Raw genomic sequence first — 112,534 nt, 5'->3', positions numbered from 1 at the left:
TTCAAAATTTAATCACAGATTGTTTGGATATTTTTCAACCTAATTTGCAATCTCAAACAATTTAGGGATTGATTCGATTGAACTATCTTTAATGCATTTGACTGAGCTTTCACAACATCATTCGTAGTAATTGTGATAATTCATTTTGCATTGATTTGGTGAATTGAATTGATGCTATTAAACTTGATTCGTATTTTGTTGTGTTTTGTTGTGTTTTGTTGTGTTTTTTCATCTTTATTTTTATGTTTTCGCATTCCTTTACATTCACCTACAAATTACTCGTTGAAATTTCTCTTGTTGTTTATAAGTGAATTGATGTAGGAACCAAAATGAATTGTATGTCTAAGTCTACCTAGGTTAATCCTATACTTCAAAATTTTCTAGTTTTATTTGTTTTGGAGCGATTCGACAGTTGTTTTCAATATGTCATAAGGAACCTGAAAAAGTATTACATATACATAATGTCATCCATTAAATTGTCATCGTTTTCCTTCTCACGTAAATGCTTTCTTTCAATTTTTGAATTTACCAGATATTGACCCCTTATCATGCTATTAACAGTATCTGCTTGTTACTTCTTACACAAGTTGGTGCAATTGATATTTAACTATCAAGCTAGATCTTACCCTCCAACATAACATTTCTTAAGATTAAAAAAGTAATTGAAATTCAAGGACCAGAATATAAGTTGGACAGTGCATCACCCTTTCTAATTTGTTTTTTGGTACTTTATGTTAGTTTTGATTTTGAAATCAAATTAAAGTGGTTCTAATTTTTCTAACCTACTTTTTATGTTTTTTCAACCACTTGACTTAGTCAAATTTAATAATAATATTTCAGTTTTAACTATAAAGTTGTTGAGAGTATATTTGCATTATGATATTATATTATGAAATCAATTTTTATGATGAATAGAATCTGATCTATATAAATAGGCATAGAGTTCCTAATCTAAACACATTAGACAACAATATCTATTTAAGTAATTGTGTTGAAGGCCAGAAGTATTTTTTGTAATTGAAATTAAGAGTGTTGTCAAATTCATTTACTAAATTATGGAAAGAGCTATGGCGGGAGGTTAGTAACCTAATTAAATTATGGAAGAGATGGTGCCTCAGTTCAAGTTCAACGCAAGGAAAGTTTTCGGACTAAAAAAACGCTTCTATAACCCAGGTACCAAAGGCATTATGCATTTCCGACCCTGCCTGTATTCCCCTTCTAGTCCATAAATTTGCAAGACCCGATTGAAGATAAAAAGAATAGGACATTAACCTAAATGAAAGTGCAGAATTTCCAAATAGAAAAAGAATCTAGAATCGCTATGATCATAAAAGCTTAATTCCAAAATTCAATTTTCAGCACAATTTCCACACATCATGTTAGTGAGAGATACTTGATACTACCAAGCCAAGACCACTTTTATCCATTAACAACAACTAACATCAGCGAACAATATAAGATTTTGGAATTTTTTGTCTAACCTAGAAGTTGACATCCCAGCCCCCAGGCAAACCATATGCCTCTAGAATTCTGTGAAAGATATCAGCAGCTACAATGTAGTCACTTTCTTAAGCTACAAGTCCCCCCTTTCAAACTTAAGGTCAAAGTATAGAGGTTGATAAGAAAAGTTCAATCTTCCATTTGCTTGATTCAATTAACTTATCTCTTAACACAACCAAAAGGGTCTGATAGAATTCTTTGTATTGCACCTTTGGAAAATGTTAGGTGTGATCCCCTTGGACCAGTTTTTGATGAGCAGTTTTGCTGGTTTTGGTTAGCCAAACATTTTTGGCAATGTGCAACAGTATATGCTTATGCTATGCATTGGAACATTTAAGTTGGAGTGTAATTCCCATATCTTTAATATTTTTATATATCTTTTTGTTTGCATTTTCATTCTTTAGGAGGATCTCTTATTCTCAAATTCAAATCTCACTGTAATCTTCTCCATTTATCTAGATGAATTTATTTATTGATTTTTATCAAAATAATTAAAAAATGTCATCAATCATGTAAACACCAAAACCATAGAATGAATGTAGTAGGGTAAGGTGTCAACGTTCACATGAACAAAAACGATTTATTTTAACATTGTTTGATTTCTACTGTTTGTAAAACTCTCCTAGGACAACGACAATCACATACTACAAGCAGGATTAGTCTCGGACTAGTGAGCCAGAGTATACACGTTATCTTTGACCTAAGATTAAAAAAATCACATAAACACCATACTTTAAATAGCTATCTGTCAGAAAATTGGAAAAAAGTGAAGTTGTAAAAGTAAATAAACACAACCACATAAACACACATTCACAAATACAAACGCAAACCTGTTGTTGCTTCACAAATGAGTGAACTCTTGAACATAGCAGTTAAACATTCTCCTCATTAGTCCCAAGTTATTTGGAAATTAACTAAAGGCATGTTCACAGCACCCGTTAGCCAAATCCACTAAGTACCCTCAAAGATACACACACATAACCTTGGTTTTAAAACAGGGGTCCTTAGTTTCAATTGCGGCTGTAATGTCAAGATATTTTGACTCTGTCCAATCGTACCTCGATCACAATTATAATCGCATCAGTTGTATTTTTCCGCAATTGTCCACAATAAAAAGGTTTTTTGGTTCACGGTAACACGACCACGACTTCAATTTAAAACCATGCACATTACCAATGTATCAAGAGACAGAAAAACAGTCATGTTTATATGTTATTTAGTTGAACCAGCCAATAGGTATTGACATTTTTTTTAATTGACAAATATTAATTTGTTTATTTTTTTGTTAATAATCTAGAACCTATTCTCCTTTCACCACTAAGAGATCTTTAGAATTGACAGATTTGAGTCTTATATTTTCATGATGGTAGACAACATAAAAATTCCAATATTCCACTATAAATCTTTGCTAATGTTAGTGGTCTCCATCGGCCTTGCAAGAAGGTGTGCCTTCTCCGGATCTAAACTTCAATTTATACAAAAATTGAAGAATTAGTTAGTTGAACCAATAAAACCATTACATACAATGATAACTCAGTTTGGATTTAAAACATTACCCACAACAATATCACACATAGCAGCAATAAGCAAAATACATTAATAAATAAATAAGAAGCGAAATATATTCATAAATAAATAAAAGGTGAATTCGAAAGAAATAATCATTAAACGAATCAATAATCATTCAATGCAATAGAAAAGCAACAAAATTGAGATAAGGCAAAACAACAAGTAAAATGCAAAGGTGAAAACGAAGGCAAACGAACGACACTCTCAGTTGCTGCTACCCCCATTGACGTTTTCACCCTCAACTCCTTCTTCTCTCTGTTTTACTTCCTTTTTGCAGTTTGCTGTGTCGCAAAACTGAACCAGACATCATCGTCCTCTCTCACACACACAATACATGGGTTAGTTTTTTTCTTTTTTGTTCTTTCATCCTGCGCAATGGTAGTGTTAAAAATTGAAACTTTATGTTTCAATTTACTTTCCCATCTTTTTTCTCACTTACCCATTTATGTTTTTGGGTCAAATTTTGGGGCAGAGGAGAAAGTAGAGGGGAAGGTGGAAGAGATGATGATGATGATGGAAGGAGTAGCATCAATAGCATTGTTGCCATGTGGCTCTATCTCAGGACACTTCATTCAACTTCCACATTATATTTGCTATGGCCTTTGTGGCACTGGTATATGTGCATGTTTTCTTTTTTTATCAGTCGGCACAAATGGTAGCGATTTGTTCCTCTTAATCAAGTAGTTCATGGTTCAGAATTCGAATCCTAGTTAGTCATTAGGTATGAAATAATAAATAATTCGTGTTGGGAGAGAATACTCACCTTGTGTGCGCTTATGGTTTCCGACAAAAATTTGTCACTGCTTTTGGCGGGATAATTTCCTGCCAGTACCAATACCATGGTCAACAAAATTAATAATCTGTTTTTGAAAAGAAAAAAAAAAAACCTTTTCCTTTCTCCCCAATGATTATGTTCAAATAATCATTTACATGTCCCTACATGTGGCATTCATTTAGGATCAGTATAAGTTTTTATTAGTGCACATTGGTCCATGTTGTCAAGGTTGGCCCAAAGGTAAAGCAACTAAAACCTATGCTTTAGGCTTACCAAAAAAGAAATATTTGCTATTGATTTTTACAAAGTAAAAAATGCCACATTTGTTGATAAAAATGTCAGTTGGCAAAAAGGTCCAACATATAATTCTTTCTTTTAATGTAAAAATATTTCTCTTTAAATTTGCTTTAGGTTCCTCTCACCGTTCGGCTGGCCCTGCCTGTTATTACTATGTTGCTGAAGTTTTAATTCCTTAGAAACTTAAGTTTTAGTCCTATAAGCTCTTTGGGGGACTAACATTTTTTTCTCATTCAGGGATTGATTTCTAAAAGAGTGTCACTTATAAGGACCAAATGATTATTTTAACCAGAGGTTGTTTTTAGCTCAATTTTTCGATGTTATGTTTGAGATTGTTTAAGTGAATAATTCTGATGCATGCTCTGTAGCTTTTGAGTGAAGACAGAAAATGAGTTCTTCCCTTTTACCATCTTACTTGAAAGGTTTGGAGAGTAGTGAACAATGTAAGAAATTGATGCTAATTAGTGAGTTATTATTGTCTCTGTAATCAAGCTAAGTTTGAACGCCCCCCCCTCTTTAATTTTAACTATTGACAGTGTCAGAAAAATAGGTTTAGGTATAGCTTTCTTGTCAATTGCACTCTTTCATAGGGCCCTATTAGGTTTCATTCTCATATTGAATGGACGATTATCATATGAGAATTATCCCTTTAGAATGGACTTAAGGCATTAGGGGGTAGCTGGTTTGTGCACTGGCATTTTCCCTTTTCTGATTTTTGGCTTCATGACCCATCTAACCAAACTTGATCTTATATTTTTTTTTATTTAAATTGTAGCTCTCTTTTATGATCCTGCTTTGCATAAGGAATAGAAGTAAATGGCCCTTAGGTTCCCATATTATTTGGCTTATAATTAAATTCATAAAACAATTTAACTTGTGGGGGCAGTCAATGTCCTTTAGTGCATCAGTGCTTAGCCTGTTGATTTTTTATTTTTTTTTGTGAAAAGTCTGTTGATTTATCTGTATGTCGGTTATGTGCTCATGGTCCTATGTTAGGCAATGCTTTTTTATACAACTTTTTTTATACTCTATTATATCCAATTAGTAATTACTTATATATGTTTCTCTTTTCCATATTTTTTCATGATGAAAGAATTGGCATGTGAAAGGGAATGCAGTAGGGGTGAGGATTATCGCCTCATCAAACTCACAATAACAGATTTCAATGTACTAATTTTTGCTTTTGTGTTGCTTATCTTTTCTTGTCGCATGTACACTTTATTCACAACTACTTTTGATTAAATAGGCAAAGAAAGAACAAGCCACTGTTGTGGAGTGCAAAGGCCATGATGCTGCTTGGTTCCACAGCATTGATCATGCTCATGGGTAAAACATAGTGGTTTCCTGTATAATTTCTTTTTGAGCACTCACCTGGGTTTTATGATTTTGTTTTATAATTTTAATTGATTATTAGTCTGTATAATTTTCATGCTAAACAGTGAGAATAATGTTATTAAGATAAAACTACATTTATATAAGTTATAACTATTGAACTATGGTCCAGTCAATAATGCATATAAACAAATAGAGATTGATGCTGTCAATCATGCCAATGGAACATACCAGCTAGAGATGCACAATTAGATAATCCACAAGTCATCATCTGGTTTTCATATTGTCCTTGTACCCATTATATTTTTTTTGGACAAGACACTTAATTGGTTTACTTTGGTATATATTGTTTTAGATTGAACAATTGCTCACTATAGCTTCACACATTGGATTTTAGTCACTAGATTTCCCACTTATTTGAGTTTTTTAAGCCCCTATTTTCTGTGAAGGACTTTTCCTTATAGTTTGCAATTATTAAGGTATTGACCCCCAAACCAAAGTCCAAATAAATGAAACTATAGGGACTAATATCCAATGAAAGCTGTATGAGTCAAATTTTATATTTGGCAAAACTGTAGAGATACTAATTCTTTATTTTCGACCTGTATTTAACATAATTAATCTTCAGTAATTGTCTGTGAGATTAAATGTTCTCTATTTATCTCTGATTCTTGGTCTCCAGTTGGCTGGTTTGTACAAATTAGTTTCTCTTTCGAGACATGATTTCTCCTCTCAAATGAAAGTTCTCATTCATTTTCATTTTTCTTCTTTTTTGAGTTTTTGATAACCGCCTCAAGTGGATGGCTTGCATATTCAATTTATTGTTTGCAATCACCTTTGAATAGTTGGGACAAGGATATCACCGGTATGATTGAACCAAAGGATGGGAAGAAAAGAATCTCAGTTTCATTTGAGTGTGAGACACTTAAAGCTGAGAAAGCAGCTGAAGACCATATCAGGAAGTTCATGCCAAAATTAGCCGGACTGGATGCTGTTGGTAAGTGAATGTCATGCAATTTACTTCCCACTTTCTACCTCCATGGGTAACTCCGCTTTGCTTTCATTTTGATGGAAAAGTTTCGTTAGTGCTATGCTGGACTTCCATTATATCTGCATTTTTCAATCATATATCTGAAGAATTCCTTTTGATTTAATCTTACAATTGTTCTAAACTGTTCCCAATCTTGGATGACAGTGTTACTATCATTACACCATTGGCATTGTGAGATCTTTTAACATTTATGGTGCTTTTCTTTGCTATTTCCCTTTTATGGCCTGTTACCCTTTTCACGCATTTTAAATGAAAGAAGTGGAGGTGTATCAAGGGACCGTGATTTGATCATGCTATACAATCTGCACCTAACTCTAAGACATTTTTCTTGGAATTACTCTTGCTAAAAGAAACCAGCATCACAGTACTTACACTTTTGACTATGATTTGATTAAACCTGAACATGTGAGGTCTGAGGTGGCAGGTTCCAGATGCAGCTACTTTGATTATTATATTTTGATTGCCACGTTATGGCATGTACTCACATCAAAACACTTATTTTCTCTTTCACAAAGAACCTTGCATTCTTTTGGACCATTAAATTTCCATTTTGATATTGAGAAGTGCTTTTGTGAAACTTTCAATACCATTTCACTCTTAAAGCATATATTGGAAACCTTTTGTCTGAATTCATCAACAGCAACATGATGATGTTAAGCTTTAGAAGATATAGGGAAGTAGCAATTTCCTTTCCCAGTTTTTATTTGGATGAAGTTTCACAAAGATTACAAACAGTTTAAAATGTTTAATACATTATATTATATATCTGGACCAATTTATCATCCCTTGCATTCTCTGTGTTTAATTTGATGGTTTGAATAATTGCAGTTAACATAGGAAAGATGACAATTTCTGGGTTGGATTTCGGAGAAGAGGACTGAGTAGAAATTTTAATATTTTGTAAGTAATTAATGTCCATTAAGCTACTGAAAGTGAAAGGAAGAGTGAAATGCATGTTTTTAGCAAATCCTGCAGAAAATTGTGGAAAGCCTTTCAACAAAATTTCATCCTTAATAGAGACCACATTTGTTCTATTCCCAGGCTGTATATGTCTTTTCCTTTGAATTGAATGGTTCACTTGAATAGATAAAAGATATAAACAGAAAATTTTGGATGAAATATCCTGTTCTTAATCGATACAATCAGTTTTTTAACATTTTACCCTACACATACATATAAGATGATCATTTTGTAATTTTTATTATTATTATTATTAAAAATGTTTTTTTTATTAATGCTGAGAATTGAGATATCCATAATTGGTTAAAATTTGAGGCTCGTAATTGGGAAAATTTTAAAAATTAAAATAGAAGTCCAGTTATAATGAGGTCGAGATGCTTTTCTACCTTTTACGACACTAGGCTTAGATTGGTAAGGAATTTACTTTCAAAGAGCAAATTTTATTTACTTACATCGTTAAATAATGTTTTGCAAATTAGAAAATTCACTATAAACTTTAAAGATGTAATGTTATTATCATAATCATTTATATATGATCTGACAATAGTAGAAGTATATAAAAAAAAGACTTTGGGAGATGTTAGGTGCACCTAGCATTATTGTTGGTGCACCTAGCACTTGAGTGGAAAAGATTTTTATATCCTGTTAAATTTATTTAAAAACTCTACACCTAGCACCCAACTATTTCTTCTTCTGAGTCGTTTCTTCTTCCTTCTGTCGTGACCAGACTTCTTTTGTGCCATTCCACGGCCTCGAGTGGACTGTTGTTGTCGGCGGCGTGGGTTGCTTCTTCACCATTGTTGGTGGCGTGGTGGTGGTGTTGTTGTGATGCTTTGCTATGCTTCTTCCTCGCGCGTTCTCCTCGACTGGCATTTGGCGCGTGGTGGTGGTGCTTTACGAATCAACTTGATCAGCAGAAGAATTACGGATCAAGTTGATCCACAATAGGCTTACGGATCAACTTGATCCGCAAAAGATTTACGGATTAAGTTGATCCGTAAGCCTATTGTGGATCAACTTGATCCGTAATTCTTCTGCGGATCAAGTTGATCCGTAACAATCAACTTGATCTACAACTTTAAAATCTACATGCGGATCAAGTTGATCCGTAAAACTTTTACAGATCAAGTTGATTCACACGATCAACCGTACACCTGAATGCACAAGCAACAAAAATGCATATCTCGTATGCTGCCGATGACCACCACAATACTGAACACCACTACCTTCACCTTCATCGAACCTAACCTTTGCCAAGGAACCGAAGAAAATACGGCACCTAAGAGAAAAAAGCGAGAAGAGTGCACAACAATGGTTGTTTTGATTTTTTAAAAAAATACAGTTTTTAAAAGGAAAAAAAAGACAGGGGCAATTTTACCATTTTCAAAGAATGCTAGGTGCACCAACAAAAACACAGGGTGCACCTAACAACTCCCAAAGACTTTTACTGCTTACATTTTAAAGCTGAAATTGTTGCAACGCAAGAGTAACAAGTGTTTTTTATGATAGTTTCTAAAATTGATTTTAAAGTGATATAATTTATGTTTGGATGTTGCTATTATAAAATTAAGTTAAAAGTAAAATTCAGGATAAAATTTTAAATCTAACACAAAAGTTACTTAAAATTATTTCAATTCAAAATTAATTTTAATTTTTTTAACGTGAAATTAAACATGTAAAAATATATCAAAAATCAATTTTTAACTTATCAATTCCCCGTGAAACCAAACATGCACTCAAATTATCAGATCGACAATGATGGGAAAAACATTAGCTTTAACATGATGAATTCTTGAAAAAGAGATACTAAATATACATTTTTTATAAGTTTGAAGTTAACTATGCGTTTGGATACGTGCCAACTAGCCACATCTGTTGTAAAATTCACGTCAATTTGACAAAACTAACACGGAAGCTAGTACTTGCTGCTTTTGTATTGACGTGAATTTATTGGTGGCTAATAGGCTGCCAAACAAACACTAAATTCATCAACATAAAAGTATAAAAACCTTGCCCATGTTTGGCCAAAAATATAGGAACTACAAGCACATTTTTACCTTTTTTTTTTTTTAGTACCTACTTACTCAGTGGTGGATTTAAGAGGGTGGAACACATACATAGTGTGAATCATAGCACAAAATGAATTTGAATTGGAAAATGCTACTAAATCAAAATAATTCTTAACAAGTATGAATCATTGCACAACCAAATCTGTCACCCAGGTCAAATATCCACACATCAATATACACGGGTATACCACATAGTTATCAGTAACTACCTTCTAGTTGATTCATTAAAAACAAATTGTTGCCAATATTTATAATAATCAGTGAAAAATGCCGGCTTGGGTTGAGACAGCAACATGAAGAAGCATAATGGAATATAGAGGTTTTGAATCATAATGGAACATTTCAGCAGTTGCTGAGCAGAATTTTACCCTTCTTGAGTAGACCATCAGTGTGTTCAACCAAATCTCATTGGAGAATTCAATGCCAACCTGTCCAAGGAAATGTCACAATTTCATAATAAAAGTAGGTAATGCATATGTCTGCTGCATTGTTACACACTTACACTTTACAATACTCAAGAGAATACTATTCAAAAGTCTCCATTCTCTCCTTTTTTTTTCTCCCTCCTAAACCCTATAATTCAATTATATTTTCTCACTAGCACACAGAAGGAAAGGAGTTTGGCAGCCACTCCACTTGAATTAACAAAAGGTTTTATGTCATCAGTACTGTTTATTGTTGCTCACATGTGGCTAAAATACTATGCATAGTTGACATTAAAGGGTAAACCCAAAAAAAAAAAAACAAATCCACATTGTTACCTCTTTTCACCCATCCTTCACATACACCAGAATAACACCATCTACATTCATTTATTTCACTCTCTTCATATACTCAAATAAAAATGTCATAATTTTGTGTTAATCAGCACTAGAATTTACGGTTTAAGAGCATTGTTTCATAATAGCAAGACAAAACCTGATAAAATCAGTCAGATCAAGTGTTGCAGATACAAGTTAAAAAACAGGTGCTTAAAATTGAAGATCTTGTGTCCTAATTCTTTATCATATTTAAAACATTTTAATTTTCTGCAAGCATAGTTGGTAGGTTCTAATCAACTAAAACACCTGTTAAAAAGGATAAGTTATTGGCCATTAACATTACTAAATTTCATAAAATTGTGCCTAGCTCTCAATAATGAAAACCAGTTCATAATTACCAGAAAACATATTTCCAGCCTTAATCGTTACTTCATATAGAACTAGTTTTTTATTTGAAGAAAAGGAAAATTAAACAGGACTTTACGACAGATACAAGAAAATACCTGAGTCATTAATATCTTACTCCTCAGACACATCTTCTGAATCAGACAATGGTAACAATGTGCAGACCCCAAGCAAGTGACCATTAAGGCACACGTAATACTCAATATAATCTTCATAGGAACCCAACCTGCAACTAGCAGTTTGTGGAATCATATTAGCCTGCAGCATGCTCCACAGCTTTGCCTTACAATACGGGCAAATCTCGGTTTGATGGAGCTGTGCACCTCTGTTAATAAGCATCCTCTTGACATTTGACGATGCAAACGACTTGAAAATTCCTCTGAAGAATCCTAAATCACCCTCTTCACTTTGTCCAATATGTTCACAAGGATCAGACACATACAAAACATCATTTATGCATTGTGGCATGAGAAAGCTCTTTCCTGATGTTCTAGAAAATCGAGTCTTATTAACAAAATGACCAGGAACCTGAACGTTATTGAACAAACCACCCTGCCTGCAACCTGAACAGAATATAAGAAGCTTCCCTAGAGCCCTCCAGTTCCCATCAACACTGTGGCTTCCACTAGATTGCAGATCAAGCATCATCTTTGGAGCTCTCGTTTTGCAAAACTCTTTCCATAGAACTTGCTTCGAAAGATCATCAAACCATTTGCACACACATGACAGAGCAGCAATTAGCTTGGGGTTCCAATTCAAATGCTGAAACACCAAGAATATCACATCTTCACTTACATGCCCCTTAGTGCATTGACAACTAGCTGAATGTACACATCGGTATTGCTTTGTGAGAATCATTCTATTTACCTGGCGTTTACACAGGGCACTTATCAGTTTATTACAATTTTGATGGCATACTTCAGGACATTAGCACATGTGACAAATCCTAATAACCAAATTTCTTAATTAAGTAATTCATAGTAATCAAGAAACATCCGGACAACTAATGAAACCAATGTAAGCAAATCATAACATCCAAAGAGCATAGCACATAACTAGAATTCACCTAATCAGGCTGCTTTCTAAAATACTCAAAAGTTCAAGAAAAGAAATGTTTTCTTCTCCTTCGAATGCACAAATACAATAGGTGTATCAGATACAATATATGAAGCAAATTAAAGTATCGGTGCTTCATAGTTCATAATCCATAAAATTCCATCTATATCTTCAAACCAAAAATGAAGGAGTCAAATTTCTATACTTCTACAGTTCCTAACTGGAAGGAGAAACGAAAAACTGATGGAACAAGAACAATAATACAAACAGAATGAGAATGAAATACAACCAATGGTTCTTACAAGGAGACTCAAATGCAGCAGACAAATCCCATAGAGAGAGGGATGTTCAATTCAAGTAAAAGCACTTCAGCAAAGCCCAGCTTTGAAATTTCTTCGAAATTCAATCATCTATAAGTTCATACAAACTCATTAGCATACACAAGGAAGATACCTACAAGTAAATCACATTTTTCAATCACAACAATAACAACATAATCTAAAGGAGCCTCATCACAGAACAAAGTTAGAAAGCATGACACATGGCACGGTAAGTTAACATAAATTCCTTAATACATAGACAAATCCAAAATGACCCACTACTAGATTTCACACAATCCCTACTCAAAATTGGAAATTTAAGTAAACCCTTTCACTCAAATGGAAAAACAACCCAACACAAAAAAGAGAAGAATGGATCACAGTAACTTAAAATTAGATCAAAAACAAGAAAAACCAAAGCAAAGCAAAACAAACCAAAACCCAGATTGTATCTTAGCTTATGGAACCAGCTTTGTCCATAAACCAAAATGGTTTTCTTTTGAGAAATTAAAGGGAAAAAAGGGTATCTGAGAAACAGTACAATCAAAAACAGACAAGGAGAAAGCAAGCAACTTGCTAGCAAAAGTTGCAATAAAAATTGTATGCAATATTCACCTCTGAGTAGGGGCAATTCGGTCCACAAAAAGCACAGCACAACAATACACACTCAAAGCAACAAAAATGCAGAGAGACAAGGTTGGAGAAAGAAGACCAAAGAACAATGGAAGAAACAGAAACTAGGCTTGTAAGAGAAAAAAAATGTTATATATTTCAAGACATGCATTGAGTAACATACTTGGTGAGTAATGACTCTGTCAAGGACAAATAATAGTGTGACACGTGTTACCGAGGTCATCTTGGTCCAGCTGGCACTGTAGAATTCTAAAATGGCACTTGAAACTTGAAAGTGATTGTGTAGGGATATTCAAAATTCAACCAAGTTGTCTTAAAAAAATGTTAATTGAAAATAGATTAAATTGATAAATGAAACAAATTAAAAATTATATATTTTTATTATGTTTAATTTTGATGTGCTATCAATATATAAAAAAAAAACTTTATATGATCAGCCAATTAGAATATGTGATTTCCTATTATGGAATAAATATAGTTATAAAGAGAATTCATTAAAACTAATTAATGATTTTTTGATAAAAATTAATAATTAATAAAAATTATCATAATAACTTAAAAAATAATTAAAAATAACTCTTAGTATAATTTTTAAATAAATTTTCTATGATGTCATCATTTTCCTATTAATTTTCCATGTTTCTGCCACCTCTAAGTAATCTCTTCATCTTTTGTAGGAATATAATGAATACTAACTGCATCTAGTCCATTGGTAATATTTTTAAGAACACAGATCATATCTATGTCTAATTCTCAAGTTCCATTATTTTTCATTCTAGTTAAGTCGAAAAATATTGTCTTGAAAAACATTAAAACATAATACTCAAACATACTTCAGAATACGATTCACTTTAAAAGAGGATAAACTTTTCATACAAGCATGATTCAATGATCCAATGGAGGTAATCATGGGATAAGGGTGAATATTTACTTGTTAAGGATTAAATAATTATAATGAACATGGCAGTAATTTACAAGAAAGAAAAATTGCAATTATATAAGTTGAATATCATTGTTAAAAGGATTAGTGAATACTACAAGTTGTTAAAAAAAACATGAGATTTATGCTAATAATGAAGGCCAAGAATTCAAATGAAATATGCATGTTAATTGTTAAAAGATGAACTAAAATATTGGATGAGAGAATGATAGCAAGAAGGGGGTGAATGCAGTAAACAGGCCCAAAAGGAACATCTCAACACCAGTATACCTGAAGGATTTCGTGTGATGCACTGAGCTGGTCATTTCTCTAGTTTGTCTGTCATTAGTGTCTTAGATTCCTTTCCGTTAGGATTATGCTAACAGAAGATGACAAATTCTGTTATTTTTCATATCACTATATATATATATATATATATATATATATATATATATATATATATATATATATATATATATATATATATATGATGAATGTAATAAGACATGACATGAATGAAAATTACCTCAATTTCTCTTCACTCTGCTTCTTCTTCTTCTTTTCTAATTCCTGGAGGTTCTGGCTCTCAAAGCCAGAGGTTCTATCAATTCTGGTGCTTTCATTGAGTTGCCATGGCAGATTCTACCAGATCGAAGGTCGCTTCCGACCAACTGGAGGATGCCATTGCCAAGCTCACCTCCCATCAGTTTTCCCTGAGCGAGACTCTACACACCATGACCCTTAAGATTGACAAACTGATTCACAAAATGACCCCCTCTGAGCTTCCTCTGCCTTCACCCACTTCGTCCACAACAACCCAATCTCCTGCTACTTCCATCCCCCATCGAATGAAACTGGACGTGCCCCATTTTGATGGCACAGACCCTCTTAGTTGGATCTTTAAGATTAACCAGTTTTTCGAGTATCACGCGACCCCGGAGCACGAACGTCTTACCATAGCATCATTTTACATGGAGGGCTGCACCTTGGCTTGGTTCCAGTGGATGACCGATAACAGTCAATTCACCTCCTAGCCAAACTTTCTTCAGGCTCTTTAGACACGCTTCGTACTGTCCCGATACGACGATCCCACCGACGCCCTTTTCAAACTCACTCAACGCACAACAATAAATAATTACCTCTTTGAGTTGGAGGACTTGGCGAATCGTATCATCGGATTGCCGCCAACCTTCCTCTTGAGTTGTTTCATCTCCGGTCTGACACCGAAGATCCATCGTCAAGTACAGGCTCACCAACAGCTCACTCTGACCCAAGCAGCAGGGTTGGCCTGGCTTCAGGAGGAGAAGCTCCTTAACAGCCGTGCCCAGGCTCGGAGTCGTCCACCCTTCTCACCGCCACGACCGTCAGCCCAACCCCTTCCTTCCATGCAACCTCCATTATTAGTTGCTCCTTCGAAGCCTTCCTCGACCTTTCCCCTTAAACGCCTATCGCCTGAAGAGCTTGCCTCCCGCCGGGAATGCGGCTTGTGCTTCAACTGTGATGAGAAGTTTCATCGCGGGCATAAGTGCGCCTCATGGGTTTTTCTCGTCATCGCAGATGATGAAGATGAGGCAACCCTAGACGCGAGTGTGCCTTTGGACCCCCCACCCGACCCACCTGATATTAATAGCCCAACTTCAGACCAGATAAGCCTTCACTCCTTCTCGGGTCATGTAGCACCTGAAACACTACGATTATTGGGCCACATTGCTAATCACCAGGTGATGATCTTAGTGGACGGGGGTAGCACCCACAATTTCATCTAGGAACCACTGGTGCAGCAATTGGGCCTCTCTCCTCAAGCCACAGCTCCACTATAAGTCATGGTTAATGTCCAACACCTTCAGTGCCATCTTCTTTGTGAAGTTGTTCCAGTTACGATCCAGACAGTTACTTTTCTTATTGACCTGCTCCGGTGCTGGCCTTATCGGACTTCACAATTCCATTCACGATCGAGACGGATGCATTTGGCATTGGCATGGGAGCCATGCTTTCGTAGAACGGTCACCCCATCGCTTTCTTTAGCAAGCCTTTCACTTCTAACCTTTTGCGGGCCTCCACTTATGTTCGAGAATTATTTGCCATCTCGACCGCCGTAGAAAATGGCGCTAATACTTTTGGGTCATCGCTCCACCATATTAACATATCATCGTAGCCTTAAAAGAGCTCATCACGCAGGTAGTGCAAACGCCGGAACAACAGATGTATCTAGCACGTTTAATGGGCTATGATTACTCTATTAAGTACTATTCTGATAACACCAATTTGGTCGTGGATGCACTTTCGAGAAGGCCAAAGCCAACAGAGTCTACTCTAATGGTTCTCTCGGTACCATGCGTTGATGTTCTTGGACGAGCTCAAGAAGCATCTTTTGCAAAACCCTCTTTTCCTGCAACTCCGCCGCGAGATTAACGACAATCCTACTGCTTTTTCCGAATATTTAGTGTATGGGGACTTGATCTTGAAAGAAGGACGCATTTGGTTATCTCAAGGATTTTCATTCATCCCTACTTTATTGACGGAGTATCATTCAAATCCAACTGGGGACCACATGGGTATCGCCAAAACCATGGCAAGGGTAATGGAGAATTTCGATTGGCCAGGTCTTAGGAAGGATGTACAACAATTTGTCACCACCTGCATCGATTGATGTGACACCCTCTACCCCTCACATATATACTAAAATTTAAATCAATTATTGTATAGTAAGGATCATTTGATAATGAAAAACGAGTGAATAGGCATTTTGGTCCCTGTCTTTGTAGTCATTTTGCATATTAGTCCCTATCCTATTGAAATGTAAAAAATAGTCCATATCTTTGTATAAATGTTGCAAAATAGTCACTGTCGTTAAATTCGAAAGTAACGCCGTTAGTGAGGTGCATTGTTGGTAATTATAGTGCCACATAGACTATTCAATGTGGCACTGATGTGACACCCTCTACCTCTCACATATATACTAACAAAGGAATAAAAATTCAAATATTAATTAAAAGTATTTTTTTATACATTTTTAAATACAAGCATTGCAAAGGGATAAAAGGCTCACATTCACTTTCTTCTACATCATATTTAAACTTGTCCAAATAAATAATAAAGTCATCTCGACTCAAACAAGGTCGTCTAAGACTTCATACAATTAATATAAAACCCTATACCCCAATGCCACATCCTATCAGAGCGTTGTGTCTCGACGTCCTTCAGCATAAGGTTCTTTAAAGTAATTTACCTAGTCATCTGCTTCCCCGAACACAAAGTTCAAGATCATCACAGGATTCAAACACAAACAACACACGGGGAGTGAGTTATCACATTCCTAACTAATAAGAAGCAAGACAACTAGATATACATATCATATAAACTAAATAAAACTTACTTACACGTAACTCACGTAATTCCGCCACTTTGTCATTCAAAGTTCACTTTTCATCCATCAATCACACTTTTCAATCATCAATCACATTACACAAGAATCACACGCTCTGATCAAGACATAATAACACATCAATTTCATAATAAACAATTAACAAGCGCATGAGACAGTTATGTTAAAACTCAAGCCTATGCAATGTGGTACCATGTCAGTGAAAAACCACCCTGGGGCGCTTAGGAGTACATAACAAGACACACCACACAATAGGTTTGTCAGGTCACTCTCACTAAGTAAGATCATAAGGAGACCAGTCAGGGTCACGATGTTTTGCGAGAATACTCCAACCATATGGGATCAGCATAGGCTTAAAGGAGCACTCAAACCCAGTGACCCCCAAGGCCTACACTCCGAAGAGTCCGTCAGGGTCTCTCCCTCCTGATTCAGGTCCAACCCCTAAAATAATTTTGCATCCAAACACTGCTCATGAATTATACAATACCCACGACCTCACACTCGTGTTTTAAACATGTTCAACACAATTACGCTACGATTTAACACTGGTTCCTAAATAGGAAACCTATACTTTTTCTTTAACACTGGTTCCTAATTAGGAACCTACACTTTCTCTTTAACAATGCGCATCAACGCTTTTCTCAAGATAACACTGGTCGGGTTATTGTACAATTCATAGCTTACAACATAAGTAATGTCACATCAAGTGTTAACTACACACTTATCCACAACCAAAACTCATTCACAATTTTACATCTCATAGTGTCACAATCCACCATCACATGTTTACACGTATCTTACAAATTAACACATGTTCAACTTTACACTTATACTCAATCTCAATAACAATATTATAATCTCAAAGCAACATGTTATTTCACAATTCATCACATATTCCATTTATAAACACTGCTCATGAATTACACAATACCACGACCTCACACTCATGTTTCAAACACGTTTAACACATTGCGCTACAATTTAACACTGGTTCCTAACTAGGAACCTACACTTTCTCTTTAACACTGCGCATAAATACTGGTCGGGTTATTGTATAATTCACAGCTCACAATACCATTATTGTAACATCAAGTGTTAAACACATCCACTTGTTCACAACCAAATATCACACCCACAATTTAACATCTCATAACATTCTTAATGATAGTCATAAGGTACAACATACACATGTTCATCAAATCTAACCATAATATTCTCAAACTCCAACACTTAATAACTTTTAGAATCACATTATAACAACTCTACAATATTATTTACATAAAATATTAATATAAATAAATATATAACTAATTCTATATATATAAACTAGCATACATCATATTGGATCACAAATTTCAAAGTAAGCTTTCAATGCACAAATTCTAAATAATTATATGAACACTTTGGTTAATTTCAATTATGATATTAATTTTAAACTATATAAAAAAACCTAAAAAACATGAAAAAAAGAAAAAATACAAAATTAATATCTCACTCTAAATTTCTCCTTACTTTATTTCATCAATTCATACTAATTAAAAAAATGTTTGATTTATTGGGTTCACACTCAACACAATAGCATATCAATTTCACAACAATTGGTTTGTCAAACATATATAATTCACAATTATAATTATAAGGATATAATAAAAATGACGGAAACACTCCAAAACTCATTCTAATTAATATTCTAAGGATCCCTACACATGTTCTCACTAATTCCCAATTGTGAATAACTCATCCTTTACCTCTAAGCAGGCTCACGTGTCTTCAGACAGCGATAACAGCATCTCTAGCGGTTCCTTGAGATCCCTCCAGTTTTTTTCTCTGACTGTTCCAATAGAGTTCCCAAATGTCAGAGAGACAGAGAAGGGATTGAAGCCTCCACTTGTACTATCTTCGTGTGATTCCTTTTTCTCTCTCCGTGAATATTATCTCACAAATCCCAACGGTTAACGAAATCGGGATCATAGTTTTACTGAGACCGTTTTGGATTTCTGCGGGAAAGGAAAAGGATACGATGCAAAAGGTATTTCTCTCAGATCGAACATGATATCGAAATTCCCAACAGTGATAATTCTCGAAATTGGGTTGCAAACCTGGTGCTTAAATTTCAAGACGATCCAACGGTGAATGAGTCCGAGATCGTCGTTTTTCTGAGACAGGTTTGGTGGTCTACGGGAAAAAGAGAGAATTTTGAAAGGAGAAAAGAGAAAAACGAAAATGAGTCCAAGAGGAGACACCTAACTTAACATAGCTATTTATACCTAGGGTACTCAGCCTATTATTTGCTTTATATTTATTTTTATTTATTTTTACTAAAAAAACTTTTTAAATTTATTTACGAAAAATGGGATGTTACAATTGCCAACATGCTAAATATGAGACCAAAAAGGTTACGGGCTTGCTCTGCCCTTTACCAGTACCCTATCGATCATAGGAGGACCTTTTGCTTGATTTCATCTCTGGCCTACTAGCTTTTTGTGGCAACACTGTAATCCTGGTGGTTCTGGATCGCTTCTCCAAAGGTATTCACTTAGGGATGTTACCCTTTACCCACATAGCTCATTCAATCGCACTGCTATTTCTGGATATTGTTGGCAAATTGCATGGCGTGCCAAGGAGTCTGGTGTTCGACAGAGACCCTGTTTTTTTAAGCCATTTCTGGCAAGAGCTGTTTTGCCTCAGTGGAACACACTTGAGGATGAGCTATGCCTATCATCCTCAGAGAGATGGACAAACGGAGGTTTTGAACCGCGTCATTGAGTAGTGTCTTCACGCGTTCATTCACAACAAACCAGCAACATGGGGCAGGCTTCTATCCTGCGTGGAGTGGTCTCACAATACATCCTGGAATGTGAAATCCGACACAACCCCATACGAGATCACTTACGGCCGGAAACCATTTAATATTCCAGAATACCTTACTGACACCTCCAACATTGATGCCATTGATGAATTGCTGACTAATCGTGAAGCCACCTTTGCAGAATATAGGAAGAAACTACTCAAAGCTCAGGAGAGGATGAAGCAGGTCGTTGATACCAAACGGCGGGACGTGACGTTCAACACAGGGGACTGGGTCATGGTCAAACTCCGACCTTACCGACAGACCACCGTCACAGGGATACATGGTGGCTATTTGAAACTAACCAAGAGGTTTTATGGGCCCTTTTAGATTTTGGAGCGACTCGGGTCAGTGGCTTACCGCCTTAAACTACCCGAAGGAACATATATACACCATGTTTTTCACTGCTTGTTACTCAAGCCCTTCCATGGAAAACCCAGTGATGACCCTTAGCTTCCATTACCCTCCAATTCAGTTAATACTCATCCCATCATCAAACCTTCGGTCATTTTGAATACTCGCCAATCTCCAAACGTGTCAAACTCTAACTACGAGGTTTTGGTTCAATGGGAAGGATTGTACCCTGAAGATACATCATGGGAAGACTGGGAAAAGCTCCGTTCCAGTTATCACCTTGAGGACAAGGTGATTTTGTAAGAGGACGGGGATGATAGCAAGAAAGGGGTGTATGCTCTAAGCAGGCCCAAAAGGAACATCTCAACACCAGCATGCCTGAAGAATTTTGTGTGATGCACTGAGCTAGCCATTTCTTTAGTTTGTCTACCATTAGTGCCTTAGATTCCTTTGCATTAGGATCATGCTAGCAGAAGATGACCAATTATGTTATTTTTCATATCACTATATATATGATGAATGTAATAAGGCATGACATGAATGAAAATTACCTCAGTTTCTCTTCACTTTGTTTCTTCTTGTTTTCTAATTCTTGGAGGTTCTGTTCTGGCCCTCAAAGCCAGAGGTTCTATTAAAGAATCATTTGAAAATTCTTCAAAAAGATCAAAGATTTTTACAACGTATATGTCATCCTTCAACCCAAACACACAACCAAGTGATAATACAATTCATTGCCAATTACTTTAGGCTCACCCAACTAGTAAAAAATGACCAAAAAAAAAAACAAAAGCAAAAATAAATACAATTTTAGCCAATATAGATTTTAAATAAATATCATGATAGAATTCTCATGTCTCAAGGACCAATAAATAAGTTAAAGTTCAATCAAATGCAATTCCCCTTTAAATGTATTCCTCAATGATAGAGAAACAATTATGAAGAAATGAAATAAAATGTAATATAATTCAGAATAAAATGTGAAATCAATTAAGTTATATTGCAACTTGATGTTATGAAAAATTATATATTGTGATGTATTTAATTAATAAAAAAATTATTATTGTTATATTTTTACATTTTAATTTTCATAAATTAATTTTTTCGTGAAAAAGTAATAGGACTAAATTTATTACACTTGTAATATATTATATATTTTATATTTTTTTATTATTTAAAATAAAAATAGAAATAAATTAATATTTTAAGTTAAAATTTAAAAAATGGCTTAATAATTTTTTAGAATGACAACACTGAACTGACAAATTGTTTTTAAGGTATACATAGAGAGAGTCTACGAGGAGCAAGGAACTTCCAAATTACACATGTATAAGTTTCATCATTATTATATTATTTTTATAACTTGATATATTATATAATTTTTATTAATTCAACCGTTAAATTATATTTACGTATTATTAAGATCTTTTATGTCAAAATTGAATAATATCAAAAAAATAATCAAATAATTCATATTTTAATATATTTTTAAATGTTTATATTGTATTGATTTTAATTTATATAAATAAGATAACAAATAATTTTAAATTAATATGAAATTTTGTATATGTGATATATGTGAAAAGAACTTCAATCCAACCGTGAGTTTTAAAAAATATTATTTAATTAAAAATGATATAATAATTATTAAAGTTATATTGATATAATTTAATTTTTTTCTCTTATATATATATATATATATATATATATATATATATATAAAGATTTTTTCTAAGAGGACCCGGAGGTTTTTCCTCTTCCTTAAAATTATCAAAAACATTTTTTTTTCTTTGTTTAAGGTTTTCTTTTCTTTTCCTTACCTAAAAGGTGATTATTGCAGCTACAGTCCAGATCTGCCTCTCATTTTCGTTACTTTTATTTTATTGGAAATACTCAAATTGGTTTCAGAAAATGTGGAGATCTTGATAAATTAGTCTTAAAAAGAAAAAATAAATAAATTAATCATATAAATAATTTAATAATAAATTAATTCAAAAATTTTGTAATTTAATATCATATTGATTCTTAAAAAATATAATATATTGTCAAATTTATCTTTAAATATTATAATTTAATGATAAACTTATCTCATAAGTTTAATAACAGAACTAATTTATTATACTTTGTGTACATTCAAATATTAAATTCGTATTTTTTATGTTTTAGAAATTAATTTATCTTATCATCTTATCACACTTTGAGGGACTTGTTTATTTACCCTTTATTTTATTATTTTCAAATATTATATAGTTATTTACTTATTTTCGGAACTGGTTTGGGTATCCTTGTGTCCAAGACAGACTCTAGTTGCAACTTGCTGCTTTATCTTTTTTTCTTTTTCGTTTTTTAGTTAAATCAAATCAAGTTGCTGCTTTTTTATTGTTGTTTCTTTCTGACTTACACAACTCAACCTTCTTTTTTTCTTTTTATTGCATTCAATTAAAAGCATAATTTTGCGTTTATAAGGAAAAAAAAAAGTATTCATTTCATTTTTTTCGTCTAAATGTGTAACTTTTTTTCATCATAGGTAATTTCACTTTTATAGTTAGTAATTTTGCTAGTTGCACAGCTAGGCGTAAGTAACCAAATTAGTGGGGAAATATTAACGTAAGAAAGGGTCCCGACCCAATCCGTAATATTTTTTAAAAAGTATATATTTTTAATTAGGTCTACTTATAAAGCGTATTTAATAATTTATTAGTTTTACATATGTCATACGAAATTATAAGATTGAATTTATATTTAAAGAAAGAAGGAAAGAGTTATAAAATTGATTTAATAGTTGAAAAAAATGATAGATTTAAATCCCTCAAACTAATCAAAACTAACAAATTATGGTTTAAAATTAGATAAATTAACTGAAACAATGTGTGTGAGATACACTTGTAATCTTAAATTTGATCTGGTTTCGAGAAAAAATCATATCTTTAAACTGATTTTGTTACGAAAGATTCTATAAAAAGAAAACAAATATATATATATATATATATGACATGTACATAAATTTGTCTCCAACCTCATTAAATATACTGTGGGGGAAATGCAATTCCAATACACCTAATAATTTCTCATTGTGGAAGGGACCATACCAATAACTTTGACGTTGGTTTTTGGGGCTTGTAAATGATCTCATGGTTTATTGGAACTTAAGTTTACTTAGAGTTACGATTTCATTCTTATTTGTAGAATTTGAATAATTCATGGGCAGCTAATACAAAAGATAATATGTGAGAAGAGAAAAGAAGAAAAATAGATAAGAAATAGGATAGAACTGATTTGGTTGAAGAGAAATGTATGAAAATAGAATGAAAAATTTTGAATTAAATTTAGTTGGTAGGTAATAAAATAACGAAAAATATATATATTCATTGAGTAAATAGAGGTCAGGATAGTAAAAGTCATTGCACTGGAAATTTCTTCTCTAAACTATTCATGTGAGTGAGGGGGAAAATGTGTGGATTCCATAGATTTCTTTTCTGAAAATTTTTGTACACCTCATTGCATCGTTCCTTCCTCTTCTCACTTATTTATGTGCAATCAAACAAGTGCTATGTTTCTGGACTAGAAGAAGGGCTTCCTCACCATCACTTATTTTTTTTTTAGATGCTTTGTTTTGAACTCAGCATAGAATTCAAAAATGTTTTTATCTAAGTGTTGAGATGTAATTAAAAGGTTGATATTTCTTTATAAATTATATAAATACATGAATCTGGGGATCAAACTCTTAATCATATATTTAAAGTAATCATGTCACATTATATTCAAAATTTCTTAGATGAATATAATTCTAAGTCATTAATAATTTCTTTCTATTAACCCTTTTACTTCATTTTGTATAACAAGTATTGAATACAGTTTATATTTTTAAAATGTTAAATACATTTATAATTTAATTAATACCTTTTTAGTTAAGTAATAGGAAAAAAATAGTAAAAAATGTGATATGTAATGCGATAATAAATAGCATGCAAATGAGTTGTAAGAAAATAAAGTGTTTGTTTATAATTTACCTAAAATTGGTTTCAGATACCAACTTAGTATAAGGTTTAAACAAATCCCAGAACTGAGATGGATTTGTATTGCAATTTGCAAAATAGATAAAACTGTTTAAACTTCCTTTATTAATTTAAACAAATTAAATTTAAATTTTAGACTATTTCTTAAAAAAATACAAAACTCTAGGCTCACTTGTCTAACTTTATTTTTAACTTGAATTTTCATTTTCTGTTATCGAAACTCTTGTTAAAGTATTTTAAATTCTTAAATTTATTATTTATTAAATATTTTCTTATTAAAAATGAAAGAAAAAAGAGAATAATAAGAATTAATCTTACAATATGGAAGTTAGGTAATTACAATTCACTGAATAAAATTATAATTTATTAAATACTAAAAATATATAAATTATTATCCGTATCATATTTTTTTTATTTAAAATTAGTTTTCTTTTTGTCACACATGCATAAACACATAAGGCATGTACTTAAATTTATCCGCACAACTATATACAAATGTTCATACTTATGATTATTTGATCCTATAAAGAAAATCTAATATTTGATCATGCATACTGTGTGATTTAAATTAATTCCTCACATTCTCACTTAATATAATCCCTACACACACTCAACCAAATTATTAATGATTTTAATTATAAATATCAAACGTAAGCTTATTTACTTAAAAAAATTATATAGGAACAGACAGCAGACTAAAATTCTAATATCTATTAAGAGTGATATCTGACAGTATTTCTATTATTATTATTATTTGTTTTTTGGTGAATTGTCCCTCAACCAAAAGTCAATCAACATATGCATGAGATAGAGGTTGATCTCTGACCAAATGAGAGAAAATTATCTATTAATTATATCACATTATGTTGTTCAATATTTTAAATATATTTATCTTTAAAAAGAAAAATATTTATAAAAATTAAATAAAACAAACAAATAAATATTTACAAGACTAGTTACATCCTAACTTGAGACTAGATATATACCTAATTAAGTAATGAATAAGTGAAACATCTCCAAAAAAATCAAAAGGCTTAATATATGCATTGGTGAAGTCAGTACAAAACAACCAACCAACTTGCAAGAAAATATTCAGAAGCTGCCAAGAGAGCTGGGGGGCTGGAAGCAATTGACAACCTCTCTTTCATGCTCAAGTGGTCAAATGCATTGGTGAAGTCAGTAGAAATGATTAACAGTTTTCCAATCAGAGAGGATAAGAGGGAATCAGAAAATATATAAGCAAATGAATTGGATTTGGAGTAGTGGCAGGTAAAAATCTATAATAAGATAGCAGAGGGATGGTGACTATAACAAACCTCTCTTTCATGCTCAAGTGGTCAAATGCAAAGCAAGAAATTTAAGCCTAGAAAATAGTAAGAGTTTAATTTATATGCACAGTTAATATGTACAGAATTTACACCGTCAATTACTCAAAAATTATAATATGTATAACTTTGAAAGTAGTTATATTAAGTGAACAAATTAATCATGTATGACTATCTATTATTAGATAACTCAACTGTATAAAATTCTTTTATATTGAGAATATTAAAACTATTTTCTGAAATACCAATCAATGGTAATCGACAAAAAAAAAAGGTATGCATAAAGGAAGAGGCTAAATGGACTTTTTTTTGCTTAAGTTTACATAGAGTTGCACATCATTCAGGGTCCTCACACTTTAAAAGTGTTTTTTCTCTTTATGGAAACTTTCCTTAACTTAAAACTGGGGTTGATTGATCATTCTGAATCATTTTTATAAATAAAGCACCAATGTGAATATGTTTTAAAATAATTTATCAACATGAATCTGTTTAATCATTGATCATCAAAATTATTATTTTAACTAATAAATTTAAGGAAAACATGACACATGTTATGTTCTTTGGCACTTGGCATTTTCTCCTTGGTCAAATAGATAATTTTGATCAATCAATGGTGAAAACATATCCATGCCTATTAATTATTTTAAAATCAACTCATTAATATTTTATTTATAAAATTGATCCGAAATAATCGATTAGCCTTAAAAGTGATAATTATTTCATTCCTTGAAGAGGGTCCCTCAGTCTTAATTAACTCTCACTTATGCCTTTTTTTTAAACTCTTTAGTCACTATTGAAGTTAAGTGTTGAGATCCATCGACCCTTTTTTTTACTCGCGTGACTTCGAAGCACCTTTCAATCTAATAGTAGTATATTTCAATTTTCCAAATCCGTTGCCTTGAAAAAAAAATGCATTCAATTTTGGCAATACTTTATAGCCAATCGTCCATAATTTAAGTAAACCTTTTCTGATCTCCTTCACATTATTGTAGTTGCAGCCCATTCCTGCACCAAAAGCTCTTCCTTTTTGTTTGAAAAATCTCGCAGCCAAGATAAATAATTTGAAGGAACGATAATTGACAGAAAAGGAGATCATTGAAAAACATTACAAGTTTTAACAGTTTCAGTGAAAAAAGAAGAGAACAATGGATGGATAAATGTAAAGATGGGAGAAAAGGGTCGATAAATCCCAAGTCAACTTTACTCTATTCAGCAAGTAAATATAGTACTGCAAATTGATAAGTACAGAAGTGTTAGCAACAATACACACTATTAATTAAAATTATAATATTAGGAAAGAATGCATTAATAGAGTGAAACCGATAAAAAAAATTGTGATTTTTAATGAATTTTAGTCAATAATAAAAAAAAAATTTAAAAGTGTGTCAAAAATTGTTATGTGGTAGTTTAGATTTTAATCACAAATTGTGCATTTTATATCTTATTAAACGAACCTCTTAAATTAGAAAGATTATCATTATAGTTTGTTAAAAAATGTGTTAGAAAATACTCAACTACTTGTCAACACTTCTCTACAATAGTCAGTTAAAAAAAACACTTCTCCACAATAGAATCAAATTCATTAGTTTTCCTCTATCTAAAACTTGAAACTTTTCCCCAAAGCCATCAAATCATTTAAATCCTCCATTTCACTTAAAACTCATAAATCAAAAAATATTTTGTATGTTCTCTTCAAAAACCGCAACTTCACATTTGTAAAGTCATACTTTCAATTAATTGTTTCAGTTTTCAATCCGCCGCAAAGAATTTGTGAAAAGGGGGGAAAAAGAAAAGGAAAGAATCCCTACTACGAACAAAAAGTAAAAAGAGGACGGCATCATTGCAGTAAACCGGCTTCCTTGAGAGCGGCTTTATATTCTTCAACACTTTGAGCTCGCACCTGCATATCAACAAAAATAATGTTATGTAAGATGAATATCTTCACAACTCTTTCCACACAATAACAAGGCAAAATCAAAATTTGTAGAATCAAATGTTATGCATCATGATCCATCCAATATCCATCAAGTAGCATACCTCAGTTACACAAGTGCCAAAATGGTTTTCAATCTTCGACATGAGCCTTTCATCATTTTCATCACATATCAGGTTAAATACAGCCCCTGTAGGATCAAATGAAACAAATGGAAAAGAATAACTTCACTATTTTTTATCATTGCTGAAAATATCATTCAAAATTTAATGAAAAATGAATTATGAATTTCTTTCTTTAGAATAAAAGGATAAAGCAAAAAATTTACCCTTGCGCCCAAAACGCCCAGCTCTGCCAACCCTGTGCAGATACACTTCATAATCTGGTTCATCCCGTAAACTGTGTTTATTTGGAAGATTATAATTGATGACCAAATTAACCTGAATAAATATGCATTCTTAGGATGTCATCACATTGAAAAGCAAATGAGGAAATACACAGAAAGAGAAGAGTTGAAGAGAGATGAGAACCAATTCAGTACCTGTTGCTGATCAAAGCCACGAGCAAGAATATCTGTTGATATAAGAACTTGAGTCAAACCATCTTTGAACTCCTTGACAACTTTGTCTCTCTCTTCATTACTAAGAGAACCTTGTATAGATGTAACCTCATAGCCCAAATTAACAAGTGCTTGGTGCAATAATCTTGCACTATCTCTTGTGGCCATAAATATAATAGTTTGCCCCACATTCTCTCCTATTTCAAATATGTAATCTTTTATCACATCAATCTTAGCAAGTTCATCGGGACAATACACTTTATACTGCTTCACTGCATCTAAAGATAGTTCTTCTTTCTTTACAAAGAGTTTATTATGATCCATCTTGACTGTCCTTGAAATGAAATTCTTGACGGTGTCATTAAATGTAGCAGAAAACAGAAGAACCTGGAGACATACAGGCCAATCAATTTTCTTAGATAAAAAAAGAAAGTTGAAAATTAACTTCACAGCATAAAAGCCACAGAAACATTTGAATCACATATATAGCAAGCAATCTAGGTAAAAAGCTGCTGATAAAAAAAAAATCTAGGTAAGAAGCTAAAAGGTTTATTCAAATGCAGATGTGGTTCTGTAGCACCAATAAGTGTAACTAGGAACAGGTATATCTACCCTCCATGCAAATTCAAATTTACTTGTAGCAATCCAATAATAACAACCAAAAGAAGATTTATATCTATGCAATATTGTTTGAGTGAACAAGATATATTTCCTTAGACGGTTTTCTCTATGAATGGATGGTTTTACTTTGTATCTTTCACGAGTTAAGAAGGACTACAATTTTGCATGAAAATAATGAAAGAACAGGTTGAAGCATGGGTGACTATAAATTACACATCATGTCTCTACATGTATGTTAGCATGAACATGCTGTCACAGTCACTATGGATGCAGAAATTTACTTCACACACCCCAGCACACATTAATTTGGGCACACATCTGGATCATGTTCAAGTTGAACAAACCAAAACCAATTCTACCAAAATCGAAAACAAACAGACACTTAACAAAACGTAATGTCATGTCACCAAATCTATATAATTTCTTGGGCAGATGGAGACAGCATGATGCATGAAAGCACCATGTGATAGTCAACAAACCTGACACTTTTTATTGTCTTTTTCTATATCTTTCATTATCTTCAAAGAATCATCTCTAAATCCTTCCTGCAACAGCACAATTCATAACAATCAAGACAGCATATTTACCAGTCAAACCCTATTTATTTAAAAAAACAAGACAAATAGACATGACCTTGCCAGCATTCCCTGAACTAAAACTATGTCATGCTTGTAAATTCCATTGTGAAACATTAACGGTGTCACTGACTGATTCTCCAATAAAATGCAATAATAACTAATAAGTCTAGGTAGAATGATAAAGCTATGGCCGCCGTGGCAGATTTTTGCCAACCGCCATAGGCAATTTGTGAAGGGACGCCTGTTATGGCTGCGCCATAGGCTGCAATGATGTGTTTATGTGGCGGAATTTTGGCCTTCCACCATCCTCCAATTTTCACATTGATAGAATTATTATCAAATATCAATAGCAGATCACGGAAAATGGCAGGAAGCTAAAACTTCACCATATCCTCATAATAGCGGATAGGGCAACACAGGCAAATAGCAGTAGTCACATAGCAGTTGACATAAATCAATTATATATACATAAAAATTTAAGTTATATCCAAATAAAAATAAGTGCAAAAACATTGGTGTAATAATATAATATTAAATCAATTTCCAATTATTACGCTACCACTCCTAGCATAGTCACAATTTCCAGTTGATCAAAATATTTTGTCTTTCCAGTTTACTAATTACTACCACTACTAACATAGTCACAATTTCCAATTCAATTCAACTGTAACCTATTCCAGTCCACTCTAAACTAACCTATCCTCCAATAAATCACACTAAAAGTTCAACCAGTATACTACCAATAGAATTACCTGCGCAAGCATTTGATCAGCCTCGTCGAAAACAAGAATCTTCAACCTCGAGGTCCCAAGTTTCTTGAAGCTAATGAACTTCTTGATTGTCCCTGGGGTCCCAATCACCACCTGCGCCATAATAGGTGCCCTTTTCGATACATGAACGGCATCCCGGTCCAACCGCACAAGGCACTCAGATGCAATCCCGGTGTACTTCCCCATCCTGCGGAGCACCTCCACGTTCTGAATGGCCAGCTCCCGGGTGGGGCAGACACAGAGCGCCTGCGGCGCCTGCACCTTTGGGTCGACGCGGCTGAGCATCCCAAGCACGAAACATGTAGTCTTGCCGGAGCCATTGTGCGCCTGCGCGATCAGGTCCCGGTGGGGCGGGCTCAGGATCATCGGCAAGCTTATCGCCTGGATCTTGCTCGGCTTCTCAAACTTCATCTCCACATAGAGCCCCTTCAAAAGCTCCGGCGAGAGGCTCAGGTCCTCGAACCTCGCCGCCGAGGTGTACGGCGTGTCGCCAGAAGTAACCTGAACACAATTCAAAACCCTAACCGATCAAACATGATATTGCTAACCTGGACACAATTCAAAACCCTAATAATATTCAATTCAAAACCCTACCAACATTCAATTCAAAACCCTAGCTTTCAATTAAAAACCCTAAACAATAATAATAAAGAAAAGAGAGAGTGCGAGAGAAGTGTGATATCTGAGAGTGAAACGCACCGCTTGGATATTGGAATCATCGGGATCATCCAAGAATTTGGAAGAGTTCTTTTCTTTATCGTCGATGGTTAACGCTTCCAGGTTAATGGAGGAGCTTTCTGACTCGGCGGTGGAGGTGTTGTTGGTTTCTTCGTCTGCTTCGTCGGCCCAGCTTTTAGTCACTGGCGCCGGAGGATCAGCGGTGGAAGCGGTGGCGGCGGTGGCAGCGGTGGCAGCGGTGGCAGCGGTGGCGGCGGTGGCGGCGGTGGACGACGGTTCCGCCATTTATTGGATCGGAGGAAGAAGTGTGAATAATGAAATGTGTTGTAACTTGTAAGTGCGCGTATTACTCTTAAATAATGTTATGGTTGCGTTTGAATCACGGTGACCCAGAAATACAAATGTTTGTGATAGAAACAATTTTTTTTTCTTTCGAAAAATTAGATAATATATTTTTGAAATATTTTTCTTGATATTTTTATTTAAAAAATTTGTACAAATATATAGATAACTGGTAGTATTTTATCTTGTGCATTGCAGTGAATAAATGCTTATCTTGTCCAACTAAAATTTATCATTTATAATAAATAATAAATACTTCTAAATATATAGTATTATAATTATAACTATAATTTATAATAAATAAGTATTTTAAACATATCATCAATTATAGAGAAATGACACATACATCTTTTTTTGTTCGAAAAATTTAGATGATATACTTATTTTGAAATTTTTTTATGAATATATATTTTTTAACAAAATATGTACAAATATAAAGATAATTAGTATTTTATATTGTGCATGACAAAGAATAATGTTTATCTTATACAACTAAAATTTTTAATTTATAATAAATAAATACTTCCAAATATATAAATTATATTATAATTCAAATTTATAATAAGTATTTTAAACATATAAATTATAGAAAAATGTTATTTGTATAATAATTTATAAAAACAATTATTACAATAATATCTTTTTGTGCTCTTCTCTCATACATATCATTTATTACATGTTATAGAGATAATTTAGAAATGTGATAACATATAACATTTCCAAATAATGATTATATGCGGGTGTAAAATAAAATTAGTAAAGTAGTTAAAAATATAAAATAATAAAAATAAATATATTTATGTTCTATTATTTTTATGTTACATTTTTTTATTTTAAATATTTTATTATTAATCTTATACTATTTCTTAAAATATGTTCAATCAAGTTTGAAAATTTGTAAAAAGTTACTTAAGTATTATTAAAAAAACGTTAGAAGTTACGGAAAATGTTTGTTTAGTGAATAGTTAAATGAGTTTTTCAAGTTAGTAAAAAAATTTAAAACTAATTGAAATGTTTTGAACATAGTCTATATTTTAGATTTATGATAAATAAATTTCATTATATATTTTAATTTTTAATATTTTAAAAAAAATGATAAATTGAAAGAAAATTTTAGGCTAAAAAATTGAAATTTGACAAACAACTTATACTTTTTTTATAAGCTCTAATTTTTAACTTCAATTTAAAAGCAATTTTTAAGCCAAAAATAAGGTGGGTCAAACACACCCTTAAGCTATTTGTCTTATCATTACTTATTTGTTTTTTTATTCATTCTATATGAGTCAAATCCAATCATTTTGTTCATTAAATTATTAAGAAATTTCTTATTTTTTAGAACTAAATACAAAAGTTATTGGATGACTATAAATAAGTTTAGTAAAAATATATAAAACACATAAATTTAAAATTATATTATGATCAATAAAATAATAATTAGTTATTATATATTATTATCAAGATAAAAAAAATAATATTATAAGAGCATATTATATATTATTCAATAATTAGTTATTAACAATTTAACATGTTATATGAACGATAAAAAAACATTTTTTCTTTTTTAAAAAGAATCTCAATCGAGTCAAATTGGACAAATCCTAGTTCGAGTTATTGAGTTTAATCCAATCCCATTGAATCAAATAAGATCACGGGAGTTACTTGGTGCACCCAGCATTTTTGCTGGGGCATCCATCACGTAAGGTAAAATGCTAAAAATACCCTTCACCCCTAATAATATAAATAAAGCTAAGTGTTGTGTTTTGTCCATACGACCTTCTTCTTTCTCATATTCCTGTTTCGGCCAGCCACCGCACGCGCATCCTTCTTCTTCCTGTTCCTACGGTCGGCCACTGCACGCATCCTTCTTCTTTCTATTCCTACGACCTTCTTCTTCTTGTTCGTGTTCCTACGGCCACTGCTGACCCATTCATCTTCTTCTTCCTCTTCATACGACCTTCTTCTTCTTCGTCTTTCTCTTCCTACGATGCTTCTTCTTTCTGTCATTGTTCGTGTTCATGGTTGTTCCTTGCAGTTCTTCTTCTTCCTCCACTTTTCGCACCGCTGTGATTCTTTTTCTTTGTCTCCAACAAAAAAAATGATATTTTTCTAAAAAAAACCCCATACGGATCATTAATCCGTATGGTTCATACGGATTGTTGATCCATATGACTTTTTTTTGTTTTTTTTTGTCGAATAATTTTTTTTTATTTTTCTTCTTCCAAATTTATTTTTTTGGAAATTTTTTATTTGTCAATTATTATTTAAATTGTTTCGTAGTGTAATGTTGTTTTGTAATGTTAGTGAAATTTTATAATTTTTTCTGATTTGTATGTTAAGTATTGATTTTATTTACAAAAAATATATTAGTTATTACTAAGATTAGATTAGATTGATAAAATTAAAATTAGATTGGTGAAACAATTAATTTTCAATATTCTTATATTATATTTGTCTAACTTTAAAATAATTAAAATAAATATTTAAAAGATATTAAATTTGTTACTTATGAAAATATTGAAATCATAATTAAAAATAATTTAAATTTTTTAGTTACAATAAATATTTAAATGAAAATTTTTAATAATCAAAATTTGTTATAAAAATATTGAAACATAATTTTTAATTGCATAATAAATCTGATAGTTATAAAAATTATGAAACCAAAAATTTAAAATTTAAAATATGATAAAATTTGTAGTTTAAGATAATGATTGAAATAAAATTTAAAAATATATTAAATTTGTTAGTTATAAAAAAAATGGAAACCAAAATTTAAAATATGATAAGTTTGTTAGTTTAAGATAATGATTGAAATCAAATTTAAAAATATATCTGATTTAGTAATTATAAAAAATATTGAAACTAAAATTTAAAATTTAAGATATGATAAGATTGTTAATTTAATATAATGATTGAAATCAAATTTAAAAATATATGAAAATTTTCAGTTATAAGAAATATGGAAACCAAAATTTAAGATATAATATTGTTAGTTTAAGGTAATGATTGAAATTAAATTTTAAAAACTATTTGATTTTGTAGTTATAAAAAATATTGAAATAACAATTTAAAATTTAAGATATGATAAGATTGTTAGTTTAAGATAATGATTGAAATCAAATTTAAATATATTAAATTTGGTAGTTATAAAAAATTTAAATATATTTAAACCAAAATTTAAAATTTAAAATTTATTTATTAATCCATATGTTTTAATTTTTTAAAAAATATTTTTTTAGAAATTTTTTATTCATTTATTTTATTTACAAAATTTGATAATTAAACAAAATTTGATATTTAATTGAATGATGTATTTAGATTTTTATTATAATGATTAAAATTAAATAAATATGATATTTAATTGAATTATGTATTTAGATGTTTTTTATAGCAATTGATAATTAAATAAATTTGATATTTTTTTATGTTTGTAAGAGATGCAACACTCTCATTATGTCCTGGATCCTCAACTCTATTTCTCCTTCCATTGCTCAAAGTGTGATATTTCTTGAGTGTGCCGTCGACATTTGGGACGACCTTCGTGAACGTTTTTCACAAAGTGATCTTCTTCGTATTGCAGAGCTCCAGGATGAAATTTACGGCATGTCTCAAAACAATCGCATCGTCTCTGAGTTTTATACTACGCTGAAAACCATGTGGGAGGAGCTTGACAACTATCGTCCCTTTCCAGTCTGTACCTGGGACGCTAAGAAATACCATCAGCAGGACTTCATCATTCACTTCTTGAAAGGGCTTGATGATCGTTTTTCCGTTGTCCGCTCGCAAATTCTTCTCATGGATCCGTTTCCGGCCATCAACCGTGTCTTCTCGATGGTGGTTCAGCAAGAACGACAACTTCACGTTCCTTCCTCTGCTTCATCAGAGCCTAACTCCTTCGTGAATGCTACTGCCAATTCATTCCAAGGCAAGGGTCGTGGCGGTTATGGCTCTACCTCAACCGTTAAAGGCGCTGTCTTCTCCAAGAAGTGTGCGTACTGTCATCGCGCCGGACATACCGCCGATGTTTGCTGGGGAAAGCACGGTTATCCACTGGGACATCCACGCTACCCCGGACACCCTCGTTTCAACAACCATAACTCCTCTTCTTCTGCAAACAGCGTTGTCGTCGATGAAGTGGTGGAAGGCAGTTGCTCTCACTCTGGCACCTCCTCTTCCAACCCTATCAATTTAACCCAGGCCCAATATCAATCTCTCATGGCACTCATCCAACCTATGCAGCTGAAATCAACTTCTGATAGCATTGGGCCCCATTCTCCACACCAGGCCAACCTTCTCCATGCCATCCCAAATGGCCCAAAACGTGTCTCTAAGTCTAATGGTGGTAGTCATTTTGTTTTTTGCACCACCCACTACACAAATTTTTTTTCCACCACACACAAACACTCAATCCCCTAGATCATAGATTTAGGGGCCACTGATCATATAACTTCATCTTTAGACTATTTCACATCTTATTCTAAAATAAAGCCTATTAAAATCAATCTTCCCAATGGAGACTCTGTCACAGCTTACTTTTCTTGAACTGTTAAATTTTCACAAAATTTTATTATACATGATGTCCTAATTGTGCCTGAATTCAAATTTAATTTGTTGTCCATTTCGAAATTGATTTTTTCTCTAAAATACATTCTCATCTTCTATGATTTCTTTTGCACCATACAGGAAAGGAGTACGTTGCAGATGATTGGTTTGGCTAGATTAAAGCAAGGTCTCTACCAATTAGATGTCAATCAAGAAGCCAAGGCTATCCTACCTACCACTTCCTTCACCAACAAAAATGTTGTCTGCACCATCTCATCTTCTAATCTTTGGCACTATAGGCTAGGTCATCTTTCTGGAAATCGCTTGAATATATTACATGAACAATTTCCATTCATTCCAAATTATTTTGATGAAAATTTGTGACATTTGTCATTTTGCAAAACAAAGAAAGTTACCTTACTGTCCCAGTAGCAATAGAGCTTCTAAAGTGTTTGACTTGGTTCATATGGATATTTGGGGCCCTTTTTCCAAAGTCTCTATTCATGGTGAAAAATATTTTCTTACCATTGTGGATGATTATAGTAGATACACTTGGGTTGTCTTGTTGAAATCTAAATCTGAGGTTAAAACCCATGTCCAAAACTTCATTGCTCTAATAGAAAATCAATTTGATTCCAAAATAAAATGCATATGTTCAGACAATGGCCCAGAATTTTTTCTCAAAGATTTATTCTCTTCAAAAGGAATTATACATCACACTAGTTGCGTGTATACTCCTCAACAAAATGGACATGTTGAACGTAAGCATCAACATATTTTAAATGTTGCCCGGGCTTTAATGTTTCAATCTCAATTACCAAAACAATATTGGTCTTATGCCATTAAACACTCTGTTTATCTTATTAATCGTGTCCCTTCTCCGGTCATTAAAAAACAAACACCATACGAGCTTTTACACAAAAATAAACTAGATTTTTCAATGCTCAAGGTTTTTGGGTCCCTCTATTTTGCCTCCACGGATGGGCCATGCCAAAAATTTGACCCAAGGTCCAAACAAGGAGTTTTTCTTGGTTTTCAAACTGGAACAAAAGGTTATATCATCTTAGATTTTTACACAAGAGAAATTTTTGTCTCTAGAAAGGTTTTATTTTATGAGTCCATATTTCCTTTTATTAAAAATGGCTTGGTCCAAACAGATTTCTAGAAAGATGCTTTGCCCATCATACCAACCCCAACACACTTGAGTAATGATAACCCATCCTTATCTCAGCCCAATTCGGATTACCCACCTTTTCACACCACCCCAACACCTCACAATACAGCTTATCCACATCTTCCAGCAGCCTCATCTTCCTCTCCTTCTCGACAAACCTTCTTTTCACCATCACCCATTCCAGAATTCACAAACCCCATTTCTCCACCTCTTTGCACCTCACACCCTTCTCCAATTCACTCTCCAACACCTCAATCTTCACCTAACAATCGAATTCCTTTCGTTCCTAGATGCTCATCCCGTCCTCACCAACCTCTTGTTCGTCTTGTCGATTACATATGCGGTAGCGTACAAAATCAACCAAGCCAATCATCGTCAACGTGCCTCTATCCGATCCAGTCTGCCTTGTCTTATTCCCATGTCTCAGAGTCTGATCGCCATTATCTCATGAACCTCTCCTCTGAGATCGAGCCTCGTAACTATCAGGAGGCGATTTCTCAACAGTGTTGGCATGATGCTATGCGTGATGAAATTGCAGCTTTGAAACTCAATAATACATGGGAAATAGTTGATACTCTTGCTAATGTCAAACCCATTGGATGCAAATGGGTTTACAAAATTAAAAGGAACTCTGATGGCAGCGTTGAGCGTTACAAAGCACGATTAGTCGCCAAAGGATTTTCTCAAGTAGAGGGTATTGATTTCTTCGAGACTTTTTCACCCATTGTGAAGATGACCACCGTTCATGTTATCTTGGCCCTTGCTTCCATTTACCGTTGGGATCTTCAACAACTGGATGTCAGTAACGCTTTTCTTCATGGGGACCTTTCAGAAGAAGTGTATATGAGTATTCCACCGGGATTACAAGGTCATGGATCTCCTCGGTGTTGTAAATCGAAGAAGTCCTTGTACGGCCTCAAACAAGCTAGCCGCAAATGGTACGAAAAACTCTCTACTCTGCTTGTGTCCTCTGGTTATCAACAAGTTCACTCTGATCATAGTTTGTAAAGCATTATAATGGTACAATTACAGCTTTATTGATATATGTGGATGACATTGTCTTGACTGGTAATTCACCTATTGAAATGGCCCAAATTAAGAGTATTCTTCGCTCTAATTTTCGAATTAAGGACTTAGGACCATTAAAGTATTTTCTGAGCTTGGAGGTGAATCAATATGATGAGGGTATTTGCGTTTCTCAAAGAAAGTATTGTCTTGAATTGCTTACTGATTCTGGAATGCTGGGCTGTAAACCAAGTTCAACACCCATGGACAGTTCTATGAGGCTTCGTCAAAATGACTCCAGTTATTTTCTTGATGATCCTTTGTCTTATAGAAGTCTTGTTGGAAGATTAATATATCTTACAACAACTTGCCTTGATATTGTTTATGCAACCCAGCAGCTAAGCCAGTTCATGGCTCATCCTACTAAGTCTCATCTTGGTGCAACAAGGAGAGTCCTTCGATATCTCAAAAGCTGTCCAAGCAAAGGTCTATTCTTCAAACGAGATTCTCATACACATCTCATTGGTTTTAGCGATGCCGATTGGGCAACATGTGTTGACACTAGAAGATCCATAACAGGTTATTGCTTCTTCCTTGGCAACTCCTTGATTTCTTGGAAAACAAAGAAACAAAACACAGTGTCTCGTTCTTCTTCAGAAGTCGAATACAGGGCTCTTGCAACCAGCACTTGTGAGTTACAATGGCTGTCCTATCTCCTTGATGACCTCAAGATTACTTGTACCAAATCTGCAGTTCTATACTGCGACAATCAAAGTGCTCTTTATATAGCTGCTAATCCTGTGTTCCTTGAGCGCACAAAACACCTAGAAATTGATTGTCACCTCGTCCGTGAAAAGTCTCAAGCAGGCCTGATGCGTTTGCTCCCTATTCCTTCTTGTCATCAACTCGCAGACATGTTTACCAAAGCCTTGCCACCTCGCTCATTCACCTCCAATGTATCCAAGCTGGAGTTGGTAGACCTCTACACACCACCAACTTGTGGGGGGCTAACAGAAAATGGCCCAAAACCATTAGAGGAGACCCATGATAATTTGGCCCGTATAAATCCTGTAGATACCTCAAATTGTAAATAGCATCTGCTAGGATCATTCTAGAATAGTATGAGCTGTAAATATAGGTAGAGCAAGGACAATTTATTTTTTTGATCTTATCTCTTGAGAATCATTTTGTATATATATTCTTGTATTCTTTCATTAATTGATATAGTGAATCATTCTCAATTATTGTCGTATCTGTTATACCTTTGTCACCAATTCTTTTGGAAATCATGATAATAAAAAATTAATCACACTCTAAATACTAGAGAAAAGGCTCTTCATGTGGTGAAATAAACAACCTTTCAATAGAGATTGGAATACATAGAGAGATGAGGAATCAATTTTCACTACTATAAATTATAATAATTATTATGCCATTCAAAAAAATTTACTAGATGATTTTATTTCAAAGTGTGTGTGAATATAGAAACCGTGTATTTAAGATAATTTATTTTAGGATTAACCAAGCTAAAGGTTTTCAATAAATATATTATACAAAAAAGAAAGCCCTGTCTAGGATTCAATAGACAACTAATTTTGAAATGAACATGTTTAGCTAAATCTTATGTATTGAAAAGGTTTTGTATTTTATTCTCTGTTACTGCATTATTATTATTATTTTTCTATAAACTAATTTTGAAAAGCATCGATTCATGTTTATCATTCGTGAGTGAATGCTTTTGTATTTTATTCTCTGTAGCTGCATTACTATTATTCTTTATTTTTTCATTAAGTTAAATGAAAAGGTTTTAACAGAATAGAATGAATTTCTAATTTTTTTAAATTGAGCAAAATATAAGGTTACGTCCTTATGCAATTTCATAAACTACAAGTACTAGTTAAGTAGATAGATGGGGAGATAGATGTTTTTTTTTTTGCTACAAATTTACATATATCCTAAATAATTTTGTTTGACACATAATCGAACACATGTAAACTTTTACTAGCAAATTCGAAAGTTGGTTTATTTTAAAGATACTAGCTGTATCGTAAGTCAGAATTATAGCTGATATAATTCATTCCAGTTTTGAGGGTGAATCACTTTCTCTTGCGGGAAACAAAATTATCAAAGCGATGAGAGAAAGATGACAATGTGCACAAAAGACAATAATATTAGTAACTCCAACACTTCATTATCTAATGCATGTCATCAATCACCATGTTCCAATTGTCTAACCATAACCAGATTTTCTCTAAATAGAATTTAGATAGCAAAAGGAAGCTTAGAAACAATGCCAAAGTTTCTCCAAATTATTATCTGATTTTGAATATGGAATTCTCTCAGAAACTGTTTTGAGGATTGGAAAAAAGGGAGGGGGTGATGGATGACTTCTTGCACCATAACTTATGCTACTTTAAATGTTGCCAAATATCCACTAAGATTGGTTGCCAAGCATCTCAGGAAAATGTTTGAAACTCCCAAAGAATATATACACCATAATTTAGTTTCCCTGAGCATCATCCCTCAAACTAATTAGTTAACCAAATGAAAACAACATTCATTTAAGATATAATTATTTTACTAAAAACATATGCTCAATACTGACAACTCTTACTTTCATATGAAAATCAAAAGTAACACAGAATTTCATAAGTTCAAAGCACTTTTTTTCCTTTCTAGGCTAAAAGTACAAAGTCACTGGCATCACTGTTTGATATTTTATTCAAAATCAGAAGACACAAATCATTCACAATAGGTATGGATTTCCAAAGCAAAATGAAACAAAAAGTATATGGTGCAAGTTAAGGTAAGTTCTCAACACAAAATCCCCCTTTCAACTGCTACATGCATGCATGATGCAGCAGAACTTTTAAAGACAAACTCAAGGCAAATCTACCTCTACTTTCTTCAGTACCTTCAGCTTGTTGGCTTCACAACTACTACCAAAGCTCAGGATTATTTTCCTACCATTTCTTTACAAAACAAATGAAAAAAGCCAGAAAAATGTCTATCCAGATTCCATCAACTGACTGTGTTTGCAGAAGGTTTTTTCTCATGCAGAGAGATCACGGTTTCAAAGGCACCAACCAATGCTTTAACCTTGCTCTTGCGAGCTTCGACCAGTTTACTTGCTGTTTCTTCAATTACATTATTTAATAATCCCTGTGCATCTTTTTTGTCCTGCATGTCTTGATGCCTCAAAACAACCTTCTCAGGACCAGTTGTGGCACCATTGCTGTCATCACAGGCTTCATTTCCTTCAAAGCTTTTCCGGACATTGACCTTACCATTGGCTTTCTCCCCCAGCACTCTTGCTCTCCGAAATTTAAGCCTTCGTGGACTACTTATCTCAGTTTGATTTTCAACCACTTTTCCCCTCCTGAACTTTAATTTTATCATTTGGTTGCCCTTGCCTCTGGAATATACAACCCCATCCTTTTTGGGCTTGCCTTTCTTCTCAACTCCCAAAGTCTCCTCATTTTCCATGCATTCAATTTCATGGTTTCCTGAAAAAGAATCCTGCTCAAATTCACTAGTTGTATATTCAGATTCCTCTTGGTCTTCTTGGGATAAGGATTTAGAAATTGAGGATACTGAAGACTTTGGTGATGACAACTGAGGGAGGTATGATTCATCATCATAGCTTGCATTTTGATCAGATTGCAAAGTTTTGTTTTCACTTTCCATCTTGATGACGTGCAAAGTCTTTTCCTCTAACACGTTGTTATTGTGTTCCTCATTTTCATCCTTTCGGGCAGTACACTGATTCTTAAGATGAGAAGCAATTTTCAGACTCTTATGCTTTCTTGAATTTATACTTGCAACTCTAATAAGGGAAGGTCTGGGGGACAATAAAGCCTTTGAAGGTGACATCAATTTTTTTGAAGCTGCTTTGGAATTGGAGGAGGTTGCCTCCTTTCCTGTCTTGATCTTACTATATCTTTGGCCACCAACGCCTTCTGAGGAATTCATAGAAGATATTTGCTTCCTTCTGACACTGCTTGAATTTAAATAAGTCACTTGTTTTTCAGACAACTTCGTTTCTTTACCTTTGAGAGAAGATAATTGTGATGACATTTTCACCATATTGGAAGTTGGTTTAGATGAAGTTTTGACCTTGGATGTAGATTTTAATGGATTTCCCACCTTATTGAAAGTTGGTTTTGAAGGAGTTTCCGTCTTATTGGCGGTTGATTTTGATGGAGTTTCCACCTTTTTGGAAGTTGAATTTGACAGGGATCGGACCTCCTTAATTGATGAAATTTCTTGCCTCACTGATGGAGATGTTTGCAAATTCGGAAGGATCGATAGCTTGACCTTGGCCAATGATGATTTGTTCCTGTTCACCAGAACTTCATTCCGTGTTACTTTTTGGCCGTCAAATGATTTTGTTGGCCGTTCCTGCTTATAAGTGTCAGAGATATCAGAAATCCATGTCTTGGAATCAACTGATAGTTTGAGTTTGACCGTTGAAATCTTTGTGGACTTGGTAGAATCCACAGATGCACTGAGCCTAGCAACTGGCATCATTGTCCCACCAACACTACCTTCTGAACTGTGGTGAAGCAGTTTTCTTGTAGCTCTATTAGGTATAGAACGTCTTTCCTTCGAATCAAATGCATGTTTCTTCCCGTATTTACAAAAATCATGACATGAACCAGTGGAAGCTCTGAGATAATTGGGAACAAATTTTTCAACACTAGTTCCAGAACTAGCTTTGCCATCTGAATGCCTTCTTATTTCAACCCCAGGTGACTCAGTAACTTCTGGGGTCACTGGTAATTCACCACTTTCATTGGCCATCATATGGGAGATGAGATATGCAGATGAGCAGAATAAGATTCAGGGCAACAATCCTGAAACTTCAAAAGAAAGCTAATTTTAGATACAGCACATTAAAAAGGACATAAAGTTAAGTAATAGCTGATTCAAATTGTAAAATGAAATACAAAAGCACATTCAATTTTCAGTAGAACTACAGAAATTAGAATAAACCAAACTTCACCTCCTATTCATCTACCCTTAGAATCATAATCTTTGAAAGACTCACAAAGATAGAAACATTTTTAAGACTTGTCTAAAAAATTCTTAGGAACATAAATCATTTTCTGATCTAATCTGACTTGAAACTCAAAATCCATGAGTCTCTAAGTGGGAATTTAAAAATAAAATAAAAAAATTATTTTACAAAATGCCTATCTTGTTTTACCATCTGATTTTTCTCCATTAATCCAAAACAATACACTCTTTTCTGTCCTTGTAAAATAAAATATATGAAAAAAAGAAGACACGCATTAACTAACCCTGTATAAAAAGAAGACACGCATTAACTAACCCTGTATAAAAAGAAGACACGCATCTAAGGAAATCAATGAGGAATAAGAAATGCAACAAATTCTAGCTGGGAGCTGAGAATCATAGGAGTAATCAAAATCAAGTGCCGCAGAATATTCATCCAAAAAAAAGAAGCTTCAACTGATATTGAATTTTTCAGCAAAAAGTCACAACCCAACATCACAAAAGTCATTGAAAAACTTAATGGCCAAGAAAACTATTTTATTGCACTACCATCATAGATAAAACATTTTGGAAGGATATTCCAATCCAGGAAACACAAAAGGCATCAGAGAAAAAAAAATCAAGTTTCTTTATTTTTTTTTTAAAAAAGACACCCCAAAAGAAAACCAATCCAATAAAACAGAAAAATGAATCAGGGGAGGTTCTGAAAACCCATCTCAATCAACCAACACTCAAATTTTTCAACAAACCCATTTGCATTTAGAGAGAAAAAAACAGGACCCAGATGACCATTTTTTTTAGAAACGAGAAGAAGAAGCATACCTTGTTGTTTTTAGAGAAACAAAGGGTAGTTCTTAACCCAAAAAAATGGGAATAATAAGAAAGTGAAGGGTGCAGGGTTGAGTAGAAGAAGAAGAAGAAGAAGAAGAAGAATGAAAAAGAGAAGGGACCAGTGGGAAGAGAACGTGCAAGCAAGTGTTTTTATTTCTCTCGTGTTGTTTCTGGTTCGGTGTTGCGTGTCTCTTCACTGCGTTGGTTTGTTACAGAATCCAATGAGAGAGAGAGAGAGAGAGAGAGAAGCGTTCAATTTTTTGCATTGTTTTTTGGGTCTTAGCTAAAATAAAACAAGAATGGGGATTAGGAAAGTGTAATCAGAAGTTTAATAATGCACGCAAATCAGAAGGCTTTATTAAGGAACCTGAGAATGGTTGGTTGGTTTGGTTGGTGAAAACGTTAAAATGGTTTCTTGAGATTTGGTCTGTAAAATGTAAACAGGAGACAAAACACTACTAATCAAACAGGTTTAGTTTGAATCCTTCATTTTAATTTTTAGTTATAAAAGTATTACCCTATTTAATTTTGTTTATTGTTTTTAATCATCTATATAAGAAACTGTGAAATATTAAAAAAATTACTATTTTCTATAAAAAAAAATTGTTTATATTACACCTCAAGTCAAAGAAAAAATCCGTTTAACTCATCATCATGTATAGACCTTTAGCATTAGATTAATTTGTGCTTACATGACACCTTAAGTTAAAGAAAATATCAATTTAACTCATCATTATTAACTTTTTATATTAGACTAATCACGTTATATAAGACCTCAAGTCAATTAAAGAGTTAGTCTAACTCATTGTATGTATTGACCGAAGTTAATGACACCACCCAAGGGCATGAGGTAAAAATCTTATTTTTATTTTATTCCTCAATAATTTATGCAATAAATGGTAAAATAATAATAATAAACTATTTTTATTATTTTTTATATAAATCTCAAAAACAAAATATGTTTCATACTAGATGATTAACTTGACACCTCAAGTCAAAGGAAGAATTAGTCCAACTCTTTACTAAGTTAATGTCATAACCTAAGTAGATTAATGGTATTCTTTTTAAGAATAGGTTAATATTAATGGTATTCTTAGTTCGAGGGAGTAAAAGAGTCAACCCAAGTAAATTAATGATATTCTTTTTAAGAATATGCTAATATTATCAATAGAGTTGATTCAAAGTCAACTTTTTTTATCAGTGGCCAGAGTAAATTTTATTCCTTCGAACTAAGAAAAATGTTGCTTTTCTAATTTTTTTAAAAAACTTTCCAATTTGGTGATGCGAAAATCGTTTCCTGAAAATAAATGATACGTGTGATTTACAACCTGTTGAAAATTGTAGAATGAACAGTTTTGGACATTAACTACACCACCCATAATGGAATTTTCCTTTCAATTTAAAAATCGGTTTCTTAGTACGTTTCACATTTTTATGAAAAAGAAAAAAAAATAAATGTTTTTCATTTCCCAATCGGTGCATTATTAAAGATTAAGGTTCATCTCCCATCCGTTTCAGAAACAGTATGCTCATCACGTTTCACAAAATTAAAAAGTGAGTGGATAGTTATTTGACTTATTTCAATTCAGGGTTGAAGAATGGTACTTACTTACTTTAGATCCAATATGAGTATTAAAAATGGTCAGACAAATAACTTCTTCAATGACAATTTATACGTTGAACAAAAAATAATTCATGTGATATAGTTACATTTTTTTAATAGTGTTTGAAACCAGACCTAATCTAAGTTCAGTTTGACTTTACAATTTAGTATATGTTTAAATTATAGTTTACAGATGTATTACTATAATTTTTGTTTTTCTCTCAAACTGAATTTTTAGGTTAAATTTTAACTTCAATTATACTTTTATAAAGAAACTAAATATAATGTCAAACTCATTTTTCTCTCCAAACTAAGTCTGAAGCTTTCCCACGAGCAGACAAAATATAGTCTTAATAACAAGAAATGGTTACAACAGTTACTTATTGACTTTAATTCCTAATGGTTGAGCCTCATAATCCTTATAAAAGATAACACCTTTAACATCTAATAGGGGCCTCCATAGATCGATTTGATTCAGATTTAAGTAAAATAAAATTCGAATAATTTGATTTTAATTGGTTTGGTTTGATTGATATTTTAGAATTTTTTTTTTCCCTAACCTAAATCAAAATTGATCATAATGTTGTCATGAAAGAATATTTGAGTGTATTTGACTTACACAAACTATAATAGCATAAATTTTAAATAATAACATTCAATTGAATTATTAAATCATAAAAAGGTTGAAAGTTGGTTATGTGAAATACTGTGAAGGCAAAATAAAATGCAATGAAAATTTTATATTAATAATATATGAAAATTAAACTTATTTTTATTTTCTATTTGGGGCAGTTTACTTGCCGTCCTTATTTCTTAGTTTAGTTCATGTGTTAATGAACTAATTAATTTCGTAACAAAAGATGAAAAAGGAAAAAACCAATGGGTGGGTAGATGCATTTTTTTTTGCCCTTATAGACCTTATTTCACACTAATGTCATTTTTAGAATTTGTAATGTGAGAAGTGAGAAACAAAAATTTAGGAGACGTTTGTTTTACGAAATCTTATAGAATTTTTAGAAATGTGGAGATGAGTATCTTTTATTCCCAGCAAAGTGAGATGCTTAGGTTTATGTTAATTTTGTATTTATTTGATTAATGCCATCCCTAGAATTTGTAAATTGAGAAGTGAGAACAACAAAAATTTAAGAGGCGTTTATTTTACGAAATCTTGTAGGATTTCTAGGAATGTGGAGATGAATATCTTTTATTTCTAAGAAAGTGAGATATCCAAGAGAGTGAGAATATATATTCCTATGAGAAGAGAATCAAATTAATTAAGTAGAAATGCTATTACACCCTCAATTTTAATACTTACTATCTCATTATTCAACGATTTTTTATGAGAATCTCTAAAAGGTGAAAACAAAGGATGGGTATGTTGCAAATGTTTTTAAATTTTAATTATTGATATGAAAGGTAGTTTATTGATTTTGTTTTTTGTTTAATTGGGGTATGGTTAAAATCTTGTTGTAAATATTTCTTTTCTGTTGCTTGTTCTTTAAAAGGGGTTGAACGAGATATTTTGATGTTGTGTTTCTTTAATAGTAAAATATGATAGAGGAATACTTAATAAGTTATTTAATATAAAAAAGAATATTTCAATAATATAACTAATATTCCTAAAAAAATAACATGAACCAAACATATTTTTCTAATATTTTTAGGAATAATATTCCCCTGAACCTACAAAATTTAGTGAAACAACTGCCCCTATATTAGAATTTTAATCGATTTTGTCTTGGGGCTAGTTGAGGACTGTTTCAAAGTCATGAAGTAAAGATATTTTATTAAATAGTTATTATAGTCTAAGAACTACTCACCATCTTAGACCAATGAAATTTCTTACCTCTTGTGTGACTTCTAGAAGTCATAACTTATAACAAACTCAAATCAAATATGAACCCTCCTTCATTTAAACCCATTGTTTCAATGGTGGGGCTCAGAAACTTGCACCTGCTTTTTGGGTTGGTCCAATTCTATTGAACATAAATATATGAAGGTCTTTTGCAATGAAACATTAACCCTATTTTAATAAAATATTTTTACACTATCATCTGATCTAATTATAAATTATATAAGATAAATTTATTATAATCATTTTAAAAATTATTATTAATTAAGACATTATAGAATTATTTTACACTTTCACTAATACATTCATTAGACTAATCATTATCATTAAGCAATATTCAGAAACTTTCAGTGTACCCGCATAATTAATTAAATAGTTCAAACCTATGTTATTTCCATAATTCCTTTTGATGGACTCTGGGACTTGCGGGGTACAGTGTGGTTGCATGGTCCCATGACAAACAAATTACTTTAAAGTATTCATAATTTATATAATATTCACTGTTCACTTAAACTGAGGTTTTGTCGGTTATACTTTCTCTGTTCTTTATTAATTATTATAAATAATTTTTAACTGATTTGCACAGATTAAAAAATAATTGAAATTTTAATAGTCTTGAATTTATGAGAAAATCTCTTAACACACTTTTCAAAGTTGCTCTTAATTAGTTTTTTTACAAGTCTATGATTTATATAAAAAAAATATTGTTTGGAATATATAATAAATTATTTATTCAAGATTTAAACTTAAATTCGAGTAAAACTTCAACAATCTTATGCCAACTAATTCATACGCTTAATGATAAATATTGCTCTTATTTAAAACTCTTCTAATATTATTAATTTTTTCCTACCTTAACTATTTTCAATAATTTATTAATTTTATGCGGTCCACTAATATTAGAAAAGTAGAAAAAAAAACATATAAAACTGTAAATAAATTAAGCATAGTGAAATTAAAAATAATCTTAGAAAAAACTTTTAATTTATGAATTATAAAAACAAACTTCGGGGTACTCTGTACTTTCAATGAATACTGGTGTCGTAGCCGAAGGATCAGTTATGCATATTCATAATAATTATATTTATAGCATCTCATAAATTGGTCAAGTACCATGCTTCTATTACCGACGATATTATGTACATTTCAATATATACTATAAATACTATAACAAGTTTATTTTAAAAAATAATAATCTATGACAAGTTTTTTTTCTTTTTACAAAGATTAAAATATGATCAATGTTGTATATGACGGAAAATTTAGCACACAAAACAGACGAACTATTAAATGGATGGCAGTCATTTTTTTAAGTAATTAAGTTAAAAAATCTATAAAATGATTTCTAGAATAAAATAAACGTTCGTGCTAGCTGCACAAAAACAGTTTTCGTGCAAATTAGCATTTCCGTTAAAATATACTTCTTTTAGTTTAGATCTATTCCTTAATATTGAACTCAACAAAAAATGTATTCATATTTTGTTTATATTAAAAAAAATCCCTTATTCTTATTTGTGCTTTATAAATCATTTTTAATTTTTCTTAGTGTTAAGATTATATTATGGTTAGTTAATAATTACTAATTTTGTCATTATTACTCATTATAAGATTAATTTTATGTAATTAATATTGATTTTATTTACTAATTATAAGTAAAAACTGTATGGTCATACACAACACACAACATTACAAAGTAAGACATTGTCATATGGTATTAGAGCACGTATTATTCTAAACAGACGAATAATGAAATTGTGCTCCATAAAGGACTTATTGTCCCTAATGGACCTTTCCATTTGTTGTCCTTTTTCCAGTGATTTGTTTTTGTAATTTTTTTTTATACTTTTTTGGTGACTCTTGTAACGACCTGCCTTGTCGCTATGATATCACAACTCTAAAATGCGAGAATTTCAATACATAAATAAAAATTCTGATAATTTGCTTATGAAAAATGAAAGTAATTTTTTTCTCGATATACATTCACCAAACAACGCATCATTACTTAAGTGACTATATATATATATATATATAGGTATAGTAACTCAGTACATATCATTCACATAATGGAAAGTAAATTTGTTCATACATATAATTAAATTTGTGATTTACATCTTTAAGTCAATAAAAAGAATCATGGAACCAACTATAGAGGAGTTGATTAACAAAACACAACTCTCTTCCAAAATAATCCAACGTCATCACGTCGGCTCGGTGGTTTCACAAAAGAATCTCACTTCTTGTACTCTACTATTGTCATTCTGCTCCCACGAACAAAGGTTCGCAATCATCACAGGTACTAACCACACGATACAAAATTGTGAGGAGTGAGTTTATTATAAAAGAAATTAATACCAAAATCAAATAACCACAATTAGTAAGAAAACATTAACAAATATCACAAGCTTACACAAACATTCACCAATCCAACACACACTCAACAAATAGTCATCATCAGTCCATAGTTCCAATCAATCATGCTCAGTATGATGTATGCACCTGACCTCAACTCTCAAATGCAATGTGGTACCATCCCTAAGGAAATAGCTTAAGCGTGTCTACATGACACTCTCACTTAGGAAAACTAGACGGTAAGTGTCGAGGTCACCCTGTTGTGCACAGGCAACTCCCTCCTCCCCCCCTCACACGGTGATCAGCCTGAGTCTCAAGGGAGTTCCAAACTGAGTGACATGCCCCCTAGTACAAGTATTTTTCCTCATGAAAAACTACAAGTACTTACTGACAAAGTTTGTACTATTTTCATGCAATATGAAGTATGAAACATGAGCACTATCAATGCACTGACCGTGGATAATTAAAGATTCTAAGTCATCCCCCTCTAGAGATACTTAAAACTCTTTAACCACTATATTTCCCCCACTAGGGATATCCAATAAGGTCACTGCACCCCCCATGTACATACACAACATACAACGTATGAAACATAGGCACCATCAATGCATTGACCGTGGATAATTAAAGATTATAAGTCATCCCCCTCCGGAGATGCTTAAAACTCTTTAGCCACTTTATTTCCCCCACCAAGGATATCCAACAAGGTCACTACACCCCCCATGTACATACACAACATAACATCATCACAGTGCATTTTCAACATCATCAACATTTCATCTCAATATCATTCTCAACATCATCTCATCTCAATGACATTATCAACAACAACAACATCATCTTATATTAACATATTCATCAATAACAACATCAACTCATATTGATACAATCATCAATAACAACATCATCTCATATCAATATAATCATAAACATCAATATCACCTCATATCAATTAATGTCATCAATAGAAATATCATTAGTAAGTCACACTCTACATATACATATACAGTTCATGCCTGAGATTCACACTCCCCAGGTCTTTAGACAACATAAGTCTAACAACAACAATGATGGTATTCATCAATAATAGACATATCGCATCCCATTAGTCAAAAACATTGTTTTCTTGAAAACCCGCATGCAACAGGGACTGACATACATCCCCATAGTTAGGTTTCCTGACCCCCAACTATGGTATTAAAAACTGTAAATGATAATAAATTCCCCTCATCTATCGTGAGCTCTACATCAGTTTCCCTTTGCGTCGCTCAGAGACCTCTCTCATTCACGTTCATCAGTCCAAAAACAAGGTTATATATACTAAATTGAAGGAAATTTAGTATAGATTTTAGAAGCAAGGTTAATGACAACATTCAGAGTCAAATACCCCTATCAAAACATAACTGGCTAAGGGGTGTTTCGGATTCTACTAAAAGGAGACATCATTTTAAAATTCCAATCACGCCAATGTGACTGAGGTTTAGTGAAGGTCACGAAAATAACATCAATGTTATAAAAAGATAACTTGTACAACATCTCATTTTCAAGATTTTTTCAAATGAAGTGTAAAAACATCCAATAATGGTTGCCAAGTCAGAAGAGATGCAAAGATAGGCTCAAACTAACAAGGAGAAGGCTTAGAATCACGGTTACCTCAAAGAAATCGCAAAGGAAGGATTGAAGGCTTCGTTCTTTACCGAATCCTCGAGTTAAGTTTTAAAGATTTCGCACCAATTAAACTGTTCTTCTCTGTGCGGTGATCCGACGGCAAGCAAAGGTGGCTCGTGGCGGTCACCGATGGTCAGTGGTGGTGGAGGAGGAGCTTGGGGTGTTGGGGGAGGGTTTAAGGGAAGAGAAGGAGGAAGAAGATGATTGTTTTATGCTGCTGGATATATTTGTAGCCTGCAACACTCGCCCAGGCGAGCTGATCCAACTCCAATTTTTCTGCTTCGGTAAAAAAATATATCTCACACACAAGATGTTATATTGCAAATCACAATGGTCAGAATGTGGGTAATTATCTTAGGAACCCCCAGAAAAAAGTTGAAGGCGATCCAACGATTAACGAATCTGGAATGACGATTTTACTGAAATAGGTTTAGGTAAAATCTGAAATCTCATAATTTCAACTTAGCTCAACAAAACTCCACATAACTCAACATCCACATCAAGAAATTCACACATGACTAATTCAAGTCATACCTCAAATCATTCAAGTCAACCATATAGTCAAATAACACAATAAATACAATTAAACATTGATTTATAATTAGTAATATTTTAGGGTGTTACAACTCTTTGACTATCACTTAACTCGTTTGGTGCGTTGTCTTTCGATCTACACAAACCTTGTCGGCACGTCACCATTGGAGTTGAAAATCATTCCCTAGCGCCTCTTTTCCAAAAAGCTCTAAACAGAATAACACGTGGTGGTGCGTGCATCCAACGTTCATTCAGGTCGCGTTTTGTACATAGTGATCGTTCCTTTTATGTGACCATAACCTTGAAGTTTGGGCTTGACCTGCGCTGTTTTGGGGAGTATTTCTTTGTAACCATGTTTTCCTATTGCTTTCTCTTTTTCGCACAGCCCCCTTTCAGGATGAACAATACCACATGGGTGCCTTTGTTTGGCAAACTGTCTTATGCCTTATTGTCGGAGCATATCTTTGGCCATTGTCGCCCATCATCGATGACCATCACATCATCCACATGTGCAACCAACTAAAAACACTACCACACGTGACGCCATGCAGGGCCCTGACCGTGAAGTTCATGCACACGATGCGTGATCCATCTCCAGCAAGCATCACACTGATCTTCTCTCCCTTTGCCTCAAGGCATTCCTAGTGGATCTTTTTGTTTTTTTCGTGGGTGAACAATACTTGTCACTGTCGTCAAAGATCGTCACTTTGTTCACATGTGCCTCCAACTCAAAACACTGTCACACGCAACCCTAGCATATGAAGTTCACACACATGACATGTGACACATCTTCGACGAGTGTCACACTACTCTCCATTGTCACCGCGGACCTTCGTTGGCTGCCGCTATGCCATGTTTATTCGGTGCAACCATACAACTCAACCTACCTATAGTTTCTATCAGGTTGACCACATTTGTAATAAGTTTGATTCATATATACTCAAGCTTGAGGGGGAGTGTTAAGATTACATAATTATGATTAGATAATTATCAATGATTTAATCATTATTGCTCATTATTATAAAGGTTGTATGGTCATACACAACACACAACATTACATAGAAAAATATTGTTATAGTATAATTGAAAAATAATAATTCATATTATCTTAAAATTTTAAAATGACTAACAAATAATCAATGTGAATACAAAAATATATAGCATTTTGTTACAACTAGTAAATAATATGAATTCAAAATAAATGACATGATAAAGTTGTTTAGATATTCTGAATTCAAATGTAGTGACAATATGAGTGTCTCTTGAATATTTCTTTGTACTTAAAGATAAATATAAATTGTCTTATGATTGTTTGAATAACAATTTTTTTTTTGTCATATCCTTATCTGTTTAATTTAATTCGTATATATTATTGAAAAAAATAATGCCTAAAATAATTATTTATTACTTGTATGAAACATAAGAATAATACATTCTCAAGTTCATGTTTTCGGAAATAAATTTGTATGATATGAAACAAACACATCATGTTGTCCAAACAAGAAAAAAGAAACACCTCACCCTGGTCTTTTATTCAGACAAAAGAATTTGTATGCATTTGGGGAGAGAGAACTTTGACAATTAACTTGTAAAGTTATTTAAAGTTTTTTTTTTCTATAGAATTTAATTTAAATATAGCCATAACAATAATTAAACAAGAAAATTGTTTTCTCAGCCAATACGTTTCGTGAATACAAGATACACATTAATTTTGTTTTTTCTTAGAGTTGGTGCATCGAGAGCATCCATCGTGCATCCATGATAGAATTTCTTTTTATAATTGATATATAAAATCGAACTAAATTATCTGCTCTTCCTTTTGATCTGCAATTGGTGTTTCGTAATGCTCTAAGCAGCAAAAAAAATATGGTTTTATTTGGTTGAATTGTCAATCAACTAAAATTATTTTCCTGATAAACCAACAAATTTAATCCGTCAAAAAACTAATTCCACGTTCATTTTTTAAGGAATTTTACACTCATTTTGTTATATATAAATTAAAGAAAGTCTTAAGTAGCATTTGAATAAACAACTTAATTCTCATTTTAATAAAAAAAATTACAGATAAATTATCCATGAGTTTGACATTGAGATAAGTTGAAAAGAACAACCCGACTTAATCATTAATTAGAAATTAAAAGTTACTTTTATAAATGCAAATAAATTTCGTAAATGTTTTTTCAAACCCCGGATCAACCTTAACAAAAATAAATAAAGTATAATTGAACAAAGGCACATATCAAATATGGAGTCGGACTAATTTAATTAGTGATGTCACTTCGAAAATTAGTGATCACTTTGAGTTTTACATATGCGATTGTACTAAATTATTATAATTTTTTTATAATAATTTTCTGACTCAATCAAAATTATTTGTCAATATAAACAAACATGATGATTAAAAAAAAATTAACTAAAAAAATACTGCCACAATTCGTACTAATATATATAAAGTTAAAATATATTTTTTATCCTTATGAATGTGAAAATATTTAAAATTTATTATTGTAAAATTTTTAATATATATATATATATTTTTTTATAAAATTAAAATACATTATTTTTATTTTGCTTGAAGCAAGGTTTAAACATTTGAACTTACATGCATGATTTTTTTTTCATAGTCATGTTTACAATCAATCACATTTTAAATCAATGATATGAATAACTAATGTAAGTCATCATCATATATTCTAATTTATCTAAACCTATTTCCAAAAAAAATGATACTTTTAAATTGTAAAGTTAAAAAACATACTAAAAATTTTAAATAAATAAATTTTGAAAATTTCTTAAGGAAAAAATCATATTTTATAGTCTATACAAAATTTCATACGTGGGATCAATTTCGATTTCCAAAAGCTTATAAACAAAAGGTCATTGGCAAACTAGGGTAATGGTCTTCATGGCAATCATTAGGATGATGCATAATAGTAAAGTGACCCTTTATCCTGGGGTAAAGTTTTGGTGTCTGCTCCACTTCCATGATAGCATGCAGCCAATGTGGAAATGACTCAAAGGTTCCATGAAACCATTTTTTGTGGCAAACTTTTCCCTGCATTTTGCACCAACCAAGGGGTCCCAATAAAGGCCTCATGTGAAGCATATATATATATATATATATATATATATATTTTATCATAAGCTTGGGCTACCATGTGGGGTTCCCAAAGATCTTGAGTGGTTTAAGGGAGAAGAAAACTAAATAAAAATATGAAAAAAAAGCTGTGTCCTTTAAATTATTTTCTGGGAAGGAGGTAGGGAAAGAATTCGTATTGCATCAATGTAGGGAAGCATGCATGCCTTTAAGCATTAACAAAGTTGTGGTTGCAGAGAGGCACGGAAAAGATAAATAAGAAAAAAAAAAAGAGGCAAAAAACTAAAATCTCATAGGATTCCTCTCAAAATCCGCGTGCCTATATATAAAATGAAAGTGATCAGAATGTAAGTTGGTGGCAAAGCTTAGTCAAGGTGACCCTCCAACTAGGAAAATTAAGTTTGTCATAACAAGAAATGTATATCTTCTAGTTTCTTTTTCTGTATTAATTGCAAAATTAAAGTTAGGTTGAATGTGAAAAATGTGTTGAATTTGTTAGCAAAATCACAAATTCACAAACTCGATTGGTCATGAATGTAAATAGCATGAGACCGTGCGATTTCACATTATTACATAAAATCTCTAAAAAAAAGTTAAAAATAATTTCTCAAAACTATTCCTATATGTAACTAATAATATGTTTAAAACACGGTGAATCACGTTGAAAAATTGTGATAGTCTCAAAGCTACTCTTTGACATGGTGAAAAAATTAAATCGTGATGAGATATCATGATTTTAAGATTGTTTCAAACATATATTAATAGTGTGTTTGATTTAGTATTATATCGTGTTGAACATTCAAGATGATCTTAAAGTTACTATATATACAACGGATAAGACGTGTTTTGATGAAAGTGTTATTACACATATCATATATGCATGTTAAAAATCATGTTAAAAGATAAATTGAGACCAAATTCATTAAAAAAAAAAAACACCTATATTTTAGATGTTTACTAATTAATTTTAAAATTGATTTTCTAAATTAATTGACGTGAGACTTTAACTTTTTGACAAATAATACAACAGGATCAATGTATGTTTGGTTTTAAGACTTAGGCAACGAGACCTACATCAACAAAGAAACTACTATTTTGTAACTTCTGCATTATTTCTCTTATTTTGACGTGATTTAAGCAATGGGACGTGTATTATAAGATGTGCAACCAAACACATGCCTATTTTATTGTTAGAGAGGAATGTAGAATCATTCATTTTTTTTCCTGTAAGCAGAAAGCAGAACAAAGAAATAAGAGCAATAATATATATCTTCTGCTCCCACTATTTTATTTCTCTTAAATTTCTTACTTAGATTCTATGACAACAAGATTTGGGCCATAGCCATCTAACTAAATCTCATCTAATGTTATCTATAGTTGGGGCATGCTACTTAAAAGTTAAGTCACGCCAAAAGGCATTGCATTTTCTGAATAAAGTCTTATTTGCCATTTTTATATTTCTATATATTATTGAGACATAGCCATTGGAAAATCTTTTGCAAAATAATCCAATATCTTGAGTTGCCTATTTTTTCACCAATCCGGAACTGAAAGGATCCTCCCATTACCAATTTATCATCAACATTTTGAGCATCCTGATAAATAGCCACTATATATGTGGCCAACAACATTACCCTAATTCCGCCACATTTATGTTTGATGTTCCCTTTTCAACATTTATATATTCAACATCCTAATAAAAGCATATCCAGGAATAGAAATCTGAAACAAACTTTCCACCAAACCATTATAGCAAAGTAGCAAAGAGGAGAGGTTGAAGAAGTGAAGTGACTGGTTAAAAAAAAAAGGTTGAAGAAGTGAAAAAATACAAACTTCTACCATCAATTTGACATGGCTATAGGGATTGTCATAATGTTATCATGCATATGGCTGATTTAATAACAAGGATTGAACCCATTTTTGCTAATAATCTTCCACTTGAATTTTACGTTTCTTTTTACTTGAGCTAAGCATATATAAATGCGCCCGGTACCTTATTAAACACCATATACCTAAATTGGATGTCTCTTGTTGGAAGAAGATTATAAAAATAACATAGTGTTAGAACAAATGAGGTAGTATTCAAATACTAATATTATGCATTGTACTGGTAGGATAGTGAAAAGAAGGAGGGGAAATAGTTGAGAATTAATTAATAATAGTTTGAAAATAGGTAAATGTAGCTTAAAGAATTATTAAGCTTTTGATTAGTAAAGTAAAGGAATATCACACATTTTTGCATATTTAAAATGAAAAGTGAGATTAATATTTGAGAATTAATGGATGGGAATATGAGAAATGAGAGAAACTAAAAGTTAATAGTTACTTAAGTTAAATAGCTATTTAGTTATCTTCATTTTTATATTTTTAATATTTATAATATAACAAATTATATCAATATGACATTATGTCAAGGGGTCTAACTCCGTTAAATAAGATAAATTATTGAAAACCTTCTTATACTGCCTTTAATTTTTACTGATAAAGAAATAAAAATCAATATGACATTTTGAGCCTTCAAAATTTAAGGATCCCAGCCCATTGTAGCAGCAAAAACATCATGTGTTGTAAAAAGCAAAGGAAGAAGAAACTATATAGTGCTTCCAGATCCTGCTAGATTGGACATCATGCCAATCATTTTTTTTTTCATTATACAATTATATACATCAGTGTTATTAATATAAGCCAAATAATTAACTTTAGTTTATAAATGATATGGTATTTCATAGTATAAACAATGGTATTTAAATAAAATATTTTTAATTCATCTCATGAATCATTGTAAAGTTTGACCATGCGAATAGTCTTGTTTTTTCTGATACTAATACGATATCAAGTGATTCGCAATTTCCTGCCGTAATCACACAATTTAAAACTATGACTGACTGAGTTCACATCTTCTTAGTACTTATTTGCTATCACAGCTACTAATCAATTGTTTATTACAGTAGCTTAGTGCTGTATATAAATAAGAATAAGAATTTAATTAGAATAAACTAATGGTGTTAGGATGGAGTCCTGGCCCAAAAGAAATAATATCAAGTGACTTAAAAATTTATAATATGAACTTAAAAATTAAGATGTCATTTATCTTTTAATGTTATTTTATATTAATTACTTAACCTAAGATGATGCCACGTGAATGATTGTTATTCCTTAAGCTAAGATGATGACATCGATAAAAAATGAATCATCTCAATAGCATTTTTATCCTTTAGCATCTTCTCTATTCTTAGTCTAAATTTACAATAGTTGTAGCTTTAGCTTTATATCAAATGGTGTCAAGGTATTTTACATTATTATCCAAACATCCATTATCATTTATTTACACTATAAAATGCACCAAACTTGTATTCATGTATACCCCCTCACTTATGCCTCAAAGATCTTTCCATGTAAAACATTTCCTTGTTTCCTCAACATGTATATGTAGTCCAATGTCAAACAACATTTACATTTTCCTTAAGAATCGAGCTCCTAATGTAACAAAATTATACTTATTTTACATTTGAAAAGTTAACAAGTATTGGCAAGGCCAAGTTGTGATGCACCTCTCATCTCACCTTTTCCTGCCTGAAACAGTTTTTTTCACAGCACCAACAGACACCAAAAACTGGTCAAGGGATGATAGGGTCCTCATGTCATCCGGAGGAAAATAGCTGGCTGCCTTTCCCATGATTGATGAGAAGAGAAGGGAAAGTGAAGGCCATGCAGCATTACTTTCCCCCAAAAACTCATCCAAAAATGCAAATGCAGCCCTGAAATCAGACCTACTTGCACTTATTGGAGCAGCAAAGTGAGCAGGGATTATTCTCTTGAACCTCCAATCTCGCGAAATGCTATCAACCCACTCTCTAACCTGAATCATAATAATGCAATTTTCATCTATCTTTATCCCCTTAATCATCTTATATATGACTTTTAAAGTAATTATTACAAAAATTAACAAACTTATCACACATAACAATTTGTGATATCATGACATGCTACAAAGCACAGACTCTGGATACAATGAAGAAATGGACACTCCAACACGACTGATATCTAAAATATAAGTATCATAATAAAAGATCTAAATTGATGGTATATTCACCGACCGTCGAAAGTGTTTTCTAAGACTACAAGCTTCACTAAAATGGTGAGGAATTATTTTAATATTTTATATTATATTTTAAGCAAAGTTTTTTAAAAGCTAAAAATGAATATTTTTTTAATAATATTAGTGTGTCCATCCATATAGAAGTGTTGACTCAAGTGTGTGAACTGTGTAGAGGTGTCAACTTAAGTGTCCAAGGCAACTAATAAATTGTTTTAATTTGACTCTTAACAAGAAGAAGTGTATGACAGGTGTCCGAAACATGTCGGACATTGTGACACTTAAAACAAGAGAGGAATTTGTTCTTCATAGATTACGTGTTTTCATTAATAATTACAAAAGTATCATCTTGTTTTCACATGTTTTACATTTTCAAAATTTTGCAATTTGAACATTTTAAATTGAAGGATATATCATACTTTGGAACATCCAGGTGCATTACATTGAAGGGCATGTGTCTTGCATAAATTTAACCTCATCCAGGTCAGAATAAAGTAAAAGAAACTATTATAAGGTTGAACAGTTAGTTGTTAATTAATAGCTCTTAGTGTCTCAAAAAGAGAGAGTATTACCTTCTCAGGAACTTTACTGAAGACCAGAGTCTTCACAATAGGTGAAACAATCAACTTTTGTGACATCTGTTCAAAGCTTGCATTAGGTTCTAAAAGGTTCGATGGACCAAGAAACAAGATCTGTAGAACCATTCTTTCCCATCCTGTGGAATACTATCATCAGGTTCAATTTGACATTGATGTCAAAAAGAAGTAATGTGATTTGTGCAAGTCGAAATAAATAAAAATAAAAGAGTCAACCTTTTTGTCGGTTCCTTTTGTCGTCAACTACTGGCTCGTCAGGTACCTCCTTTCCTTTACTAAGAAGTTTAACAGCCAAGCCATTTTTTGCTGATGCTAATAAGGATTCTTTGCTTATACACTCAGGTGGCTGTCTTGGGACAAAAATAACAGCATCTGTCACCAATAGTGTTTTTGAAGGTTTGTGGTAGAAAGCTACCTCCACATAAGGTCCAATTCCTGAAACAACCCACAAGCAAATGCGATTTTTCATCATGGATTTACAAAGATTGAAAGACATTTAGGGCCTATTTGGGTAAGCTTCTTTAGAAACACTTCTAAGAGAAGAAAATAAGAAGAAATAAGTGAGATGAGCTTCTCCATAAGCTAGAATGAGCTTTCCATTTGCTAACCATTAGCTATTTTGTAGAAACTCTCTCATATAAGATGAGAGGTCATCTACAAATTAGCTAATGGAAAGCTCATTTTAACTTATGAACAAGTTCATTTCATTTTTTTCTTATTCTCTTCTCTTAGAAGTGCTTCTAGAGAAGCTTACGCAAACAGGCCCAAGAGCTTCTACAAAGCTTAATAGTACTTATTATACAAGTACTTGAGCAAATATTTGGTTTAGCTTATGAAAATGACTCATGTTATAACCTTCTCCCATCTTACATTCAGTTAAGGTGGTTTGGACGCATAAAAAAATTCATTCGAAGCACCAATAAGAAGGATAAATCACTACATTATTAGTCTTGTTAAAAAAGGGCAGAAGGAGACCAAGAATAACATTGGGGAAAATTGTTAAGAGGGATCTCATGGTAAATAATATCTCTGAAAATTTGGTTTTTTGAATGAGTCAAATTCCATCGTGTGGTCCATGTAGGCAATCTCACCTAGTGAGATAAGGCTTTTTGTTGGTGTTGCTATAGCTTGTTTTGATAGACTTCATGGTAAAGTTTATTGAAGTAAGCTTATGCAATAAGCTCTTATCAGATAAGTGTGTAATTAAGTTCTTTACCCAAACACACCCCAAGTTTGGAATTATTTAACAAGAAGTGAAAATTACCAACTTCTGGTGAGCTTAGAATCTTTTGCTCTATTTCACCAGCCCAAGGAGCAGATAAATCTTCATCTTCCAAGGTTTTAGCACGAAAAATGCCGAAGAATTCTAATGGTAAGTTCAATGGCCAACTCCATTGCCTTGGTGCCACCCATACCTGAGCACGGGGAAATTTTCTAGAAAATGGACCAACAAATACTTTGTGCTCATAAGCAAAAGTAGGGAGAACAATATATTCAACTGGAGCCCCCAATTCTTTAATAAGCTGCACGAAACAAAAAAAAAGGGAAAAAAAGGAAAAAAGAGAGAGATGTTAATTAAGAAAGCATAATGAAAGTATCTTTCTTGATCAATAGAAAGTGCCTAGCAGCACTACGAAAGAATCAAAGTTTGCAAAGTGTGGCCACCCCTTGAACCAAATCAATTCAATTATAAGTCAAATAAACAATAATCCAAATTCCAAAAGGATGTGGAATTTATATACACAATTTCTATTCATTACCAGAACTGATCAAACAAAAAAATGAGGCTTAGTACAAGTTTGCTCATTTCAAAACATTTGCATTGTTATACTTCCATTAAGGTTCATTACAAGTTTGCATGCTCAAAGTGAGAGAATAGGCTGTCAAAATGGAACCTGAATACACTCATCAGTTGGAGCAATGGGTGCATGGATCCATAAGCCCCCAGATTTGAGTTTGATAACTGTCATTCTAATGTTTGTGGAAACACTGCTGAAGCCTAATGCCTGCTCTTGTTCGAATAGCCATATACAATCCTTCACAGCCTACAGCATGACCAAGAGAATATGAGCTCTTAGGGTCTCCAAAACAGAATTTCCAGAGAAAAATTATAGAAAAATGTTCCCAAGAAATAACAGACAGGATTTCTATGTACTAGGAAATACCTACATGCCATTAACCATTACATGCAAAGCCAAAACAAAACTTATTTCACCAAGTGGCTAAAAGCATTTGACTTGAATCCAATAAAAGTAGAGGTTAGCACATCAAGTAACAGGAATTTCTTCATTGCTCATTCAATCAAAATTCTAAAAACATAATCCATCTTATACAGCATGGTATTATGTTCCTAGAGAATTTAGAAGAAAAAAAAAGAATAAATACATGTAGACATTGTAAAGGTTTTTAACACTGTCATCCAATACCAAACCAACAGGAGACGTGGGACTTCCTAACCGTTTAAAGTGTAAAAACTTTTACGTGCATGCGCCGATTAAACTCAAAAAGAAAAAGTTGGAGCAAATAAAAAAACAAGTCATAGATAGGTAACTCAATGAACAGAAAACCTCAACCAAATCAATTCAGTGATCATAATAGTAATCCAAACCAAACATAAGACAAAGCAAGATGGCATTACCTCAGTCCTAATAGTGCGCCTATTGAGAAAAGGACCAAGTGGGAAAGGAAAACCAGTGATGTTGAAGTAAAACCTGCCACTAGCATTGCTATTTGTAACACTTGAGGTGGATGAAGCAACAACCAAATTGGTCAATTCTCTTCTTTGTTGCCTTCGTTTCAGATTGAAGCAAAGACCCTTCAAAGACCCCCCAACAAAACTTGAACTTGAGTCACCAAAACAGATGGGGTTCTGCAAAAGTGTGGACTTTGGAGAAGAAACAGCAATGGGTGCCACCATCTTTTTGATGAAACAAACCTTACTTTGTCACCACCATAAAGCAATGGTTTTCTTTTTTTCTTTTTGTTGTTCTTTCATAAAGCAATGGTTTTGTAAGTGTAACAAGTGCAGCCGGTGCGGGTTCCAAACGAGAAGCATTCTTGGATATGCTTTGGACACGTGGACTTTTGTTGGTGGATTGTGCTTCATAGATGTTTATGAGCCTCAGATTATTAATTGTGGATGCGGTGAAGTAATAGTATAATGTTTGAAGTGTACAAGAAGAAATAACTAAGTTAGGATTATGACAAAATTTAGTGACAGTTTTGTTTTTGGTGCTATGCTTTTTTCTCTAATTAAAATTAGAGTTTGAGCTTAATAATTCATTTGCATGATAGGTTAATGTATGTTATCCAAAACAATCTCCAATTTTGATTAAAAATTATGAGTTTTATTTCCCTGTGATTATTATTAATCAATTAAAATTATAATAAGTATAGTAATTTATATATGAATTAATAGAATTATAATGTAACTTTTTTATTAACAATCAATTAAAAATCATAATATAATTAAAGAATAGTGTAAAAACAACTAATAACTTATATCTAATTTTTGTCCAATAAGATTAAGATTATATGCCATTATGCCGTGAAGAAGAGAACTTTCTTGTCCTTGTTCTAGAACGATGAAGACACCTTTCAAATTTAGCGCAGAATTTCTATTCCATATTCTCCCGTGGTTGATAATAAAGTGGAAAATTCTAAAGTATTCCTCTTGGAAGTTTTAAGACAATTTTGTATAATTAAAAATAAAAATAAAATGCATTTTTCTCAAAGAGATTGCCTTAAAATCTGTTTTTACTAATGGATGGGACAATTTTCTGTTTACAGGGATAGCTTTAATATTATTGCCTCTAAAATATACCCAAAGAACCAACTTCATAAAATATAGATAAAAGCATTTGTTCGACATGACTGTTGTAAATATTTTTAGGTTTACATATGTTTAAGTTCGTTGACAAATGATGAAATTTTTAATAATTTTTTTATTTTAAGTTCTTAATATATTAAAAATTTTATTTAATCTTTGATGTTTGTTAAATAATAATTTGATACCATTATAATTGTTAATAATGTTAAAAAAAATCAATTTATAAGATGACACATCGTCATTTAAATATGAGAGAGACTAAAAAAAGTTTTAATATATATTGGAGAGTCTAAAAAATAAAACAAAAATATTTAGGAATCCACAACAAAATTTGATCATTTATCATAAATATTAAACATATTTAAGTTTTATTTTTTATTTATTTATTGGTGAGCTATAAAACTAAAGAACTGCTATAATTGATATTTTAAATAATACTCAATCTAATATTCAAATAATATAAATAAATTTCATTAAAAATGTACTATCAAATTAATTTATATTAATTTTTTTCTTGTTTCAACCTTTTGGTTCATTAGAGAAAAAAGGTTCTATCTAATTTAGAGGTCGATCGAAAGATAAATAAAATCTGATTAAAGACTATTTTTCCACCAAGGGTCAAATTAGTACCTTAACGGTCCAATCTTTGCTTCCACTTGTGCCAAATAACTTGATTTAGGCTATATTAGTTTGAAAAACAAGTTTTGTGAAAGAATATATTTTGCAGGCAGCTTCTACTATACAATTTGGCAACCTCTCTTTGCTTAAGCAAGTGTAATTAAACTCGATTCAGTTGGACCAATTCAACCCATTGAATCGAGAACTAGACCCTTTGAGTGTTAGATCATTTCTGTTTTTAAGTCGTTCACCAAACCGAGAGTCGAACCGGAATAAATAGATATTGTTGGGTCAGATCGACCACACCTCACACGCTGAAGACCTCTTTCCACAATGTTTTTCTCTCTCTGTTTGTGCATGATTACTTTCACGCTTCCTAAAATCTTTTAACTATTGTTGTAAGCCTACATCTCTTTCATTTCTCTCTGCTGGTCAATTCACATTTTAGTTCCAATTTTGTTACACAACTTATTTAAAAAGCAAACTTTTTTTTGTAAATTTTAAAAGGCAGACAATTAATAATGACATAAAATGATCCAAAATTAACACAAGTTACTTTCTAACAGGCATCCTCCAATCCTCCAATATGTTAAGTAATTAATTACCACTAAGTTAACTTTTACATTTGTTATGAATAATACAAAATAAATATATTTATATAAATATAAATATTTAAATAGATTATGAATTATTTAATTATTTTAATATAGACTAAATCATGCGAATTAATTAATGACTCATAAGGTCGACCCTTGACTCAATATCCTGATTGAGTTGATGACCGATCACAAGTGACTTCAATAAGAGTAATAAGAGTCTATTGTATCTCACAACCACCCGTGTTCTTTTCGATCTTGGCTATGTAGAGTCTTTTCATTAGTAGTGAACCCTAATAATAATGTTATAATATAAAGTAGACATTCATTCCATCATGTTGTCACTTCAGTTTTCGGGTGTGCATTAAACCATTCTAATTTCTAAGCTAAAGAAATGTGACATTTAACATATCTGACTCACAATGATGCAGAAATGATCATTTACACGGATTAAGGACCACAAATAAAATCCTTGTGACACCATGAGTTCCGCAGATCAAGGAAAATATCAGAGGAGTGCTCATGTTCCGGTTAAGTTATTGTCATTCATACAAGTGCCACTATACCTACAACTAGATGTTGCATGAGCAGTTCATTTCAGACGCAAACAACAAACAAAAATGGAATAAACTGAGTTTCATGTATTAAAAAACCTTTGCCAAACACAAAGGTTTGATGCACAGATGTAAGATTTCGTTGCATTCATATGACTAAAAACGATCTATTTAGCAAGATAACTCATGTTCAATTGCCACTTTTGCAAAATTCTCTTGTGTTAGCGACAACTGCGCACCACAAGCAGAATTAGTCTATAACCGAGTAGGTTAGGAGACACCCATAGTCTTTAACTGAGGACAAAAAAAACCATTGCCAAACCCATTTTTGTTTGCACAATGTGAGACATGCATTTCTTAAACAGGGTGCCAGACCTTCTATACAGCCAACCATGCCATCATACATTTCTTTAAGAGAGGCCGGAAAATCACTAATTTCAACGTTAAGTAGATAGTATTTCCACACATAGCCAAACAAACAACTCAAATATTATATACAATTTACAAACATAACAGTATAATCTGTATTGAAAGTAAAACTTGGCATTAACCAAACAAATTCTTGCCACCGGGAAATGGCACAAGCATTTATCATTACCCTATCCCACCGCCCTGGTTGACATCAACCCTAATGCCAAAAACTGACATTACATCCACCAACTAGCCAAGTTCGACCTGAGCTACAATCAAGACTCAAGTATACAGAGATTGAGAGCGACCCTATATGGGAAGATAAATAACAGCTTGTAAAGAAGTTGGCTAATTACAAAGTAGAAGATATAAGCTGTTGTCTTAATGTTTGCAAAGTTGGAGCCTGTACTAGTTCACAATCTTAAGTGATAATTTCCCTGACAAGCCAATCCAAACTAGGATATGAGAAGTACAAAATGAGAAATGACGGGAGGGCAAACAGAATTGTAACAAGTACATACAGAGCCAAAATGGCTGCACTTGCTGGTATTGCATATAAGACAATTAACAAGAATATAATGACCAATGGGAACTTAGCTGTCAACTGTACAAAGAAGATCAGTGATTTCCAAAGATAAACATGAAATCTTTCCGTATTGAGGTGATTACCAGTATTACCATGATATAGGTTGGAACTCAATGTCTCTGGGTGGCAAACTTGACCCCTCCGAAGGTTTCCATGGCTTACTTGGCTTCCCGTGGTTAAATTGTCTTTAATTGAGTGTTGTTGATTATCGCTACAGAAAGGTGAATGTGATTTCCCTCTATCACCATTCATGCTCTCAACCATCCAAAGAAGAAAGTAGTTTTTGCGAGGGAATTTAAGATTTCCCCGGTAAACTAAACGGAAAGACATAAGGTTGCACCATGGGCAGGAGATAAAAAGGGGAAGTTGAACAGGCAGTGTTGGAAATTTCACAACAGCCCACTGCAGTCCGAGGATACAATTTTTACAAAGGGTGTGGCCACACCATAAAACATAGGGCACATTTTCAACAATATTGAAAGATTCCCAGCATATTGGGCATTCCAGCCCTTCCTCTCTGCCTATAACAGAAGTCTCATCATCAGAACATTCTGAAGCAGAGTGAGTAGGCTTCGAATCATTTTTTAGTCCCACAGTTCCAGCAATGCAATTCGATGCAAAGTTCCACATTCTGAATTACAATATGTAACCAATCAGAACGCATCATTCAGACGTCAAGTTATCATTAAAGACCGACCCAAAGAATAAAATCTGAAACATGCCAGTAGGACAGAGTCACAGATGAGTAAAAGGAATAAAATAAACCAAAAAATATTAAAAAAACAAGTTGCCATAGTAACATCTTCACTCAAAAATATAAATGTTGTATTAACAGAATTTAAATTCATTCAAAGTAAAGCAATAGCCATGATCACATATACCCATCATGGAAGGTCTTGATCATATGCAATCAAGTTAATCTACTGTATGCATTTGACACACTTTCTATAACCATAATGTACCAGGAAATAAGATGAACCTCAATAATATATATATATATATACACACACACACACACATATTGATACCAAATAAGTTTTTCTTTTCTTTTCTATTCTAATTCTCTTGAGAGCAAGCAGTCAAGTTCAGTCATAATGATACAACCTCATACTACATGCATTTGGTATACTTTCTAAAGCAAATCAATCACAATATAAACTAATAAGTATATTTCACATTACTCTCTGTCAGCTGTGGAAATGCAACTTTTTCCTCTTTTTCCTTTGGAAATAAAGTGAAGGACCAGCCAACCAGCAAGCATGTTACAGTGCCACACACTCACAGATAGAGAGGTGCTTTCTTTAATCATGCTCATGAAAGAAATAATAAATATTATAATCCATGCGTGCTATTCCCTAAATATGAAGCTTAGATTGTTTGCAATTATTTGTATGTTGGATGGGGGGTGAATGGGCAACAACAACCTATGTATTTGAAACTAACAGCAATGTGCCTAAAAATTCCACCAGGAACAAAATCAAGCTTCTCAGTATTTAATCAAAAGCTGCCTATAAACCACTCCCCCAACCCTACACAAATAACAAACAAGGAACCAGAGGAACTTACATCCAAGTCAGAATGCCTTTTATGCATGCTTTATTCTGTTTTTATTGTTTATATATGACTCTCTTTCTGAGGTCTGTAGAAGAGAAGACATTAACAAAAAAAATCTCATAGAAAGTGTATCATTTAATAAGTTTTGTTTTGAAGAAGTTACCTCCAGTCATAAGAAGAATTTTCCAAACATTGTTTCGTAAAGAATGCTAGACGTCAAGAATACTAATGCAAGCACATGTGGATGTACACCATTCCAATCTAGAGGTATGATCATGAAGCATGCATGAAACAGTACTATACTTAACAGTATATAACTAAAGATAGCTCAATTCAGTTAACAATCAGTAATCAAATACGAACAGCATGTTTAATTAGCTGTCCACTTTTATATGCACTGACTCAACTGCAAAGCATAACCCAACTAGAGAGCTATACCAACATTTAGCATCAAAAGTCACCAAACTTTCCGCAATGGCTAGCTCAGGAAACAAGCGGCATGTAGAAACCAATCAAATCAAACTACCAAAGCACCCCACACTACATAAATGCACACGAGCCAAAAAGTTAAGTCCAAGTTTCCAACCCAATTAAGTTACCCAATGACTTTGCCGAGTTAAAAAGAAAAATTACCAATAACTTGATAGCAGATATGAAACTTACTAGGGCAAACTCCTGTGTTTCAATATTATGAAGTTCAGATAAAGAAACACACATTTCTTTCATAATACAAAAAGTGAATCTAATAACCAATAATTTTGATTCTTTTATGCTAAAAATTATGTCTTTCTTTCTTCATATGACCATATCACCTTAATCAAGATCAGGAGACGATTCACACGGCAGAATTTTGAGGAACAAAAAAATCACAGATGCGATATTTTTTTCTTTTGCATAGTTCATATCAAGGTTCACCTCATTTCATAGCATCCAAAATGAAAAAATTGCTTCTTAAAACAAACCAAAACACGCACCAAAGACAACATCAAATCCAAATAGTAACTAAAAACGAGTGAATTTCTAATCAGTCAATTAACCGAAAAGCAATAGCAAATTGTAATCCAAAATTATTTGTAAAGAAAAACCTAATCCAAACTAAGCATTTGATTAACGCGGGAAAATAAGAATAAGCAGAAATCAAATTGGATTAGGAAAAGAAGATGATACCGATTACGCGCAAAAATAGAGAGTAGGGGAAGCAGAAAGGAGAGAAGAGTGACAGTGGCAGCACCGTGAGAGAGAGAGAGAGAGAGAGAGAGAGAAACGGTGGTTCCGTTCAATTTGACTGAAACCAACTCACAAGGAAAACGACGTCGTGTTTATTCACCTGGCCCACCCCATGCCAAGGCCATGATGATAAAAATATTTGGTTAAATTATTAGATGGATGCTACACTTTTATTAAATTTTTAATTGAGTTTTTTAAGTTTAAAAATTCTAAGAAAATAGTGTATAATTTATTTATTTTAAATTAGATTACCATCATTTAAGCTTTGTTAAATCATGTTATTAAGATATTTGTAAGTTAGCATTAGCAATCAAGTGATCATTGTAATCTTCTTTTTCACAATAATATAGTACATGTTCTCATATTTGTACTTTAAAAAATCTATCATACCTGAATTCTTATATGTGTTGGTGATAACTTTAATATATGTGTATTTTTATGTTGGGTACTTAAATGTTTATACTCGAATTTGTTACTACACTTTAATTAATTATAAAAAATGATAAATAAAAACAATAGTAATTAAATTAAAATCTAATTTGAAATATTTTATAAAATATCAGAAAAAATTAAAATCTTATTCAATGATTTTTTTTAAAAAACATAACAATGAAAAATATCCCATAAGAATTTTTTTTAATAAACAAATGTGATCTATCTCTAAGCAAATAAAGATCATGTATATCTTTATAAGCAATGTAATATTTCTTAACTAAAGAACATGATCTATCTCTTAGCAAATAACGAGCATCTTCTTACCTAAAGGATTAGTACAATGATGTAAGGTCTCATGCATTCACACGTGGGAAACAATCTATTTAGCAGAAAAGTCATGCTCGATAATCAATTTCTTTTGTGTGCAAAATTCCCTTGGTCAACGATAGTCATGCATCGCAAGTGAAATTAATTTATGGCCGAGTGGATTAGGGAATACTCGTGGTTTGACTCAAGACAAAACAAAATGGACATCTTTATTTATGTTTGGTGGATTAACTAGCATGATCTATCCCTTATTATTATTATTGTTAATTGTTATGGATATGTATACTTTGGGATTAAATTATATAAGAATTGTTAATTTTTCTCTCATATTTATTCCTTTTTATGTGAATAATTGGAATTTTAACACCATTTAAGAATTTTTGTACAGAAAGTATTCAAGTTTATGAATTTACAAGTGTTTGGTGAATAATTGTCGCAGAAAAACAAAGTAAAGCCCGAGAAAGCAAATTGAAGATTTGAAGCTACTCGCTCAGCGCGTCTCAGGCTCTTAGTGCGATGTAGTCACTTAGCGAGCAGAACACGCTTAGCGCTAGGAAGTATGGAGAAGTTTGATACGTGAAGGCACACTTAGCCCAAGTCACGCGTTGAGCACAAGGTTACCGCCATACTCGCTAAGCATAGCAATCGCGCTTAGCATAGAGGTTGCGTGAAATCCAAGTTGGACTGCACCTATAAAAAGAGGAAAATGAAGAGGAGAAGGAGAAAAAACATACAACCACACAAAATATTAAGAGAATACAATTCCTTACAGAAGACAAAGGCGAGAAGCAGAAGAAACAATCATTAGGAGTCATTCCTTTCCTCTATTCCCTCACTTATCTACCCCTTCACTGCTCCTTACCCTCTTGCAATTGTAAAGCCTCTCATGACAATGAGAGACTAAAATCCCTTTTGTTTAGAGCTTAGCAGTCAATTGTTCTTAATGTAATTATTCTTCCTATCTATTTAATATTATTCCTTTTTCATTATCCTTTTTTGTTCTTCATTTCATTGTTTATGGTCTGATCACTCATATGCATGATAAGTTTTAGGAGTAGCATTGAGAAGTGTTATTCTCTAACAGAACTAGAAAAGTGTATCTAAACAATTCATCTCTAGGGATAGAATGATCTTATTTAGCCTACTATATATCTCCATTCTTAATGTAATTTAACTGTTTTACCTCTTAAAAAGATTTGGGATAATTGGAATCATGGTTAAGTGTTATTCATCTCTAGGGATAGAATGATCTTATTTAGCCTACTATATATCTCCATTCTTAATGTAATTTAACTGTTTTACCTCTTAACTATTTTACCTCTTAAAATGATCTTATTTAGCCTACTATATAGCATTGAGAAGTGTTTTAACTCTTTTACTTAAGGGATCATGGTTAGAGTATATGAGTAAATGCAGGTGATAATTGGAATAATCTTAAATAGAAAAAAATTATTAACATTACATTAAGAGTAGCTCTGGTAGGTGTTCGCTGAAAACTTGTTCCACTGGTCAGCGATGCTAATCGGCAAGTGCACCGAGTCGCACAAATAATATAAAACGGTAAGAATCGAGTATCGAATCACAGGGAACTTGTTTCATTAAGAAAATATGTGTTCAATGAGCAAGCATTTGTGTGAAGCAAGTAAATGATAAAAGGGGTTTTGTCTATAGTTCTAATTAACTACCAATTTAAAATGTCTAAAAGTGAGAGGTAAAAACAGTCAAGTAAAAACATTGGGTCATTCTACTGAACCTACTTTGATGTTACTAAATATTTTTCTCTATTTAATGTTGTTTTAGTGTTCTTATGCCGAAAATAACTACCTAAACCAAGATCCCTCGAGTGAATGGGCCTAACTCTATTTAAACTTTGTCCTTAATTCCTCAACAAACTTAGTCTAAACGAGTTGCATTAAGATTACAACATAATATAAACTAAAGCACTGCACTCCGTCCCCAGACATACAGTTCTCTAGCCTGCTCTATCAAGTTCTAAGGATTTAAAACATTTTCCAATGCTAAAAATCCTAACTTTACATACAAATGAGTGATCAAGCCACAAGCATACAAGAAATAAGCACATATAGAAGCAACGACCACATAAAAACAACTTTAAATAGATAGTAAGAGAAAATTACATCAAAGTTTAGTAGAAATCCCCAACAAGAGATTTAGCCTTCCATTGCAAGTTAGCAACTTTCAGCACCAATGACAGATTTTTGAAGAAAAACTAAGGTTACAAATGGTGGGGATGTCTCCTCCACCTCTCGAATCCTAAAATCACTCCTAAAACATAAACTCTCTTGGAGGCTGAGGTTCTGTCATTTTAGCTTCCTCTCTTGCTCTATTTTTTGTCTATTGGGTGTCTTTCCTTTTGTTTTATGCCAATTTCAATGTTTTAAAGGCTCCTTGATGTTTCAGATTCTGAAGGCTCGCTTAGCGAGCTAGGCGCGTTGAGTGAGAGAAGGGACAAACGACTCACTGGGTGAGCTTGCAGCGCGTTGGGCGTGGGCATCTGTGACTGATCCTCTTCTAGGGTTTTCCCACGCGCTAAGCGGCCTGAGTGTCTCGCTTAATGGATGTCACTCGCTAAGCGCATATGCCTCGCTTAGCGAGACACCAATTGCTTGACCTTCTTCTTCTTCGTTTAGCCTGAAACTGAAGTTGATTCAACATTAATTCACAAAATGAGAGTATTTGCTAAGTAAAATCAAATTGAACATGAAAATATGTACAATCTTACAAAAAAAAAGAACCATAAATTGGGAAAAGATGCTAATTTAATGAAACTATTCAACACAAAAGTTAGTCGTAAATGACGACTAACAATAGGCTAAGCCCCAAACATTCTCATCTTCTGAATTAACCTTTGCTTCTAACATTGGATTATCTCATCTTGTCTATTTTAATTAATTAATTTAATTTTATGTTTTTTTTCTCTCTTGTTTATTTTAATTTAATTTTATGCCAAATTATTTCACTATTCATTTTACAACCTTTTAAACCAATTTAATTATTGCTTAAAAATTTTATATTCATCTATCTAAGTACAAACAAAATCAATGTGGGCTCGACATTGAGACTTCCATTTTAACTTTACTATGTGTACACATTGGTACACTTGCCAATCGATCAACAATTATTGATTAGGTATTGGTAGGGTTGGGTACTAAGATATTTGTACTCGTACTTGTACCCATTAAAATTTATGGATAATTACCCTTTATGAGAAATTTTTGTAGGTACATATTAAGTACATTATTCGTTGACATTCGTACAAATCAACAATCACATGACTAGATGAGTCGATAGGTATGTTAAGGCCAACACAAGTTGGTTTGGTTAATGTGACTTTTCACATGCTTTCAATTTATTTCTTTCATAAAATGGATTCAAAGAGTCTTAATCATCAATGAGACAATGAACACCCATACAATTATCCTAACCTGCAACATGTTAAATTTGTTCAAATTCCAAACAAATAAAAAAAATAAGCCTAATTTTGAGTTCTTCACACTTTCACTACAAAGCTCATTTGTTTTCTCCTTCAAATCTATAGTTGTATTAAGGGAAGGTTTGTTCTATCATAAAATCTTGACATGTGGTTTCATGAGAATCATTTTAAGGATGTGTCACTTTATCATGCAATGGCTAGTTAATAGTTAAGTATAAAAAGAATCAATTACATGCATCTTCCTTTAAAAACATAAATACACGTTAATTAATCCTTTTTGGTTGCTCCTTGAAATACATAAACATTAATCCATTTGGGTTGCTCTTTGATACTGAATTGGAAATGCTTTGTTTCCTGCACACCATGGTTCCAATGCATATATAATTATACAATCTGAAAGTTTGTTCTATTATGAAATCTTGGCATGTGGCTCCATGAAAGTCATTGTGATAATGTGTCACACTATCATGCAATGACTACTTGAAAGTTAAATATAAAAAATTAAAAGAAAAACAATTACATTTATTTTCCTTTAAAAACATAAATACAGGTTAATTAGTTTTTTTGGGTTGCTCCTTGAAATACGTGAAAATTAATCCATTTAGGTTGTTCCATAAAACTCAATTGGAAATGCTTCATTTTCTGCACATCATGGTTCCAATGCATTATTTTTCAAAAAAAATGAATGCAAACAAGTAATTGTTCCACTTAATTATGTATTTTGTATAGCACCGAAAGCATTTCAAAATTTTTTCGTCCAAAATTTCAAATTTGTTATTGGCTAATATTTTCATAAAGAATGGTTTCTAAAGTAGTTATGACAGGTCTTAATCTTGAATATGTTTATGTAATATGTCTATCAAAGAAAAATTGGACAATTGTTGTTTGGGTTGTTCGTCAATTATTTGTTGTTAATGATCATATGTCTAACTCTGGCGATCCTTTTTCGATGGAGTTGTTACTAATGGATGAGAATGTTGGTATTTGGATTGTTCATGTTGTTCTTTTTTTTTTTATAATTTTCATTGGTGTTTTGTCTTTCAGCATGATAAAATATAAGCTATTATGAGCAAATCCTTGATATATAAATTTGAGAAGGAGTTCAAAGATGGTTTCATGCTTTAAATATCTTATTTCGGTTTTTGTCAAATAATGGACAATATAGGATAGCAAAGCATCCTTTCAAATTGATTTTTCAACTTGGAAATGTGAAAGTATTTTCATATTCCTTTATTTCTTTTCCTCTAATTGGAAATAGAGATTCTAAATATAACTTATGTGGCGTGTTTATATTTTCATTTTCATATTGTCTATTATATTGTTTATTTTGTATTACAAATATCAATTTTTTTGTTTCTTTTTTAATAACAAATATAATTGGATATCTTACCCAGTATGGAAATGAAAAGGAATATCAAGTGCATGGATGTATCCAAAATTATAATATTATCGAATTGGAGTGTGATGGATTCAAGATTGAATGTGTTATTTTCTTATCCATATGCTAGTCAGTTAAATAATTTTTTTTTATCAAACTAAGAAATAGTGAAGTTGTTATTGTTATGCAACTCGCAAAATTAAAAATGTTTCAAAGTTAGTATGATTACCTTCAAAAATAATTTTATTACTCGTGCTTCAAAATGTGTTATAACCTTTATTGGTTTTTAGGAAAAAAAATATGCTTCAAAATGGTTTAAATGCCACCAAAATATTGTTCAATCCAAAATGCGTTGAGGTTGAAGAATTTAAAAAAGGTAAGATTTGATGACTTTTGATAATCTTATATTTTTTTATTTCTCAAAATTGATCATAACCAATAATTTTCTTTTTAAAGGATGGTGCCAACGAAGATATCTTCTATTCGTTGGTACTCTTGGGTTGTTCTTGAGGCATTTTCATTGGAATGGTACTATGGAAGAATATAAAGTGTGAAAGCCATTTTGGCAATATGAAGGAATCTTCATTGAAGCAAAGTTTAAAGCTTTTTTTTATTAGGGATAATCATGTAATATGAAATTATGAGATTATTATGACATGTAATTTGATGGTATGTTATTCATTATATTATAAAATTAATTGAGAATTTCTAGCATCATTTAATTTATGGTATTGTTCCTTTTTTAAAATAAATTTTAATTTTAATATTCTTCTATTTAGGGCATCATTATGAATCTTTGGCACTTAATTATTCTTGAAAATATAATCATTTTACCATGCAATAATAAATTCTGAGAATCCAAGCGATTAATTACTTCGATGCAAGTAATTACATTACATCCCTTAATTATACTTTGCATGTAAAAAAATAAATAAATTAAAGTCAAAGGGATTAAATTTATCTAATAATGATTAATAATTAAAATTATAGTAAATTATACAAATCTCCCTTAAGATTTGGTGAAATTTCACAAATCTCCCCTCCATTTTGAGCATCTACAAATTTCCCCCTAAATGTTCCCCTAATTATACACATATTTTCATTCGCACTTTAACTTTTTTTAATGTTTGACCGGAATGAATCATGTGCTAATCACATAATTTTTAATGATTTTTTCACCTTTAAATGCCCTTTTCTAAAAAAATTTATGATCTCACTTCCCAAATAGAAAACACGGCAAGGAAAAAGTATAGTCTTTTAAAAATTATCAACCATGTTCCCCTACACAACCTAATAGGCAACAACTAAGAGTGGCTAAACGGGCTTAGATCCATGGATCAGGTTGTGGTTCGCGTGAGTCATAAACCAAATTTTTTTAAGAATCTATTATTATGCAAGATTTTGGGCCACAGGGTTCATGGGTTAACCCTCAAACCTGCAACCACCAGCCATTAGCCAAGCCCCCAACCCAATTCATCCTAATTCCTAAATGCAAAACGCAGGACAAACTCAACGTTTCTTCTCCATGGGTTCCTCCTTCTCTATTACTCATTCTGCGTTGCATGTTGTGCCTCATGGCCACAGCCATCGCGATGCTGGCACCGACCACCCTTTATTTCGTTTCCTCTCTTAAACACAACGTAAGGTTCTTCTCTCTCTCTAAAATTTGGTTTTGTTTCTTTCTCTAATGTTTGGAGACTTGTTTTTTGTTTATTATATGGATTGTGTTATTTTGGATTTTGTTCTATGAATGTCATTTAGTTAGGTAATTAAAATGGTGAGAAGATGTTAATTCTTCTCTATTTTGTATGTGTTGTACTACTAGTGTTAAATTGGGTTTTGGGTTGAATAGATTTTGTTAGTCAGGGTCTGTTTTGTGTAATTTTCTATATAAATTACTTGAATTCAAATTTGAGTATGTTTTATGTGATTTATTTGAATTTAAAATTGAGTTCATTTAATCTTATTATTTCAGCTTTCAAATATGGGCTTTGAGTATGTTTTATGTGATTTATTTGAATTTAGAATTGAGTTCATTTAATTTTATTATTTCAACTTTCAAATATGGGCTCTTTTGAAGTTAATGTTGATGAAAATGAGAATGAGAATATTGATGTGGGTGCGCATGAAAATGTTATTAATGAAAAAGAACTCAATGAGTCTAAAATGCCAAATAAGAGGGCTGGGAAATATTCATTACTTGTGTGGAATTTTTTTGAGAAACTTGTTTTACATAGTGATGGGAAAGTGAGGTGTAAATGCAAATATTGTTTGAAAATTATGTGGGTGATGACAATAAGAATGAGACTTCAACCTTACAATGCCATACAAGGAAATGTGGCGTATATTAGAAGACATGTTCTAATGGTGATGTTGGAAAAATTATTCTTGATCATGTTGGGAATTTAAGAACTAAAAGACTTGATCAAAGTGTGGTATGTGAGATGACATCTATGATGATTATTGAACATGGTCTTCCATTCTCTTTTGTTGAACATAGGAGGTTTAAAGAGTTATTACAGTATTTGCATCTTGATGTTAAGGTACACTCTAGATGTGTTGCTACCATTAATGTGAAATAAATGTTGTCTAAAGTCCTTAGTAGAATAAGCTTGACATCTTATGTGTGGACATCTTGTACTTCTAGGGGTTATAGTACATTAAATGCACATTATGTTGATGCAAATTGTAAGCTGAATAGTAAAATGCTTAGTTTTTCTCATTTTCCTCCTCCACACTTCGGACATAAGATGACTAAAGTTATATATGGTTTTTTGAAAGAATGGGTGATTCAGGGGAAATTTTTTCATTAACTTTGGATAATGTTTCTTCTAATGATAAAATGCAAGACTATTTGAAGGAAAGACTTCTTTTGCATAATAATGATTTAGTAAGTGGTGGTGAATTTGTTCATATTCGATGTTGTTCTCACATTTAAACCTTATTGTTCAAGAGGGATTGAAAGTAACTAGTCCTGCTGTAAACAAAATTAGAGAAAACATTGAGTATGTTAAGAAAGGTTAGAGGGTAGAATGAAAGTTTTTAAAGCTTGTGTTGCTAAAGTTGGTGGTATTCATACAAAGATGGGTTTGCGCTTAGATGTCATTACTAGGTGGAATTCCACTTTTCTTATGCTTGAGAGTGTCCTTGTATATCAACGTGCTTTTTGTAGTCTTGAATTTAAAGATATGAGTTATTTAAGTTGCCCTACTATTAAAGAATGAGAGAGAGGACAAAAAATGTGTGATTTTTTATGTCCTTTCTTTCAAATCAGAGAGTTGATATCTGATTTCTCTTATCCAACATCTAATATATATTTTATGCAAGTGTGGAAAATTGAATTTTGTTGCTTCAAAATTTGAGTAATGAAGATGAGTTTATTAGAACCATGGCAATTGATATGAAAACCAAGTTTTATAAATATTGGCGTGATTATAGCAATGTGTTTTCCTTTGGGTGCATTCTAGATTCATGCTTTAAAATCAAATTTTTGAAGTATTGTTATTCAAAACTTGGTCTTGATCCAATATCTTGCCAAGCAAAGTTGAAAGTTGTGGAGTACAAGTTGTATAATCTATATAATGAGTATGTTCAAATGTATTCCAAAGAAACAAGAAACAATGTTGGTTTAAGTCAAGGTTCATCACAAGAGACTATAGCTACTACTACTAATAGCGTTGCTCAATGAAACCCACCAACATCACAAGTTGATGTTATGGATGTAAGTCAAGGTTTGACTTAATTTTTTTACTATCAATAATTTATTCTTATTTACTTTGACTAATTATTTTTTTATTTTTATGGAATTAATGTAGAAGTTTATATAATTTGAAGATGAAGATGTGTCACAAGTGGGTAAATCTCAATTGGATACATATTTGGAAGAGGCAAGTCTTCCAAATAAATATCATCCTAATCTTGATGTTTTGCAATATTGGAAGGAGAATCAAGCTAGGTTTTTGAATCTTTTATTATTGGCGTGTGATATTTTAAGCATCCAAATTACAACTGTGGCTTCCGAATTAACATTTAGTATTGGTTCACAAGTGCTTAACAAATATTGAACTAGGCTTTTTACCAACAACGTGCAAGCTTTGATATGTACTAAAAATTGGTTGCTAGGATTTGATGTGTAAGGTAAATAATGTGTAATAATTGTTTTGTCTTTTACTCACTTAACTTGAGTTGATTCTAATATTTGTTGTTGTTTTGAGTTTTAGGAAAAGAAGATGAAGATGTGGAGATGGAGAAGGATCAAGCTACTTTAAAGATGGAATCATTTGTTGTTGGAGATGTTTAAGTTTCATATTTTAGATTTAATGTTTGGATTTTATTTTTTTAAGACATTTTATTTGATTGATGTAATTGACTAATTGTTGAGATTTTATTTACATTTGTGATGGAACTTAATTTGGTTGTGTTGGAGCTTTATTAGGGTGATGTAATTAACTATTTGTTTGAGACTTTGTTGAATGTTGAGAATTTCTTTGCATTCATGTTGAATTTTTTTTTTGGTTGTGTTAAAACTTTTGTAATTGAGTATTTGTTAGAGATTTATTAAGACTTTTTTAATATATATATATATATATATATATATATATATATATATATATATATATATATATAAATGAATGTAATTGACTATTTTTTAAGAGAAAAAATTATATTTATTTTGAAATTGTAGTTTTTTTTTAAAAAAAAACTAGACTCGCGGACTAGCGCATTTGACCTGCGGGATCCATGGGGAGGGGGCATACCAATGAATTAAGTGATTATAAATGTGTGGGGCGGGATGACCCGGTATGTTGCCAGTGCGGGTTTATGCAGACGGACCTTACACGGGGCGAGCCGACTCACTTACCTACCCCTAGTAACATGCACCATTTTCAATTCCCAACACAATTTCTAATCCCAAACATACACTATTCTCCGCAAACACAAATCCATAGCTAGAATTTCTTGTTCACCACCTTTCATATAAGGACGATGTACCTATTTTCGTTACCTTTCCTAAACCCGACGAGCTACAAGACCAAATGCCCCATGAAGAAAATGTCAAGGGCTTTTTAGAACTTCAAGATCCAATGACCTATTCTCTCATTTCTAAAAGGACACCACGGTTGCCTAGCTCCATCTATAATACAAAGGAGAAGGAGATGATAATGCATGTTCTCGAGATTCGTATGAAGGACAAAATAGGTTTTCAAAGAAGCCATGCAAAAGAGAAAACTTTGATTTTAAGGAGGAAGACACAATTGAATGAAGGGGAGTGCAGAATGAGAACAACAGTGCCACGCTCCACTACTCGTCACCGGTTATTGCAGAAGTAGCAGATGACATAAAGCACGTTGGCGATTTCTTTCCTCTCTCTAAACTTACGATCCAGGATGAGGGACGTGGATGACATGTAGCAGGCTTCGATGATAATATAAACATTTTTCATTAATAAATTTGTGATATATCTGTAGAAAAAATAACATGTGATGACAATGTTACATGTATTGTTTAGTTAAAAAAATTATACATTAAAAGAGATTAAACAAAACATATTCTTCTAAAATTATTTTTCACTCAGGATCTTCAATGGAATGATAATATAAACATTCAATAGGTTCATTCAAGTGAGAATCTAGTAGATTTCTTTATAAAGTTTTTGTCAAGTTTTATTTCCTCTTCAAAAAATTTAACTTTTGTGTTCTCATTTTCTAAACCCATACTTACTCCTGTGCGGGTAACATTTTTAATTATAATCCACATCTCTCCTTTGGGTACTTGTATACTCATATATGCATTCATTACTTGCGTTTTATTTATGTGTAAAGTTAATAAATTAATTAAAAAAATTACTACAAGTAAATTTAAAATTTAGTCTTAAATAATTCAAACATCATATTAAAAGCATTCAAACATAACCTCGGCTCTTTCAAACTTAAGTTATAATTAAATAATATTATAAAGATAATTATCCAAATAATCATTCTTAAAGTTAATGTCAATGTTCAAATTAACAAAATCATTAGAAATTTGGATATCATATTATGACAATACTCTCAAAGACCTGAAAAAAAGAGAATACATTTAAACTAATTATCTTATAATTGTATATTAAAAAACAAATAAAGAGGATATTTGATCTCGTCACAAAAATAGTCAACTTTTTTATTTTTGTGCAAATATTTATCTCTAAATTATATATGTTGTTTGATCGAGTAATTCTAATAGAAACTAAAACATGATACAAAGACTAAGAATTTGACTATTTGGAAATAATAATTAAAATTACCAATAGAAGTTAAAAAAAACTCTAGTTGAGTAAATAGAATAATGTAATGTTTATTACCTTCTTGCTTATGTTTCAAGCGACTTTGTCCACATATTAATGCCTCCAAAGTTTTCTCATGAAACCTAGAATAATGAGGACTCCATAACCTATCTCTTGTGCTAAAAGTAGATTCTGAAACAACAATTGAAATTGTCAAAACATCCTTACCAATTTTCTAAAGCAATCCATTTGTTTTTCACCATCCAAGAATGTTAAAAGTAGCACTCCTAATCAATACATTATGTTTCAAATATATATCTATCTTGGACTTTGTTTGTGTCTTAATGTATCATTCACAAATGATTCATAATAACTAACAAAATTGGTAGCGTTCATATTATCCAATATTGACTCTTAATCATTTACATGTAAAGTATAATTTTTCATTATTCCCTTGATCTTATCTTGATATTCTTCAAATAATGAGTAACATAATTTCTTAATATTGTTAATTTCAATTGAAGACAAGCTTCTATAAAGCTTGTGAGAAAAGTACCCCACAACTTCAATATGTATCTTGGATCTAAAATAATAGCAATCCCTATAGTTTCATGAATAACAAATCAATATTTCTCAAATTTGACAACCATTTTTGAAGTTATATTTTTAATAGTCACAATTGAGCAATTATGCTATTGATGCAAAGAGAGCTTTGTTTCATGCATCATAGGAAATAAAACATTGGTTGTTGAATATTGTGTCCTTGAAAACATCTCAATTATACTATTAAAAACTTTCAACCTATTACAATGAAGTCAACCCTTTGACTTTGACAAAAAACAAAAAAGAAAATAAATAAATAAAAATAATCGTACAAATTAGTGAATAACTCTTTATTTTATTGTATTTTTTTTATTGTCTCTATCGTTTATTCTTCAATGTGATTTTCTTTTTATCATTGCCTTGTTAGTTAGTTTAATTAATATTGTATTGTAAATATATCGTTATTCATCTTATTTTCTCCACGTTTCAATCCCGCATCCTTAATTACTAAGTGTACTCCCCACTTTTATTTTATCCCTTTCTATTTATTTGATTTCTTGCACTATGTAAATTATTTATTTATTTTCACAAATCCGCATTAGCATTCTCTAGTACATGATTACGCTTTGTGCACTCCATGTTGGGTCTTTGACTTGCTTGGTGGTGTTTTAATAATGTGTGAGTAAATTTTGTAAGTGATATATTGGATCTTCGACTTGCTTGAGTTCACAAAGTTTACTACAAAACTAAAGTCTTTTTTTAAAATGGTAACATTCTCACATAAATAATCCATCAATGTTACACGCACTCCATACTGGGTCTCCGACTTACTTGGTAGTGTTTCAATAGAGTATGAATAAATTTTGTGAATATCATGCTGGATCTTTGACTTGCTTAAGTTCACAGTTTACCACAAAACCAAAATCTTTCAAAAAAACAATAAAATAAAATAAACCCAACACGCAAACTCTTTTTCTACAAAGAACTACGTAAGTTTGATTTCTTCATTACACTTAAGGATATGTAGGGACAAGGGTAAATCCATTCTTGAAAAAAAAAAACAAAAATATTTTTTTTAAAAAAATAAAATAAAAATCTGATTTCCTTTTCTAAATAAAAAATAATAATATAACAAAATACAATTCATGTTTTCAAAGAACGATAAATAATTAAAAGTCACTTTATTTTTAGCACACCTGATTAAAGGTTGTTTGTCTTCATGACGGACGCGTGGAGTGCTAACAAATTTCCTGTGCGTAAACGACTCCCAATCCTTTTTCTTAAACCGTATACCATTCCTTATCTTTTTTTTTTATTTTCCCGACGTTTTCCTTAAACAAACGTTGGTCCACTTCCCAAGTTTTTCAGTTTTTGGAAAATGTTTTATCTTTTTATTTCGTCGCGACCCACGTTGCAATAGCTAGCTATCCACAAATATGTGGTTAAAGCAATTATATTTCCAATGCTTTCTAAATTTCCTACAATGTTTAACTTTTCATATATCTTCGCAATATCACTCTTTAACTTGAAATCATAAACAAGGACTGAAAACATTTAGAATATATTTTGAAACCCAAAGGTTCCACCATTGAAAGTGGATACTCATAACTATTATCATGTAAACAAGGTCTTTTCTTGATTGCTCTAGATCAAAACTATATTTACTCATATAAGTACTTGATCCATTTGCCTTCTTTTGTTCTCTCAACAAAAGTGATTATTTGATATCCTTATATGGTCTTCTTTTAGAGGTCTTCAAGTGTTTATGCAAATGAGTTGTTCCATTAGATCTCTTGCATGCCAAATGCTTGATGCAACAACAACACAATGCCCTATCTTTGTTATTGACATTTTTTTTTTCTTGAAGTAGTTCCAAACAATAGATATCTTCCTTTTTTGGCCATCCTCAATTACTTTAGTATCATCACCATCATCTACATTAATTGAAGGATTTGAGCTTTAGATGAAGATTGATCTTTAGATGAAGATTGATCTTTAAAATAAGAACTATCCACAATATTATTACTTGCAAATTTCTTTGAAGAAGACATTTCAAGTGGAGTTTTCATTTATAATTAATATTATATGAAAAAGGAAACCGTAAAAAATTATATTTTGCACTAGATCATAATCAATACAAATATAGAACATTAGATAGTTACAAACAATTTACATCTACACTACTAATTTAAAACACCAAATAACATAAAATATCGATTCATAATTGAAATTCAAACTTATAAGAACTTGTCAAAAAAACATAAATTTATATATAAAAGTAAATAATAGTTCATGAGTAAATTTTTTGTAAAACAAAACTATATATAATATCAACACTAGAAAGAATGAACCATAACTTTAAAATACCAATTGGAATTGGAAATAGATGTATTATTGGAAACAAATTTATGTCCAATAGTAACAAGTAACAACTAGCAAGCATGAACCGTGAATTTAAACTAGCAATTGGAATTAAAATCAATATTAACTAAATTTCTGAATTCAATAGTACCAATTTAGCAACAACTTTAAGTTCAATAGTACTGATTTAGCAAATTTCTCACCCCTTGTTGTCAAGCATAGGTAATTAAAATCAATAATAAGTAAAAGATTATGTGTAACATTTTCACAAAATCAATGTATCTGAAAATGAAACGTGGTGTCGAATAGTTTGAGTTAATGAGAGTGAGAGAATTAGTGTTCAATATATAAGGGGCATAGATGCTCTCACAACTTTTGAGTTGAATGAATAAATGAAAGCAAAACTGTTAATCATAAAATTTTAAAAAATATAATTAGAATATATATATAGGAAGAGTTACTTTTGAATCTATCTCCAAAAAAATACATTGTATGCAATTACATAGGAATAATGACTAAGATGAGATTATTATCAAATCATATCTTATAATTGCAACAAAGATTACACTACCAAAAAAAAAAATATCTAGTTACCAACTGAGTCTAAAAACATTAATCACAAGCATAGATTGTAAATTATTAAAGATAAAACATTAAAAACAATAAAATAAAGGAGGCTGACGAAACTACGTCGTTTGGAACCTCTCTCCACATAGTATCTCTCTTAATACAAGAACCTTCCGAGTTGTCTCCAAAACCAAACCATGTTCCCCTTCAGTCTCACTCTCACTCAACAACAATAAGATCCTTTTCCCTCTCTTTCTTCACAAAACAAACCTAACCAAACAATCGAATTTCAATTTCAATTTGATCGCTCCGATAACTTCCATCTATGGCGGCGGCGAAACCCCAACGCACTCCGCAGGAAGTGGAGGACATCGTCATCCGCAAAATCTTTCTAGTCTCGATCACCGAAATCGCCACCACTACGGATTCGAGAATCGTGTATTTAGAACTGACCGCGGCCGAGATTCTCAGCGAGGACAAGGAGCTCCGCCTCTCGCGCGATTGCATGGAGAGGGTTTTAATCGACCGTCTCTCCGGCGAATTCGCCGGAGCCGTAGACGAGTCTCCGTTCCAGTACCTCGTTGGCTGTTACCACCGAGCGCACGAGGAAGGCAAGAAAATCGCGAACATGAAGGACAAAACCCTACGGTCGGAGATGGAGGCGGTGGTGAGGCAGGCCAAGAAGCTCTGCGTCAACTACTGCCGGATTCATTTAGCAAATCCCGAGCTCTTTCCGAGCCGGGGTTCGGCGAATTCGGGCGGTGCCAATTCGCCGTTGCTGTCGCTGATTTTGGCGGAGGTAGGCGGCGGGAACGTGTTCGGCGGTGGCGGCGGAGGGGCAAAGAGTCCGCCGGGGTTTCTGGAGGAGTTTTTCAGGGACCCGGATTTTGACAGCTTGGACAAGATTCTAAAGGGTTTGTATGAGGAGCTGAGAGGGAGTGTGATGAAGGTTTCTGCTCTTGGGAACTTTCAGGACTCATTGAGGGCTTTGTTGTATTTGGTTAGGTTTCCCGTTGGTGCTAAGTCTCTTGTGAATCATGAATGGTGGATTCCCAAAGGGGTTTATATGAATGGCCGTGCTATTGAGATGACCAGCATTTTGGGTCCCTTTTTTCATATCAGTGCTCTTCCTGATCATGCTTTTTTCAAGGGCCAGCCTGATGTTGGGTGAGCTTAAGATTATGGATTTAGCTTTGTTTGAAATTCATGTGTTAATAGGTTTTTACTGGTCTTGCTTTTCTCTTTGTCTGCATTGGTGAGAGGTGCCGAAGGGAGAGTAGCACATGTTTTTTTTTTTTTTTTTCCGCGAATGTTAGTTGGTTAGTTTTTGTTAGAAATGTCAGTGGGATGGATTCGAATCCTCGACCTCTCCCTTCCCCTTCTCCCTTCTCCCTTCACCCTTAAGCCCCCTGGCCCCTTCCCAACCATCAAGCCAGCCTTATATCTCCGAGTGATTGTACATGTGATTGGTTGCTTTCGTTTTTGTGAACTTGGCTAGAGTATACTGGATTAGTTAAGCAAACATGGTTCGAGTATAATTTTGATGTGCTTGTTGGTTCTATGTCCTTTGGTTTCATAGAATAGGAAACAAATGGTTTATGGTCGGTATGTTGGTCCTTCAGCAAATTATTGTTTAGAAAAATTACGACTTTGTTATGAGACTTTTGATGTTGTATGGGACTGAATGTCGGGCAGTAAAAAGCCAAAAAAAAAAAGAATATATGCAATGTAGTATAAATGAGAATGTTACATTAGATGAATGAACTTACTAAGGTATGATTTAAGAATGAATGCATTGGGCAAAAAGTTGGGGTGGCACTTATTGTAGAAAAGATAGTGTTGTCTTGCCTTAGGTGGTTTGGGTATGTGCGGAGAAGACTTATAGAATCACAAGGAGAGTATATTAGATGGAGGGTAGTCCAGTTGTCAGAGACGAGAGGGAGACTAAGAGAAAACATAGGTAAAATAATTAGGAAGTATGTCAAGAATTTGTCTATAGACATGATTTATGAGTGAACATTACAGTGCCCTTTTCTCTTTGATTCATTTAGCCAAGCCCACTTAATGGGAAAGGCTCAGTTGTTGTTTATTTGCTACCCCTATATTCTTGTTCCACTTCTTGCTTATTGTTTCCCTTTTGAAGTCTATGCTTATTATTTGGATGGGATATTTTATTGTTTATTATTTAATCAGGCTCACTTTTTAACATTTTTTTCTTCTCTCATTTGAAATCCAGGCAGCAGTGTTTTTCTGATGCATCAACTAGGCGGCCTGCTGATTTGTTATCTTCATTTTCCACCATCAAAACTGTCATGAACAACTTATATGATGGCCTAGCTGAAGTACTCCTCATCCTCCTTAAAAGCCAAGATACTCGTGAAAGTGTACTTGAGTATCTTGCGGAGGCGATCAATATAAATGCATCCAGGGCTCATATACAGGTAAATTTCTTTCTTATCTGCATTTTTTTAGTGGAAGTGCAGTGACACAGCAAACAAGATAATTTGTATTCAATTGCTTCATTCTTATTTTATTTCATTTTTCTTTTTTGCATTCCTTGTCATAATGTTCATGCTGAAGTTTTTTAAATACTCATACCTGTTCTTTATTACGTCTTATGAGAATATGTGTGACATTTTTCTTCATCCTAAAAACAGGTTGACCCTATTACTTGTGCAAGTTCAGGCATGTTTGTAAATCTCAGTGCTGTCATGCTTCGTTTATGTGAGCCATTTTTAGATGCAAATTTAACAAAAAGGGATAAAATTGATGCAAAATATGTGCACTGCTCAAACCGCTTGAAGCTAAGGTGAGGGCTTTGTGTTGTAAATATTGAATTTCTCATGGAAATTTCATGCATCTCCCTATAGGTAACTTTTGGTCATGATTCTGTTTTAGTGGGTTGACTGCTCTTCATGCATCATCAGAAGAAGTTACTGAATGGCTTAATAGTAAAAACCCAGCTACAACTGGGGCAACCAATCAATATAGTGATGATAAAAAACGCTTGCAACAATCCCAAGAGGCCAGCAGTTCTGGTAGTAATAATTTTGGTGAGCTGTCAAATGAAAATTCTGCACGTGCTGAAAAGACAAAATATTCATTTATTTGTGAATGCTTCTTTATGACCGCAAGAGTGCTCAACTTGGGCCTTTTAAAAGCATTTTCTGACTTCAAACACTTAGTTCAGGTAATCACATATATGCTTGGGTAGAATTAGAAATTGTTAGTATTAATTTATGGGAGCTAACTATTATTAATGCCTTATTTTTTATCTGCTTTGAATGATTACTTCTAAAGTTATGTAAAGTATAAATACTGGAGTCATATTATATACAGGATATTTCTCGGTGTGAAGATGCTCTTGCCACACTTAAAGCCATGCAGGAGCGGACACCCACCCCTCAGGCAGAATTGGATATAAATCGGCTTGAGAAAGAAATGGAGTTGTACTCACAGGAAAAACTTTGTTATGAGGCTCAGATATTGAGGGTAGGTCCTTCAGCCCCCCTTCCCCCCGCCCACTTTGAAGTTTCTTGTTTTCTACGTTAGCAAATGCAGATATATGAAAATAAAACAAGTTGCTTCTGTGCTTGTATTGTGTGTGTGTGTGTTTTTGGGGAGTTGTACAGTCTATATATATATATATATATAGTGTACTACAGATCTTAATGTACTACAACTGTAACCGTGCAAAATTGTATTGTCTGTACATATGTCTCTGCTCTAAAATAAATAATTGTGTACAGCACTACAGTTCCATTCACTCAAACTTCTGTTCTAAAAGGTTTCTCTATCTAAGATCTTTCTCTCTCCATATGCATATGGTATTGGTTTCTAAAGTTGAAACACCAGTTTTCTCCTCTTTTCCTGCAGTTGTTTGGCTGTGACTTCTCTTTTCCAGCTATCTAGTAATTTTACTAGTTTCATCAACTTGAATGACCTTTTAGCATATGTATTTACTGAAGTCCATCAAGGACTCAAGGATTCTCGAATTAGCTACATTTATAACATGCTGCACATATGATCTATATGCTTTTCTTTGAGGGGGGGTGTACAGTGTACTACAAATTGTAGTATTCTCCAGCTGTACTCTTATACTAAACCTTGTACTACAGGGTGTACGTAGACCTATGCTACATGTTTTATAATGTTTATGGTGTTATTTATTTGTACTTTGTCACAGATGGGGTTCTCTTTTTACTTTTTCTTATAGTAGTGTCCCTTTTCTTAATTTTCTTTTGTGAAATTTGGGGTTTATGGAGCTTAAAGGTTCTTATTACTTCTTAGCTAGGAAGCACTGATATGACATGGGACATGGATGCAATATGACATGTACATAGGGCTATGGAAATTTTGTAAAAATCACAAGGGAAAGTTCATGTTTTTAAAATGATAATGCATCATTATAAACTCAATACAATGCTAAAATTTATCTAATTATTGTGGTATTCAAATCAGTATTGGTATAAAAGTTCGAAAAATAAAAGTAAAAAAGTTATGAAGATGCAACTAAAATATTTGAAGTGTCCATCTAGTGCTTCACATCTGATATGGTTACGACATAACACGGTTACTATTTAGGAATGCCCGTCATAATTACTTTCATAGTAAAGAGAAGATTCATTGGTGTGATCTCTCAAAAGGATAAGCATATCTATTCTACCTTACAAAGATTATGCTCTTCTAAATTAAATGTTCACTGAAATTTGACACTTGATTCATCAATATGGTGTAGACAAGTTCTTGTTACTTTCAAGTGTTCTTTCTAGATTAGAAGTTTCAAATTTTCAATATTCTCATTTTAATTATTGGCTTCACATTTTTTCCTTAGGATAACACTCTTATTCAAAATGCGCTTTCCTTGTACCGCTTGATGATTATTTGGTTGGTTGGCTTGGTGGGTGGATTTAAGATGCCTCTACCACCAACTTGCCCAATGGAATTTGCTACCATGCCTGAACATTTTGTGGAAGATGCCATGGAACTTTTAATATTTGCTTCCCGGATTCCAAAGGCCTTAGATGGAGTTGTGCTGGTAGACTTCACTCAAAAGAGTTTTTCTTGGATTAATCCTTTATCTCCCAAATCTTATGCAAGATAATGCATTTATATTGCTCTGCAGGAAGAATTTATGAACTTTATAATTATGTTCATGGCCAGCCCTGAATTTATCAAAAACCCATATCTTAGAGCAAAGATGGTTGAAGTATTGAACTGCTGGATGCCCCGCAGGAGGTAATTGGTGTCCTTCTTCTGTTTAAAATTGGAAAATTTGCTTATCATTATTATTATATTGCGAAAATTTGTTTTAAGTCTTCAAGCTATATAATTGAGTATATGTGTTCCCTCTATCCTATTCCCTCTCTGCAGCGGCTCAACTGCTACAGCCACTCTATTTGAAGGCCACCAACTCTCTCTTGAGTATCTTGTGAGGAATCTTCTGAAACTCTACGTTGACATTGAGTTCACTGGTTCTCACACACAGGTTAGTCTGCATTTTAAGACTGTTTGTGGCATGACCAACCTTCCCCCCCCCCTAATGCTGTCAATTTCTAGATTAATATGAGGAATATAGTTGAATTGTTTGGAAATCACCTCTCTTCTTGATTTTCTTGAAACTCAAGTTTGACTATCAAAAGGGGGTCCATGTTAGTCATGTTTGTGGTTCTGTTTACTTTAGACAGATCAATAAATATGTTCTATTTTAATCCTATGCATGTGATTGATTAGAGCAATGCCAGATTCACCAATTTTTTATATAGCTCAATTTATAATGCCCCAATTATGGTTTGCTAAATTAGCACATATTAATATATTAATATACATATTACATTCCATGAGTTTCAGTATTTGAAATCATTAACCTTTCTGGGTCATTGAATACAAGACCTAGCTAATTGTCACTTGTCCATTACAGTTCTATGACAAGTTTAACATCCGCCATAATATTGCTGAACTCCTTGAATACCTGTGGCAAGTCCCTAGTCATCGTAATGCTTGGAGACAGGTAATGTATAAAAGACTTTTTTTTTTTATCTCACACCATGACTGTATCTAATTTTTTTTCTGATTTTAATTTTTTTCCAGATTGCTAAAGAGGAGGAAAAGGGTGTCTATCTGAATTTCTTAAACTTTCTGATTAATGATAGTATTTATCTTCTTGATGAAAGTCTGAACAAAATTCTTGAGCTAAAAGAATTGGAGGCTGAGATGTCAAATACGGTCGAGTGGGAGCGACGACCAGTTCAAGAGAGGCAGGAGAGGACCCGGTTATTCCATTCTCAAGAAAATGTCTGTTGTCCTTTTGTTTCAATATATAATTATGTATCAGCACTTGTTTTTTAAATAATTTAATAGAGCTTTTAATGCTGAATATTTTTATAGATTATTCGGATAGATATGAAGTTGGCAAACGAAGATGTCAGTATGCTTGCATTTACTTCAGAGCAGATTACTGCTCCATTCCTACTTCCCGAGATGGTGATTTTTCTCTTTCCAACCATAGCATGTTATGCATCTTGTCATCTCATAAAATAGTTTATCACTGAACTATGATCTTCCTTTGAAATTTTGTTATGCTCCTAATGAGTTCAATCTTATTTTTCCACGTTTTCAAGGTTGAAAGAGTGGCTAGCATGCTCAATTACTTTCTGCTGCAATTGGTGGGTCCTCAAAGAAAATCGCTTAGTCTGAAGGATCCTGAGAAATATGAATTTCGTCCTAAGCATTTGCTAAAACAGGTTGGCATCAACTATATTTCAAAAATTATTTAAAGTGAGTTTTTTATTAGTGAATAATTATTTCAGGAGAGGTGATATGCTATTCTTTTGCAATCTTTAGACTCAAAGTCAAACATGACTCAATAGGATTGATTCTAAAATGTTGTATTTACATCTTCATTAATCCAAGGAATTTGAAAAACTTTCTTGTTTATACGATGTTCTATGTGCTTATCTTTTAGTTTGTTGAAATTTTTTTCCTAACTGTAGTAACTTGGCTGAATAATTTCTTGATGAGTTGTTGCTCTAGGCTTGCAAAATACCAAAATCCTTTTGTTCTTAATTATTTATTATATATTTATATTAAATATTAATGGTTTGATTAGTTTTTTTTGGAAGAGTGGTGGGAGGATGTTGGCACCAAAATCTTGTATATCATTTATATTACATGACACAATACACCGCACAAATGTACTGTATTTCTAAACTTTATGTTTCATAGCACACTACTAACTTTAATTTATTCCTTTGCAGATTGTGCACATATATGTTCATCTAGCTAGGGGTGACACGAATTCCATCTTCCCAGCTGCCATCTCAAAGGATGGCCGGTCATACAATGATCAGGCAAGTTTTGTGGGACTTTTCATATACTGCATACTGTTCTCAAGAAATTTTATTTTGTCTGTATTATCATACAAGAAAATGCAATCTGACTGGTAATTCGCTGCAGTTGTTTAGTGCTGGGGCAGATGTCCTTCACAGAATTGGGGAGGATGGGAGAATTATACAGGAATTTATTCAACTTGGTGCTAAAGCTAAAGTTGCTGCTTCAGAGGCAATGGATGCTGAAGCTACTCTAGGGGAGATACCAGATGAATTCCTGGATCCAATTCAAGTATGTTTTCCGCTTTTTTGTGTTCATGTGTTTTTATTGTGGTGGAAGTGGGGGTGTCACTCGTAATTGATTTGCAAGTGTAAAATTTGATAGTGACTAGATGCGTGATTACTCTTCATTATTTTTAGGGGTAAAATTGCTTTATTTTTTCAGAAAGCTCTAAAAAGTTGTTTATAAGCTGTTTTGAATAACAGGCAAGCTAATTCTGACACAACATACATGCCCTTTTCTATATTACAGTACACTTTGATGAAGGATCCAGTTATCTTGCCTTCTTCAAGGATCACGGTTGATCGTCCTGTCATTCAGAGGCATCTTCTTAGTGATAGTGTAAGTTAACATCTTTGACATTACTGGTGTTCATGTATTTAAGAGGGTTCATTGGTTTATGCTTTTCTGTTTGTTTGTGCAGACTGACCCATTCAACCGTTCTCATCTTACTGCGGATATGTTGATTCCCGATGATGCGCTAAAAGCTAGAATTGAGGAGTTTGTCAGGTCTCAGGAAATGAAGAAACACTTGAGCCTACAGAGTACCAAGGCCACAATTCAGACTACAAATGGGGAAACAATGTTGGTTGATTAGGAAAATATCTTGAGTTCCCTAAGTTGTCGAATGAAATATGGATTTGTGCCGTGTGCATAAAGTTAGATGTTGAACCTTAATTTAATATTTTATTCAATCATTTTTGGAAAAAATTGAAGCTATCATTAGAAGTTTAAGGCTGTAAGATATTCGGAACAGTTAATGTAAAGAAGTCATCCCATTGAATTCTACCATATATATCTTATTCTATACACAGATATGGAACAATCTTGATTTTATAATCTATATAACAAGCTATTCACGCTACTATCCCACTGCAAATCTAGCCTTCATGTGCTAGTGGTAATTTTTTCATTAATATTATTCCAATTTGGTTCTATCGATCAATAATTTCATGGAAGACTAAGACTATTAACTATGTTTATTGTAATAATAACTAATAAGGCCGTCCAAAGATCTAAACTGGTGTCAATTTATTTGTGAGACAGGTTCTCACTCAAATGTTGAATGATTTTATTTTATTTTTATCAGTAAATATTAGTACTGAGTTTGTTAGTGTGAGAGATTTGAGTCTAAGATTTTTTTTTCTCCCATTCTTCCCATCAGCTTAGCCAATCTTATAAGTTATTTAATTCCTAAACTAGTTTTTAATTATTTCAACGAATTTGTAATAATTATTTTTGACTGCTGCCGTGTTTGAAAGGGGAACATTCACTTTGGGGATATGCTGCTTTTCTTGCTTACGAGAAGCAGCCATGTTTTCTACTTTTTCTGATACCCATTAAGTTAGAGAACTGTAGGAAGATGCACAATTAAGGAATTATTTTCTAAAAATAATTAGGAATCTCATCTATATTGCACAAGTTAGCTGAGAACTGTAGGTACTAGGTAGCGCCTGGACTGGGACCCAAAAGTAAGACTCCCTCAAACCTTTAATTTTGATTAATACTACTTTCTAAAATTATGAAACGAAAATGTAAAAAATTAACTATTGAAAAATAATAAAATCATGATTTATTTAAAAATATAACAAAGAAAATGAATAAATATATTAAGGATAAAAATAAAAGAAAATATAAAAATTAGAAATTAATATTTTAAAAATTGATACTTCAAGTAATATTCAAAAATTGCTAGAAACTATTAAAGAACTACTAAAAAAATTAATTTATCGAATAATCAAACAAGCTTTTCAGTTAATAAAAAAAGTTAAAAACTAATTGAATTATCTTACAAACATAACTTTAGTTTCTAAAATTATAACTAATATATATATATATATATATATATATATATATATATATAAATAATCCCTAAAATGACTAAATTAGGGTCATTTCGATTCTTAATGTAAGAAAATTACATTCAATTTAGTATCTGAAATCATAATTAAAAAGATTAAAATGAGTGTTGTTTAGCAATTTCAAGATTAAAATAACATTTTCATAATCTCAAAAACTAAATTAACTAATATTTGTAAATGTAAGAACGAATTTAATATATTACCCTTAGTTTTAATAGTGTCTTCAACCACACATTTTATAACTAGTAAAATTAACAAGTATTTGACTCTTCTTTTAAAGTGAATGATGCACTATAAACGAATATCAAGAAATTATAATTGTAGGTTGAAAAGTTAATAATTAAAGCATAAACATTCCATAAAAAAAAAATTAAAGCATAAACATTTATAATAAATTGTGAAAATTTTAAAACCTGTTCCATTGGTTTTCTTAAGTACTAGGGCTATGATTCATTCAGATAACATATGGACAATGTGAATAATTTTGAAATCATAAAATTTTCTGACTGTTGTGATGAAGAAGGGATTAAAGGTAAAGCTATGGGCATAATGTTAAACGTGGATCTTACTTTATAATCTTGTTCATTTATTTTTGCTTAATGTAAATGATGTAAGGATATCCAGAACAGTTATTGTAAACAAGCTCCCTCATTTTTGTATTTCTGAATGCTGAAAAATGTAGTACATGCACTTCAACCAAAATGATTTTGAGCCTATCTTCACACCAAAATGAGCAGGCTTCACAGAAGTCCAGTAGGCTTTCCTTTTTTCAACCATCTCAGCACTCTCATTCAACCCAGGAAGACCATCGGGGGATTCAGTTAGAGTTGAAAGTGTTCTTCCAACAAGAGTTGCATCTGCTGAAGCTAGTGTTACTCCCCAAAGGCCAATTTTCTTCTGGTGTTCTATTATTTCTCCATTAGGTGGGGGCCCAGGAATCTGCAACCAAATATGAAAAATGAAAGTTGGCAAAATGATATGAAATATGAAAAATATCATAAGAGAAAAAAAAATAACAAAGCTGATAGAAAATGGGTAACTAGTTATAGGATTATAACCCCAGTTTGAGGAGAGTACTCTAGGTTTCTTGTTCTATATATGTCAAAAACAATAAAAAAGGATGACGTTAATCTCATTTCAGATTCCATGGAAATTAAAAAGAATGAAGTTAATACATTTTAACATTCAAAATGGCCTACAATAAACAACCAACACAAGTAACCGAATGATGATAATAAGACGCCTGGTTGAAGAGATTGTGTGTCGTGTGAGAATAAGGATTTTGTTTCATGTATGATAACCAAAAGTTCCCAAACCTTGAATATGTTACTGGCTGCATGCATGCAGACATTGTGGTTTGAGTTCTATAAACTCCATTGATGTATGTTGAGCTCTATTAGGTGTAGAAACTAAAATAAAAATCACTTTAAAAAACAACAAATTTCAAGTATATGACAACTCATGATTAGATAACTTGAGTCCATAAACGCAGCACAGGTGCACGATCACGGAGGTTGGCGACACCTTGACTCTCCCGGAGCCGCCACCGACGTCGGAGAAACCAATATAATATTTTATATTTGTTTCACTTACTAAACAATTTTTTTTTTATTTGTTTTTGCAGGTATTACTCAATGTATGTTCATGTGGAAAGACTAGCTAGGGAAATATTGGGCGGGGCTAATTCTGTAGAGGGTGTTGAGGCCAAACTGTTGCAGGTATGTATATTTGTTACAATTGTCACAATTCCTAATTCAATGCATTCTATTTAGTTATAAGCATAAAATTGAAAATAGTAAGCAACTACAAGTCCAATGCTAATAAGCCTTATTCCCCTGTGCCTCTATGGAGCAGATAAATTTCATGAAAATTATCTGCATGTATTATCCCCCCCATTGTATAGCTCTACATTAGGTTGATAAAATAGTTTTAAACTTAATATCATTGTTGCTGCCATCTGATCTAAATGTCACAAAGTTAGATTCACACTTTTCTGTTGGCTTGGTTCCTTGACTATAACCATATTTTACAATGGCCTTCTGACAGGAGAATTCAATGGCCTTAAGCCCTTAACTGATCTAATAATTTCGTGTCCTAAGTTTTGCTATATGTTTTAGTACATAATTCATTTAGGGAAAAATCAAAATTTCCTGCCTTAACGCTTGATGTAACAAAATTTGTGACTGTAATTAATTTGGACACACATTTCAATCATGTTCAATGATTCAAAATCAACTCTATCAAAATTTAAAACAAAGTCATCTAGTCTCTATGAATCATAGTATGAATAAGACTTCCCAAATTACGGCCACTGGAGCTTTTGCTCGGTTCGACAGATTATGGTCCCGCTGTTGATCTCTGGAGTGTTGGTTGTGTCTTTGCAAAGCTGCTTGTTGGAAAGCCTATATACTTCAGGGGAGGACAGAGGTATTAGACTTTTCAAAATGTATGGATTTTTCCTGTCATGGTGCATGCTAGTGTAGTGAAGTTGATTACATTTTTATTAGAAAAAAAAATTAATGGCAAACCATAAGAGTGAGCTCTGTATGGTAAGTTTAAAATAACTTTGAAGATGTATAAGAATGAAGAAATATGACAATGCCTCAACCCTCAAGGAAGCCACTGATATGAAAATGCTTGGCATGAGATGGATATTTGAGTTTCTTTTTTAAGCTTATATGCAATTAAAAAACTACTTAAAATAGTATCAATTCAAATAAATTTTGGCAGCAAGGTGCACTGAGATTTCAGTTCAATAACTTTTGATATCATCTCTTTCTTACTGTGGTAAAGATTCCATTTCCTTTTTCAGAATACAGGTGCTTTATTTCCCTTTCATATAGTAGCTTTTCGTATTGTAATTCTATTAGAAAGGTTATTATAGAGTAATGTGCACATCATGGGTCAATTCTTATGGTCCATGGCAATTTAAAAGAATTGGATCTGATTTAATGTAAGCAATATGCAGCTTTCAAACTGAACCGCAGGAATTTTCACTTAGGAATTAGGTAATGTTCTAGGCTGGCCACGTTAGCACTTGTTCTTTAAGGAAAATAATAATAATAATAATAATCGATTAACTCTCAAGATCGAGCCTTATAGTTACACTGCATGTTTACCATAAATTAGTGTCACCATTTTCTCCCTCTCTGAAAAAGCAATAATCTTAAATATATCTCATGCTTACATAATGATTATAGGTTTTGTTCTCCTAGTCTTACATTACTATATCTGAGTTGCAGCATAAATTTTGAATATAATTCCATATTTTTACCACCAAATATTGAACAGAGCTGAAGTTCGGATCCCATACCTATTGAATGACAGCATGAGATTTCACAGCAATTTGTCAATAGGGTCATTTAAAATTGATGCTATCATTGCTTGTTCAGTAGTTTAAGATTGCCAACGTTCTATTTCTCAATACAGATAAAAGGGAGAATGTAATAAAACTAAAGAATATGATGATGATACCTATTATTAATTTTCATATAAGGAAGTGTTTCAATCTGAAAATCACTTGAAATGTTTGACCAGATGCTAATCAGTTTGCGGTTAATAAATGAATCAACTGGAAATGGCAATTCTGACACTATGTTTGATTTGAAACTCTTCTAAATTCATATTTGTTACGTATGCAGGTTGAACAATTGCACAAAATTTTCAAGCTCTGTGGCTCCCCACCTGATGAATACTGGAAAAAGTCTAGACTTCCTCATGCAACTTTATTTAAGCCACAATAACCATATGATAGTTGCCTTTGACAGTTCTTTAAAGATTTGCCAGCGACCAGTGTACATCTGCTAAAAACTCTTCTTTCTATAGAACCATACAAACGTGGAACTGCCTCATCTGCTCTATCATCAGAGGTAGTTTAGTTTTGTATTTGTTGGAAACTCCTGAAATACCTTTTGTTGTTAATTTGAAATACCTGGCCTATTTGGTTTAACAAAATGTTTCCTAATTTTGTAGATAATTACAAAAATGTTTTCATTTTATTTCTCATTTTCAAAGATTTGTATAGGAAACCATAAAAACAAGGATTTTGTTGTTTACATTGTTTCTTGTAGAAATCTTTGAAACCAGTAAACATAGTGAAAATACGGGGATGTTTTTTTAATTATTTATGAAAACAGAAAACAAAAGTAGAAAATGTTTTTAAGACCAAACATACCCTAATTTCTGTGTATTGTGTAGAATTAATCTTTCTTGCAGAATAATGTCTGTTGATTTCTCTTGCCCATTTTTTGGGAGGATATATAAATATCAATCAATTTCTTTTTATAACATTAGTCCTATATACAAAGCCATTCATCATTTACTGAAACTTTATGACTATGTGAATCATGGAAATATGATATGGACTCTTTCTAGTCCTTTGATATATCGTCCTTACCATTTTTCAGTATTTCAAAATGTAAAAATATACATACACTGATCTAAACATGCAAATAAATTTAAATAGCATATTTAGATCAAACAGCGGAAATTAAAAGGAATTAAAAGCGTACCTCCAGCCATTGCAAATCGAACGGGAAGCGGCTCACACACAAACCTGAAAGACAGTTTTGTTCTTCCAGACCCTTACTCACTCTGAATAGATGGTGTATTTTTTCCTGAATAGAGAAGTGGGTTTGGTGATACAAAACTGAGAGCACCCCATCCTATTTATAGAGTCTGTCCATCACAGAGCTCTCTCAACTTGTTATCAGAACGTGAGATAGGAAGTTATCAGACGTGAGATAAGAAGTTATCAGTACGTGAGATGATGGGTACGTGATTTGTTACTGAAGGTGGTTGCAAATATATTTTGCAAAGATATGGGATGAATGTGGATGGAAAATGGACCAGATTCAGAAGTAACAAATTTTTCCAAAATAATAAAATATAAAGGAATGTGCAACGTGCACATAACGTGGGTCTCTAACATTCTCCCACTTGGTCCATTTAACTCAACATCAACCATAACAAGAAACATAATATATGAGTCATGGCGATAGGTCCTCTGATGATGAGTAGTATCTTCCATGTACCACAATATATCAAGTCTCTCAACACTAGCTCTCAACTTAATGAATAAACCATATGTTTATTCTATATCTAAACCGAATGATTTTTCTCGAAATAAATAAATATGTGCACAAAACGATATGAGAAAATATCTAACTGAATAAGAGTTTCATTGAAAATAACAAATGTACGTACAATGAAATTACATCATGGAACCAAGTCCCATTCGTACTACATGATCCTTAAAATTCTTTGGTGGCATGCCTTTAGTTAAAGGATCAGCAATCATTAACTCAGTGTTAACGTGTTCAATGACCACTTTCTTTTCTTTAACACGTTCTCTTATGGCTAAGTACTTGATGTCGATGTGCTTACTTCGACTTCCACTTTTGTTGTTTTTAGCCATAAACACTGCAGCAAAGTTGTCACAATACAACTTTAATGGCCTAGAAATAGAGTCCACAACTCTAAGGCCAGATATGAAACTCTTCAACCATACACCATGCGAGGTAGCCTCAAAACAAGAAACGAACTCAGCCTCCATAGTGGAAGTAGCAGTCAAGGTTTGTTTGGCACTTCTCCAAGATACAGCTCCACTGGCTAACATAAAAATATAACCAGATGTTGATCTTCGTGAATCAACGCAACCAGCAAAGTCTGAGTCGGAGTAGCCAATCACTTCCAGACAATCAGTTTGTCTGTACATGAGCATGTAATCTTTTGTTCCTTGAAGATATCTCATCACTTTCTTTGCAGCTTTCCAGTGGTCAATACCTGGATTACTTTGATATCTTCCCAAAACTCCAACAGCGAATGCAATATCAGGTCTAGTGCAAACCTGAGCATACATAAGGCTTCCGACTGCTGAAGCATATGGAATATTTTTCATGTGTTCCCGCTCAAAATCATTTTTGGGGCATTGACTCAAAGCAAGTTTGTCACCCTTCACAATGGGAGCTACACTTGGTGAACAATCTTTCATATTAAATCTCTCTAAAACTTTGTTGATATAGGTTTCTTGAGACAAGCCTAAAATGCCTCGAGATCTTTCTCTATGGATCTTTATGCCTATGACATAAGATGCCTCTCCCATATCCTTCATATCAAAGTTCTTTGAGAGAAATTGTTTCACCTCATATAGCATACCCTTATCATTAGTCGCAAGCAGAATGTCATCTACGTATAATACAAGGAAACAAATCTTACTCCCACTGACCTTCTGGTATATACAGTGATCCATGACATTCTCTTCAAAGCTAAATGAAGAAATGACCTCATGAAATTTTAAATACCATTGGCGGGAGGCTTGTTTCAATCCATAGATGGACTTATTAAGCTTGCAGACTAAGTGCTCACCAACACTAGATAAGAATCCCTCAGGTTGTTTCATGTAAACCTCTTCTTCTAGATCACCATTCAGGAACGCCGTTTTCACATCCATTTGATGCAGCTCAAGATCAAAATGAGCTACTAATGCCAGAATTACTCGAAAAGAGTCCTTTTTAGATACAGGGGAAAAGGTCTCTCTGTAATCGATTCCTTCTCTTTGAGTGAATCCTTTAGCAACAAGTCTTGCCTTATGTCTCTCAATGTTGCCTTCTGAGTCTTTCTTTGTTTTGAAGACCCATCTACATCCGATGGCTTTTACACCAACAGGCAACTCAACGAGATCCCAAACTTGGTTAGATGCCATAGAATCCATCTCATCCCTCATAGCATTATACCACAAATTTGATTCCTTAGAACTCATGGCTTGTGAAAACGTCTCAGGATCATTTTCGGCTCCAATGTTGTAGTCTGATTCTTGTAGGTACACTACATAATCACTAGGAATTGCTGTCTTTTTTATTCTAGTAGATCTTCTTAATGTTGTTTGGTCATCTTGCTGAGGAACTTGTTCAACTGGTTCTTCATCAGTTTGTTCAATATCATCATGTTGTTCCTCACAAACAACTCGATCTACATGATCACTTTCAACAGCTTGTGGAACTTCAATCACTGGTTGTCTAACACCCATTTTAACTTGAGGGGTGGGAATGACTACCAACCTATTACTTGTCCCAGAAGGTTCAGCTTCACAGTGATCCCTTTCAGAAGAAATGTTCTGAAATTGATCACTCCCACTGATCAAGTCATTTTCAAGAAACTTTGCATTCCTTGATTCCACAATCCTAGTGTTGTGGGATGGACAATAGAACCTATACCCTTTAGACCTTTCAGCATATCTAATGAAATATCCAGTAATAGTCTTAGGGTCTAGTTTCTTCTCTTGTGGATTATAGATTCTTACTTCAGACGGGCATCCCCAAACGCGTATATGTCGCAAACTTGGTTTCCAACCCTTGAATAATTCAAAAGGTGTCTTTGAGACAGCCTTGGTTGGAACTCGGTTTAATATATACGCAGCCGTCTTAAGAGCATCAATCCACAAAAATTGAGGATGCTTTACATTACTCCTCATGCTTCTCACCATGTCTAATAAGGTTCGATTTCTTCGTTCTGCCACACCATTCTGATCCGGAGAACCAGGCATAGTGTATTGGGCAACAATCCCATGTTCTTGAAGAAATTTCGCAAATGAACCTGGTGCTTGTCCATCCTCTGTGTATCTACCATAGTACTCCCCACCTCTATCTGATCTCACGATCTTAATTTGTTTTCCACATTGTTTCTCAACTTCAGCCTTAAAAACTTTAAAGGCATCTAAAGCTTCATTCTTAGAATGAAGTAAGTAGAGATACATATATCGTGAATAATCATCTATAAAGGTTATGAAGTATTTCGGACTATTTGCATCCATGTCTGGACAACATATGTCTGTATGTATGATTTCTAATAAATTAGAACTCCTCTTTGCACCCTTTTTAGACTTGTTAGTTTGCTTACCCTTAATGCAATCTACACAAGTCTCAAAATCAGCGAAATCCAAAGTACTAAGTACTCCTTCATTTACTAATCGCTTGATTCTTTCAATAGAGATATGTCCTAATCTCCGGTGCCACAACATAGAGGATTCTTCATTCACAATACATCGTTTTAACCCAACAGAAACGTGCATAGAAGTAGCGTCATTTTGCAATTCAATCGAATAAAGACCATCAACCAATTGACCACAACCAATAATTTCAGATTTATTTAGTAAATTAAAACCAAAGTCTGTAAAATTAAAATAAAATCCCAAAGGTGCAAGTTTAGAAACAGAAATTAAGTTTTTACAGAAACTAGGAACATAAAAAACTTTCTCCAAATGTAATTTAAAGCCACTACTTAAGACTAAGACGCACGTTCCAATGGCCTCTACATGTGAGCTCATCCTACTCCCTGAGTAGATGCACTGCTCACTTCCCACTGGCTTCCTTAGGCTTTCCATACCCTGCAAGGTATTAGAAACATGGATTGTAGAACCAGAGTCAATCCACCATGTATTATGATTCACATTAATCATATTAGATTCATAACAAACAAAGGCAAATGGTGTACCTTTCTTCTCAAACCAACTTTTAAATTTGGGGCAGTCCTTCTTCATGTGTCCTTTCTTTTTACAGAAGAAACACTTTGACTCCTTTTTAATTGTTGGTTGAGTCGGAATCTTTCCTTTATTGGTGCCTACAGACTTCTTCCTATCCTTTCCAGAATTAGAAGTAGTCAAATTTACCTTCTCACCCTCTTCCATTATCAATCTCTCCTCTTCTTGAACACACATGGTCATCAATTCATTAATAGACCATTTATCCTTATGTGTGTTGTAGGAGATTTTGAAGGGTGTATACTGTTGAGGTAGGGTGCACAAAATGAAATGTACCAGGAAGGATTCAGACATGGTAACTTCCAAGGTTTTCAACTGAGCCACTATGTCCCTTAAGCGCATGATATGTTCACGCACACCTCTCGTTCCAGTAAGCTTAATGGAAGAGAATTGCATAATGAGTGTGCTAGCAAGTGACTTCTCAGAGGTTGTAAACTGTTCATCAATGGCTTTCAACAGATCTCTGACCTTATCATACTGGTCAACTGAACCCCGGATACTAGCGGATATGTTGGTTTTTATGAACATAACGGAGAGACGATTAGATCTCTCCCACTTTTCATAAAGATCAACAGCATCAGGTTCGCTAGTTTCAGTAATAGCCGGTGGCTCATCCTTCCTTATAGCATAGTCAATATCCATCCAGCCCAAATGAAGGAGAACTCTTTCCTTCCAAACCTTATAATTATCACCTTTCAAAATGGGAAGGTCACAAGAAATATTCATAGATTGTGAAACTGCAAACAAACACACATGCTCATTAAGAAAATTTGAGACTAAACAAATGTCATGTTTTGCCAATGCAAATCATGTCTCAATATATGAATCTAGTGACACAAAACTTGCCTGTGGGCTAAAGTCCTACTCAATTAGATTCATCATGCAACTTTATGATAAAACTATTAAATCATGTTCTTTTCTTTAATTCCTGTGGGTAAATTAAGAAATATAATTTAATATTTTATCCTAATTAATCATACAAATATAACAAAATTCCTGTGGGTAGATTTCATCACATTACATATGATTAATCACAATTAATATTTCCAATGTGATTATAAATTTAGTATATAATTTTACTCAATTAAAGATGCTGTGGCTATTCTCTAATTTAATAAAATTATATTAATCACTTAACATTTAAAAATAAACCTTGCATAAACATACTTAATAATGCAAATGTGCTCAATATTGAATCATAAAAATTACATGTATACCAATTCAAAATAACATTGCACGTATATTCATTCAACATGTAATAAACTTTAAAGGATTAAATCCAATGCATACCAGTATTTAACATAATATTGCATGTTCAACATAACTTAAGAGACAAACAATTTTTAAATAGTTTGTGCATAAATGATTTATCCTTAAGAAGTTATAAATACACGTGAACTGCAGTTAATAAACAATTAAGTTGCAGTAGCTTAGCGGCAAAGGGAGTCCTTTCATGCTTGTAGGGTGAGGGTTCGAAACCAGCATAAGGCGTTTTTGTTTCATTTATACTTCCTTTTAATTAATTAAAAGGAAAACAAACAACAAGGGCAGCAACGAGATTCGAACCCAGAACAATGAGGTAATACACATCACATTTACCACTAGACCAAGTCGTGCTTTGTTTAATATTGTTAATTTAAAATGTATATTAACAATTCCAACACAGTAAACAAAACCCACAAGACTTCGTCTTCAACCTCCAGCAGTGGTAAAAAAAAAAAAAAAATATTATTACCTCAATTTCGAAAAACCCACACATTATATACATTTTAGACACCCAAAAATACGTTCTAAATCATAGAAAAATTAGAAAACTCACATCATTCCTAATTTTGATGTTATTTTGAATTAAGGAGGCTTAAAACATAACACCCATATACTCAGAAAATAAACTCCACATAGGAACGACCCAATAAGCAAGACAGAGGTACAAATAGGCTCTGATACCAAATGTAAAAATATACATACACTGATCTAAACATGCAAATAAATTTAAATAGCATATTTAGATCAAACAGCGGAAATTAAAAGGAATTAAAAGCGTACCTCCAGCCATTGCAAATCGAACGGGAAGCGGCTCACACACAAACCTGAAAGACAGTTTTGTTCTTCCAGACCCTTACTCACTCTGAATAGATGGTGTATTTTTTCCTGAATAGAGAAGTGGGTTTGGTGATACAAAACTGAGAGCACCCCATCCTATTTATAGAGTCTGTCCATCACAGAGCTCTCTCAACTTGTTATCAGAACGTGAGATAGGAAGTTATCAGACGTGAGATAAGAAGTTATCAGTACGTGAGATGATGGGTACGTGATTTGTTACTGAAGGTGGTTGCAAATATATTTTGCAAAGATATGGGATGAATGTGGATGGAAAATGGACCAGATTCAGAAGTAACAAATTTTTCCAAAATAATAAAATATAAAGGAATGTGCAACGTGCACATAACGTGGGTCTCTAACATGTGAATCATGGAAATATGATATGGACTCTTTCTAGTCCTTTGATATATCGTCCTTACCATTTTTCAGTATTTCAAAACAAAACCTTATGTGTGTGATCCATCAAGCTTGCCAGTATACCCACCTAGCAAGGAAATCGATGCAAAACACAGGGAGGAATCAAGGTGAGACTGATATTCACTGCTCATTTTATGCAGAGTTATTGGAAAATAAAGCTTTAGCCTTTAGGTTGTCACATATTCAACTGATGATCAAAATAAGAGAATGTCCGAATGTGCATTTCACCTGGTTGAGTCTACTGCCATACTTGGATTTCATAAGCCAATCCATTAATGAAAATTTGTTTTGTTTGAAATATTTTCTATGGGTTATTATTATATTGAGATTTACTTATCTTTTAAGGCGAACCATGGCACGAAGAGTGGAGCTAGAAAATATTTTCTATGAATCATAGTATGAATAAGACTTCCCAAATTTGCTCTTGCTAAATTCTAGAAGGGGATGCAAAAACCCGTTTCACATTCTCCTTTTCAACAAGGCAATTGAACATTCAAAATAAAGGTACAATACTATCTATAATATTGTTATTTTGATTTTCTCTAAAAAGAATAAAGAAACAGTGCAGGAAGGAAAAGAGAACCAAATTTTAAGTCGGAAGAAGAAGAAAAGTAAGAGAGTGGTGGTATATATATTTTTCTTGAGAATGCATCAAACACAGAATGTTAGCAGTAGCAGCGAGAGAGGAGCCTCGTCACCTGCAACCCACGAAGAAAGGCCAAGAAGGAACATTACGCGCCCTAGGTACTTAGAGGAGTACGTGGAACCATCGAGCACGTGACTGCATGCATGCATAAGTTGAGCCATGCTTTGTATGAACCATGGGTTAGTTGGTTAGGTCGTTGGGTAGTTAGTTACGAAATCATTGGAATCTGTAACTGCTGAAGTTCGTTAACTTCATTGTATAAAAGCTTGTTTCAGAACTGGAATAAACAAGGAAAATACATTTCGAGAATTATAGCTTAGTCAGGAGGTTCCTTGACCTCGAATCAAGGAAAGCGTGTCTCTCCCCGTGACCTTCACCTTCTTCTTCTTCATTCCTCTCACCAGCGCATATCAACTGGTCCAACCTGCTACCATGGCGGAACACGGCACCCGGCGTACCACCACCGACCGCTTGGAAGAAGCCATTGCCGCCCTTTCGGAGAGACATTCAGACCTCGCCAACAAAGTCGAGGCTATGTGTGAACGCCTTTCGCATCTCACCACCCCCACCCCGCTGGCAACTCAACCTTCATACCCTTCCAGACCACCAGTCAAGCTCGACGTCCCTCGATTTGACGGCCACGATCCACTTGGTTGGATCTTCAAAATTTCACAGTTCTTCGAATATCAGGGAACGCCGGAAGAGGAGCGCATTACCGTGGCCTCCTTCTACCTCGATGGACCGGCACTCAGCTGGTTCCAGTGGATGTTCAGAAACGGCTTCATTATGTCATGGTCGGCGCTGCTTCAAGCAATCGAAACCCGTTTCGCCCCCTTCTTTTATGATGATCCACGAGGGACATTGTTCAAGCTTGTTCAACGCAGCTCCGTCACGGAGTACCTCACCGAATTCAAAAAGCTAGCCAACCGAATCACTGGTCTCTCCCCTTCCGTTTTATTAAGCTGCTTCATCTCCGGCCTGAGTCCGGAAATCCGACGAGAGGTACAAGCTTTTCAACCCATTTCATTACCCCAAGCTACTTCCTTAGCACGGCTTCAAGAAGACAAAATAAATGATTGAAGAAAACACTACTCCAGACCCCCAGCTTCCCTTCCACCTTCACAGACATCCTTCCCTCTCACTCACAATAACTAGCCACCCAAACACAAACCTCCTTTCATCCAAAGAACCCAAGAGGATATGGCTTACAGGCGCGAAAAAGGCCTATGCTACAATTGTGATGAGAAATGGAGCTCATCTCACCGCTGCAAGGGACGCGTCCTGTTCCTCATTGCGGACTCTGAGGAACCCCTTCCATCAGGAGTAACCCTTGATGACCTGCCACAAACCAACCCACCTGAACTTCACCCCGACCTCCTCGAGCCTAAGTCCACTTTCGATCCTTCCACACTCCAACCCCATGTCAGCCTTCACGCCATGGCAGGAGTTCCAGCTACGGACACCTTCCGCCTTTATGGATTCATTAACAAGACACGCGTCACTATACTGATAGATAGCGGGAGCACACATAATTTTATTCAGCCCCGCGTCGCTAAGTTTCTGAACTTGCCCGTCAAAGACACCTTACCTCTCATGGTAATGGTGGGTAATGGCTCCGTAATGACTTGCAGCCAGCTATACTCTGATACGAAGCTTCTCATCCAAGATCATACATTCACGGTGACTCTACGCATCCTTCCCCTCAGTGAAGCTGAAGTGGTCCTAGGTGTAGAATGGCTTCAAACCTTGGGACCTGTCATCACCAACTACGCCTCCTTCACCATGCAGTTCTCATACTCAGGCAAGTCCATCAACCTTCATGCTGATGTCCAGTCTGACTCCAACCTAGCCTCAGCTAACCAGGTATAACGCATGATCTCCACTAGTTCTACCTCGGGTTTGTTCCATCTCTCTCTCTCCTTCCCACAGATTCACCTACACCATCCTCACAACCCCTCCATCCCATCCTAGCCATTAACAACCTCCTAGGCAACTACCAATCCCTATTTCAACAGCCTTCGTCCCTACCACCTTCCCGTCAACACGACCACCACATCAACCTCCTCCCCACAGCAAACCCCATTAATGTACGGCCTTACCGATACCCTCACTTCTAGAAGACAAAGATTGAACGTCAAGTCTCCGCCTTACTTGATGTCGGCCTCATCCGGCCAAGCCGAAGTTCGTTTTCCTCCCCGGTACTATTGGTTAAGAAAAAAGATGGGACATGGCGGATGTGTATCGATTATAGGGCGCTCAATGCAATCACAGTCCGAGATCGCTTTCCTCTTCCAACTATCGATGAACTCCTTGACGAGTTAGGAAGAGCATCGTGGTTCTCCAAGCTTGATCTATGGCAGGGATTTCACCAGATATTAATGGCTGAAGAAGACACTCCAAAGACAGCTTTCCGCACTCACCACGGTCACTACGAGTACCGGGTGATGCCATTCGGGCTCTGCAACGCACCGTCAACGTTTCAGGCTGCCATGAACAACCTTCTCAGCCCTTTCCTGCGGAAGTTCGCGACAGTTTTTTTTACGACATTCTGATCTACAGCGAAATCTTCAGTGATCACCTTCATCATCTCGAATGCGTTTTCAACTCTCTTCTGCAGGCTCGTTATTATTTGAAGCAATCAAAGTGCTTCATTGGCCAACACCAGCTTGATTACTTAGGCCACGTCGTCTCTGGCAGCGGCGTCAGACCTGATCCAACAAAAATTCAGGCTATCGTTGAATGGATCACGCCTCGATCTCCCAAGGACCTTCGCACCTTCCTCGGCCTCGTTGGATTCTACAGAAAATTTGTGCAAGGGTATGCCGCCATTGCAGCCTCACTCACGAAGCTCCTATGCAAAAACGCATTCCAGTGGTCCTCAGAATCTCAAACTGCCTTCAAGAGATTGAAAGTTGTCTTAACTGCTGCTCCGATATTGGCCCTTCCGAATTTTTCGATCCCTTTCGTACTTGAAATAGACGCATCAAGCACGACCATGGGCGCGGTCCTTCAGCAACACGACCACCCCATAACTTATTTCAACAAACCATTTTGTCAACACCTCCAACACGCTTCAGCTTACGTTTGCGAATTGCATGCCATCGTTGTCGTCGTCCGCAAGTGGCGGCAATATCTACTGGGCCATAAATTCACCATCTTCACAGATCATCGGAGCCTTCGCGAGCTCATGTCTCAGGTAGTTCAGACATCGGAACATCAATTTTACCTAGCCAAGTTGCTTGGATACGATTACGAAATTCAGTATAAGGCGGGTTCCTCGAATATAGTAATTGATTCTCTCTCTTGCAGAGACAATCATCCCCCTGGTCAATACCTCATCCTCTCAGCTCCTCACTCTGAGTTTATGGTTCAACTGAAGGCCACACTCTTGGCAAGCTCAGAGTTCCAAAAGCAACAGGAGGCCATACGTTCCCAACCTAATGCATATCATGAGTTCTCAATCTCGGACGACTTCATCATCTTCAAGGGCGCAATATGGGTAGACTCTCAGAACCCATTCATCCCATCCTTACTACACGAATATCACGCGACACCTATTGGAGGCCATTTTGGGGTCAAGAAGACCCTGCATCATCTTCAATCCAATTTTCGGTGGCACAACATGCTCGAGGATGTTAAAATTGTCGTTCGTCGTTGCGCAATATGTCAACAGGTCAAACATATCACACGGAAAAATGCTGGTTTACTACAACCAATTCCGATACCCACCGGAATTTAGGAGGACATTTCTATGGACTTCGTCACCCATCTTCCCGCCTCTCATGGGTTCACCGCTGTTATGGTTGTGGTGGATCGTTTTTCTAAGAGTGTCCACTTCGGCGCCCTACCCACTCAATTTACGACCTTCAAGGTAGCTACCCTTTTCATGGATACCGTGTGTAAACTCCATGGCTTCCCCCGCAACATCATTTCGGATCGAGACCCCATCTTCATCAGTTCATTCTGGAGAGAACTCTTCAAGATGACTGGCACAACCCTGCATATGAGTACCGCCTACCATCTGCAAACAGATGGTCAGACGGAGGTGATGAACCGCACACTCAAGCAATACCTGCGCTCTTTCGTGCATCACCAACCAGCGGCCTGGTACAAGTTCCTCGCACTCGCGGAGTGGTCGTATAATACCTCGCAGCATATTGGCACTGGTATGACCCCATACAAAGTCGTTTACGACAAGCCTCCTCCCTCTCTTTCCAAGTATCTTCGAGGATCATCCCGCAACGACGCCGTCGATGCCATACTTAGTACACGCGAAGAGATCCACGCGATTCTTCAACGCAAGCTTCTCAAAGCTCAGGAAGCCATGAAGCACTTTGCAGATCAGAAGCGTCGTGATGTCATTTACGAGGTGGACCAACTCGTATACGTTAAGCTTAGGCCCCATTGCCAGTCTTCACTACGAACCCAGCCATCCAACAAGCTGACCAGGCGTTACTTTGGTCCCTATCAAGTCTTAGAACGTATCGACAATGTTGCATATCGTTTGAAGTTGCCCGAGGGATCCAAGATACATCCTGTGTTCCACTGCTCCCTGCTTTGTCCTCATCATGGGTCCACAGATATACGTCCAACTCCCCTTCCTCCAAATGCGCTTAACAACCATCCCATAATGGAGCCTTTGGCCGTTCTTGACTCACGTGTTGATTCCTCAACACAGCCCCCCACACGACTCGTACTGGTGCAGTGGGTGGGTCCCCCGAAGACTCGACCTGGGAAAAATGGACTGACGTTTGCAACGCCCATCACCTTGAGGACAAGGTGATTTTCCCAGGGGCGAATAATGTTAGCAGTAGCAGCGAGAGAGGAGCCTCGTCACCTGCAACCCATGAAGAAAGGCCAAGAAGGAACATTACGCGCCCTAGGTACTTAGAGGAGTACGTGTAACCATCGAGCACGTGACTGCATGCATGCATAAGTTGAGCCATGCTTTGTATGAACCATGGGTTAGTTGGTTAGGTCGTTGGGTAGTTAGTTATGAAATCATTGGAATCTGTAACTGCTGAAGTTCGTTAACTTCATTGTATAAAAGCTTGTTTCAGAACTGGAATAAACATGGAAAATACATTTCGAGAATTATAGCTTAGTCAGGAGGTTCCTTGACCTCGAATCAAGGAAAGCGCGTCTCTCCCCGTGACCTTCACCTTTTTCTTCTTCATTCCTCTCACCAGCGCATATCACAGAATGTACGTGGATTTTATTTTTACGTAGGATTGATTGATATGCATGAAGAACGAGATAATGGAATGCAGTGTTTGCCATTCCAAATTGGTTTCCCCCTCTGCCAAAACTATATCAAGGGCTTATGATCACCACAAAAGTAGAATATTGTCCAAGCAACGTGCACTCAACGTCTTTTTGGTCGTTGGTGATTGAAGCTCAGACCAATAGACACGACAGACATAATGACATAAATACTAGATTATGTGTTGCATATAAAACACCACCACCACATGAACCTAACCAAATAGTCTAAATAATTACCATAGTTATTTGAGATTATCTAACAGGAGATGTTATTCTAATTAGAGAAATTGTGCCCGTCTTATTCAGTTTATTTTGAAGAACCAACTACTTAATTTTATTGGCATTCAAAAAAATGCTTTCGTAAAACGTGATTATTTTTCTTGGAAAAAGTTGTTTCAAACATATGACTATTTCTACATTACTTCATAGAGTAAGCTACACCACAGTCATGACACAAACAACATCTTGTTCGTGCGTTCGCATCATGATAAAAAAGTGGTTGTTAAACATAGTTATTTTTTTTTATCAAATTAAGACACTGCCCTTCCCTATCCCCTCATAACAGAAACATAATCTTACCCCAGAAAATAGGAAGAGAAAAGAAAACCCACAAAAGTTTCCATAGATGCCATCCATTTCAATATACATTATCTAAACACAAATCTTTAGATTTCTGACTTTGCTTTCCTTTATTTTTCTTTGCTTTTCCTAATTTTTGTCGTAGCCCTGGCCTGTACAGAATTGGATGAGCGCGATATGGCAACAAGCTTATCAACGTTTAGGAGAATATTCAGATACAACACTCATTTTCTGAAATTTATTATTCCTTATCTTATCACTCTAGTATATGGGAGCCACTTAATGATGTTGGTGTTAATCTTTATTCTTTATTGATTGATGATTCATTGAATATAGAGACTTATATATCAAAAATTTAATCTAGCAGCTATTATTTTTTTTTTCTATTTCTATGTTTTTTTATCAAAAAAATATTAGTCAATTTAGTGCTTATACTTTCTAAGTGTCCAAGTATTATGATTCCCAGAAAAATTAACTAGCAACTCATGCAATAGCCCACTTAATAACAATGTTCAGTTCACACTGTTAACATATGAGATTTCACCTAATACCAAAGAGTATTCAAAGGAAATGTTTTTCCCTTTTTAGTATGTATACACTTAATAACAGTAATTAAAAATTAGATGTGACAATATATACATATAGCAGTCCTGTAGATGGAATGTATTGCAAGGATCTCAATAAATTGATCCTAGCTAGTGTGTTCTCTGTGTAGCTAACAATGTTTATTCAAGAGAGTCTACGTCTTTATGGGCCTGGAGTTACAACCGCAAGGGAAGTGTTGGCTGAGATGAAGTTAGGGGAACATGTTCTTCCTAAAGGCATCAAAATGTGGTTGTACTTGCCAGCAATATTGCAGCGTGACACTGATAACTGGGGACCAGATGCAAGGGAGTTCAAGCTAGAAAGGCTGGCTGGTGGTGTTTTTGCGGCCTGTAAATATCCCCAAGCTTATATACCATTTGGCCTCGGGAGTTAAATTTGCTTAGGTCAAACCTTTGCTCTGCTAGAAATGAAGGAAGCATTGTGTCTTCTTCTCTCCAACTTCTCCTTTGCTGTTTCACCAAACTATCGCCATTGCCCTGTGTATAGAATGTTGTTGACGCCAAAATATGGTGAGGTTTCTTGTTAGTAAGGCTCACAAGACCACACTCTAGTGTAGAGTATAGAATGTTGTTTGGGACATAAATACTTTTGTTTATTTTTGTGATTATGTGATTTTACTTGAATGTGGTTATGTTGTTAGTTATTGGAGATGCTAGATATCATCTCATTCTTGTTAAGTGTTTTGGGATACATAAATATTCTTGTTTATTTTTGTGATTATGTGACTTCCTTGAAAAATGAACCTTTGTCCCCTTCATCCTTGAGAGAGAAGGGAGTTTAATTAGTTCATG

General features: G+C 33.5%; 8 protein-coding genes across 14 annotated transcripts; 3 read left to right on the top strand and 5 right to left on the bottom strand.

Moving 5' to 3' along the window:
* Positions 1 to 3,183: 3,183 nt before the first annotated feature.
* On the top strand, positions 3,184 to 7,558 carry LOC114399316. Its single transcript, XM_028361489.1, has 6 exons — positions 3,184 to 3,407; positions 3,542 to 3,682; positions 5,235 to 5,308; positions 5,388 to 5,467; positions 6,319 to 6,470; positions 7,353 to 7,558. Exons 1-6 carry the CDS (start codon positions 3,404 to 3,406, stop codon positions 7,403 to 7,405), a joined length of 504 nt encoding a protein of 167 aa, XP_028217290.1. The 5' UTR covers positions 3,184 to 3,403; the 3' UTR covers positions 7,406 to 7,558.
* A 2,066-nt stretch (positions 7,559 to 9,624) lies between these two features.
* On the bottom strand, positions 9,625 to 12,846 carry LOC114398062 (EID1-like F-box protein 2). 2 transcript variants are annotated; one of them, XM_028360190.1, is made up of 4 exons: positions 12,711 to 12,843; positions 12,078 to 12,185; positions 10,818 to 11,586; positions 9,625 to 9,981 (listed from the first exon to the last, which is right to left on the bottom strand). In XM_028360190.1, the coding sequence occupies exon 3, from the start codon at positions 11,575 to 11,577 to the stop codon at positions 10,834 to 10,836; it is 744 nt and encodes a 247-aa protein (XP_028215991.1). In that variant the 5' UTR covers positions 11,578 to 11,586; positions 12,078 to 12,185; positions 12,711 to 12,843; the 3' UTR covers positions 9,625 to 9,981; positions 10,818 to 10,833. The 2 variants fall into 2 exon arrangements, with proteins under 2 accessions (XP_028215991.1, XP_028215990.1); XM_028360189.1 differs by lacking the exon at positions 12,078 to 12,185 and having other exon boundaries at positions 12,711 to 12,846.
* Positions 12,847 to 26,578: 13,732 nt separating this feature from the next.
* LOC114400165 (DEAD-box ATP-dependent RNA helicase 38-like) lies at positions 26,579 to 31,064 on the bottom strand. 4 transcript variants are annotated; one of them, XM_028362480.1, is made up of 8 exons: positions 30,733 to 31,055; positions 30,016 to 30,534; positions 29,165 to 29,230; positions 28,047 to 28,451; positions 27,834 to 27,945; positions 27,610 to 27,695; positions 27,381 to 27,472; positions 26,579 to 26,800 (listed from the first exon to the last, which is right to left on the bottom strand). In XM_028362480.1, the coding sequence occupies exons 1-7, from the start codon at positions 30,994 to 30,996 to the stop codon at positions 27,410 to 27,412; spliced, it is 1,515 nt and encodes a 504-aa protein (XP_028218281.1). In that variant the 5' UTR covers positions 30,997 to 31,055; the 3' UTR covers positions 26,579 to 26,800; positions 27,381 to 27,409. The 4 variants fall into 4 exon arrangements, with proteins under 4 accessions (XP_028218281.1, XP_028218284.1, XP_028218283.1 ...); XM_028362483.1 differs by lacking the exon at positions 26,579 to 26,800 and having other exon boundaries at positions 27,204 to 27,472; positions 30,733 to 30,936; positions 30,973 to 31,064; XM_028362482.1 differs by lacking the exon at positions 26,579 to 26,800 and having other exon boundaries at positions 27,204 to 27,472; positions 30,733 to 30,945; positions 30,973 to 31,038.
* Positions 31,065 to 37,854: 6,790 nt separating this feature from the next.
* LOC114400433 (uncharacterized mitochondrial protein AtMg00810-like) lies at positions 37,855 to 38,868 on the top strand. The gene has a single exon (XM_028362873.1). It carries the CDS (start codon positions 37,855 to 37,857, stop codon positions 38,866 to 38,868), a length of 1,014 nt encoding a protein of 337 aa, XP_028218674.1.
* A 1,587-nt stretch (positions 38,869 to 40,455) lies between these two features.
* LOC114398408 (cell wall protein RBR3-like) lies at positions 40,456 to 43,958 on the bottom strand. Of its 2 annotated transcripts, none has more exons than XM_028360595.1 (2): positions 43,616 to 43,958; positions 40,456 to 42,636 (listed from the first exon to the last, which is right to left on the bottom strand). In XM_028360595.1, the coding sequence occupies exon 2, from the start codon at positions 42,578 to 42,580 to the stop codon at positions 40,796 to 40,798; it is 1,785 nt and encodes a 594-aa protein (XP_028216396.1). In that variant the 5' UTR covers positions 42,581 to 42,636; positions 43,616 to 43,958; the 3' UTR covers positions 40,456 to 40,795. The 2 variants fall into 2 exon arrangements, with proteins under 2 accessions (XP_028216396.1, XP_028216397.1); XM_028360596.1 differs by having other exon boundaries at positions 40,456 to 42,630.
* A 14,122-nt stretch (positions 43,959 to 58,080) lies between these two features.
* Positions 58,081 to 62,425, bottom strand: LOC114398133. Its single transcript, XM_028360289.1, has 6 exons — positions 62,058 to 62,425; positions 61,315 to 61,464; positions 60,684 to 60,942; positions 59,636 to 59,854; positions 59,396 to 59,538; positions 58,081 to 58,586 (listed from the first exon to the last, which is right to left on the bottom strand). Exons 1-6 carry the CDS (start codon positions 62,334 to 62,336, stop codon positions 58,287 to 58,289), a joined length of 1,350 nt encoding a protein of 449 aa, XP_028216090.1. The 5' UTR covers positions 62,337 to 62,425; the 3' UTR covers positions 58,081 to 58,286.
* Positions 62,426 to 65,451: 3,026 nt separating this feature from the next.
* On the bottom strand, positions 65,452 to 68,883 carry LOC114400848. 2 transcript variants are annotated; one of them, XM_028363495.1, is made up of 2 exons: positions 68,735 to 68,883; positions 65,452 to 66,724 (listed from the first exon to the last, which is right to left on the bottom strand). In XM_028363495.1, the coding sequence occupies exon 2, from the start codon at positions 66,641 to 66,643 to the stop codon at positions 65,849 to 65,851; it is 795 nt and encodes a 264-aa protein (XP_028219296.1). In that variant the 5' UTR covers positions 66,644 to 66,724; positions 68,735 to 68,883; the 3' UTR covers positions 65,452 to 65,848. The 2 variants fall into 2 exon arrangements, with proteins under 2 accessions (XP_028219296.1, XP_028219297.1); XM_028363496.1 differs by having other exon boundaries at positions 65,452 to 66,644; positions 68,735 to 68,863.
* Positions 68,884 to 84,296: 15,413 nt separating this feature from the next.
* LOC114399615 (probable ubiquitin conjugation factor E4) lies at positions 84,297 to 92,594 on the top strand. The gene is made up of 16 exons (XM_028361819.1): positions 84,297 to 85,288; positions 86,358 to 86,562; positions 86,779 to 86,930; positions 87,020 to 87,311; positions 87,461 to 87,613; positions 88,956 to 89,159; positions 89,247 to 89,359; positions 89,495 to 89,609; positions 90,042 to 90,131; positions 90,212 to 90,415; positions 90,509 to 90,604; positions 90,742 to 90,864; positions 91,378 to 91,470; positions 91,577 to 91,741; positions 91,982 to 92,071; positions 92,154 to 92,594. The coding sequence occupies exons 1-16, from the start codon at positions 84,447 to 84,449 to the stop codon at positions 92,325 to 92,327; spliced, it is 3,111 nt and encodes a 1,036-aa protein (XP_028217620.1). The 5' UTR covers positions 84,297 to 84,446; the 3' UTR covers positions 92,328 to 92,594.
* Positions 92,595 to 112,534: the final 19,940 nt, after the last annotated feature.

This window comes from Glycine soja, chromosome 19, assembly GCF_004193775.1.
Source record: "Glycine soja cultivar W05 chromosome 19, ASM419377v2, whole genome shotgun sequence".
Classification (NCBI taxonomy): domain Eukaryota; kingdom Viridiplantae; phylum Streptophyta; class Magnoliopsida; order Fabales; family Fabaceae; genus Glycine; species Glycine soja.
This window is presented reverse-complemented; position numbering and strand designations above follow the sequence as displayed.

Bases quoted from the DNA above. Each gene is read 5' to 3' on its own strand.
- LOC114399316 (XM_028361489.1), top strand. The intron at 3,683-5,234 runs GTATATGTGCAT...TCATGATGAAAG, and splicing joins CTATGGCCTTTGTGGCACTG to AATTGGCATGTGAAAGGGAA. The intron at 6,471-7,352 runs GTAAGTGAATGT...GAATAATTGCAG, and splicing joins AGCCGGACTGGATGCTGTTG to TTAACATAGGAAAGATGACA.
- LOC114399615 (XM_028361819.1), top strand. From the start codon at position 84,447: ATGGCGGCGGCGAAACCCCAACGCACTCCGCAGGAAGTGGAGGACATC. The intron at 85,289-86,357 runs GTGAGCTTAAGA...TTTGAAATCCAG, and splicing joins AAGGGCCAGCCTGATGTTGG to GCAGCAGTGTTTTTCTGATG. The intron at 92,072-92,153 runs GTAAGTTAACAT...TTGTTTGTGCAG, and splicing joins GGCATCTTCTTAGTGATAGT to ACTGACCCATTCAACCGTTC.
- LOC114400433 (XM_028362873.1), top strand. From the start codon at position 37,855: ATGGCCCAAATTAAGAGTATTCTTCGCTCTAATTTTCGAATTAAGGAC.
- LOC114398408 (XM_028360595.1), bottom strand. From the start codon at position 42,580: ATGATGGCCAATGAAAGTGGTGAATTACCAGTGACCCCAGAAGTTACT.
- LOC114398133 (XM_028360289.1), bottom strand. From the start codon at position 62,336: ATGGTGGCACCCATTGCTGTTTCTTCTCCAAAGTCCACACTTTTGCAG. The intron at 61,465-62,057 runs GTAATGCCATCT...GTCATGCTGTAG, and splicing joins GGCGCACTATTAGGACTGAG to GCTGTGAAGGATTGTATATG. The intron at 60,943-61,314 runs GTTCCATTTTGA...TGTTTCGTGCAG, and splicing joins CAACTGATGAGTGTATTCAG to CTTATTAAAGAATTGGGGGC.
- LOC114400848 (XM_028363495.1), bottom strand. From the start codon at position 66,643: ATGTGGAACTTTGCATCGAATTGCATTGCTGGAACTGTGGGACTAAAA.
- LOC114398062 (XM_028360189.1), bottom strand. From the start codon at position 11,577: ATGATTCTCACAAAGCAATACCGATGTGTACATTCAGCTAGTTGTCAA.
- LOC114400165 (XM_028362480.1), bottom strand. From the start codon at position 30,996: ATGGCGGAACCGTCGTCCACCGCCGCCACCGCCGCCACCGCTGCCACC. The intron at 28,452-29,164 runs GTTTGTTGACTA...GTATGTCTCCAG, and splicing joins AAGACAATAAAAAGTGTCAG to GTTCTTCTGTTTTCTGCTAC. The intron at 27,696-27,833 runs GTAAATTTTTTG...TTGATCCTACAG, and splicing joins TGGGCGTTTTGGGCGCAAGG to GGGCTGTATTTAACCTGATA.